The sequence below is a fragment of the Dipteris shenzhenensis genome, chromosome 20, assembly GCF_047967505.1.
Source record: "Dipteris shenzhenensis isolate YYH24624 ecotype China chromosome 20, Dip_SZ_1.0, whole genome shotgun sequence".
In the NCBI taxonomy this organism is placed as follows: domain Eukaryota; kingdom Viridiplantae; phylum Streptophyta; class Polypodiopsida; order Gleicheniales; family Dipteridaceae; genus Dipteris; species Dipteris shenzhenensis.
In genome coordinates this window covers 7,320,699-7,430,290 of record NC_141615.1, presented here as the reverse complement: position 1 = coordinate 7,430,290, position 109,592 = coordinate 7,320,699, and the positions used below count along the sequence as shown (strand labels likewise).

Here is a 109,592-nt window from a genome sequence, read left to right as displayed (position 1 = left end):
AGGGTTCTGGCCACCCTATCGGTCAGCACTCTTTTTGAGGGCTGGTTGGCCAGCAAGGCAGGGAGATGGCAGCCAGCCCTCTCCTATATGAAGGGGCCCTTGTGGCTTCATCTCCCACCACACAGCTACCTAAGGAAGCTCAGACAGTTAATAAGTATGCATTGTCGCTCACCTTCTCTTTTAGGCTTTGTGAGCATTTAGCTCTTTCTTGGTTCTTTTATTCTACTTAATCATTGCGCCAAAGGGATGGAGTATAGCACAAGTTGGAGCTATTGGCCCCTTTTTGTGTTATAACCATTTAGTTGGTGGTATGGTGTACATTCCAGGTGACTTTTATATTGATCTCAGTCCAGGATTGTGGATTATAATATATACATCAGGTTTGCTGCCTATAGTGCCGAGTAATATTTCAGATATGTGAATGCTGCACATATCATTGTGACTCTTGAGTGAGATCTTGAGAGTCTCCTAGTGCTATTCCTTTGGATCCAAAAAAGAAGTCATGCATAACACAAGTAGACCAATCTGACAGCATGCCAAGCAATGCATCCACACATATCCATGCCATTACTGAGCCCAAGGCTAGCCACTGCACCCCCAGGAAGAGAGTATCACAACCAGTGCCCCAATCCTCTTCCGGGCCAACGGTAGGGCATCCAACCTAGCAGGAACTCAGTAGGAATGGCAGTAGCATAGAGTAGAAAGAGAAGATGAGAATTCAGCCAACAGAAAGAGCCTGTTTCAGCCTGAAACAGCTCCAGAAGTAGGTTGAATAGCAGACAGCAAACTCTAGTAGGAGGGAGCTGCCTATGAGTGTCTTCTAGCACCAGAAAAGATCAGAAAGGAGAGCGTCCAGCAAGCTGTAGCAAATCCGCCATGAATGCATCCTCCAGAATGGAGTTTTCAGCCCACAAACACCTCAAAACTCAGTGCGGCTTGCACCAGACAGAGGCCAGGAGTAAGGCGTCCAAGGGTATGGCCTCAGATGCAGGAAAGAGGAATTTATGTCGCAAAGAAAGTCGATCAAAAATGGCCTAGAATGGAGGCGTCCAGGTCTAGGAAGCATGCTAGTAGCAGAGAGCACCAAGGGGAGGAGAACTATCGCAAAGAAAACTCAAAAATCCACTTCAGCCAGCAAGAGGGAGGCTGTAAAAATCCACCATGAAGAGAATGAAGCTGCCCTGGTAGGGGAGAAGTCTCAAATCAGCAAGGAAGGGAAAGGAAGGGCTCCAGGGCCTTCTAGGGACTTCCAGGGGTGACACCTACGTGCCACAAGGCAAGCAGAGAAGCCACATGCAGACACATGTACAAAATGAGGCGTGGGATTTTAATGCCTCTAGGGGTTCAGATGGCACACCATGACCCTAATGCAATGGAACCAATGACCCTAGTTTGTAGGATCTCTAGGGGGTCAGTTTTTAAAGAATGACCCCACTGAACCAAACCAATGACCTTAGAAATTGAAACCACTCTAATAGTACTAGGAGTTGCACTTATTGCACATGAAATCATAGGTAACTTTTGGGCATTAACTAAGGCCCCTAGCTTGGTACCCTAGGCTAAATTCAGTGACAGTTAGTTTAGACACTTCACCATCACCACCCTGGAAGGTGTTTTTTCTATTGATGTCACATTTATCTCTATTTTGAAAGCTTGTGACAGCAAGGGAGCTCAAACAGTGTCTAAAAGTTACCACATTTGTTTGTAGTTTGAAAGCTCGTGGCAGTGTAGGCGACAAAGAGGGCCAAGAAATGCACACAGAGATTGCCAGAAGGGGTTTGCGAAGAGAAGGTGATGAAAACCTTTAGCTACCGACCTTCAATTGCAAAAGAAGGGAAGTGTTTGACACGAGTCCATCTCAATGCTCTTGTGGGATGCTCTTTTGCAAGATATGTGGAACGTGGGCTTGGTGAGGAAATGCATTAAGTGCAACATGTGGAACATGGGCTTCATGAGAAAGTGGTTGATAGGATAGTCAATTTGTATGCCAAATGTGGCTCACATGTATAAAATTGTTTGACTATCTTCTAGTTCTAGATGTAGTCTTGTGGACAACACTAATCGTTAGGTACGTTGAACACGTGCTTTGCAAGGGAATTGCTCAATGGTTTCAAATAGTCTCCAAATGTTGCACAATTCTTATAGCTTGAAGCATATGCAGGCCAATGCTGATATTTCTAGAATGGGTTGGAAACAAATGCTTTTGGAAGTATTTGACAAGCTTCTAGTTTGGGATATGGTCCCAATGTAGGTAGAGCATGGCTTGGTGAAGCAGTGAATGCCTTAGAATGTTTGAAAGGTCACCTCCCCATCTGTAAGCCCCCAAATGAGGAGAGCGTGGGGGAGGGAGACCTAGGGCAGAAGATGCCCGGAGAAGAACGAGAGAGGGGGCTGCCACATGGGCAGCACCTCACAAGAGAAGAAGGCTGCAACAGATGGCGCGAACTACGGTGCAGATGGCGGGGCATCCAAGTGATGGAGCGGGCCTGCAAGTGGGCAGATCAGAGTGGCACAGCAGAGGCGGGACAGACCAGCACATGGGTTGGCCAGGAGAGAGGCTGGTTGGGCTGCTTTGAGGCAGCCAACCAGGCCTTATATAGGGCTGACCTAGGGGCTGGGCCCTTGCCTAGATTGGAGGGCCAAAAGCCCTAAAAGTGTGGGCCATAAAGGCCTAGTTTTGTGAGCCCTTAAAGGGCTGGACCAGCAGCAGACTGGTCGGCCAGTATGAGGCTGGCTGGTCGGTTTCTCAGCAGGCCTTAGGGCCTATATAAGGAGAGGCTCTTGGCCTCATTTAATATCCAGCATAGCCAGCAGTTCCAGGGCAGAAAGGAGCAGCAGGAAGCCTACTCTCTAGGCCTATCTACAGGAGGTGAGAGAGTGCAACAGGTGCTGCAGACTTAGCTCTAGGGAGAGGCTGGACCTTGCTGCAGACAAAGCTTGGCAGGGGCTGCCCACCTAGGCTGATTCACAAGCAGTAAGGTGGAGAAGAACACGACGGAAAGTCTACAAACGCTCGAGGTGGAGCACGCGGGCTCGAGTCTGGAGATAGCCAGCAGATTGGAGAAGGACCTTGTGGTTAGATCAGAGGACCACACCATTGGTGGGACTCTAGATCTATCTATTTTGTATTGTGTCCATAGTTTCGGACGGAAATATATATTTTGGTGGTTTCTCTATGTGGCTGGTTCATTGTCTATTGATGAGTCTGCACATCTATATTATGCACATTAAGTTAAGAAGTTTGTGATTCCACACCCACACCACACTGTGTGAGCTCCTGGGCATTACTATCAGTCTTCCGCTGTGCGTACCTGTCATGTGCACGGATTGGTATCCGACGTGTACTAGGTACACAAGACTAGCTCAGGTAGCCTGGGGAGGCTTAGAGCTAGGCAGGCTTGATTCTCGGGTTGAGTGGCAAGGGTACGAACCAGTTAGAGGTCTTCGTTATTTTTGGCGCTTGGGGCCTGAGTCTATAGAAGGGGCCCAGAGGTTCAGTTCTCAGGGAGCCGATGGGAGCAAGTTTCGTTCCCAGGTGCTAGGTTTGATCCTGGATTGAGTCGCGGACGCGCGCCTGCATCATAGCATAGCCCAAGGCCCAGCAGCAGATCCCAGGCTTCACAGCCCCACCTGGTGGTATGGGACACCAGGCTGGTTAGGATCTGGTTGGGAGTTCGTGCCAGTAGCTCAGCTCGTGGCTCGGAGGGGACATCTCCTGATTCGGGATCACATCGCGTAGATGTCATGGTTGGGTGGTGAGCAGCCTGCTCAGTTTCCTCACGTTGTGTGTGTTCTTGTGTTTGCTTGCAGATCAGAGGTTTCAGGAGTGCTAGGGACGTGTCAGTTGGAATCAGAGCCAACTCCTGAGGTAGGAACTTCTGTTGCGAAAATTTGGACGATTCTTTCTCCAGGTATGCCCTAATTTTGAAATTCGTGCTCAAACCCTGCAAGTGTCTGCTGGTTCATCGCTTAAGGGAAGTGGTATTAGATTGGGATAGAAGGAAAGAGAGAGAGAGAGTGCAGGGTGATTTCATTGTAAGAAGTGACAGGTTGAGAGAGAGGGAGAAAGGTGTAGTTAGGAGGAAGTAGTGGGGTCTAGGTAGAGGCGTCAAAAGGGAGTCAGGAGAGAGCGTAGAGTTGGAGCGAACCAAAGGGGATCCCGCATGTCGGCTGGCTGCTCAGAGGTTGTGATGGCAGGTAGAAGGGGAGCGTAGGAAGGTGCGCAACAGGATAGGGATAGATCGCAAATTGGGTCAGCTGCTTTTCGGGGGGGCCTAGGGGCTTAAAAAAACACTACCCCTCCGTTTTTGGAGGGTGAGCTTTTGGAAAAGCAGGGCTTTACTAAAAGCCTGTGCTACCCCTCCGTTTTTGGAGGGTGAGCTTTTTGAAAAGCAGGGCTTTATTAAAAGCTTGCTCTCCCTCTATAAGTTCGGCCAAATTGCCTTCTCCCATAGCCTGTAGATTGCGCAGAATTCCAGCCCCTCTACTCCTTCACGCCCGGAGCCAGAATACTTGTACGGCCTGCTACAGTCCTTTGTACGGACAGCCAGGAGGGGAGTCCCAGGTTCAAGAATCTGAGCTGAATCGTCAGCTCAGCTCAGCCAACTTACCTTCTTCATCGACCAGCTTTCCCTTCTTCCATCGCCTCTTTCTTGGCCAGCTTCCACTTCGTTTCTACCTCCTAGCTCCGAGGCCACCTGCTTGTTTCTCTTCTCTAGCCTATCTTCTTTTCAGATCAGATTTCAGTCATGGCTGATTCTGTAGACCTTGAGCTTGCGATGGGAGACCAGGATTTGAACTACCATGCGAAGGATGACCAGAGTCTCTACGATGATCTGATTACGAAGAAAGCCTCAGTGAATTCACCACTGCTCTTGATGGAAAGTTTGAGCATGTTAACACGAATCAAATGGGGTTGACACAGCAGCTCCAAGGGATTGAGACTACACTCACACTTTTGACTAGCACTGTTCAGGCGCTCACGCATGTGGATGCCATGGCTTCAGTGTTAGGTCCGAACATCACTCCAGATCTGACACGTCCCAGCACTCTTGAAACCTCTGATCTGCAAGCAAACTCAAGAACACACACACAACGTGAGAAACTGAGCAGGCTGCTCACCACCCAACCATGACATCTGTGGGATGTGATCCCGAATCAGGAGATGTCCCCTCCGAGCTACGAGCTGAGCTACTGGCACGAACTCCCAACCAGATCCAAACCAGCCTGGTGTCCCATACCACCAGGTGGTGCTGCGAAGCCTGGGATCTGCTACTGGGCCTTGGGCTACGCTAAGATGCAGGCGCCGGTCCACGACTCAATCCAGGATCAGACCTAGCACCTGGGAACGAAACTTGCTCCCATCGGCTCTCTGAGAACTGAACCCCTGGGCCCCTTTTATAGACTTGGGCCCCAAGCGCTAAAAATAGCGAAGACCTATAACTGGTTCGTACCCTTGCCACTCAACCCGAGAATCAAGCCTGCCTAGCTCTAAGCCTCCCCAGGCTACCTGAGCTAGTCTTGTGTACCTAGTACACGTCAGATACTAATCCGTGCACATGACATACTTCCCCTCCTTTAAGAACTCACTCCTGAGTTCGATAAGAAACCCGCAAATGTTCTTTGGAGGTTTTGTAATGTCTCCCATGTTGCATCCTCCTCAACACGATCCTTCCACTTGATCTTGTATTCCGTGATAGATCGATTACGAATCTGTTTGTGTGGAATACAAGTCAAATCTGTAACTTCTATTATCTCTTGAGGAGAAACAAGTTGATCATGTTTTTATGTCCATGAGTAGAGCTTGGTCCCCTGATCAAATGGCCTAAGGTATCACAAAGTCCAAGTTTAAAGCTGGAAATTGCCTAGAAAACAATGTGCTGCCAGGATGCATAATCTGCTGCGATTTGCATAATTTTTGTTGCAAATGATGATGTGATTGCATATTAGGAATCGCCTTAGCTGTCAAATTGGATTTCATTTGCCCCCCTACCTCTAGCCAAAAATCTGCTCCAACAGGTGCAAATTAGGGCTTTTTCATTCTACATCCTATCCTGCTCTATTTTATTTCACGTAACCCTAAATTGTAGCAAACATTAATAATTGAGCCTTCAAAGTTGAAAATTAGGGGCAAATACCGTGGAATTGTCACATGGTAGTGAATCTATTGCCTTGGCCAGTTGGCATTTTCTATTAGACAGTTTTTTTCTAGCCAATGACTCCACTATATCTCAAATAGGGAATTTCTGCTCAAAACACTGCTCTGAACAGAGGATATACAATTCAATCAGTGTTCTAAAAATCCACTTCTCTTTTAGGGGGTAGACCAGGAGTGGTTTCGCTGAATATATCTTTATATTGCTGTAGCAATTCCAACATGCCCACATCATTAACTTTAAAGCCCTTACTAGGATTCTGAGTTCTTGCAGCTTGCAGCTTCAAAGCAAAATAGACCAGGAGTGGTTTCTCTGAATATATCTTTATAGTGATGTAACAATTCCAACATGCCCTTATCATTAACTTTAAAGCCCTAACTAGGATCCTTCAAGCTTGCAACTTCTGAGTGGTTTCTCTCAAGATATCTATATATTGCTGTAACAATTCCAAACATGCACACATAATTAACTTTAGAGCCCTTACTAGGATTCTAAGTGCTTGCAGCTTGCAGCTTCAAAGCAAATCGGCTAACTTCCTTCTTGAGAAGCCTCCTTAATTGCTTAGCTGTAACCATTTGTAATTTTTGAGATTGAATTCCAGATAAAAAAACCTCCTTGCCCATGTCTAGACAAGTCATGGTCATGTCCTGCAAATTCATAATAAACTTACCTAAAGTCTTGAGCCACTCAGCCAAGTATAATGTCAATAGGTCCCAGATTCAAAGCAAAGAGATCAATAGTACGTGAATGCTCTGAGAAGAGATTAATGGCAACATTAGGACAAATTCTCTGACTAGTGGTAAAGGTGCCATCAACTACTCCAATCCTCGGGCTTCGAGGTAGAGCAGCTGCAGTGTGTGGATAGACTTATATACCTTTGTAAGACTAGAATAGGTCCAATGTGTGGATAGACTTAGCATTTACAAAACTATGAGAGCTTCCACTATCCACCAACACATAAGCATCTCTGCCCATGACCTGCCCCTTAATTCTGAAGGTGGTGGGACTGCTTATACCCTCCTCTAAAGCATTGGTAGATATTGTGTATACTTCTGACTGGGTGTCCCAAGAAATCTCTTCATCGCTTAATAGCCCCATTGCCGTCAGCTTCTCTACAAGGTTGATAACAATGCATGGTATTCTCAAGATTTTAGGTCCGTGAGTCATTCATGGCTCTCAGCTCACTATGATTGAAGCCCCCCGGGGTTGAATACATAGTTCTCATCATCCACCCATCATTCCTTAGGACTTCCTACCCACAATTTTGAAACTCATCGACACCCTCAAATTCATCCTCAGATTTTGAAACCTCAATAATCATGCTCAATTTACTTAGGACTGTTTTAGTCCTTTCTTCCTCCTCTCATCCATTAGGGACTGAGATCAGTGTTTCTGAATCTCCTCCTTTTCGTTATCATTATCTGGGTGTCTACCATCAGATTTAGAATCCTTGCAAAAGTATTAGTCTTTGAAACCTTGACAGTAGGGTACTTACGAATTATTTTAACTGAGACACCATAAGCTGGTTGAGATGGCTTGGAACCCACATGAAATTTTTGCTCACCAATGGGCTTCTCCAATTACGATCCAAAGTAGATGACTTCTAGAAGGTCCCAATCCCAGTAAACTTCTCTCTGGAGTTATATTTGGGCTTACATAATTCTGCCAGCTGCATAGCCTCATCCAATGACTTCGGTTTAGATGCCATTACATCTAAAGAAATTGATGATTGTAGCCCATCTATAAATTTGATCATTCTCTGCTTCTCATCTACTCCTTTCACAAACAAGGAGAGCTTCCAAAACTGTTTGACATAGTGTCTGAGTCATACCGATCCACAATATGAGGGGAAAGGAAGGTTACAACCATTTCATGTTTGAAATCTACCCAAGCAGCCATACCTGGTCTGAGACCACTGTCAACTTCTTGAAGGTGATTTCTTCACAATGTGTGAGCATAGTCCTCAAGGTGTAGCATTTCAAACTAAATCTTGGCAACATCATTCCTGGGACTGAATTTGAAGTAGTCCTCCAGCTTGCTTAGCCATTCCTGCAGCTCATTAGGTTAGGCAGACTCCCTCCTTGCCCATATTTGTCCCTTGACTCAACTCTTTATGGATATCACCCTGTGTAGCCTTCACAAACTTGGTGAGGTCATGGCTTCTCTCACACTAGGGTTAACTGATTACAGGCCAACAATTGTTGAGATAGGAGTCCACCTCTCCTAAGGGAAGGCTGATATAACTTGGAAGAGCTAGATACATTCTCATGGCCAGCTCCATGGGTTGGATCAAATTCTAAACCACTAGAGTGAGCTGTGTTCTATGACGGTATAGACTTGGGAGAGTGTTGTGGATGTGTCCTTCTAGCTTCAGCCATAAATTCATTCTTGCTGTGATTTATTCCACCTTGACCTTGATCCATAACCCTCTTGAGTGGTTCTTCCTCTCCTTCCCTTTTGACTCAACTCTGCTTCTAACCAAGTTCACATCACTCCTCATGGTCCTAATCAAGTTCACATCACTCCTCATGGTATCACTGGCTTGATCATCATCCATGAGTGCCAATGCTTCAGCCTAACCCATCAATTGAGCTTCCTCATACTCTCCTTCAGTTCTGTAATCCCTTGTAGACTTGCCCTTCCTGGAATTAGTGCCACATCTCCTTGGAGCCATTAGAATTAGAAGCAAATTACCTCAATGTCCAAGTCTCAAATCAGTTGTGGATCATGCCATCGATCTAGAGGAGGGAATTAGACCTATCAAGATGGCACCTTATAGGCCACTCAGATTCAAGAGCTAATGGACAAGGGTTTCATCACCCCTAGTCAGTCCCATTTGCATCTCCCATCTTACTAGTGAAGAAGAAAGATGGTACTTTCAGAATGTGTATTGATTACAGAGCTCAATACGTGACTATCAAAACAAGTTTCCTATTCTAAAGGATGGATGACTTATTGGATGATCTTAAGGGTTGTAAATACTACTTGAAGATTGACCTAAGATCGGGTTACCATCAGATAAGGATTAAGGAGGAGGATGAATACAAAAGATCTTTCAGGACAAAAAGAGGACACTATGAGTTCACAAGGTAATGCCTTCTGGGCTCACAAGGTGCCCCAGCTACCTTCCAATACTTGATGAATTCTAGGGCCGTATCCCTCCAAGTTTGTATTAGTATTCTTTGATGACATCCTTATACACACTAGGAGTAATGAGGAGCATTACAACATGTTACTAAGGTATTGGAAGTTCTCAGGATGCATCAGCTTTATGACAAGGCCTCCAAGCTCTCTTTTATGGTACAAAAGGAGTATATAAGCCATATCATCTCTCTTGAAGGTACTTTAGTAGATCCATCGAAGGTACAAGTCATTAAACAATAGCCTATCCCTTCTACACTCACTCAATTAAGAGGCTTCCTTGGCTTGACATCATTCTAATAGAAGGTTCATTAAACATTATGCTAAAAGAGCAGCATCACTGATGATTTGCTCAAGAAAAGAGTTTTTACTTGGGATCCTACTGCGCAATCAACCTTCAATGACCTCAAGCAAGCCCTTATGTCAACCCCAATCTTGACATCTCAAGGCCTTTTTTTATTGAGGCAGATGCAAGTGGGAAAGGCATTGGAGCTGTTCTCAAACAAAGACCATGGAGTAATTGCTTATCAAAGCAAGAAGATGAGTGTGAGGAGTTTATCTTTCTCACCCATGATAAGAAGATGGTTGCAATTCATAAACATAGCTTCACCTACCAAGGTGAGCCAGTGGAGATCGTACAACCCTACACCTACTTAGGGGTGGTCTTTGTGACACGGCTAGTCTTCACGATGACCCATGTAGCACATCAGCACATCTCACACAAGGGCAAGGAGCTCTAGCTTGACTAAAGTGACAATGCTTTTAGACACATTTTCAAGACCATCGATGGAGGAGTGGCTATTTGACACGTTGGTGAGGCTGATAACCGTGTACGAAGCACCTTTTTAGTGGTGTGACCTGACTATGACTGAGTGGCAACGCCTCTCTCTCTCTCTCTTTATTCTCCTTATTCATCTAGCCTGTGGCTTGTAACATTACTTTCATTCCATATGTGTCAATTTTAGTAACAATAGTTTTTTTTTCGATGGGAACCTTTCTAAAACCATCACCACATAGAATGAACTCCTTAGTCTCTCCCTCAATTAAAAATCTCTCAAACTAGACTTGGATCTAACACTAAGCAAAAATATGTCTCTCTCTCAATCAACTTAGTGCACACTTAAAAAGACTCTCTATCTCAAAGAATCTCTTCAAAGGAAAATTGGCACTAAACTATGAATCAAAATGTCTCACAAGAGGGATTGAATGACAAAATGAATGGACTAATATCTCTCACGAATACTAAAGAGAAATGAACAAACTTTCTCTCATGAATGAGGACTTCTTCACCATCACTATAAGAGAACTCTCATGGAGAACACTCAAGAATCTTGATCTCTCAATCTTAGTGGAAGGTATAACCATGCTTTGATACCATGAACAAAAATGAAGGAGAGGGATGAGGAGAGGGCATAGCTAGAGAGCTCACCACAAATGACTAACAAGACACTATATTAGTTGAAAAGAATGAATATGCACACCCCTTTAGGAATAGGATTAGGGCTCCAACCCTTGTGCCTTTTTAGCACTATTTGTGTTAGTGCTATCTAATGGTCAGAAGTTCAATAGAAAGCTCAACCTATATGATTGCACTCTAGTCTAAACACACATGGGGCATCATATTATACAAAGGCATACTTTTTTAATTGAGGATGGTGAGGCAGCATTGCAAAAGTAGCTTGTAGGAACCTGTATTAAGTTGACTATCATTAGCTTTGATACTACAATATAGTTGAGTGGTACGCAAGCATATGTCTATATGAAAATAAGCAAGTGTTCTACTCTACCATCCTTGCTTGGAACATTTAATAGCCATCACTTGGTTGTTGCTGGTATGCTATAGCCTCTATGGTAAGGCTAAGAGTCCCATAGTAGGGATGAGGAGCCATGTTAGCTCTACAATCAAGGAAAATATTGAAGCATGATGCACATCAATGAACTATGCAATGTGTAGAGGACAAAGACAAACAGTGGCAAAAAGGTTCCATAGATGAGATACGTGGTGAGGGAGAAGGCTCAAGGTGAGGGTGGCATTTACGAAGACAATAATTGAGCCATTCAGACTTCGTGTAGATGAAGGCTTATGGAGGATGATGGGCCATTGAAGTCATAAAAGTTTGAGTGATGGATGGAGGACGGACACACACACACACACACACACACACATACACACACACACACACACACACAGTGCATACATCCGCACACACGTGTATGTATGTATGTATGTATGCATGTGTGTGTGTATGTATGTATATATACATGTATATAAATATATAGATAGATAGATAGATAGACAAATATATATATACATAGATGCATATGCTCATGTATTAGGGCTATTCATGATCCTATTTTGACACATCCAAAGTTTGTTGTAGAGGTTGTAAATACTAATTTTTAGCATGTTGTTCATTACTTTCAGATGGCTCGAGTAACAGCCCTTGCAAATAGCTATCAACTTGAAGTGGGAGTAGCCCTTCAAACACTTGTGAACACGTAAGATAACATTTTTTGATCTCAATCATGGGTTAATTCAAACTTTACATTTAGATTTAGAAAAAACTTCTAAGTGTAAGGATTGTAGGGTGGTATTCCTTGTTTTCAACAATATGCATTTTAGGGCCTTGTCATCTAGCTTCCTAAGGCACTTGTGCATATTCTATGCAATCAAACACCTTGAAATAATCCACCTTGGGTTTCCTATCATGCTAAGCCGGGTGTGATTTTTTTCAAGGCTTTGGTTGGGCTCTATTCCAAATGTGTGTAGCACACATAATGGCTTCCACCTAAAATCTATGAGGTAGCATTCTATACTTTATCATATAGTTGGCCATCTCCATCAAAGATCTATTCTTCCATTGTGCCACACTGTTTTGTTGAGATGTGTATAGCATTGTACATTGGTGAGTAATTTCTTTTCCTTGCAAAGATGACATAAAGGCATCTTACTTGTGTTGAGGATTCATCTCCATATCATGTATTCATGTTGTGCATAGCACTAGCAAAAAGAGTGTTAAAAAGGCACAAGGGTTAGGAAGGCCTAATCTTAATCCTAACCCTAAAGGACTAGAAACCCTAACCTTGATAAATACAGTTAGTCATTTGTGGTGTGCTCTCTACCCATGCTCTCCTCAAGTCCACTCTTCTCCTCCCACTCTTCGTATTTGTCCATGGTATCAGAGCTCCCTTGCCTTCCATAAGGCATTTGATTATTATGAGAGTGTGAGAGATATCTTTTTGAGTCCATTAATTGAGTTTCTTTGTGAATATACTTCCATTCAATTTCATTTATTCCATTCATACATACTCAAAGAGAGAGAGAGAGAGAGAGAGAAAGAGAGAGAGAGGGGCGGGGGGGGGGGGGATTTTTCTCTTTTATATTCTACCCTAAGAGAGATATCCTAGTTCGATTTTATGAGAGAGAGAGAGAGAGAGAAAGAAAGAAAGAAAGAAAGTTTATTAAAGTCTTCGGGAGACCGTGAAGGTCTATGAGACTAAAGATAACTGATACAATGAGCATAACGGCAGTGGTCTCAAAACGGGCCAACCAACCGTTTCTACAAAAAAGAGGTTATAAAGGACTATGTGTCTAGTCCTGATACAAAAAATATGTGTCTACCTCCAGATGATATAAAGAAGAAGAAGGGGGGGCATAAAAAATGGGGCAGAGGGGGGAGATACAGTATACATGTGCAGGTGGTGATCGTCAGAGACCAATCATAGAGGGGCCGTCAAATGGGAAGTCGGAAAAAACCCTGCGATAGATGATTGGCCTCTGACGTCACGTGGCCTAGTCGAGCTCGATCGTCAGGGGCGGCGGGTGGCCCTGTGGATGAGGGCAACGATAACCCCAGTGGGGTGGGGCGGGCCGAGAGCAGAGACGAGATGTCCGCTGACGCAGCTGTCGTGGCTTTGGCTCTCGCTCACGTCCACGTCGTCGGCTAGATTGAGAAGAGGTATCCTGTGACTGAAAGAAGTCAGTGATAGGCCGTTGGGTGTCCTCACGCTGTGTGTGCTACTCGTGTCGCCGTGCTCGGAAAGAAGTATCTCGGTGGCGGGTCATCTCATGTAAGAGAGAGAGAGAGAGAGAGAGAGAGAGAGAGAGAGAGAGAAAGAGAGAGAGAGTTTTTAGTGTAGTTTACTCTAAAGCTTAGTAGCCCTCCAAGAGAACCGTCTACTCTATTCACAACATAGTCTACAAGCAGCTAATGTGACCTACTCTATAGCCAATCTCTACATAGTAGATAAACTGGTTATGATGCTAGTCATACAAAACAACTCGAGTAGTTGGCAGAAGCATGCAAGCGTCACACAACATACAAAAACCAATCTCAACAAAGCAGCACATAGATCAAAGCAAACACACAAATAGAGATGTGGCATATACCATGCAGCGATAAGGCTCAGAAAAGCAGCATGCAAGCATCACACAACATACAAAAACCAATCTCAACAAAGCAGCACATAGATCAAAGCAAACACACAAATAGAGATGTGGCATATACAAAAACCAATCTCAACAAACCAACACATAGATCAAAGCAAACACACAAATAGAGATGTGGCATATACCATGTGATGCAATGCTAGAAACAAGCAAGCCCAGCAGAGCATACGCTCCATCAACTCAACAATGACACACCAAAATACAACCTAGACAAGATACAACAATTAGCTTTGATCACAACATCAAACTAATGAACAAGTGATGCAACAGATTCAGGCTAGTAGATGCGATCAAATAGAAGGCAAGCAACATGGAGGATGACAACCATGCAAAAACCAAGAAAGCACAAGCACAAGACACCACAACAATACAAAAACCAAGAAAGCACAAGCACAAGCAAAACTAGCACAACAAATAGTATGACCAAGGAGGTCAATCCTATGGCAATAAAGAAAATTTCTATGGAAGCAAAAATCATTGAGATGGACATAAAAGTCACATTCATTATGCCAATGAACCTAACACAATGTATCTTGTGATTGAGGGTATGCAAAAGAGTAACAATGATTCCAAACTGAAATTTATTTATAATGTTAATCATGTAGATCAAGCTCCACAGTATATTGATAGTGACAAATCATCTCATATGAAAGGACATCAGAAATGTTATAGAAATCAAACCATTAGAAGGTCCCAAGTATGTTATCTACACTACAGATTGCACCAAGGGAAAGGGAGTCTCTGTGAAAAATTTTACTGGAAAAAGGAATAGTCTCTATATTGGAAAAGAAAGGATCAATGAAATATGTTAGTTTCTAAACTCAACAAGAATCTTTTGTCAATTAGAGAAATCATATAACATAACTATATGGTCATTTTGATGGAGATGAATGCATAATTTGAGACAAAGCCTAAGAAATTAGCTAGTTGGAAAAGTGGTCAAAGAAAGATGCTTATTTAAAATGTTAGCTTCAGTACGAGACTTGCATGCCATGTCAATTGAACATCAATCTATGCCACTTTCTACAATATGGCACAAGAGGTATGGTCATGTCAACTTTAGAAGTTTGATATAATCGAGAAATCAAAATATCGCAATCGTCATTCCTAAACTGCAATTTCTTGGAAAGTTTGTGAAGCATGTTGCTTCAGGAAAGAATAAAGGGCTAGCTTTGAAAGAAACACCTCTAGGGAAAGAGTTACTCTTGACTTGATTAGTACAAATGTTTGGGGTTATGCACATACTTGCATCATTAATGATTGAATGTACTACTTGGATTTCATCAATGACTATAGTATGTATTGTTCGGTCTATTTTCTCAAGGAGAAATTTGAAGTCTTATCTAGATTTCAAGAGTTCAAAGACATGGTAGAGAACTAAATACTAGAAAGATCAAAGTCCTCAAATAAGATAGAGGAGGCAAATATGTGTCTTCCGCATTCATAGACTTTTACAAGAATAATGGCATCCAAAGAAAACTTGCATGTGTATCTATATACTTCTTAATAGAATGTAGTAGTTGAAAGGAAGAATGGAATTTTAGTGGATAATCTTAGAGTAATGCTCACTAAGAAGCATCGTCCACATTGGTATTGAGCAAAAGCAATCCACAATACAAACTACTTGCTTAATTGACTTTATATAAAATTGATTCAAGATATGACACCTTATGAAGCATTCACTAGATATAAGCCACACATTGGGCATCTTTGCATATTAAGATGCATTGTATATGCTCACATATGCAACAATCATTGTAGAAATTTGGGTGTAAAGTCAAGAAAATGCATTATGGTTGGCTACATGTTAGAAATGTGGAAGCTCAGGGAGTGACTGTAACTTCCTAGAGATCCTTTTTTTTTGTTGAAATGAACTTTTTAATATTGAGGACTTTCTCTCTAAGATCCTATATGTATTAAAATGCTCTAACATATTGTCTCCCCATCATGTTCTTTTGAAATGATACTCTTACCTTATATACATTGTTTGAAAGACATGTTGGGAATGCAAAGAAGTCCTGCAAGTATTACTGTGATGAATAATAAACCTCTTGGTTAACAAATACATCAAGACTAGAGCCTATGTATCATAGGTTAGATCCCATCTTGTCTATTTAGCTATAGTAGCTACAATTACTACTGGTATAGATGTGCCACTGCTACAGCAGTGTGGTTCCTCTTAGGTGTGGTTGTCACATTAGGAGTAGTATCTATACTTGATGGGGATGATCCCCATTTACAAGTCCATATAAAACTTTTGTGACTAACAGCTATTTAGCCATGAAACTCTATAAGGATTAATTGGCACCATCAAGCCTATCTTCTTGAAACAAAGCTCCACCAAATAAGCTATCAATCCATTGAATAGATGCCCATTAAAATCACTTACCATGAATGGTTTCTCAACCAAGAAAATAGACTAACCCACAAACCAATGCTTAGCTCAGCAAGTGTAAATTCAAAATATCTAAACAACAACCCTGTGTAGTAAGATGGCTATAATGGAATTGAACTGGAACAAAATGAGGCTCCAAATTCAAATAGAAAGAATGTAATTTGTGTATCAAAATATGCTCTTCACTGAATAGTAAAGCTACATACTCAAAACCATTGTGCAAAATTGGATCAATAGTCAACTATTGTGCAACCACTAGGAAAGTGCCGTGTGCCACTTTAGAGTCTCAATCAATGGGCAACCACCATGCTAGTCAATGGGTAACCATCGAGCAACCATAAAGAAGCCACTACAAAACCATGGGGAAACCACTAAGCAATCACTGCAAAACCACCATGAAGTATTGTTGTGGTTGTTTAAGTCAACGGTCAATAGTTTGCCACCACCATTCTTGTTTGCAACCATGTGCTTGTTTGGCAAAAAGCTTGAAATATAGAATTTGATCGCCCCTTCCAAAAATAGGTTACTTTGAAGTGAAATAACTTCATACAAAAGTCTCAAAACTGTATAAACAACCACAAGGGGTTGTAGAATAGGTCGTTCCATTCAATTTGAGTGGTGGGATGACCTCATTTTTATCTCTAGTTGAAAAGTTATAGCACTTTAAATTTTTATACTTTGAACAACCCTATACACCTACACTTTTGTGTATTGATATAGAGACTCCAAAAATGATTTTGCTTGGTTTATACAAGCAAAAACAAGCTTTGATGTGTTGTTGAATAGGTTGGACGTGTGTAGTGACCTAAAAAAGAGCTAGTATTTCTCTCCAAAATGCCCACACTAAGAAAAAATGAGCTGAGACTAAAGATGACCTAAATGGAAATAAGTGTAGTCCTTTGAACTAAAATATTTTCTCCCAACCAAGTGATGGAAAGCATGGAGATCTAAGCACAAGAGTGTAGACTTTGAGGCAGAAGGTCAAGGCCTTATGCTCTCAGACCAAATGTTGAAAACAATGGTAAATATATAGAGAGTCAAATTGTATTACAATAGTATGTGTTATGGAGAGAAAGACCAAATGAGGATATGTATGCTCTACATAAGTACTGCAACCCTAATATTAACCCTAGGGGAGAAACCTGCTAATAGGAGGGGTAAAGTTCCCCAAGGGTAGGCTCACACCACAATACTTGAATATCTGACAACTATAGACAAAGGATATATCTAACAAGAATTGGGAAAAATTTGTATGCATATTGATGTATTTAAATATTAGATCACACAACAAGGTAAAAGCATAATGCCAAGGAAGCATGGACCAAACACAAGCCAAGAGCCTAGCATCCCAAATTTTTGCCTTAGCAACTTACACCTATAATTTGAAAGGAAAAAGGATAAGTGTGATGTGCCAAGAGTGAAAAATGGCTTTATGGTTAAGTATGTTTAAGATAGTAAGCCATACAAATTGTACAATCAAGCTTCTTTTAAAAATTATGCTTCTAGTGATGTTGTATTTGACAAGAAAGAAGGCAAATAGCAATCACCATGGCTTTTACCACACACCTTTGTGTATTATAGCTAATGCTATAAAGGTTGAGAACATTGCAAGAGAAGCAATCAAAGAGAAAATCCCATAAAATGTAGATATTTAATTGTCTTGCCCCATATTCACTACAAGAATTATGGTTATGATAGGGTGGCCTAATATTAAGACCATGTGAGGATGGTGAGGGTGGCCTAGGTTGTTGATCTTCAGAGACTCCCTTGATTTATAGGAAACTTTTTAAGGCCATCTTTTCTCCATGAAGTTTGGCTTTTATAGCCCCCTTTCTATATGAATGGTGGCTTGTCTTTTGGCTGCCCTATTTTAGGTACGAAGCAACAAAGGGCAATCCACTCTTTATTTTGAAATTTGAAATTTACAATTCCCACCTTTTTTGTAAGGTTATGCGCCTTTTCTATTTCCCACTTTTTGCATCTCAGTTTACAAAATAATTGGGTCTTATTTGACACAAAAAACGTGAAAGTTTAGCAAATATAACATGTGTCGAATTCTACGCCCAAGCAAATAGACCTTTTTGTCAAGGTTGCCCACCTTTTCTATTGCACTCAAATGACTTGAACTCAAGACTTTACACTCATGTTTCAATGTCTATACATCTACATCGCTTTCATTATGTATGTATCTCCTAGATCCACTACCTCGTACTCACCTCTTCCTACTCCACCTCCACCTCCACCTTCTCGCAAATGTCCATCTTCTCTACCATCACTACCACATTCTCTGCCATCACCACCACCACTCCCACTATCACCAGCATGACTAGCACTCCCAATATCACCAACACAACTACCACTGCCCCCATTATCACCAACATTACTATGACCACCAACACTCTCGTTGTTTTCGACATCACTATCATGAGACTTTACTTGAGTGCAAACTTTTCAAACTATATACTTCATAAGGCTTTGAAAAGCTAACCTTTTGATACATTTGCCCCACTACTGAGAAGGTTGCACTCCTCTCGGCAAACTAAACTACACGAACACTTTTAAATTCAAGCTTCTACCGTATCTTGCTTAAATCTCAGGGTTTTTCAGGAACTGATTATTGTCTAGGCCACCTTATTTTGTCAGTCGAATCTACGTCCTTGATGATAATCACAAGAGCCTAATTGCCCATCGCTCCTCACTACAGGTATCGAATTTTCTTGCCTTGGCTGTGTTACAATCACGTCTTGGAAATTGCGTTGGAGCCATTGCCAATTCAAACACGCATTTGGATTCACAGCTGCTTGATCGATTGGCATTGCCTTTCCATTGAACCTTACGCATACCTCATGCTCCCTGAGCGCAATTGTGGGCCGAATTTGCCTGGTTACGTTCCAGCAAATTGGAGCATTGCCTTTTTGTGGTCTGTTTACTTTAACCTTAGGATTTCTTGCATCCCTCTTGCTCTCTCTGACCGTAGTCGTGTGCTAAATTTACTCAGACCATCATAATTAATCGTGCTGTATTGACGCGAAGCTGAATTGGAGGCTTCATCCCAGGCGCTGCTTGGACGGTCTGCCACAGATGGGCAGGCTTGTCCTGCAGAAGTATTCGCATCTTTGGCAGCAATTAGGACATCAAGGTTCTTCCATGCTATTTCGTTCTTCAACTGTAAGTGTTCGTACTTAATCTATAAGCATAACACCGACCTGACATGGTTTCGCTGTTATTTGTCTTGCATGACAAAGAAAGTTAACTATCTTGCTTTCAATGCCGCACTTATATAAAGCGGTTCTTATGAGTACTTCCTTCCTAATTTGAAATGAAGCAACGACCTTGCTTGTTTTTCCGTGAACATTTCAAGTTCTGAATCTCATTTTGTAACATTCTTAAGCATGCCTTACACTCTTGTAGTTTCCTTCTACTCGGTGAATTTGGTGATCGTGGGTATCTAGAGAGGTACACATATATAATGGGAAGAAGCTGGTTTATACGAACAGAGTAAATCAGACTCTGCCGCAGCTTCCTTGAACTTTTGCTTTAGGTGAAACAACGAATGGTGGCAAATTAAAATAAAATCCGCTTTGTAAAATGCTACTAGTCTCAGCTATGGTCCCATAGTCCGATGGTGCACTATCCTTTGCCTCTCGAGTATGGCAATTGCATTCTTACAGATTCGTGGCCTTTCGTTAGAGATGTATTCCACTGAATTACTTGCTCTTAAGATAAACCAACATATTTTGAAGTTTCAAGGAAGGAAGGTAATTTTTGTAGAGTGATGATTCCGGATTCAGCTCTAAAAAGACCAAACGTTAGGATGGAAGGTGACCTACTGTCTCCACCTTTTTTTATGTGCTAGGGTTTTCTTTTATACGTTTGACCATTCGATGCTTGGCTATTGATGCTGCGGCCCAAATTGGTTAAAAGGACTGAAGAATGAGCATCCCTTTCTCATTTGGGTTAAAAAAAACCCAGAAGCATACAAAGGCCTGGCTGACCAGCCCTCTGATTATGCCATTCACGATGGTGGTTGCTTTACAAAGGTAATTTCTCTTCCCTGGTCAGCTTTGTAACATGCAGCCCATGATTCTACAGTTGGCAGACATCAAAGAGTCTAGGCCACTTTTGAAAAGCCAGAAAGGAAGTTACTCTACTGAGTGCAGTGCATTAGTTTGCTTCTCGAGCGAGTTGTGCCAAAAAGAGAAGGTTCCTCATAGGAAGTTACATGGGTTGCTTTAGCTCCTTGAGATTCCGAACCAGCCCTTTGAGCAGCTCAGTATGGATTTTGTCACCAAGCTGCCACCTACCACAGGTACCAAGAACACCATGTGTTCGACTATTGTGGATAGGTTCAGCTGCTAGCAAGTTTGTGATGTTGATTATGTGCAAAGGCATGATCAGCGCTTAGGGCACAGCTTGCTTATTCACCAAATATTGTTGCCTGATATGTGGCATTCCCAGAGTAGTCGTGTCAAATAGGGACTCCAAATTGACCAGTGGGTTGTGAAGAGCTCTTTTTGACAACTTTGATACACAGGTCAGTTTTTCCAGGAGAAGATTGCCAAAGCACAAGAAGTCTACCAGACCCAGGCCAAAAAGGATGGCAAAGATGTGGAGCACAAGGAAGGTCAGCGTTTACCTCAGGATCTAACGAAAAGTCTCAAGCAGATTAGAAATCAGTGTTTGAAGTGCTCGCATCAGTGTTTTTGTCCATTTCCCATCATTCTGGTGATCAAGGACATATTTACGACCCTTGAGTAGTGGTCTTTCCTTAAAATCTCTAGTACAGTGGCCTTTTCTATTGTTTGAATAGGGGCTTTTCTGCTAAGAGCGTCGGCGACGGTGTTATTCTTTCCAAGGACATATTCAATCATGCTCCTGAATTGCTGAAAGACCTGACTCCATCGGGATTGCTGATTGCTCCACTGGGAGCTAGGCATTATCTGCAGCCACTTTAAGGCGTGGTGGTCTGTCTTGACTGTGAAGGTCCATCCATAAAGGAACGGCTTCCAGTGTTTTAATGCTTGGATCACGCCGAGTAATTCTTTGTCGTAGACCGAGTAATTCTTTTCGTCAGGGTTAATCTTTTTGCTATAGTATGCCACGGGTCTTTCTTCTGGCTGTAAAACTGCCCCCATGGCTACATTGCTTGCGTTGGTAATAACCAAGAATGGATCATCCTAAGATGCGATTTTCATAATTGGCGCTGTTGAGGCCAACCGTTGTAGGTCGTGTAGGGCATGCAAATTTGCACCAGTCAGGGAAATCTTTTGCCGGTGAGTCTTCGCCCCTTTTAACAGGTCGGTTAAGGGTGCTGAGGTGGTGGAGAATCCATGCATATGCGAACTGTAGGCCTGGCAAAGCCACAAAAGATTGGATCTCCTGAGCTATTGTGGGGACTGCCCAAGGTCCAAGTGAATGCCATTCGCGTTGATGATATAACCCAAATAACACCGAACTCACTTTTCTTGGCATTTGAGCTATAATTGATTATCGCACAAAAGATGAAGAGCTTTCTGTACATCCTATAAATGATGCTCCTAAGATATCATCTAGAATGATGAACATGCACACTCCTATACGCTCAGTGAACACTTGCGACATCCTCTTGTTGAATGTTGGCAGTGCATTTTTGAGAACGAATGGCATGACTATGAACTCGTAATGAGCTCGTTCTGTTCTGAACGCTGTCTTTGGGATGTCAGCGTCGTCGAATATGCAGACCTGATGATAACTACTCTTAAGGTCTATTAAAAAAAAAACTTGGCTCCGATTAAGCGCTCTAAGAAGTTCTTTATGTGGGGCATTGGAAATCTATTGCTGATCGTGATATTGTTGAGTGCCTTGTAGTCTACACATAGTCGTATCATCTTATCCTTTTTCTGGATGAATAACTCTGCCTCCATAGACTTAGATAATCAATATGGAAACTTACTGGGAGGCGTCAAATCTGGGACTAATTCAATCTGATGGTCCTCGGGTTAGTGAGGCAAAAGCTGTGGTGGTAGATCATCCCGGAGCATAATATCTTGGAACTCTTGGATTAGATCGGCCATGGCCTGCCTCAAAGGAGGAGCTGGTTGCACTTGATTTAGCTGACAGCAGACATACACCAATGTGCGTACTGAGCCTTTGCGAGAACAGCATGAGTTGCTTCGATGTGGGATATCAGAAGGATGCTAGGAATGCTTTTGTACCGCGATGATGGCTGGCTCAAGTAGTCCTTCGACAATTGTGAAGGATTCTTGCTGCCAATTGAGCATATGTGAATATTCTTGGAACCACTGGATCCCTAGTATCCTGTTGCATATCCTGTTGCATCCTAATAGTGGTGTAGGATGAAGTCTCATTGAAAAGAGGCCTTTTGAACTGTGAAAGAAAATTCCTTGTGTGTGATCTGAGTGCGTAGCCCGGGTGTAAACCCATCCACCGCAAGCTCATGTGGCACTAAAGTGCACCCCATCTTTTTGGCGAGCTGAGGGGACATAGTGTCTTATGAACTCCTTATGTCAAATAAGACAGCAAATCGTTGCCCTTTAGCCGTGCCATAGGCTCGGACGAGGGCCTTCTTTTACTCGTCGAGCATGCTCTCCTTCTTACCTTCAAAGACCACCGAGGGTACAGTGTTCAAAGCAGGTAGAACTGCGTTTGTAGTTGAGGTAGGCGGAGGAATGCCAAAGCAGTGGTGAACGATAGAAGTTGGCGTTTTCGCAGTCTTCTCGGTCAACCATTTGGGGCAGTCTTTCGTTCCATGCCTTGCATTGTGGTGGCAATGGAAACAATGGTGCTTGGCGTTGTAGCGCTTCTGTTCGTCGGGTTGTAAGTATCCTCCCGTAATGCCCGCTTTAGCTTTTTCATATGGAGTCATCTTGGGCTTAGACTCCTTTTTCTGACGAGCCGACTGTGGGTTATCTTTCTTGTCCTTTGGCTGAGGGCCTTTACCTACTGGGGTTGAGGACTGCTTTGGGGCTTTGGCTCTTGGTTGGACCTACGTAGGCTTTCCCTTGTTTAGCATCATTTTCTGACCCTGAGCCAGGGTAACTGCATGCTCGTAAGTGAGCGGGTTGAAGCGAATGTTGGAATCCAACCCCCTAATGAAGTGCTTGAGCTTATTGGTCTCGGACACGCCTAACTGCTGGGCCAAGATATTAACCTTATTATTGTAGGTTAACACTAGTAGACCATTCTGGGCGAGACGAGAAAACTTATCTTCCAGATTTAGCAAGTACTGAGGCGGCAGAAATCGAGCTTTCAGGTCGGCCACAAACGTATCCCACGTGAGATTCGTGACATGTGTGGTCAGATTAGTATAATTACTAGACCAATGCTGCCACCAAGTCATCGCCTCTTTGGTTAGATGAGGGGTGGCTAGAGGGAGTTTGTCTTGTTTGTCCTGCATACTAGCTAGCGGAAAATGAGCTACAAATTGGTGAATAAACTGCAAAATGGTTGAGTGGTGGCACTTACTATCGTATTTCATGTATCTATCTGTCTATCTATCTATCAATTTGGAGTGGGCCGAGTGAGTGGAGCTACCTTTGAGTTGTCGAACCCGAGGAGGAAGTAGTGCTCATGCTAGCCTGCATAGTGGCCAACATTTGTTTGTGCTGGGAGCAACATGGCTTCCCGGTTGAGTCGGTGCTGCTTTTCAGCTTGGGCCATCTCGTCACGCCGAAGTGCCGCCTCCTGTTTGTGCTCGTTGTGCATCATCAAGAGCGGTTTTTCGAATTCTGAGAGTCCCTTGCCTTCTTCAGGTTTTTCCTCATCTGTAGTTTTTTTCCTTCGAGCTGTTTCTGTGTCTCCTCTAGTTGCTTGTCTTTTTTGCCGAATTGCCATGAAGTCTCTTCAAGTTGTGCAAGGAGGAGTTGATTCCGTTCCATGAGCTCCTCTAACATTGTTGGACGGAAGCGTACTCTCTTTGTCGTCTTGGTAGTTGAAATTTTGCTCTTCTTCTCCATGACGCTGGTTTGTGTGTTCTTTCCGGATCTCAACAAAACCATGCACTCGTGGTAGTCAAGTTGGATTACAAACCGAAGCTCTGATACCAATGTAACATGCAACGATTAATGATCGTGTAATCGCAGCGAGACCACCTTTAAACCTTTCTGCAAGGTGTATGCGTATGCACCATAAAGAGGAAGAGAGAGATCAGGGTTAGAGAGAGTGTAGACGACACCAGATTGGGTCCCTGTACACCCTGGGGGCCCCTCTTCCCTAAAAAGGGAAGAATTTGCTTTATACTCGGAGAATTGCAAAATATACAAATAATACTCCTTCAGAGAGCACGGGATGCAACTCTAAGGAAGACCCTTCAACACTGAGAGTTGACCCACAAAAGGCCAAGAAGCAACCCAATCTCAACCAAGACCAACACTGCCCACACATAAGATATGGATCATTGTGCAAGGCTATCGAAGAGGCTTGTGCTGTCCCCGGGCATGTTGCGGAGCAACATGAGTGAGAGAGATGAAGGGCAGACAAAAATTTGAGATATGGAGCTTGAGAGATCTATATGGAAGTTGTGAGAGATGGAGCTAAAGAGAGCTGAAGATGGAACTGGGAAAGAGCTGAAAACTGTAAAAGCAAACTGCTGAAATAGGAACCCCAAAACTCTACTCCGAGCTGGGCTTGGTGTTGTGTGGACACGTTCTTGGATCACCTTAGGGACTACTGAACTGATGGCTGTCTTGCAGGGTATTTCTTCATTGGCTAAACCCTAAACCCTTTTGGGCTCCTTCATTGGCTGCTCCTATCCCCAATAACTTGGTCCAGCCCTTGGGGGCCCTTTCGGGCTCCTACTCTACGCTGAGACCTAGACCTAGCTAAAAGCTTAAGACGGAAACACTAACCTACTGTTCTCCATTGGGTACTAGTGAACAAGGACCGACTTCTGACTTGACCTAAGGTAGAGAGATTGACCTATGTAGCTCGTGCGTGATTGTCCCTAGACAAGGGCTCACAATGGGGTCACGGCACACAGCGACAAAATATCCTGTAATAGGAACTATTTGCAATTTGTTGATGAAGCCAGTTTTCACCTTGCACCCAAGTGTAGGGGTGCATGTGACATGAGTCCTTAGGTTTTGTTGAAGAATCCCGCTCTGCTTCGGTAACACCAGCCAAGCACCTAGATGGCTCCAGGCACTCATCACAGTCCATCACCTTCACAAAGGGTCCTGACTCCTCTTTTGACCAATTGTGGAAGAAAGTTCATGGCAGCTTGCAAAGTTGGAGGAGACAAAGAAGCAGCTTGAAGAAAAAGAGGGAGCAAGACCGGAAGAAAGCAAAGGAATCTCGGATTTTGAAAAATTGCTCTTATTGATGCGCGGAGATTGCCAACATAAGGAGGCACTAGATGTGACGACGAAATGGCCCAAGCCGAGAAGCAACACAGACTCAATGGAGAAGCCATGTTGCTCCAACACCGATAGATGTTGGCCACTATGCAGGCTAGCATGAGCATATAGTTCGCGTAGCCACATCAGCCTCGACATCAGCCAAGGTTACCCCACTCACCCGGTCCATGCTGAGCTTTACGACATATGACGGTAAGTGTGTCTTGTAGTTTATTCATAAGTTTGTTGCTCACTTTCCGTTATGCAGGCTAGCATGAGCATAGTAGTTTGCATAGCCTCATCAGCCTTGACATCAGCCAAGGTTACCCCCCTCACCCGGTCCATGCTGAGCTTTACGACATATGACGGCAAGTGTGTCTTGCGGTGTATTCATCAATTTGTCGCTCACTTTCGGTTAACACGCATTCAGTATGAACACGACAAAATCCACCTAGTAGCCTCTCATCTTACGGTTACGTGGTGGCAGCTTTAGGCGAGTAGCCATACTGATCCTATCACACGTCATGTATTTCGTTTGGGATACGTTTGTGTCCGATCTGAAAGCTCATTTTTTGCCGCTTCATTATATGCTTAACTTGGAAGATGAGTTTTCTCGTCTCTCCAAGAACAGTTTGCTTTTGTTGTCCTATAGCAATAGGGTCATCACATTGGCACAACAATTGAGCGTGTTCGAAAACAATAAATTGAAGCAATTCACTAGAGGATTGGACTTCAACTTCCGTTTTCCCATTCTAAATTTTGACCCGCTCATCTATGAGGGTGCGCTTACCTTGGCTCAAAAATAGGAGATGATGCTGAACGGATGAAAGCCTAAGCAGGTCCAGCTAGGAGCAAAAGCCTAGCAACAACTCTTAAACCTAGTGGATAAAGGCCCTCAGTAGGACAATCAATAGTAGAAGAAAGACATCTAGCAATATGAAAGGCTGCAAAAGCAGCGGTAGGGCTCATGGTACCCAATGCTCTTAAAGAGCACAAAACACTAGATTCTCCACGAGGAAAAAGTAAGTGCTTTAGATGTAGGGAAAGAAGGGCGTGTGGCTGCCTAGTGCTTTGGGAGGCCAGTCGGCCAAAAGAAGTAGAGGATGCCACAAGATTGATATAAGTCAATGATCGAAAGTTACCAGATTCCAAGAGCCACCTAAGGTGAAAGAGATGAAGGAGATCCTCCAACTAGAATAGACTGCGTACCGCACAGAGAAGAAAAACACCCAGAGGCAAGTATACCCGTTGGTATCTTGCCAAGTACCAGTACTATTAGTTAATTGATGCCAAGAGCGGAGGTAACCTCAAGTTTTATAGTTGTATCAAGAAGCTTTTCAGCTGAGGACAACTGATTAGAAGCCGAAGGGAGATCACCAATTATTATTTCTCCCAAGAAATAAAGAGGAGTCTTTATTAGATTGACTACGGTTAAATAAAGTAGACTTTGGTTAACTAGAATAAGCTTTGTTTGACTTTTACTTTGCATTGATAAAAGAGAACTGTAGGGATGCCCACAAGGGACTAGGATTAGTCCAAGAACTAGAATGTATGCTTTTGGCTAGCCTAATGGGTTAAAGTGTTGGTGTTTGTTTAATTGGTGTGTAAGACTTGAAAGAGTGCAAAAAGGCCCATAATTAATGGGACAAGTGCCAAAAAGCAGGCCCCACAAGGCAAAAAGCATCAAGAGCTCCTAGAAAGTGGCACATAATTTAATGAAGGGTCCACCAAGGTTAAAAGGCAATTAAAGGTGCCGTAAAGATGGGCCAAAGCAAAAAAGCCCAGGTCTAGCTTTTCACTAGGCCAAGTCTATAAAAGAAGAGCCTGAGAGCTCTAAGGATCAAGGAGAATTGTACTCAGCTTCAGAATCATTCCCTCATCAGCCCTTGGATATCATGTGAAATATCATTCCAAAGTTGAGTGCCATTCTTTCAGCTCCTTAGGGATTCTTGGTCTCTCCTTTGAATCTATGGACTGTCAGAATTATATTGTAAGTGCTATAACACACTTGTATAACTAGTCTTTTGCCATAACTAAGAAAGTCAAATTAGCCCTGACCTCAGATTGTAGGCCCATATAAGCATGGAACAGCTTTGACAAGGCAATATCAATGGCTCACTCGCCCCGCAAACCTAGATGCATATGGGGCATATGGCGTCGTTCCACATAAATCCATTGAGGCTGCATTTGTAGGTGATCGAGACTCTATGTAGTGCATCTTGTCTGATTGAGATCAAGGCTCTCATAGGCATTGTGCTGAAATAGAGCTGAAAATTAAGTGCTAGAGGGAAAGTGTAAACTACTCAGTGCTTTCTGTCAATTCAGACAACGGATTTTGCAGAGGCGTTTGAATGAAATGATTGCGAGTCGCCAAACATGAACTTATGCAGCTTAAACACAAAGTGACATCATTGGAAATTGCAATATGATTGAGGGGCCAAGACGGCCCCCCCCCTCCCCCCCCCCCCCCTTATTCAGGCTCACTTTATTCTTGAAAATGGAGATACAAGACGAAGGTGCAATGCACCTTCCAAACTGATGAACTTAGTGAAAACCTAGGACCTAGATACAAGACTCAAGAGCATATGTACAAGGTAGACAACAAAAAGGAGGACTCCAAGCTCAGGTTTCAACTCTTGGCTTGCTCAATCCACAAGGAAGAAGCCAGCAACAATCACCACTTACATCCAACATTAGAGGCAAGTACTAGTTTCTAGAAAGATAGTAGAAACAACATGAAATAGTGCTGTAAATGAGATAAACTTGACAATACAGACTCCCTTCATGACCTTTTGTAGATGAAGTCCTTGATGTCTTTGAAGCTACCTTGGGTGAGGAGAGTGTGGAAATGGGGCTGGAATGAAAACAGCTTAGAAAAAACAGCCTGTAGGCTAGAGAGAGAAAGCTTTTATGGAGTGATAGCTGTAGAGAGAGAGTGCCAATGCTGATCCCAAGGGGGATGTAAGAGAGGGGCTGCTGCTGTTCCAGGGGTGCAGAGAAAGGCAGATTTCTGCAAGGGGAAGGGGCTGGAACAGTAGAGAGAGAAATTCTGTAGTAGAGAGGGAAAGACTGCAGCAGGAAAGAGAAAGGGGCTGTGGCTGCTCCAGGCTAGGAGAAGGAGAGAGGATGCTGCTGCTGTTCCAGAAGAGCTGAGAGGGGGCAGATTTTTGGAGAGGAGGGGCTGGAACTGTAGAGAGAGAATGTGCTGTTGTAGAGAGAGAAAGTGCTGTTGAGGTGAGAGAATGGCTTGGGGAGAAGCTGGCTGCACCCAAGGAGCTGGAGAGGTTCTGCTGCATCATCCAAAAGGAGGGAGAAGAAAAGTGACGAATTTTCCATGTAGGGAATGAAGGGGAGAGGCCTTCTTTTATAGGCTCAGCCCCCCCCCCCCCAATGGCTTAGAGTGGAAGGTGGACACTTGTCCCAGATTTTTGGTGGGCTGCAGTCCCAAAGAGGACAGCCCACAACCTGCCCCAAATCTACCAGATTTGGGGCCAGACTTTGGCCTGCATGCCCTGCCACTTGCCATGCATGCTGCCACATGTGTGGGACAAGTGGACTGACCTGCCAGCTCAGATTCCATGTGGCAGTCTGCCACGTGTCACTCTCAAAAACCCTAAAATTTCAAAGTTGTTAGAATTCAATTCTGATTGCACCCACGGGTTCCTAACAGCTTGGACTATCTGTTGACGTACTCTAAGGTCATAATTGAGCCATACTGAGCTCATTTGTTTGTCGTCTTATCTTTTATCTCCATTACTCTTGGCATGCTGCCAGGCCCACACCCAAAGCTCAGGGAACATTCTCTTGAATGGTTCCTAGGTCAGTATGCAATCTGTGCATTTGATTGGTCCCATGTTTGGGTACTCAGGTGGGGTGTGGTTTCCAGATGTCCCTCTCAAAGAGAGGCCATCACTCTTGTGGGTCACTAATGCCCATAACCCCAAGCAAGGGGTCCCACCCTCAAATGCTAGACCTAGTCCCCATTGTCTGTACTTGAACAGTAGGAAAACATTTCATTTCTTGATAAGCATACTATTGAAAAACAAAAAGAAATAGTACCAAGCAAGTGGATACATGTTGAAGCAGGATGACAGAAAGGCTCTCCAAAAGCATCCACATGAGATTAGGATGTGCCAACTGGCGGTAGTGACGACCAGCCTCTATCCCCTACACATAACTCAAGGATATCACCCATTGGAAGTGTCATTAGTGGAGTCTTTGGCTGAATTTTGCCATGGGTAAGATAAGAGTGGGCTGCTCACTAGTAAGCTTCCCAAAGATGGAAGGCTCTGGCTGGTTGTGTGATAAATATTATACACCCTGCATCTTGTGTGGGATTGCAGTAAAATCCCAATGCATTAGTGTACTTTGGTGCTCTACTGACAAGGATGTGGCATTATTGTGCCCTATGAGATCACCCTCCTTTGAAAGAAGCTGCTTCCCTTTGTCCTTCATGATCCTCAACTTCTGTTGTGGCAAGTTTGCCTTACCTTGTTCTCCTTCAGTAGCACTTCCATGTTTCTTTTTTCATCATCTTCCATATGTGCATTATCTTGCTGTATGCCCCAGCGTACTGATGGGAATAGGAACTATTTAGACCAATATGTTTGTGCAAGGGCTGCTCACCATCAGTGTTACTATGCCCATCTCCAAAAGTGTCATAACAGCCTTCCTTGGCATTCACAATGGTAATGAATATATAAGAATCAGCTGTAGGGCTCTGCCATCTGGTATCAATCCCTGAAATCTGCCTACTTGGGGTTGAGTCCCAGATGAATGCATCCCTGTTGTGTGCTTCATCGGAATGGCATGATGCCTTGGCCTAGGAAGGGTGGAAGTCCCAGGTGGGGTAGGGCAGCAGCCACTGTATGGGGCAAGGGGCAATCAACTACCCCCATATAGCAGCGATGAGGTAGGGACAGTTGAGCAGCAAGTACGAGATTGTAAGGGGCTGCAAAAATGAAGGGAACTAAACAAATTTTCTGTTATGTCTTCTGTGCAGCATTTGGAAGAGTTTTGCGATATATTGACATGCCTAAACCTCTTGCAATGTTTGTATGTTTTAAGGCATTAGCCATGACAAAGATGCCAGAATTACAGCGGCTATCTGTGCACAATCTAAGGCAAGGGTTCGGTTTTTCTCCTTATGAAAAGCAGTATAACGTTGTTGGATCCATGATCAGACATTAGAGGCAATGGCTTATTATGTGGAAGACCATTGACTTGGTCTTTATGCATGTAGTATGAAGCTACTCATGAAGATGTATAAGCGCATCAGCTTGAAGCACCTTATCATAAGGAATATCCACAAAAGCTCTACATGTGAGGCTGGATCAGATGATGCCAGATCCCTTAAGCCACTGGCGGTTGAGCACTTGGTTTTGTTGGCCCCCAGAAAAGCTGCTACATAAGGCATAGCAGTAATTGAGGTGCATGAATTCAGCAATGGCATCACTCTTTTTTTTTGGTGAGTGCTGCCATTCCCAGCAATTGTATGAACGAGTAGATCCATTGGCTGTTTGCATATTGTTACGTGTGGCTTGTTGTATTTGAATTATCTATATTGAGTTCTATTGAGTCATATCAAATAATGTGTATCCATATCGAGTTTCCTTGGTAGGCAGAAGGGTGATGTGCCATTTTGTGTTCCTCTTCTTCTTTCCACGTTACTGTTTCACATAGAATGTCTTGTGGGCACTCCACATCTGTATACACCCACCCAAACAAAAAAGAAGAAAAGAGCAAACAAGAATTTTATGTAGGCAAGTGAGCAAATGGAAGTAAAACAAATGCTCTCTTGATGCACACATTGAATAAAGTGGTCTGGGAACTGGGGATCTCCATCATATGTGTCTATGCTTGTGCATGCCTCTATAAAAACAGATGCTTAGAGGCAACGTAATCAAGAACTTTGTCAACCCATGGGTCTTTTGGATTTCTGGTCTAGTATGCTTCCCATAATGTTCTCGAGCCTATCTATGTGATGAGTAACCTCTATCAATCCATGGACATATCCTTCCAACAAGTCTTCAAGTACTATCTTTTGTCCTTGAGCCCGTTGATTTTATCAGTTATATTGTCGTTAAAATTGTGGTGCATTAGGAAATATCTTTGTAGTTAGTCAGATGACTCTACAACTAGAAAGGATTGACTACTTGCTAAAGCGCAGAAATGGACAATTTTACATTTGAACCGAAACATACTCTACTACATTGAATCAAGTGGTCTGGGTATATGGGATTTTAATCCTGTGTGTATATGATGGGGAATGCATATGCAAACTGATGGCTAAAAGCTACGTGAACAAGAATCTCTGTTAAGTATGGATCCCTTCAATGGTGGATCCTGTAAATCCTTACAATGATATCCTTGAATCCTATCTAATCTTTTCCGTTTTGCCATTGATCTTTCACTTTTATTGCCTTTTAAGTCAACAAGTAAGAATTCAAAATGGATTCCAGATTTAAAAAAATCCCCCCCCCCCCCCCCCCCCCCCCCCCCCCCCACCCCCCCCAACCCTCTTTTCCCCCACGCCCCACCCTTGGTCTGCCGACCCCCTTGCCTTGCAGCCAAATAATTTAGGCTATTCTATCAATGATGCCTAGTCTTTAAAGAAATGATGCAATTCTTGAACAGTTGTCATATCAACAAGCGAGGCAACTTCGTAAAATTTGGAGCTATTCTAACTTGCAAGGTGCACACACGCTTCTCCAAAAGCTTTTTTTCTCTAGTAGAGAAGTATTGTTTTGGGGCATGGAATGTTATTTCCATTGACCTTTGATTTAACGTTCTGTTATGATCTTCAGGGTGCAGCACAGCTAAGCTGATAAGAACTAATGGAAGACTGTCAAATGTGAATTGTATCTGGCAAGGTCGAGAATTTCATGCCACAGGTTGACAAATGGCTATTTTCAATTTAAGCATGAAATTTTTTTCATTCTTCATATTTGAACGACACTTTGTGAGATTGCCCTTTGACGTCTTTTCTTTCATTGTGAAGCTATGAATCCTGCTCGGGATTACTATGAAGTACTGGGTGTAAGCAAAGGGGTATCATCCTCAGAGATTAAGAAAGCCTACTATGGGGTATGATATAGTGGTGCCTTGATGGTCAGAGGCTATTAGCTGCTGTTAGTACTTGTTGCATTACTGAGATGATGTCGTTTATTGGAATAGTTGGCAAAAAAGCACCATCCGGACATGAACAAGGATAATCCTGATGCAGAAAAGAGATTTCAAGAGATACAGAATGCTTATGAGGTGAGGATCATTTTATGGTGAGGTCAAATCACATGCTTCAATTAGTTCTTGTTTCACATCTACCTTCAGTATAACTGTCAATTAAATGTCCCATAGAGTCAGTTCACTTGAGGTATGTGCCAGATGGTTACATGTGTGTTGATTTATGGATGCCTCAAATTTCCTGCAGGTTCTCAAAGATGATGAGAAACGAGCCTTATACGATCAGGTGCGTTGTGGTAGGGATTACCTCATATTTTGATCCCTTGATTGGGTAATTCTGTAGTTGAGTTTGTGCCTTGTCGAAGGGATCAAATCAAAATCCAAGTTTTAGTCATCTTCTAATCTCAACCAACTTGAAAAATTTCACTTTGAGTCATGTCCTAGTCGGAGACTCTCTCTCTCTCTCTCTCTCTCTCTCTCTCTCTCAGGACACATAGGCGAGACCAGGGTGTACAGCTAGACTCCACTTAGAGCATGATCATTGAGTTTTTATAGCTAGACAGCATTGACCAGCAGGGCTCAAGGAGATGGTGGATCTGAGGACCAGATTGAGAGGCACGGCAGACTTGCCAATGGGTTGAGGCACAAATTAGACCAGGAGACCTTCCCTCCATGTTGTCAGGGGCACCAAGGCTGTAGGAAGTGACAATGGAACTTGTTTGTCACAGGGCCATAGCTAGGAGACCACAACAGACCACACATACTGACAGCTGTGAGTGCTCCGTCACAGTTCTATGCCACCGCAGCCTCATACATCACCAACCCCTCTTCGTCTTGATGTCTCCGCCAATTTCTAGATGACCATCACAATGCCACCACCTCCATCTTCTCCATGCGTTATGATTATGGCTCTTCTTGTATTCATCATGGGTGTTGATGCCCGCATAGAGGCTCCACCCCTTCAGCTCGTTGTATTAGGTTCTTTCAGTCTCATAGACTCTTTAGTCATCTGAAGACGTTTAATAATATCTCTCTCTCTCTCTCTCTCTCTCTCTCTCTCTCTCTCTCTCCCTCCCATGCCCTTGATGCAGTATATATGAGCCACCTGTCTCGTGGGCTATCGACCTCCCTTGGAGATGATGCAGATCTTACTCATGCCTCCGATACTTTTGTCTCAGTTGTTCAGGATCCTTCATCGGGGGGTCCTAGAAGTATGCTTGGAAGCATGTCGCTCTAGCCGGGCTATGGCTCCCTAACCATAGTGTAAGCTGCGCTCTAGCTACGTGAATCATCGTGAAGACCAGTGCCGTGAAGACTACTCCTAGAGAAGTGTAATGGGGATGTGAATTTCTAATTTTAGGAATTTATGGTGACTGACCTGGCCTCAAACTAATTAAATTTGTAAAGGACACTTCAGTGCAATTAATTCCATGGGCCCAAGGCAAAGGATCTCAAGGTTAGATGGGGGTAAAAATCCCTTTTGCTAAAAATAGCTTTAGGAGCCACGTTTGGCTAGTTGGCTTGGAAAGCAAGCAGAAAAGTCGAAATTTGCTTTCAGGGCTGTTTTTTGGACCACAGAAGAATAGGGAGGGGCAAGTCACAGGCTCGGAAAGTGCTCCAGGGCTGTTCTATCACATTGCCTTGCTGATTTTTGACTACCAAGGCAGTTTGTGGGCTTAGGGCTGCCAGAAGCTCAAAAACAAAATTTGTTTTTGTGCTAGGAGCCTCCAGATCAGTTCGTTTTTGCTGCATGCCTATTGTTCATGCCTTCCCATAGGCCCAAATCTGATTCGCACTTCTCCTAGGAGCTTTCCAGGCCACGTGCCTATCAAAATCGCACTTTTCCAGGCAATTTGGAGCTTCCGGGCAACTTGATTTGCGTCTAGACTTGGCGATTCTCTTCCAACAGGTTTTCTAGGGTTGCTTTTGCTGATTTTCACCTGCCAGGGTGCCATAGATCTTGCCAGGGAATTTCGTTTTTCCATGCTTGCTGATTTTCCCAGGGTTTCCCGAGCTTTCCTATCAGTTGATTTCTTTCCAGGAGCTTTTCTACTGCCTCAGAACCTTCAGATCCTTTTGCTTTGCGCAGCTGGCCTTTCTGTCTGCCAAGAACAGCCAGGTGTGGTTGTTTTGATGGCTTTTGTCTTGCTAGGACTCCCTTAATGGGTATTCTGAGCTACCAAGACAGATGGGGCTGATTTCTCTCCTACCAGGACTCCCCTAATCGGTATCAGAGCTGCTAGGTTAGAACCCTCAGCCAACTTTGGAAGAAGGGCCGCCATGGAATGTTACACTGGACGTGGATGCCTTTTCTGTGATTGCAGAGTAGAACGGAAGTCCCTGTGAACATATTATTCAGTTGGATATCTGTGGATTGATGCACTACGGTGCCATTCTTGTATTTTCATGCCTTCTGAATAAAAGATAAAGAAATACCGAAAGGGACGTGAAGTTTCGGGCCAATCTGGTGTCCTGTGCAAGACGGGGGCGATCTAGCTCTCGGGTGTTGTGTTCTAAGTTGATTTGGTTTGCTGTGGGAAGTTCTAATGGGCTGTAAATTAAGTATTTGCTGGTTGTTATCTGTTCACTGCCCTTTGGAGATCCCGAAGGCCGGTTACAAGAAGTGTAGGACTACATGATCTCCATAGGCTCCCCTTGGTAAAACAAACTGCGTCGATGAAGCACTGCTCGTGAGGGGTTGGAAATCATGCCAAGGTTGACTGCCAAGTCTCTCCCTGCAAAACACCTCTAAGGCATCAAGGTGTTATTGTAGGCCTACTGCTAAGTAGGATATGAGGACTATGTCATCTGCATATAGCAATATCTGTATCATCAAATCAGCTAGGAGTGATGCCTCACCTCCCAAGTGATCAATGAAGGTTGTGATCTCATCAATATAGAGCCCAAAGCGGGGGGGTGAGAGGGGGCATCCCTGCTTCACTCCCATTGTGCTCTCTATCCGGTTTGACAGACCTCTTGGGGTACTCTCCCTCTGACTAACTCATACAAGCTCATCACTCCCCAGATCATGACTGTTGAAATCTGCATCTCGTGAAGTCTCCTAATCATACATCTCATGGATTTGTGTCAAAGGCCTTCAAAAAATCTACAAAGCATGCATAGACTTTCGGGGATCTCAACTTCGCCTTCTCGATCTGCCGGAAGAGTGAAAATGTGATCAAGGGTAGAATGCGCCTCTAGAACCCGGCCTATCCCAAAGATTGCTGCCCATGTGCATCTGTGTAAGAGCTGATCTCTCTATAGCACCAATCCATAAATCTTGGCTAATGTGTGGCGAATCATGAGAGTGTGGTAGTTCCCAGTGCCCTTTGGGTCCCCTACTTTGTGTATTGGCACAATGGTGGTGGAAAGCCATGGCATACAGCATGATTGAACATTTGTGCTAGAATCAGAGCCAAGATTTCTTGTCCATGTGCAAAATGCTCAGTCTGCAATTTGTCATGATCTTGGTCTTCGTTTGTGGAGCCAACACAATGCAGCTCGCATACTCCATACGGTGAATAGGATAGATGTGGTGGGCCTACGGTGCATGGATCGGAACGTAGTAGAGAGATACTATATATGTATGCCAAACACCCTGATCTGTGATGGCGATAGGTGGCTTCTCCTCAAAGAGAAGCCCCCACACAATGGTAGGGCCCTCTCCTCATAAAGATCAGATCACCTTATCCATCCTATGTGAGTGGAAAGCCCACCTCTTTTGGTGTCCCCAGTGTGAGATCCAGCGTGCCTTGAGCGTCGTCAGACGCCCTAAAGCTCGCTCACGTATGAGGTGAGAGATCTCAGCACTCATCATCAAACCATGGATGCTAGGGCATCTTCCCACCCGGGGGGCGTGATGCGGATCAAGTCGTAGGGAATGATCTGGCAAGACCGATGGCCATTTGAAACACTAGTAATGCCGATAGCCATGTATGCGGCACAATTCTAGGGGAGTGATCTCTCAGTGACTGGTTGGAGGAGATTTGAGAGACTACAGGTGACTATTGGATCTCGGATGATTCAGAGTAAGCCTTTAGTTCCTCATCAGAAAGTACAGGCATAGTTCGCTCTTCTAGACCGTGACATTTCTCCATAGGGCTTGGGCCCTGCCTAGCTAGAGACTATCAGGGTTGGCGCTAGTCTCATCAGAGATTAGCAGATAGTGGGGTTAGCACGACATGTTATGCACGGGAATCCAGATGGTTTGACAATGAGGTCATTTAGATGTGCCGACTGCAATCATCCTCCTCTCATACGTTCTGATTTTCTGTGCCATTCTCTCTCCACTCTCTCACTCTTTTTCTCTCTCAACCCACTCTACACAGTACTAGGGCCCAGGACAACAGTTGGGCTGGACCCCCCCGAAGGATCTTATTGCTTGAGAGAAAAAGGAATACAAAAGTTCAGCGTAGAGCTACAGGTTACAAAATCCAAGCGTGAATTCTTTTTTACAAAAGAGCTCATGGCTCAATATTTTGGCAACATGCCAATTGTCAAAATAACTAGGTAAAATTTAGTACATGCCACAAAGGGCAATCTCTAGGGTCTTCGATGTCCCTTGGTCACACGAACATCTTTTGATCGCTTGCTAAGCTCCTTAGCGCTTGGGAAATCAACCCCTCTTAGTATCTGCAACAATTAATTAAAGCGCACCACCATGGCAACCATTAATTGTTAGCGCTGTTGCATGCAAATAATAATCTGTGGACTAATCCTAGTCATGGTGGGCGTCCCCACTGAACACATGTGCACACATAACATATATATATATATATATATATATGTATATTCTCTGGTTGATCGAAGTCAACGCTCTTGATCATAATTAAGGGGTCTTTGACCAATGGTCGAGGCGCCTTAATTATGGCCAAGTCTCTCCAACCGAAGCTGGCACATCTCTCCAACCGAAGCTGGCACAACTTGGTTAACTGTAGTTAACCCTCTTGGCGCATGCCAAGTCTCGTTGACTGAAGTCAATAACTCTGACCGTAGTCAGCTCTGTGGTTCTCTGGTTAATCGCAGTTAACCCTCTTGGTAATAAACTAAGTCTTCTTGACCGAAGTCAGGCTTACTTGACTGAAGTCCAGTATCTTTGACCGTAGTCAATTCTTTGACCAATAGAAGAACTCTTTTGACCATAATTAACCCAGATGGAAAACACTTTAATTATGATCAAATAAATGGTCAACTATACTTTGACTTAGGATATTTACATTTGGTGACACCGACTCCCCTCCTTTCAGTATAGCTTAGATCCCATGGGATGAGATCAACCATATCATACGGTTGGATCTACTCCAACTCTATACGCTACGGACTTGGGAGGGGGAACCAGGAGTTTCCCACCAACATCCAGCTCTACCGTGAACACTTTTGAGAGCATTAGAGGATGGAGTGATCATCGGACCCCAGTACCTTGAGGTCAGAGGAGTTTCACCGCATTGAGGATGTCCATTGGACAGATGCGGGTCTTGTCTCACCCATAGTGTTTAGTCTATTATGAGATGTGAGGATGATACCACTGCCTCTTTTAGGAGGGGCTAGGCTTTGGACCACTCTCTTGGCTGATCCACTTTCACTACTGGGTCTGTGTTGGCATTTACCTAATTGAGATACGAGGACACAACGAGACCCTACTGAGGCGACGGAGATGCCAACACCACTATAGATTTTAGCATCATCGACAAGTGGCAGGAGCAATATGACGACATGCTAAGATATGTCCAAAAGGAAGCATAACCCACCATAAAATGAACTTTTGCTGAAATGGGAGTTGAGAAGCCCACATATGTTGCAAGCTCGGTGCTCTACCACCACCTAGAGGTGTGTGTCATTGACTAGATGTGGTTTGCATGAAGAGAAACCCGAGGAGGAGGCATCAAAATCTTATACAAAGATGCAACCGTGATATCAGCTAATGGTAGCTGTTAAACAAATTTCTCCCTTTCCTTAGTCTACAGTTCCTGCTAATATTGAACCTGCGCACTAACTCATCACGTTCACGGGCGATGGCAATTTTTATACCTCCTAGCCAATTCTCAAGGACTACATACGTATTTTCCACACACATATCTACGTTATTTCCCTCATACTTATCCTTGAGACCCACATCTCCCTAGATAGTTCCTGGCCACATGTTTACATTTTAGGCCCTTACTTAGATGCATCCTTTTTCACCCCTCTCTTGGAGTTCCTTTAAAACAATTGCCCCTTGGCAATTTTCACATTTAGATGCACCTAGGCCCAAGCCCTATTAGAACTATCTAGTCAATGCCATTACGCCCTCACCTAGGACCTTGGCAGTTACTTCTCTTGACCATTTAATTACGCACATTAATTATTACAAAAGTTGGTCATCTAAGAGAAAATGCCCACCGATCTATCCGAGGTCATGCTATCTCGACTAGAGCATAACATTCCTTCCCTCTTCAAGCATCAGCGTCCTCGATGATGAAATCTGGGAATGCTCTCCGCAACTGGTATACGGATTCCCAGGTAGCTTCCGATAGAGGTTGACCATGCCATGCAACCAACACCGTGGGTATCTTCCGATTTCGTATCTGCATTGTTCCTCGGTCCAGGATCCTTGTTGGTTTGCGTCTTGCAATATCCTCTATCTCCTGAAACAAAACCACACCTTCGATTAGTGAGTCACCTGTATGCAAAAATTTCTTTAAGCGCGAAACATGAAAAACCGGGTGCACCTTACACTCCGGTGGCAATTCTAATTTATAGGCTACACTGCCTATTCTCTTTAGAATTAACCACGGCCCACAGTATCGAGGTGATAACTTAGCACACTCTCCTGAAGTCAACGACTTCGAGTGCGAAGGAATTCTGAGAAAAACTTTTTCTCTTTCTTCAAATACTCTTATAGACCGATTTTCATCCGCATACACCTTGGCTCTATCCATAGCCTGGCGGATGTTAGCTCTCGCAAGTGCTAGCATCTCTCGCATCTGAACTACAAAGTTCGCGGCACTAGGCACTTTCTGAGGTACTCCAACTATAGTTGGATTAGCTGGTCTATAACCATAGTTCAGTTCAAACGGACTGAACCCAGTAGATGAATGTTTTCTATCATTGTAGGCAAACTCCAACAATGGCAACCACTTGTCCCATGTATGTTGCCTCAATGACACATATGCTCTCAGCATATCCTCTAAAGTCTGGTTGACTCTCTCCGTCTGACCATCCGTCTCAGGATGATCCCCACTACTCATTCCCAACTCAGTCCTTAGTGTCTCAAATACCGCTGTCCAAAAATGACCGGTAAATCTAACATCTCTGTCTGACACTATGGATCTAGGTACTCCATGCAGACGAAATATATGTTTAATGAACAAATCCGCCACTTGCGGGGCACTAACAGACTCTCTAGTCGGAATGAAGTGAGCCATCTTGGTTAGACGATCAACCACCACAAGGATAGAATTATACCCTCCTTGCGTTGCAGGTAGTCCTACAATAAAATCCATGGAAATGCTCTCCCACTTGCTTAGTGGTATTTCCAAGGGCTGTAAAAGTCCGGGTGGCTTCACCCGCTCGGCCTTACTTACCTGACACGAGAAACACCGTGTCACATATTCATGAATATGCTTTTTCATCTTTGGCCAAAAGAAATCTCGCTTCACGAGATCATAGGTCTTCTCGACTCCTGGATGTCCCGCACACGGGCTATCATGGCATTGTCGAATGACTCTCTGCCTGAGATCATTCTGACCAGGTACTACAACCTTGCCATTTCTAACTAGCATACCATCCCTTATGGTATATCTTGCATAAGTTTGGCCTTTTCTGGATGCCAGGTCATCCTTTTCATTTTCCCCGGGTTTTAACACATGAGCCTTAGGCCATAAGCTCTGGACAAACTCGTCCACCTTCTGAGTTTCTCTGATCTCGGTCATTAGAGCACTCTCTAATACCGTGAAACTCAGGTTGTGCATAATGCGAGACAACGCATCAGCTACCTTATTGTCTTTTCCTCTTCGGTACCGAATCATTAAATTAAACTCCTGCATGAGCTCTGCCCACCTAGCTTGGCGGCCCCTCAAGTCAGGCTGTTTACAGAAATGTTTCAGAGTATCATGATCCACATCCACATAAAACTCTGAACCATACAGATAATGCCTCCATGTTTTCAAAGCATGGATAACAGCATACAACTCTAATTCATGAGTTGGCCAATTCCTTTGAGAGGGAGAAAGCTTCTTGCTTTCAAAGGCTACTGGCCTTCCCTCTTGAAGGAGAACTGCTCCTACCGCAATGCCACTTGCATCGGTTTCTAGGAACAACGGTTTCTGGGGATCAACTATTTTTAACACCGGTCCTGAGACCACAGCTTGTTTTATGGTGTTAAAACTTTCCTGTTGATTCTGTCCCCAAATAAAAGGTACTTTATCGGAGGTCAGATCAGTCAAGGGCGATACTATTTCGGAATATCCTTTGATATGCCTTCTATAAAACTGGACAAATCCCAAGAATGATCGCAACGCGGTCAGACTCTGAGGGATTGGCCAAGTTAGTATCGCAGCCACTTTCTTCGGATCCATTTCTACCCCCTGTGGAGTAATTATGAACCCTAAGTACTCAAGCCTAACCATACACAGTATAGTTTTCTTTTTATTCACATAAAGACTAGCTTTCCTCAAAGTACTGAACACTATTCTTAAGTGTTCACAATGCTCAGTAACACTTTTACTGAATATCAAGATATCGTCAATAAAATGTACTACGAACTTTCCGATATACGGACGTAGTAAATCGTTCATAAGCATGACGAAGGTCGCTGGAGCATTGGTAAGTCCGAAGGGCATTACCAAAAACTCATAATGACCAAACCTGCTTCTAAAAGCGGTTTTATGCACATCCTCGGCTCTAATCCGGATTTGATGATAGCCGCACTTAAGATCTATCTTGCTGAAAATCACGGCTCCATGTAATGCATCTAGCAAATCATCAATCCGAGCCATCGGATACCTGTGCTTAACAGTGATATTATTCAATGCTCTGTAATCTATACAGAGGCGAAACGTATCATCCTTTTTCCTCTTTAATATCACTGGCGAAGCAAAAGGTGAGAAACTTGGTTGAATCTGCCCCAACTTGAGGTATTCTTCCAGTTGCCTACGCACCTCCGCTTCTTCAGCAAAACTCATCCTATAGGGAGGTCTATATACAGGTTCTGCCCCCGGGATCAGTTCAATCTTATGCTGAACATTCCGCTCTGGAGGTAACCCATAAGGTAGTTCATCCCTAAAACATTCAGAGAACTCCTCTGTTATAAGATTAGCCAGCTTGGCCATCTCACCACTTTGCGTAACATCAGTGCTAGTCGAAGAATCATCCACCGACTCTACCGATGCTGTGCAAAGGTATAAAAACTCTGCTTGAGCCTTCCTGATTTCCATCACGGAAACCAACGGTCCCTGAGGTATATCTTTTTCACCTCGCAAGACATAAAGCACATCATTCATCTTGAATTGATATACGTGCTTTTTCCAATCAATGGCTGGATTCTTCCTAGAATGCCATGCCATTCCCAGGGCTATATCTGCATGAGCAAGCTTGGTCATTTCAAAATCGAGCTTCTCAGCATAGTCCTGAATCCGAAGCTCCAACTGGGTAACCCTTTGGTCCCATACTTCAGTTGAACTTCCGTCTGCCATCCTGACTGTGTACGCATAGTCAGATGGACTTGTCTTTAATTTCAGCCTCTTCACGAGCTTGGAGTTAATCACATTGTGAGTTGACGCTGAGTCAAACAACACAATGACATCATGATTGGCCACTTGCCCTTTCATTTTGATCAACTCCGTATCGTTGAAGGCTGTATACCCCGTTGCTGCGGGCTTAGATAGGATGTTATCAGGTGCACTCGTCACTAACTTAGCAACAGATACACATAACAAACAAGGTACTAACCTCTGAGAAGGTCCCGCCAGTTGCATCTGCATATGTTCCGCACTGGGACTCTCCTGCATTTCTACGTCGCATTCAGATATTATCATATTAGCCGTGCGACGATCTTTGTTCAGTGGACAATCCTTCCACTGATGTCGCTGAAGGCAGCCGAAGCACAATCCTTCTTTCCTAGCTTTCTCTTTTTGTTCAGGGGTGAACGAGGACTTTGACCAAGCCCGGGCTGCCATTGGAGTTATTTTCCTTTTCACCCCAACGGTGGTACTTGTTTTTGTTGGTCCCTCAACCGGCTTCACCTGCTTGGTTTGGCCACTTGGCTGCGAGACACTTGTCTTTGAAACCCATTTCCTCTGAAATCCCCCTTTCCTCGGGTGCTCATACTGAGTCCCTGCCTGCACAAATCCACCAGACCTGCCTCTGGCATCCTCATAGTTCAGGGCTACTGCTATAGATTCATCTAGTGTAGTCACATATTTAGCCCGAACTTCCATCTTGATCTTGTCGTTCAGTCCATAGATATAGTCTTTTAACTGAACCGACATAGGGAGAGGGTCTGTTATTTTCATAACACATTCTCTGAATTTGTCAGTGTACTCTGCCACTGACAAGCTCCTCTGACGAAGATTTCTATAAGCATCCCAAGCTCGGGATTCTTCATCAGGTGGGAGAAAGTGTTTCTTGAATTCAGCTTTGAACCCTTCCCAGGTGGTTGGAGCAACTTGATCCTTCTGTTGCTTTATCCACCATCTATCCGTTGCCTCAATAAATAGGTGTGTGGCCTCGCGGATCTTCTTTAGATCGGATCTAATCTCACAAATGGCGAAGGCTTCTTCCCACTTGTGCAACCAAACCTCGATCACATCAGAGCTGCGCTCGGTCATCCGACCAGCGTACTCCGGTCTATAATTAGCGATATTAGGCACTTTGACTCTTGCGCGCTCTAAGGAATGTACACTAGGCTCTGGCTCTGCTGGAGCTTGCCCTTATCAATCCTAGACGGTCTAGCCGACAAGGCTTGCACCATCTCCCTAATCTCATTTTGACCAGCATTCACCTGAAGCTGCTGGTTCATAATCTGCTGTAAAGCATCCTCTAATATTGAAATCCTACCAATCAATGTAGGTAGTGCGTGATGTGACATCTGTTGTGTAGATTGAGCTCTAGACTCACTAGGATTCATCCTTGAATTCTGCCCTTCTGCTTCCATTAAGTTCGCAATGGAAGATGGGTTTTTTTTTTTTTTTTTTTTTTTGGGGATTTCCCCCTTTTCTTATACACAGAAAAAATAAACAACAGTCCCTGCTGGAAAAAAAAACGAACTAACAGGTACTTAGAAATTTCTTCGAAAGACACAAACACTCCCTGGATCCAAATCCGCCATCACGCGACTGAAGACAATGCCACCAAACTCGTGATCGTCTCTCTGCTTTGTATTCCCCTGCTTGTCGTCGTTTCCCTACGCAGATGACGATACGCAGACAAAGCTCGCGGTGACTGGTTAATTGACGGCAATAGTGGCTGGTGCGTATACGAGACCTGGTCAGCAGCCCTGCGATAAGGCGCCCCTTCGAAAATTCCAGCATCAATATCCACAATTTCGAACCAGAGTTTTGCAAGCCTACGCCCCGTTTCTAAGAGGAATCATCAATTAAATCAGGCGTCAGTCGATCGATGCGCGCACGTCTCATTATCCGCACTATCCTGATTTTGAACGCGAATCCCGTCGCTAGCGCTGCGTTACACCTGACGTTATCACGACGCCGTCCGTCGTCATTCGTCTACTGCTGCCCGTCGACTCTCCCTTGCTGCCCGTCGACTCTCCCTTGCTGCGCGTCGACTCTCCCTTGCTGCGCGTCGACTCTCCCTTGCTGCGCTCTGATACCAAGTGTAAAACAAATTTCTCCCTTTCCTTAGTCTACAGTTCCTGCTAATATTGAACCTGCGCACTAACTGATCACGTTCACGGGCGATGGCAATTTTTATACCTCCCAGCCAATTCTCAAGGACTACATACGTATTTTCCACACACATATCTACGTTATTTCCCTCATACTTATCCTTGAGACCCACATCTCCCTAGATAGTTCCTGGCCACATGTTTACATTTTAGGCCCTTACTTAGATGCATCCTTTTTCACCCCTCTCTTGGAGTTCCTTTAAAACAAATTGCCCCTTGGCAATTTTCACATTTAGATGCACCTAGGCCCAAGCCCTATTAGAACTATCTAGTCAATGCCATTACGCCCTCACCTAGGACCTTGGCAGTTACTTCTCTTGACCATTTAATTACGCACATTAATTATTACAAAAGTTGGTCATCTAAGAGAAAATGCCCACCGATCTATCCGAGGTCATGCTATCTCGACTAGAGCATAACAGTAGCAGACGGCAAACACGATCATGGGATTGTAGCACCGAGTCTTTGAGGCGGTTGAGAATCTCAAGACGTGGTACAACGCGGAGTGCTGTTGTTTTGACTCGCCATGCGCCTTCGTTAACGTCCATTATTTCAATGCACACCCAACGTTGACAAACCATACGCAAACGATCTGTTAGCCAAGGAGCTCTCAACACACGAACCACCGCGTAACACCAGCCATCGCGCGACTAATTGCAGAGACCCGTTGGATATGATCTATTGTTTGGTTCGACGCTGATTGGAGTCACTTCACTTGTAAACCAAAGCCACCCTCAGATCCTTCACGATCGTAACATCCTCAAACGTAATCTACACTTCTAAGCAAAGCATCGCTCCAACTCTCTTCTTCAACCACGGCTCTGATACCAACTATTACAGACCAAGTCACGTATTCGTAAAGTCTTCAAAATAGATCTGTTTACTAGAAATCACGGGTGAGGGCACGCTGTAGTTCCACCTAGCCTTTTCTCTATGGTAGTAAGCTCGAATCAACTAATCCACGTTAAAGTTCCCGCTTCCTTAATTCACAGAGCCCACAATTCCCTAGAGGGATCTAGTTTGCCACATGTCCTCATTCTAGGGTACCTCTTAAATGCATCATTATACCCCTCTCTTGGGATATCAGTTAATTCACTTGCCCCTAGGCACATCTATTCTCAGGGCACTGGGCAGCCATATGCCCCTCTCTTTCCCACATCTAAAGCATTTCCCATCTCTGCGGAATTCAGCTATTTGTTCAGAAGTGAATTGGGATTTGCCTTTATATGTGTTTGAGAAATGAGTACCCCTCGGTTTCTAAGGCTGAAACCCTTTCTCCTCAACCTTGGGATACTCTTTCTTTTCTGATTTTGAAAAATCAGGTTTCTTCCTTTCAGTACCTCCTGCTTGCAAGGATGGTACTGTGGCTGGATCTTGCATCTGCACGAGATTGGCTACTGAAGCTGAATGCATAATGTCTTGAATGCTCTTCAACCTCAGAGTATTCACCACTGCTTGAATTTTTGAATTGAGACCTGCCTTGTACTTTCTTTGTTGGGTTCTTTTGGAGATCTTTTTGAAAGGTGCAACCTGCAAATAAGCATCCCAAAACTTTTGATTGTACACCTCCACTGTATCCCTTGCATCCATATGTAAATTGTCCCAACCTTGAAGGACATGATGTCTAAACTGTTTAGGCATGAATTGCTGGTAGAAGGCTTTCTTGAAGCTCTTCCACCTCTTTGGGACTGACCCATCTGTGGTCTGTGCACTCCACCATGCACTAGCTGTCCCTGTCAACTGCAAGCTGACCATTCTCAACTTGGAGGATTCTGAAAAGTTTTATGTACCAAATGCAGCATCAAACTGCCTAATAAACTGCAGTGCCTTCTCTGTATGACCATATTGACCAATATAGGTAATAAACCTGACAGATTTACCTCCATCTTTAAACTCCTTGGTCCTGGAAGACTTGCTCTTCCTAGACCTCGTGTTTCCTTCTTTTCCTGGATGGTTTATCTGATGAAGAAGAAGATACAGAAGTTGAGCTTGAAGTAGATGGTGAAGGGCTTGGAGATCGGTGATGATGCCTCAATCTCTTCCTACTATGAGACCGTCCCCTATGAGATCCCTCTCTCTCGGGCTGTGCACGAGAGTGTGCCTCTGGTATTGGCACATCGTAAGCTGCACTAGGCATAGTTTCTTCTTGAAACAGATGTTGAGCTCTTGGTTTTCTTCTGAGTTTTTCCATCTCTTGCATACGAATGCGTACCATTTTCCCAAACTCTTGCTGAGTTTGCTGCACAATTCTTTGTCTTGGATGTGCATCCCTATTTTGTGAATCCCATTGGATAGGTAGGTGATTGAGCCATCTTTCTACAACTTGTATGAGATCTGCAAGCTCTCACACACACTGTGTATGCAACTGATGCACTCAGCCTTTGCTTATTAAAGAGAAAAATACCTCAACAAGAGGTGTATTGCATTTACAACTCGTGCCGGTACAGGCTATCAACTCAAGGCATAAACTCAAAGCTGTGTGCCCCTTTTCTAGCTACTGCAAATGATATTCAAAATGCATCTGTTTTCTCCTTTTTCACTGCTCAAAGGCATGCATATTCTTTTTCTGCAAATCTCTGATTTTTACTGTGTTTCTGCTGATTTTCTGACAGTATAGATTGTCTCTGACAGACAAAGAAAGCTGACATAAAATTTTTCCCTTTTTGTTTTGTTTTTCTTTGTTTTTTGTTTTTTTTGGGGAAACAGTAACTAGATGAGTAACTAGCTGGTTACACTAACTAGACTAGCTGGTTTTGGTCTGGTTAGTCCGTGACTAAACCTTTGACCAGGTTGACTGGATTCTGAAGTAATTGAACCAGACAAGAATCTGGTTAACTGAACCAATCTGATCTAGTTAGGCTAACTAGACTAATTAGCTAAGAGTATCCACCCCCTTAAGCTGAGTCAACTAACTAGAGTTAACCTAACCAGGGTAACTGCCATGCCAGCACTTGCAAGCCTGCCACGTGTCATTGCCACGTTAGCCATTTGTTAGCCACGTGTCACTGCCATGTCACCAGGGCTGACTTGTGTGCCACGTCATCATGCACGTGTGGCCACGTCAGCTTTGAGCTAGCTGCCACGTCAGTACCTGTGCAAGCCTATGCCACGTGTACTCCTAGTTGGCACCTTGGCCACGTCAGCATCCACGTGAGCTGGCCCACGTCACCTTAGCACTTTCGTGAAGGTTGTATCTGCCCCATTGAAAGTTTGTTTCTTGTTAGGACAAAGCTTTCGTCAATACGCTAGAGAGTGTCACCCATTCACGGTCACGAGACTTCATTCATCGCCATTCCAAACAGGGAATTCTCACTTGTAAAACCAGAGCTTACCAGCAAGTCCGTGCCCATGAGAGGACTTCTCCCTCTACGTGAAGGCGTCACTGGTCATCACACGTTCATACGTTCTACTTCAGTGCTGCTCGACCAAAAGGAAATTGTGTATGTTGTGTAGCGTTGACGCTGGCATTTTCGCCCATGGACTAGCATAAAGGAACGGACCTCGCTTCTGTCAAGTTTTCCGTGCACAAATGAAGTCAAGACCAAGGCTCCCGTTGCCTATGGTTTACCCACGCAATAGCATCAACTGGCACAGTGATCTTCTGATTGCACAGAGACGTCACGCCACCTAGCCTTTTGGATCGTCATAGTTTGAAAAATCCATGAAGCCAAGCCCTGATACCAATTGCAACCATCTTTCGATCATCTCTCAAACATCTCTCGCTCTCTCTCTCTCTGTGTGCAAAACATTAGGGCCCAGGACAACATGTCGGGCTGGACCCCCCCCAAGGTCTTTATTCATGAAAGAGAATCTGAAATACAAAGTTCAGCTGTGTTACAGAAATTCAAAACGTGAATTGTTTTACAAGAGCTCATGGCTCATTCATTTGGCAAGTTGCCACTTGTCTAATTTCTAGCCTAGTTCTAATCCCATGTCCATGGGTAAGGTCTTCTGGGGTCTTCTTAGCACTTGGTCACACGAATAGCTCCTAATGGCTCGTGGGGCTCCGCAATGCCCAAATCTAGAATCTTTCTTATACCTGCAACAACAATTAAATTAAGCGCATAACCATGGCACCCATTAATTGTTAGCGCTTTGGTTCTCTTTGACAACATGAAATGCATAATGTTAATCAATATGGAAGTCTTGCACATGGTGTACGAAATGGTACATTGTATAGGCTAGCTGTGATGCATCCTGGCAAGACAATATGCACAATTGCTCACAATGAAGCAATTTTGCGGCATCAAAGGATCAATCATTTTAATATCCAATCATTGCAATTTATGGAGTAAAATAGTATGGTGCATGTATATTAAAGATCAACACATGGGAATTCCATGAAGAAATTTGTTTGAGGTAAGTAACTCAGGGAACTATTTTCTACCAAAGGAGGAACTAGGGCGTCCATCGGATTTGGTTCTCACAGATAGTGCAATATATATTCTAGGTATACCATTGTTGGGAGGAAGCAAATATTTTGTTACTTTCATTGATGATTACACCAGAAAAAGATCTATTTATTTCATGTAGAAGAGATTGAGATTTCTGAAATGTTCAAGGCCTTTAAGACAATGGATGAAGCTCAATGAGAGAGAAAATCAGATGTTTCAGCCATGACAATGCAAAGAATACTTGTAATGGAGTTTGCTGAGTTCTGCAAGATTATGGCATCTTGAGGTTGACTAGTATAGCAGATCCTCCAGAACAGAACATGATTGCAAAAAGAAAGAATCGGGTGATTTATGAGTGCTTGATGATGTATGTTGCAGCAACTGCTTTAACAAATCCTTTTTGGACAGAATCTGTAAGCACTGCAGGGTATTTGATTATTTAATTGCCGACTAACCTGTGCACATAAAGGTAGATCATCAGAGAAAGCATGGAAGCAGCAGTCGAGCCAATGTGAGGCGTCTCCTAGTATCTAGTTTAGCAACTTATGCTCATATCTAGAAGGACAAAAGAAGCAAGTTTGCATGAAAAGTGAAAAATGTATATTTGCTGATACGCAGATGAGGAGATGTATATAAGCTATACAATCTGACAACAAACAATGATTTCTGTAGAAATGCCAAAAGAAAGTATATGCCATGGTAATGATCTAGCATATGAGCTACATCTGAAAGAAAATCAAACAAAAGAGATGGTCATAATGTACTTAAGCAAATAGGGAATCAATGAAAGTGCAGCCAACTTGAGATGTAACTCCAGATCAACAACCTCAGACATTGGAGTCATTAAGCTCTACAGAGAAAGCTGATTGGCTTGCATCAACATCAAAGCCTCAGCCAAGATGGGTGAGAAAGCTGGTGAAAGAAGCACATGACATAGTCAAGGATAAGAAACCTAGACATCTATTGCAACTAAGGAAAAATGCAAAATCCCAAAAAATCTCACCGAACCAAGTTAAGCCAACTGTTCTGCACAGTAACTCAGTGCCAATGTGTGCTTCCCACACAATGCTGCAGCTGATAAACGTGAAATAAAACCCTGAGGCATGAGGGCCCAATGCAAATAATAAACAGAGCAAAAGCCCCAAATTTTACAAGGCAGAATGTACCAGAATCTGGACAGAGCAGGGTCAAATCCTTGCTAGGTAAGCCTTCAAAATGAATGTGCAAAAACTTCAGTTGAATGCCTCCAGAAGTTAGACTAATGCTTCAACAAGTCAACAGATTAATTACCAGTCTCTTAGTACAGCACTCAAACTATTGGTACAGTAAAGTCAGTTAACACAGCAGTCAACCTTTGACTGCTTCAAAAGATTCTTCAACAAAACTAGGCGGCCTAACTGTAGACAGAAAAAGGCGAGTGCAAACTGTCCAAAACTGAGTCGATTCAATTGGAAATGGCAGCAAGAGTGCTGATAACACTCGGCCAAAGAACCTCCAAACACGTCGAAAGCAGGTACGGAAGCAGTCAGCCAGTAGATGAGGGCAAATGACCTCCAGAAACAGAGGCACAAGGATAGAGACTTTGTAGAAGCGTTGAGCAGACGAGGGCCAGGAGCGAGGACATATGTCATATGAACAGCTCTGACTGTTGATGCCGATTCTACAAACGCTAATAGAGCAACTGATTGTGGCTGCTATTCTGAATTTGACGCTTCTGCAGGTTAACTTCCCCAATTGAAGGGCGACGGTCAAAATGGTGCCCGAGTGACATACGAAATTGAAGCTAGAACTGAGGCAATGCTTCCTTGGTGAAGCGCACGAACTGAAGTTGCGAACTAAAGCAGAGCAACAAACAGTTGCTAATGGAGCTACAGCATCGAATTGAGATACAATTTGTTGAGGCAGTAGGTTTAAGACCGCAAATCAGCTCTCATATCAGTGTTGGATGCAGGGAAGCTGAAAGCATCGACAGGACAAAACAGTATGTGGGTTGTGGAATAGCATAATCTTAAAGTACAAGCAATATAATACTAACCCTAGTGTAGGACTAAAAGTCCGAAGAGTCATACGCTGACTAACTGGACTAAGTGTCCCAAATGGACTGAAGTCTAACTACACTAATTGTCCTAGGCCTGCAAGATTATAGCAGGGCTAGGTCTAATAGATGCTACATTGTATCGGCAAGCAGCTGGCAAACTTATTAATTTGATGATAGAAACCAGACCAGATATCTATTATCTTGTAGGTTTGGTCAGCCAGTTCATGGCAAAGCCATGTGAGCATCAGATCTTTAAGTATTTCAAGGGTACATTTGAAGGGTCTAGGTCGAAAACCTTACCTTATGGGATTTTGTGATGCAGATTGGGGTGAGGTAAAGAGACAGAGTCAACAACTACTTTCTTGCTGAAGCAACATTACATAGGTCAAGCAAGAAGTATACAAAAGGAAAGATATACTGCTTTATGAAAATGTTTTTTTGAAGTAATATGGCTTCTTGGTTCAGTCCAAGGGGAAGCTACTATGATCTTTTGTGACAACATGAGATAAAATGCTTTGGCAAATAATCCAGGAGATCACAGAAAGGCATAACAGATTGATATTTCCTATCATTCCACATCAGACCACGCAGGAGAAATTTGACCCTTCCATTGTTTTTCTGAAGAATATTTGGTAGACTGCCAAGGGCAAAATTTCTAGCATTCAGAGAAAATCTATGTATCATAGACGTGAGACCTTTCAACTAAAGGGGAACTGTCAGAATAGGCTAGTTACACAGTCTCATGATGTGCATAAGTTAGTGTGTGGGTTGAGGCATGGGGACCTAACCTTAGGACCCACTTGTACATAATTTTTGTTTTTCATTAATAGATGTACATTGTAGGTCCGTGGCTAAAGTTCTGGATCCAAATAAGGGGGCCTGGCAGGCTGCTTAGAACTGATCTATGCGCCAGTTCCTTTTAACACATCCCTCCCTCTAAATCCATCACATGGAGGTGTTTGGGGCCATGGGGGTTTGCCTTGGGATATTGACAATCTCCCGATGTGTGTTGATAAACCCCCTTGGTGCTGTGGATGATAAAGATGCCAAGAGAACTTTCTGTCATGCAGGTGTGCGGCTACCTATTGAATGGTCTGTTGTGTAGATGTGAGAGAGAGAGAGAGAGAGAGAGAGAGAGAGAGAGAGAGAGAGAGAATTTATTAAAGTCTGCTAAAGATCGATGGGTCTACGGTGGTTTTAATTTATAAGTTTGAAGCTTTGGATCTTGTTTGCAGGTCGGGCCAGGGGGGTTTGAACAAGGGGGAGCTGGTGCTGGTGCTGGTGCGGGTCCAGGCTTTGGTGGTAGAGGCTTTGGCTTCCCATTTTCAGACATGGGTGGTATGTGGAGCGAGGTATGTCAAATGGTCTTTCTTTAGAGTGCTGCTGATTGACTCGGCTATGTTGTGATGTAAGTCTTCTAGGAAATTATGGAAGGAAGATGGATAGATAATTTCAAATTGTTAGCAAAACTCTCTTTTCAAATATGTTGTAAATTAAGCACATACTTTGCAAATGCGTAGGCAATGTTTAAAAAAAGAAAGATTAAGATTTTATAGGCCATGGAGACCAAAACATGACCTGTGAGTTCAAGAAGTCTGATACAAAGATCCCTTAAGAGATCTCTTCCCTTGACTTTTTGGAGGCTCTTGCACCATCCGGTGCAATGAGTGAGTGAGAACAAATGAAAAGCTCATCTACAAATGCTACTCAGGATTGTGCAGCATGCTCTATGTCACAACTTTGTGCACACGTTAGAATGCAGTAGCTAATGTTAATACTAATGGCATAACACTTCGTTAAGCTGCTGATGTCCTCTTGGTCAGTTCGTTGCATGTTTAAATTTCTCCTTTTTTCTCATCAGATACTTCTAGGAAGACTGGCAAGAATTTGTTGATTAGGGTTTTGAATGCAGTATACATTACTCCTTGAAAGTTGGCTGGTACATTGCATAACGAAAGGGGCATTACTTTGTAAGCAAATACTCCCCATTCAATTGCAAATGCTGATTTTCACAAGTAGTGGTATCGACGATGGATCTCATAGTACCCAGGCATCTCATCAATATATTCTCCACCCCGTGGTGACACTAAAATCATGGTCTTAAGTCTTGGCAATGTCAACTTTCTTGTGATCTGGGAATCGATGAGATAATATCCAGGGTTAGACCATGGCTAGCAGAGTGCATGGGAGGTGGCCTTGCTCAAGTGGAGGGAGTGCTCTCTATAAAGTGCCATTTTGGTTCTGATATGATTTTCTCTCTTGCAATTTCCAAGTGATTGTATCTGCCGACTCTATAAGACTGTGATCTTGCTGCTATTGTAGCTGTGCAGTGTATAAGAGCAATCTCCATTTGGGAGGATAACTTTAGGGCAACACATATGTAAAACAAATATGTGGGCTGATGCCATTTTTGAAATATATATGACTGCAGGTGGGGGGTTTGGAATTGCTTTCATGTTTAAAGCTGTTAGGAATCCATGAAGCCTACTGCGTCTTCTTTTGTGTCTATTGACATGGAAGTTATGCATACAAAGATCCCATCAGTGTGTGTATTGGGCATATCATGTAGGACTACTTGAAGTCGTGTGATATTGGATACTGATGCTTTAATGCTAACTATTGAAGAATTTGTATACTGCAGTATATGTCTTGCTGGTTTTTTGCGTTACATTACAAAGGCCAGCAGAGGGCATGGCAGCATGAAAAGACGTTTTTAAAAGCAATCATTGTGTAGCACACGATTCTGGACTGTCCTCCTGACACGTCCCCAGCACTCCTGAAACCTCTAATCTGCAAGCAAACACAAGAACACACCAAACGTGAGGAATCTGAGCAGGCTGCTCACCACCTAACCATGACATCTATGGGATGCGATCCCGAATCAGGAGATGTCCCCTCCGAGCCACGAGCTGAGCTACTGGCACGAACTCCCAACCAGATCCTAACTAGCCTCCCTGGTGTCCCATGCCACGAGGTGGCGCCTAGAGGCTTGGGATCTACTGTTGGGCCTTGGGCTACACTAAGATGCAGGTGCGCATCCACGACTCAATCCAGGATCAGACCTAGCACTTGGGAACGAGACTTGCTCCCATTGGCTCCCTGAGAATTGAACCTTTGGGCCCCTTTTATAGACTTGGGCCCAATGCGCCAAAAATAGCGAAGATCTCTAACTGGTTTATACCCTTGCTACTCAACCCGAGAATCAAGCGTGCCTAGCCCTACGCCTCCCCAGGCTACCTAAGCTAGTCTTGTGTACCCCAGTATATGTCAGATACCAATCCGTGCACATGACATGCTTCCCCTCCTCTAAGAACTCACTCGTGAGTTTGCTAAAAAACACGGGAATGTCCTCTGGAGGTTCGGTAATGTCTCCCATGTTGCATCCTCCTCAACACAATCCTTCCACTTGATCTTGTATTCCGTGATAGTTCGATTACGAATCTATCTTTCACGAAATTCAAGAATACTCTCAGGTTCGTGTGAAATAAAAGTCAAATCTGTAACTTCTACTATTTCTTCAGGAGAAACAAGTTGTTTATCTGCACCCAGTAACTCTTTCAGTCTATTGACATGAAACTCTGGATGCACTTTAACATCATGAGGCAATTCTAGTTTATATGCAACTGGTCCAATTCTTTTAATAATCTTGAACGGACCACAGTATATGGGGGATAACTTCAAAACCAAACCAATACTTGGACTCTTGGATTCCTTGGGAATACATAAATATACCATCGTCCCTTTAGAGAACTCTTTGGGTGAACGATGTCTATTAGCATAAAATCTATCCCGATCTTGGGGACTTCTAATAGACTTCTTGGCAAACTACAACATTTCTTACATGTCTTGCAAGAATGTCCTTGGAGCATCATTTTGAATTCCCTTGAATCCAACCACAACTGGTGACTTAGGTTGAAACCTGTACATAAGCATAAAAGGACTGTAACCAGTACTTGAATGCTTTGCACTGTTATAAGCAAATTCTATCATGGGGAGATAATCTTCCCATGAAGACTATCTCTTAGAAACATATGCCCGAAGCATATCTTCAACCAATTAGTTAACCTTCTTTGTACTACCATCAGATTGTGCATGATCTGAGGAACTCATACTTAGAGTAGTTTCCAACTTCTCAAAAACAAGTGTCCAGAAGTTACTTGTCCCTGTTGTTGACTATGTCAGAAGGCAAACCATATAGCTTAAACAAGTGGTCCACAAACCCTTGAGCTAACTGAAAAGCTGATATGGTCGATCTAGTAGGTAAGAATCTAGACATTTTTGTCAGACGGTCCACAATGACCCAAATGGAGTCATGATCCTTGCGCGTTCTAGGCAAACAGGTAATAAAATCCATGGAAATACTTTCCCAGTTATTACCCGGGATTTGCAATGGCTGTAATAAACCCGTGCTTCTAAGGCGTTCTGCCTTAGTAACTTGCATAGTTTTCAATAAATGCACGCATCTTAGGCCCATAAAAGGTATGTTTCACAAGAGACAGAGTCCGATGTATACCTGGATGTCCAACACTAGGAGCATCATGACACTCCCAGAGAATCTTGGATCGAAGATCCGAAACATCTGGCACATATCTTTCCATTCCGGAACAGCAAGGTGTTCCTAATCATCCACTGACCTCCCACCGCCTGTATTGTAGGTGGCACAATCCTTGGGGCCTGAGTCCTGGTCAACCATGGAGCTCCTATCTTGGACCTTCTGCCAATAAGAACGGAAATGACTATCAGTTGCGCAAAGTCCCCTCAAGGATTGAAATAGGTCTGAGGATATTTCCGTAAATGACATAGCATTTACAAACTCGACTTGACTTAAGGCATCCACCACACTATTCATGGAACCCTTTCGATAATGTATTTCAAAATCAAAATCTTACATTAACTCTGCCCATCTAGCCTTTCTACCCCTCAATTCAGACCCATCACATACATACTTGATTGACTGATGATCTGTCAATACAAGAAACTTCGAACCATACAAGTAGTGTCTCCAAACCTTTAGAGCATACACAACTGCATATAGTTCTTTTTCTTGTATGGGCCAATGATATTGGGTGTCGTCTAGCTTTTTACTCTCAAAAGCTACAGGCTTGCCCTCTTGGAATAAAGCTGTCCCAATCGGAAAATCACCCGCATCGGCCTTTAAAACATAAGGCCGGATAGGATCGGGTAATGCAAGAATAAGAGCTTCCTTGATAGTTAGCTTCAAGGTTTCAAAAGCCTTATTCAATGCATCATTCCAAGAGATCGGCTGGGTAGACCTGCGTCCACGACCTTTCAATATGCTGGTCAAGGGTGCCGTGATGTTTGAATAATCACGCACAGACTTCCATAGAAAAACTGTGAATCCTAGGAAAGAACGAAGTTGGTTCATTGTCTGAGGGATGGGCCATTCCAAAACCTTCTGGATACAATCTAGATCAATGCTAATACCTTCAGAAGAAACCTTGTGTCCTAAGTAAATGATCTCCTTCATTAAGAAGTCACATTTACTCATCTTGGCATAGAGCTTATGCTGTCTTAGAATAACTAAGACAATCTAGAGGTGTCCAATGTAATCCTCTAGTGTTCGGCTATATACCAAGATGTCATCTAAGAACACGACAACAAATTTGCCCAAAAAATCTTGGAATAAATCGTTCATCATTTGCTGGAAGGTAGCAGGAGCATTGGTCAAACCAAAAGGTAATATGAGAAACTCGTAGTGGCCATACCTAGTTCGGAATGCGATTCTATCTATGTGTTTAGCATAGATACAGATTTGGTAGTAACCCGTACGCAAATCAATCTTAGTGAAGTGCTCCGCTCCGGCCAAACGGTCTATCAAATCATCAAAACGAGGAAGAGGGTATCGATTCTTAATTGTCACTTTATTCAATTGTTCATAATCTACACACATTCTCCACGAACCATCTTTCTTCTTTCTTAAGAGGACAGGTGCGCCCCAAGGGGATTTACTTGGGCGAATATAGCCCATATTCAGATAATCTTATAGCTGTGAAGCTAACTCATCCTCCTCAAGTTGGCTTATCCTATAAGGTGGAATACTAATAGGTTGAGCCCTAGGTACTAAATCTATGCGATGATCTACTACCCGTTCTGGAGGTAAACCTTCTGGTAGTTGAGCGGGGAATACATCCATGAAATCATCCAACAACATGCTCAATTCACGGTGTTCAAACACGCTTAAATCATTTTTGTTATTAACAGAGACAACAAATGAAGAAAGCGGAATGAAAACACACTGATACACATCATAATGAGAAGTGTTTATTATATTCCGAAGCTGCATCACAGATACAATAGGTCCGTGAGAAGAGGGGATATTATCACACTGAATACAAAATTGGGTGTCCTTATCTAAAAAAGAGAGTGTATGCTCTTTCCATCTAATCCGAATATCGTGGGTTTTAAACCACTCTATTCCGATTAACAAGTCCACATGTTCCAAATGCATGACATATCACGTAACCGCTGATCCGGATAGAGAGTGTGTCGACCTTGCGATCCAAAACTGCATCAGCCTTTGTTTCCCTCACCTAGCCTTGCTCTTCTTCCGTCATCTCCTCTCCTCGTGGCGAGCTTGCACTCTATTCCAGACTCCTAGCTCCGAGCCCACCTGTTGCTTCTCTTCTCTAGTCTACTTTCTTCATCAAATTAGATTTCAGTTATGGCTGATTCCATAGACCCCGGGCTTGCGATGGGTAATCAAGATATGAATTATCAGTTAGATGATAACCAGAGCCTCTACGATATGAATTATCAGGCACATGATGACCCGAGCCTCTACGATGATTTTGATTACTTTAGTGAATTCACCACTACTCTCGATGAAAAGTTTGAGCGGGTTAATGCGAATCAAATGGGGTTGACACAACAACTCCAAGGGATTCAGACTTCACTTTCACTTTTGACTAGCACTGTTCAAGCGCTCACGCAGGTGGATGCTTTGGCTTCAGTGTTAGGTCCAAATATCACTCTAGATCCTTATCCCGGAGATCAGAAATCTCGAACCAAGGAGGTGGTTGACACTTGGTTGCACAAGTGGCAAGTATACTTCCAGTTTCACCCTTACCCATATGAAAAGAAGATGCAGCTTGCAGCAGGGTACATGTTAGGGAAGGCTTTATTGTGGTGGAAGGAACTCCGACCAAAGCTTACAATATGAATCGAATTTCGAAGAGGTCTTCAGGAAAGAGTTTCTGAAGAGGGAGGAAGATTATGATATCGTAGGCAAGCTCAAGGCCATTGATATGTCCAAGCTGAATTTGACTTTTGAGGTCGAGCTACAAAGATGGATCCAGTCACCTTGTTAGGTTTCTTTGTGGATGGTTTGCTTGACTCGTACAAGCTACAAATCAAGAATAACAAGTGTACCACTTTGTAAGAGGTCATGAACTATGTGCGCATCTATGATGATACCATGGCCAGCACAAAGGGAACCACTATTGCCGACATGAGTGGAAAGAACAAGAGGAAGTTCTTTCAGTCTACAACTGGTACCGGGGAGTCGAAGTCAATCGATAACGCCTCCAAGAAGAGCTCGACTTAGACGAAGAATGGTTGAGCCCGTTTCCTACACACCTTGAAGTTAAAGAAAGAAGAATGTTGCTTTACATGCGAGGAGCGGTGCCACACTCGAAATGATTGTCCTAAGCGCAAGAACCAATGCTAAGGGAGCTAACCAAGTTTTGATGACAGGTATTTTTGTAAATGTCATTACCTGCCCATTTTCTTGTAATTGCACTTTTAATAATTCGTTATTTGGCCCCCATGACCTTTTCCGAGTTTATGGAGAAGGGACCAAAGAGTTCACATTCTCTTTGACCCGGGCAGCTCTCTGTGCAGAGGATGGGGCTGTCCACAATACCTAGTGATCACACCTACGAGGTGTAGCTTCCAGCTGACGAACCTGACAAACCACAGAACCTCCCCCCCCCTGAATTCTGGCTAACGAAGCTCACGGTGATGGCGCTATTTCGTACGGTCATCTATAGCAGGCCGAACTACGTGATGGGCTTTGATCCGGATGGCATGGAGGCGCTTCACCCTTGCGCAGTCCATGGGCTGGAGTAATGAAGCAAATTGGCCAGCTATAAGGTCGGTAAGCCAAGCTTTTGAAAAGCCCCGCTTTTGAAAATCCCACCCTCCAATTTTGGAGGGGAGTGCTTTTTTTAGCCTTTAGACTTCCCCGAAAACAGCTCGGCCTTGATTGCATCCTTGCTCCAGTCCATCGCGCATCTCTCCCCGCTCTCCATCTTCGCGCCCTCACGTCAACTACGCAACCATCCCGTGCATAGGGTCTTCTGGGATTCCGCCTCAGCCCTGCGCCTAACTAGCTACTCCTTTAGCACCTCTCTGCCCGGACCTCACTGTTCTCTCCTAACTACACCTCTCCCTCTCTCTCAGCTCTTCGCATCTGGCAACGAATTCACCCTTCTCTCACTCTCTCTCCTTCCTTCTTTCCCAATCCAAAAACACAACCCTTAACGATGAACCAACAAGCACTTAGAGGGCATGAACATGAATTTCGAAATTGAGGCATACCTGGAGAAAATCACGTCCAAAATTTCTCGTAACAGAGATTCCTACCTTAGGAGTTGGCTCTGATACCAACTGACACGTCCCCAGCACTCCTAAAACCTCTGATTTGCAAGCAAACACAAGAACACACCCAACGTGAGGAATCTGAGCAGGTTGCTCACCACCCAACCATGACATCTACGGGATGCGATTCCGAATCAGGAGATGTCCCCTTCGAGCCATGAGCTGAGCTACTGGCACGAACTCCCAACCAGATCCTAACCAGCCTGGTGTCCCATACCACCAGGTGGCGCCTAGAGGCCTTGGATCTGCTGTTGGGCCGGGGCTACACTAAGATGCAGGCGCGTGTCCGCGACTCAATCCATACCACACCTGGGAAGGAGACTTGCTCCCATCGGCTCCCTGAGAACTGAACCTATGGGCCCCTTTTATAGACTTGGGCCCAATGCGCCAAAAATAGCGAAGACCTCTAACTGGTTCGTACCCTTGCCACTGAATTCGAGAATCAAGCCTGCCTAGCCCTAAGCCGCCCCAGGCTACTTGAGCTAGTCTTGTGTACCCCTGTACACGTCAGATACCAATCCGTGCACATGACACCTCCACAGTACTGTGTAGCTTCTTTTGTTTGTGAAGTGACATTGTAATGATAAATTTACTTTGACTTTCTGACTGTTTTCGCATGGCATAAGTTTTTCACTGGATTCTAAATTCTACACGACACTGAAAATGGACTTGCTGCTGAGGCTCACCCTCTGTCATGCCTCCTTTTTGCTCCTCCAAAACTGCAAAAACCAGTTCTTGATAAGACCAGGCTACCAGGGTCCTCATTTCCTGGCTTGGATTAATTATCTACCAACTAGAATAAAACCTATTTTTGATTTATTCCTATGCTTTGCTGCTTCATCTAGACTTATTTAGTCTACTCTGTGTGTGCTTGTTTGTTGATGAGTACATGAAAATGTGTCAGAAAGATACCAATATTGATTTCCCTTCAGATCTGTCTGTTAAGTATCTCTACTGGTTGTAGATGATGAAGGATGCTTTTGATTCTGAATCAGCTGAGAACGTTGAGTTAAAGGTACATTATCTCATTTTAAGTTTTAGATACCATATATATTTTTTGCCTCATTATTTCTGGGTGGTTTTTGTGTCTTAACTTCTAGGGGAGTGCTGTTCATTGTGGTATTGAACTGCCAGTTTTGACCTGCAGGTGCAGCTTTCGTTTATGGAGTCTGCAAAGGGCTGCACCAAAAAGTTACGGTTCAATGCATCTGCGCGGTGTGATAGTTGCAGTATGTCTTAGGGCATTCCACTTGAAAAATTCTGTTGGTGGATTCTGATTTTGATTATGTAGTTTTATGCAGAGGCTGTAATGGTTTGCTTTGTCTTGCAGAGGGTACTGGAGCTCCTCCAGGGGTGAAACCCCAAACCTGTAGAGTATGCAAAGGCCGTGGCACGGTTTGTAATGGCTCCAAAGTTGATCAAGTTTGGACTTTTGAACATGTTATGAAGTTTAAACTTTTGATCAAGATTTTGAACCTGCTATTCATAACTCACACATTCTTGTTAATCTCTCTCTCTCTCTCTCTATATATATATATATCTATCTATCTATATATATATATATATATATATATATATATATCTATATATATATATATATATGGTTTTATTTATAGATGGATCTTAGGTGGTATTTTAATAATACCTTGGCCACTTTGCAGACATATTTTAGCCAGGGTTTCTTTTCTGTAGAAACCACGTGTTCGGCATGTGGGGGAGAGGGTCAAGTTATGAAGGTACGTTGCAAATGTTATTGCTACAAGTCAACCTCTGTCTGCTTTAGACAGCTGTTTGTTTCAGCAATGGCCAACTAAGTTGCCTAACATTGCAGGAGAAATGCAAAACGTGCAATGGAATTGGAACAGTTGATAAGCCCAAAGAAGTGGAGGTAGAATTCCCCCCTGGTAGGTGAAATGAGGGCAAACATTCCACGATTAGGGAATACTGTACTTTTCTCAATATGTTATCACTAAACATCGAGCAATGATTAATTTATAAAAAGCAACGCAGGTATCAAACATGGTGACAAGAACAGGCTCGCTGGTGAAGGAGGAGCTGGTCCACGTGGGCATGCACCTGGGGATTTGTTTGTTACATTAGAGGTGAACTTCATTTTTATTTCCCAAAATGGCTGGAAAGAAACAAGCTTATATTACATCTAAGGAGATGCTCAAGTGTTGGGAAATCAAAATATTGGTTTGTGATATTTTTGTTCTGATTTCAAGCTCCCTTTGTTGGAAGGTGATAACTTTTGCATGACACCACAAAGCAAGTGGGATCAATGCTTGTCCTTTGGTAGCAAGGTTTTCCTGGGAACGTGTCCCTGGGGAGCTGGTTGTAAATAGCTCAAGCTTTGCATGATGAAGCTGATATTTACAGTTTCTCGCAATTCTCTTTGTTTGAAAGTAGCTACTAGTATCTGTAAAAAATTCTGATTTTTTGGGCTTACAAGTACGTTTGTCATTCTGTCTCGTTTAAGTTTTTTTGCATCAGAGATGTCCAAGATGATTGTAGTAGATAATGATTAGCGTTTTAATGGTTGGACCAAGAAAATAAATCTACGCAATGTTTAATATTGGCTGTGTTACTAACAAATAATTTGGCTTACAATCTTAGACATCTATTACTTCTGATTCTTATTACAATTCAATTTAATTTTGATATTTTAAAAATCTATTACTGAAACACATTGATTTCCTGTTGGATTTGAACAGGTGATGCCAGATCCAGTTTTCCGAAGACAGGGAGCAGATGTTCATGTGGATTCTGCTATAAGCTTCACTCAGGTAATGCATCAAATTTTTTACTTTTTTATTTTTCCTTGGTGCATAAAATCTTTTAATACAGAGTTCAGGCCTGCATTTCTTTTTAAAGGTTGTCATGTTTTTCAGAATTGTCGTATTTCAATCTATTTGTCATTCTGTGAATTTATTCAGGACGTAATATTTACGTACTTGAAAGGAGGCATGTTTTGCTGCAGTATTCTACAATTTCATTGGAGTGACAGGTCCCAAGCCACCTGTGCTCTGGCTAAAGTAGGACTGAGATTGTGTGCAGCTGGCTAAAGTAGGACTGAGATTGTGTGCAGCTGGATTTTAGAATGAAATCAAATTTGTTTCACGGTAGTGATAATGCCAGAATTTCGAGATTGTGTGCAGCTGGATTTTAGAATGAAATCAAATTTGTTTTGCTGTAGTGATAATGCGAGAATTTCGAGCATGCACTGCATTGCTCAAAAAAAAAATTCAGTCCAAGATTTAGACTTATATATTCCTAAAGAGAATCTCTGTGGCACGATCATGAGATGTGATTTGTTTCTCTTTTGGGATCTGTAGCCTGGCTTCTGCAGTCTGGTCCATAGAACGAGGGAGCAGATGCAGATAGAATACGAGGGAGCAGATGGGGATATTGCACCCAAATTGATAGGGGAGACCTCCAAATTATTTGCCTGGATGCAATGCATTTTCTTCCTTTCAGGAAACATCCCTTCTCCATTGACTCAGCATGGGAGATCATTGCTAGCTTCTGGCAGATCTGGCATTCCAGATGCACAGATGCCATTGATGGTTTTCAGACTTATCCATCTCAGTCTCTCTGTACCATATGACATTACATTGTACACATGCTCATGGCCACCTGGAGCAAGTTTAGGGCTCATCCTGAACGGCTACTGTGAGGATAGCCTCTTTTAGTGTGAGTGTGACCATGGATGGCTGTTCTTGTGACATATACCCACAGGCCCCTCGTGGCACTGTGATGTATCTGATTGGCTGGGACCATTTCATTTTGAGCCAGATCCTTTGTAATAGTCCATTAAGGTATTTTGTTGATCTCAGGAATTATTCCTGGCTTGGATGTATTTGGTAATACAAGTCTCTTTGCTTGAAAAAAAGGATCTGTGTCAATGCAATGTGTACTTTGTGAATTAGACAGCATCAACCAACTTGTTCCTTAGAGACATAACATTCCATCCACAAAAGCCTTGGATTCCTTTCAAGGTGTTACAAATTTCATGGAGTTCTAATGCAATTTTCATGGAGTTCAAATTCCATCCACAAATGCCTTGGATCCTTTTCAAGGTGTTACAAATTTCATGGAGTTCTAATGCAGTTTTCATTGCTTTGATTTTAGAACCAGAGACCAGGCTTACAAGCCATTCCGTTACAATTGGCAGCCATTACAGGTGTCCAACAATGTAATTTGCCAAAACTTTATCCAACTGAAGTATGTTCTCAGCATATAATAAAGCCCTAAGAGATTGGGAAGCAATGAGTTGGAGTTGAAATAGATGTTCGAAGCTAGTATTATGATTGCATGCATTTACTATTGCTATATCTGAGTGCATAATAGAGAACTAGATGCATGCATACAATAAAAGAACATTTTGAACAGTGTACGAACAATGGCACATGCCGCAATATAATAGAGAACTCACACACAAAACCAAGACAAAAGATATATATCTGTAGAGGTTTTTGCTACAAGTGGTTACTCCATTCAGCTCCTCCATAATTTAGAGTGCTGACCCTCTATAGTCATGGCGGCCAGGTCACGACCTTTATAGTGACCCTTCACCACTGCATGGTGATCTTCACTCATGCAAAGCAATTTAGGCCTTTGAAAATAACAATTCGCGTCTTGAATACCCCGTCAAACTGAGGAGCAAGAGGCCAGCAACATTATTCTAAACCGTTGCCTATGAGACAGCAAATTGCACTTCTCTCTTTAGTAGAAGGAAAAAAGGGGATCCAAGCAGAACACATCCCAACAAAAGCTCCAAATTGTTAACTCTCAACAATTGAGCAGTGGAATAAAGTGTCACGTAATACTAATGATTGGAGACAAGTGCCATTTGTGGTTGAGCCTATGCTCCAGTACATTGTATACTCATCTTCACCATCTCCCAACCACCAGCTATGGGATAGCTGCATCCAGAGTAGCAGGCTGTTGCATCCTCCCTATGTCCATGGGCAGACCCTTTACAAACCATCCTACTTGGTCTTCGGACGCTGTGGCCCGATGCCATTTACTTATCAATCTCTTGAGTCTATCCACGTACATCTGTATGGATTTCATAAGGAAGCATTGAGACATCAGAGACTCTTCTCGAATCTGATCGGCATATCCAATAGGACGAAAGGCTGCTAAAAAAGCAGTATGTAAAAAATGCGCAGCAGGAAACTGGGCATAACAGTCACTAGCAAAACCTCCACAGGCTGGCTGCCTAGGCCTCGCTTTCGCAGGACACCTTGTCATCTTTCCCAGGTGGTGACTGGTGGAGGAATGGGAAGACGATTATGCCCATTGTTCTACCATTCCAACCCTTTAATGTAGCATACTTCCCATTCAAGTTAGGTGGTTGATTGACCAAACATTCAATCTCTCAATGATGATCTCCTTATGAAACGTGCTAAGCTTAAGCTTGGCGTTGATAGTCTCCCATGGCAACAAGCAAGAGCAACATACAACACTGCAGGCATTGCCATCACATATTTGGATTGTACACATTCGTGTTGATGCTTTGGTCTGTCACTTTGACTTTTGGGACTACAGCCTACAACCTTGCAAGCTCTTGCTGTAAGTAACTCGCTTTAAGCATTCGGTTGTAGATACTAAATTGTTCTTTAATGTCATTTGACTGATGTTGTACCACTCTCCGGAGCCTTATAAGTTGTCCGTCGTTTTGCAACTCATAACCTTATCACTTGCTCCAACATTGAATTTAGTATTAACATAAAAAATTGCTTGCTTGGCCTTGCAGGCTATAGCTCATCGTGCGAAATCAAGTGTCAACAGGTTATTGTCCAAGCTCTCTTTTCACTCCTCTCATTCAAGTATGGATGCTGAATGTGATGCAGCTACTACTCCCACCCAAGACCAACATGCCCAAGAAAGAAATTATAAGGACTATAAGTGGTGGAATGCAGTCATGATAACAATTTTTTTAAGCAATGGAGGAGGCTTAAGAGGTGGAACTGCAACCTTTGTAGAGTAGAGAAGTCTCAGCATTGATTGTGTATGACTCCATCTAAATGAACCTCTTGTTAGGACCTAGAACTACACAAAAGAAAGGTGTTACATTGTGCAAGGCTGTCTTAGGAAATGAATCGTATGTGAGGTGTTGGGTTGGTCTTACATCGATGACTAGACTATGTACTTTGTTGGTTGCATTGAGATTGTTCGATGGACCACAATGTTAGACCATACTCCACATAGCTCTTCTTGAGCAGTTGTGCGTGCTAAAGGCTTATGAGGTTTCTGGACTCCTTTCAAGAGAAGGATCTCAAGAAGACCATCAATCAGATGTAGACCCAGAGCTGCCCCCCATCTTTCTTTTCCAAAATGGCTGGGTATAGTGGACATCTATGGCTATTCAGAGGAGCAATGCAACTTGCAAGGAGTAGGCACTTGGTAAGGAGCAAGCATTGAGGAGGGATTACGCCTTTGTTGAGAGTCTTAGAGAGCAACAATCATACTTCCCTTTGTTGGTGGGACGATTATGAGGGGCCTAGACCATAGTCACATGCAATGGAGGTTCGTTGTGCCAAGTACTCATTCCTTCACTCCTCTTGTGTGTCATGGACACAATAGGGAGATACGTGGTTTTCTTTTTAGACCATGTGTATTATTAAATAGGCATTCAGATGTAGAGGCTCTGGGATGAAACGGGATGCACATAATTGCATGACATTTTAGAGATGACTACTTTTGTCTATAGCCAGTTTTTCCAAGATAAACTTGCCTCTCTCCCAAGAGAGGTTGCTCTAGAGGAGGCTAGGCCTAGGTTCTTATTGCAATTACCCGACGATGCTTTGACGACTAGAGGCTCACTTCACATATGAGGAGATCTTGGAGACGTCGAAAGCGTTACCAACCCAGACTCCATGTGAAATCTATAGTCTCTTCCCAAGTGAGATAGCTCTCTATCTCTATGAGAAAGTTGACTGACTTGTGCCATTCGGAACAAGCAATTGATGCCACACAATAACCCTTCCACAAACTCCTTATACGCATTCCAAGTAGACCTACAACCCTATCAAACTCATCACAAAAACAAGAAGGCCTTCTTTGTGTGGCCCGCAATGAGCATCTAATTGGATTTGTCTGGGGGTCTAGGATCTTAGATAAGAAAGAGATAGCCCTATCCTAGAAAGCATTCATTACAAAATTTGTACTAGAGCTTAGCAAAGCAGCAAGATTTCCCTCACAAGGAGAGTGTTGGTTCGTGGATAGTTTCTATTTGCTACAACCTGGTACATTGCATCTTGTTAGTGCTTTCACAGTGCATCGGAGAAATTTAGTGACTTGTCAAGAAGGTCCTTTGGTAAGATGTGATGGCTACTTGGTTGGCTTGGTAGACGAGCATACTCTCTTAGTTGGAGGAAGGACCTAGGCTTATTAACCTAGAGATGGAGATAGAGTCCTCTTGGACAAATCATATTGTGGGCTTAGGAAAACCTTGAGGACAAGGAGGGAGGACTTGGCAATCCTTTCACAAATGGATCTTCATAGAGGCCTCTCTTAAGTGGGAAGGGATCCCAATGATGAAGAGATTGATGTGGGTGTGAAGAACCTTTTTATAGGTCACACTAGACCACAAGGTCGAGAGGTGATCGAGCACTCATTTGGCACCTTGAGGTACAAAATTTGGAGGGGGATCATCCTAGGGGCTACAAATTAGGTTGATTGGGCACAATAGCATGACGGGGCCTGAGACAAGTAGGTGCAGACCCCATAGAGACACTATGGACAAGACAGTTCTCCAAGATGGGAGTGCCTCTACGGGTTTGTTACCTTTTATACCACTATAGATGGATAGATGATGGGACGGTATGCTACAAGCCCTTGTCCATCTTCTACATTAGAGATTCTAGGAAGGCCCTTCAGTTAGAAGCTAGGTTGTGGAGAGGGTTACGTGTTTCGTTTAGAAGATCAAAGTTTTGTGAGGTCAGGAAATTGGTGGGCCATCAGTCCTTGTCCAGCCAGAGATGAGTATGACCTATGACGGCTCTAGTATGGAAAGGATGGGACAGTTCATAAGAAGAGAACTCCCCCTCCATTGAGGCAATGGCCATCAATCCTTGTCTAGATAGAGATGAATAACGATCAATCACGGCTGTAGTATGGGAAGGATGGGACAATTCTTCAAGATAAGAATTGTTTTGTCCATCGAGGCAATATAAACGGGATAGTTCTCCAAGATGCCAGTGACACTACTGCTTTGTTGCTTTGCATACTACTAGAGATGGAAAATGGTGGGAATCTATGTTACAAGCCCTCGTCCACCTTCGGCATTAGAGATTCTAGGGAGGCCCTTTGTAGAGGGTCACATCTTTGATTCATTTAGGGTCAAAGATTTGGGAGGTCGGGCAAGTGGTGGCTTGGACCATCAATCCTTGTCCAACCTAAGATGAGTACGACTATTGATGGCTCTGGCTATGGGAAGGCCACCCCTTAAGGAGGTATCCCATTTAGATGAGGTGATTTGTAGGTGTCCTTTACCACCCATAGCTACAATGAAATGTGTTATGGCGCCTTGGGGGCATTCCCCATGTTAAGTTGGATTGGCCTTCAATGTTTTTAATTCTGACGTGTTTATATTTGTTAAGGTTTTGTAACTTGGTTACTTGGAACCTAGCACTAGACTCTCAAAAGCTAATTATTGATATTCAAAATTCAATGATTTGTATGTGACAACTCTATTATATACAATCGTGACAACTCTAGTGATTTGCAACAACTCTAGTATATACATTCATGTAACATAATAGTGGTGGTTTCTTTTTCATTCTCAATTTTCTCCAAGTTGTTTCGCATCCACTCAATGTGTCCTGTTGTCGTCCCCATTTTTTATCCCGCGCATTCCCATTCCTTCGTCCTTTTCTTGTTCCCCTCCCCATTCCTATGCCCTTTTAACTATGATACCACCCCCATTGACCCCATCAAATGAGAGGCATTGGCTTGAGCAGTAAGTACCACACAAGGTTCTCGCCAAATTATACTTTTTTGGCTAGTAGTGAATGGTGGTCTTCCTATTGGTCCATATTGTAAAGGTGCAAAAGGCGCCACCTGTCAACCACTATCTTCTAACTACCGGCAGATCACGGGAGTAGCACCAAATATGTTCCACCTAGCCAATCTTGCTGACGCGTGAGAGCTGGCGGAGAAAATCAGATCAGAAACATATCAGAAACATACGTGAATAGTCCATTCTCCATCTCTCACTAACTCCAACAAGCCCCATCTCCCTAGATGGATCTAGATGCCACATGTCATCATCATAGGGCCTTCCTAATGCAACATTTCACCCCTCACTTGGGAAGCTTTAATTTCCTTTGCCCCTAGGCACATTTCTTGCATTAGGCCCTTAGCCTTAGATCCACCTAGTCTGGTGCTATCAACCCTCACCTAGGACCTTGACATTAATTCCCTCCCGATCATTTACATGAAGCACAAACAGATATATTACAAACATAGATCCTTTAAGGGAAATGTCGACTGATTCTTCCGAGGTCATGCTACCTCGGCTAGAGCGTAACATTCCTTCCCTCTTTAGACATCAGCGTCCTCGATGATAAAGTCTGGGAACACTCTCCGCAACTGGTATACGGATTCCCAGGTAGCTTCGGATAGAGGCTGACCATGCCATGCAACCAACACTATGGGTATCTTCCGATTTCGTATTTGCATTGTTCCTCGGTCCAAGATTCTTGTTGGTTTGCGCCTTGCATTATCCTCTCTCTCTTGAAACAAAACCACACCTTCGATTAGTGAGTCACCTGTATGTAAAAATTTCTTTAAGCGCGAAACATGAAAAACCGGGTGCACCGTACACCCCTGTGGCAATTCTAATTTATAGGCTACCTTGCCTATTCTCTTTAGAATTAACCACGGCCCACAGTATCGAGGTGATAACTTAGCACACTCTCCTGAAGTTAACGACTTCGAGTGCGAAGGAGCTTTGAGAAAAACTTTTTCTCCTTTCTTAAATACTCTTATAGACCTGTTTTCATCCGCATAGACCTTGGCTCTATCCATAGCCTGGCGGATGTTAGCTCTCGCAAGTGCTAGCATCTCCCGCATCTGAACCACAAAGTTCGCGGCACTAGGCACTTTCTGAGGTAACTAACTATAGTTGGATTCGCTGGTCTATAACCATAGTTCAGCTCAAACGGGCTGAACCCTGTAGAGGAATGCTTTCTATCATTGTAGGCAAACTCTAACAATGGCAACCACTTGTCCCATGTATGTTGCCTCAATGACACATATGCCCTCAGCATATCCTCTAAAGTCTGGTTGACTCTCTCCGTTTGACCATCCGTTTCAAGATGATCCCCACTACTCATTCCCAACTCAGTCCTTAGTGTCTCAAATACCGCTGTCCAAAAATGACCGGTAAATCTGACATCTCTGTCTGACACTATGGATCTAGGCAATCCATGCAGACGAAATATATGTCTAATAAATAAATCCGCCACTTGCGGGGCACTAACAGACTCTCTAGTCGGAATGAAGTGAGCCCACCACAAGGATAGAATCATACCCTCCTTGTGTCGTAGGCAGCCCTACAATAAAGTCCATGGAAATGCTCTCCCACTTACTTAGTGGTATCTCCAAGGGCTGTAAAAGTCCGGGTGGCTTCACCCGCTCGGCCTTGCTTACTTGACACGAGAAACATCGTGTCACATATCCATGAATATGCTTTTTCATCTTTGGCCAAAAGAAATCTCGCTTCACGAGATCATATGTCTTCTCGACTCCTGGATGTCCCGCACACGGCCTATCATGGCACTGTCGAATGACTCTCTGCTTGAGATCATTCTGACTAGGTACTACAACCTTGCCATTTCTAACTAGCATACCATCCCTTATGGTATATCTTGCGTAAGTTTGGCCTTTTCTGGATGCCAGGTCATCCTTTTCACTTTCCCCGGGTTTTAACACATGAGCCTTAGGCCACAAGCTCTGGACAAACTCGTCCACCTTTTGAGTTTCTCTTATCTCGGTCATTAGAGCACTCTCTAATACCGTGAAACTCAAGTTGTGCATAATGCGAGACAACGCATCAGCAACCTTATTGTCTTTTCCTCTTCGGTACCGAATCGTTAGATTAAACTCCTGCATGAGCTCTGCCCACCTAGCTTGGCGGCCCCTCAAGTCAGGCTGTTTACAAAAATGTTTCAGAGTATCATGATCTACATCCACATAAAACTCTGAACCATACAAATAATGCCTCCATGTTTTCAAAGCATGGATAACAGCATACAACTCCAATTCATGAGTTGGCCAATTCCTTTGAGAGGGAGAAAGCTTCTTGCTTTCAAAGGCTACTGGCCTTCCCTCTTGAAGGAGGACTGCTCCTACCGCAATGCCACTTGCATCGGTTTCTAGGAACAACGGTTTCTGGGGATCAACTATTTTTAACACCGGTCCTGTGACCACAGCTTGTTTTATGGTGTTAAAACTTTCTTGTTGATTCTGTCCCCAAATAAAAGGTACTTTATCTGAGGTCAGATCAGTCAATGGCGATACTATTCCGGAATATCCTTTGATATGCCTTCTATAAAACTGGACAAATCCCAAGAATGATCGCAACGCGGTCAGACTCTGAGGGATTGGCCAAGTTAGTATCGCAGCCACTTTCTTCGGATCCATTTCTACCCCCTGTGGAGTAATTATGAACCCTAAATATTCAAGCCTAACCATACATAGTATAGTTTTCTTCTTATTCACATAAAGACTGGCTTTCCTCAAAGTACTGAACACTATCCTTAAGTGTTCACGATGCTCAGTAATACTTTTACTGAATATCAGGATATCGTCAATAAAATGTACTACGAACTTTCCGATATACGGACGTAGTAAATCGTTCATAAGCATGACGAAGGTCGCTGGAGCATTGGTAAGTCCGAAGGGCATTACCAAAAACTCATAATGACCAAACCTGCTTCTGAAAGCGGCTCTAATCCGGATTTGATGGTAGCGACACTTAAGATCTATCTTGCTGAAAATCACGGCTCCATGTAATGCATCTAGCAAATCATCAATCCGAGCCATCGGATACCTGTGCTTAACAGTGATATTATTCAATGCTCTGTAATCTATACAGAGGCGAAACGTATCATCCTTTTTCTTCTTTAATATCACTGGCGAAGCAAAAGGTGAGAAACTTGGTTGAATCTGCCCCAACTTGAGGTATTCTTCCAGTTGTCTACGCACCTCCGCCTCTTCAGTAAAACTCATTCTATAGGGAGGTCTATTTACAGGTTCTGCCCCCGGGATCAGTTCAATCTTATGCTGAACATTCCACTCTGGAGGTAACCCATAAGGTAGTTCATCCCTAAAACATTTAGAGAACTCCTCTGTTATAAGATTAGCCAGCTTGGCCATCTCACCACTTTGCGCAACATCAGTGCTAGCCGACGAATCATCAACCGGCTCTACCAATGTCGTACAAAGGAATAAAAACTCTTCTTGAGCTTTTCGGATTTCCATCACGGAAACCAACGGTCCCTGAGGTACATCTTTTTTCACCTCGCAAGACATAAAGCACATCATTCATCTTGAATTGATATACGTGCTTTTTCCAATCAATGGCTGGATTCTTCCTAGAATGCCACGCCATACCCAGGGCTATATCTGCATGAGCAAGCTTAGTCATTTCAAAATCAAGCTTCTCAACATAGTCCTGAATACGAAGCTCCAACTGGGTAACCCTTTGGTCCCATACTTCAGTTGAACTTCCATCTGCCATCCTGACTGTATACGCATAGTCAGATGGATTAGTCTTTAATTTCAGCCTCTTCACGAGTTTGGAGTTAATCACATTGTGCGTTGACGCCGAGTCAAACAGCACAATGACATCATGATTGGCCACTTGCCCTTTCTTCTTAATTAACTCCGTATCATTAAAGGCTGTATACCCCGTTGCTGCAGGCTTAGATAGGATGTTATCAGGTGCACTCGTTACTAGCTTAGCAACAGACACACATAACAAACAAGGTACTGACCTCTGAGAAGATCCCGCTAGCTGAATCTGCATCTCTTCCGCTTTGGGACTTCCCTCCATTTCCACGTCGCATTCTGAGACCACCATCTCAGCCATCCGACGATCTTTATTCCGTGGACAATCCTTCCACTAATGAGGCTGAAGGCAACCAAAACACAAGCCTTCTCTCCTCGCTTTTTCTCTTTGTTCTGGGTTTAAGGGAGACTTAGACCAAGCCCGGGCTGCCATTGGGGTTACTTTCCTTTTCACTCTAATGGTGGTACTTGATTTAGGAGTTTCAGCTCGTTTCGCCTGCTTGGCTTGACCACTAGGCTGAGAACCACTCCCTTTATTAATCCACCTCTTCTTGAACCCAGATTTCTTCTGGTACCCATACTGGGTTCCGACCTGCGCAAACCCACTTGGTTTGCTGCCCTTGGCATCTTCATAGTTCAGGGCTATGGCTATTGCATCATCTAACGTGTTCGCATACTTAGCCCGAACTTCCATTTTAATCCGATCATTCAATTCAAATATGAAATCCTTCACTTGGATTGATTGAGACAGGGGTTCATCAACCTTCATTACGCTCTCTCGAAATTTGTCAGTGTACTCTGCCACTGATAAATTTCTCTGACGAAGGTTTCTATATTGATCCCAAGCTCGGGATGCTTCGTCAGGAGGTAAGAAGTGTTTTCTAAAACACTGCCTTTACAAACTGACAAAATTCAGTATACTGACATTCTGACACAATTCCCTATACTAGGGAATACGTGCAATCCCAGATTCACACTAACTAGGCATTTGACACAGGCATATATCAAAATCCCGCTTTTCCCTATACTAGGGAAATTCCTGCAAACTAACTCTGACTGAAGCACACAGGCATATGCACAGGCATAGTAAACTGTAAACTCTGCTGTACAGAAATAACAAGCTGCACACTAAAAACTGAAATTTTATAATGAAGGAAAAATTGATGCTCCCTGGAAGCTCCACGCAATTCGAGTCCCCGAAGCCTGCTCTCTGATCGAAACCTGTTCTCTGGTTTCGTCCCAATTCACGAATCTTTAGAAACGAAGGGCAGCGCCAACACCTTGCTCACGGGCTATTCCATGACCACGTCCAAACCCACGAACAGTCCACGTAGGCTTTGTACCTGACCGCTTCAGATCAGCCCGTCGCATGGAGGTCACGAGCCCAACCCTCTTCCTCCGTTTGGCGTCACGCGAAGCTCTCTGATCACCTTTCTCTGTGTTTCGTCAGGTCAGCCCGTGGAAGAATTGATGAGCTGTATAGCCGTGTCACGAGGAACAACACGCAAGCCGCTCAACATGCTCGCATCGTGGAGGATGAGGATTGCGGTAGCCGACTGGAAGATCGTAACAGTTCTGTTTTGAATGGTTGAAAGACTCTCCCACATAAAGGCTTCCTGCGTTGCACGTCAGCGATGTCCCCGGGATGGTCTCCAAATCAACTTTGACGGATGCCGAGAAGGTTTCGACGACATTTTATGGATCGCCCATCTCGGAGGGCCTGCGAATTCTCGACCAACGAGCACAGAAAACGCAGCCCAAACCCGTATCAAAGGCGCACCTCCGGTTATCGATGATCCTCAGGCAGCTTTCACAGGAGCTCGTTTGTCCCCTGTGCAAAATCTCGTTGCTCTCAAGCTCTGGTCTTTCGTCCCCTACCAACGAGCAACTATACGCTTCACGTTCCGTCACCCAGATCCTCTCTCTCACCTAGCCTTTGCTCTGATACCAAATGTCAACCACTATCTTCTAACTACCGGCAGATCACGGGAGTAGCACCAAATTTGTTCCACCCAGCCAATCTTGCTGAAGCGTGAGAGCTGACGGAGAAAATCAGATCAGAAACATACGTGAACAGTCCATTCTCCATCTCTCACTAACTCCAACAAGCCCCATCTCCCTAGATGGATCTAGATGCCACATGTCATCATCATAGGGCCTTCCTAATGCAACATTTCACCCCTCACTTGGGAAGCTTTAATTTCCTTTGCCCCTAGGCACATTTCTTGCATTAGGCCCTTAGCCTTAGATCCACCTAGTCTGGTGCTATCAACCCTCACCTAGGACCTTGACATTAATTCCCTCCCGATCATTTACATGAAGCACAAACAGATATATTACAAACATAGATCCTTTAAGGGAAATGTCGACTGATTCTTCCGAGGTCATGCTACCTCGGCTAGAGCGTAACACCACCTGTCCAGTTGGGGAGTGCCGGGTGCGGGGGGTCCCGACTCCCACTCGCCGTCCCATAGCCACGCAAGTCTCTCTCCCCTCCCAAAAAGTCCCGAGAGGATGAGAGAGAGAGGTCTATCCACCATGTATACGGAAGGCATTGAATCCCCCCACAATGCCTATGGGATTGAAATGCCACAATGCCACGTGTCAGCAATGAGCCCATATACCATATTCCAATTAGCCAATTAATCCACACATAAGGGGGCACCCAAGGGGGTTAGCCCATATCCAACACCCCCTGTGGGCTAAGCTCCTTGAAAGGTGATCTTAGTTAAAGCAAAGACCAGCCCATAACCAGAGAGAGTGACGCGAAACAAATGCACGATGCAACAAACCAAAGCCGCCCTAGTCTCAAAGTCCACGCCAACTCAAGCAGGACAACCTGCTGCCAGTGCAGAGTGGCCGCCACCTGACAAAGTAACCACACTTCAAAATCCGCCACGAATCATGGCCCTCTATGGCATAGTCGCACTAATGCCCACTGTGCAGATCGCGACGGTTGTGCACAGCATACAGTTTGCCAAACAGTCCGCCACTTCCCGAGGTGGGCCAAACTGCAAACTTGAAGCCACAGCCGCCATGCTTCAGCAGAGAATACTTTTCTGTTTTGGAATTGCCCCTTCCGGCCTTGCTTTTTCCAGCATTGTAGTTTCCTTTAGTGCCTTTTGGAGCAATATATTTCGCTATCTTATTTGATCTTCATCTTACACTGTTTTATGTGTAATAGAATCTTTCCTCCCCTAGGTGCTCCACAGGAAGGACCCGTCTTTTCCCCATAGTTACAGAAAGGTGGGGCAAAGGGGACATTCTGGTTCTATCAGTCCATGGTACAATAACTGGCAAATATAATTAGATTCAATGAACCTTTTCATGTGTCTGGATGAGAAAGCCTGGACAGGTAATTTGTAAGGCCATTCATCTTCTTTGGGTAGCTTGGTTGAGCAAGCGAATGGATTAATTTTGTGTGAGTCTATGGACCTGCAAAGGAAGTTGAGTCAGAGATGAAGCCAATGTTTGAACCTTTGTTCTTTTTGGACAGTTTTTACATTTTAATGGGGCTTGTAACGTATGTGTGAGCCTGTTTGGTTCCTCATTAATGTTCTTTCGCTTTTGGGATTTGGCACGGGTGTTTGAAGTTTTCAGACTGCTTTGTTGGTGGCTCCAAGTTAGGCATTTGGTCTGTCAGTGTACCATTTGAATGCATTATCACAACTTGTGAAAGATGCAGTGAATGTAAGATGAATTGAGTTCTTGGGTGCAGGCTATTCTTGGTGGAACAATTCAAGTGCCAACTCTGAATGGACATGCTGTGCTGAAGGTACACCATCTTATGCCACCATTCAGGGCACTCTTCACGTAACAGTACTGTTCATGTGCATTGTTAGTTTGAATACTTGAGCTTTGGCAAATGCCAAGATAGTGCTCTTTTGAATGATAGAAGCTGATTGCATACAAGTTGATTGAAAGACGTCCATTCAGTATTCATGTGCTATGTGGACCCGTGAACTAAAATTGGAATAGCTGTTTACAGATTTGAATGCCTTAACAGGATTGTATTGATTTTGGAGACATCCTCAATGATTGGATTATCTATTGCAGGTCCGTCCAGGAACACAGCCTGGCCAAAAACTTTGTTTGAGGGGAAAAGGTATGCTATTTTTTGTTGTAATCCCTGCTTTGGAGACTGTGTAGTGACATTTGAAAAAGCAGCCCTACCTTCTCATGTAAGTTTATGTAACTTTTTAGAGGCCTAATGTATGTGATATCAGGTGCCAAAACCCAGCTAGGTCTCCTTCCAGCTTTACAACTCAATGTTTCTTTCTTGTTTTTCTTCTTTCATTTTTTTTGGGGTACAGGAATAAGAATTCCGAGTAAGGTTACTGGTGATCAACTGGTCAACATTCGTGTACAGATGCCCATGTAAGCTCATTGTTTAAAGACTGCATTTGTTGGCAAGTCTCCTAGGGACTGAAGTTTTCAACTATGTGTACATAATTCAGTCCCCTGAAAAACAGAGTTCTTTCATCTTGGATGTATTCTGGGAAACCAAATAAAGCATGCTGATCTTATTTTATTTTTCAAGGCCACAGTCAGGAACATAACAAATTATATTCTATGATGTAGGAAACTGACTCGACGGCAGCGATTGATTATCGAAGAATTTGCAAAAGAGGAGAGTGAGGCTGAAAACTCTGCTGCAACTGGTAGTGGATAGGCTCATTGGGGAGAATCAGTTTTCCTATGATCTCGCCATACTAAAGACCATTTAAGACAGTCGTTTAAATCCTCTGTATGTTCTCTAGCCTCTACAAAGAGTTGTCCATTGATACATTGGTTCTGAGAATATGTAAAATTTGGCTCGTGAAAAACCGTTTCAGGTTCTCTGGTGTTCAAATTCATAGAGCTCATGTATTGATATCTGTTTTTATATTAACTAATGGTATTCGTTTTGCAGGAACAAATTCTTGCTTACATTCAAATTGATGTGGAATTTACGGAATAGGGGGAGAGACGTTTGACGGCAATAGTAGGGACACAAACAAGACAAAGAATTGTGATCTTTGCTGAGCTCCAAATATTTTAATTGATACATGTTTGACACCGCCCTGGCACTATGCTTTACCTTTTTCCATTGCTTACTGCTGCGAGCCCTCAAAATTTACTGGAGATGGCTTGTTACAGCAGTCGAAAATTTATGATGGATGTCATTCACTGGGACGTAAATCTCATAATGCAAAGCAGATGCTACCAATTGGGGAAGTGCAAATCTAGTATTGATACCTTCATGACTTGTAAAACATTACTGCAATTACTAACAGTACAGAAGAGATCAGATCCTGTATGAATAATACTTTGAGGAGCTGATTTGAAGTGCGATGATATGCTGTCTGAGAATAGTTCTTTGATGATAGGTCCATCAGTATAAGCTTTGAAGGATTACTCTTGCAAGGATATACTGTTTCTTCTATTTCTCCCATTAATGGTTGAGTATCTTCACCCAATCTCATGCTTCAAGGTGTTGTGAGGTAGCTTGATAAGTTGTGATACTAGACGTTTCGACCTATTGTGCAGCTGAGGTGGTGTGACCCTAGATAGCATGCAGTCTGCATTCCAGGAATGCACCAAAAGCCCAGGGTCTTGCCTCCATTGAGAGAGCACTCTATATCAGTGTAGAAGCCCATTGACTCATGCCAATTGAATCAGGCACCTGAAAAGGGCAGCATGGTCTGCAAATTTTGAATCCATTTAGTCCTGTGACATTGGGAGGCGTATCCCAAAGAGACCTGCCCTCTGTGATCTTAGAAAAACTTCCAAGACCGCAGCAATAGAAAAGAAACAAAATGGGGGACTAGCTAGCATTGTTGCCACACTCAAGTTGTGAGTGAGAAGGTCTCCCTTGTGTGGCTTTCAATGAGCAACTAGCAAGAGCTGCCTCCATTAAGGTCTGAGACCCCCCGATCCACCGAGATAAACCTAATCTCCATGGTACCCATTCGGAAGGTCCAATCTTTGACTTGAAATCCAGGAGGAGGATTACAAGAAGCCGAGACTTTTGTCCAGATTGATTACTCCCAAAAGCTGAATATGTTTTCTAGGATGCTTCGCTCTCAAACAAATCTGTGTGCATGCACATGTATGTGATGCTGGGGAGACGGATGCATGCGTAGACTCAAGACCATAGGTTCTTGTAGGTTCTCTGAGAGGGTGATTAGTCTCCACAATCAAGTGTAGGCTCTGTCTTCCCCTTTGGGAATGAGGCATACCTGTCACATGATATAGAGGAGAGTATCAGTCTTGAATCAAAGACCTCTAGAAAGCATAGGGGAAGTGGGGTGCTGACTAGTTTTCAGATGCCATTGGAAGAAGGTTGGAGAGGCCATCTTCTCTTGGGCATCCCTGCATTGGAAGGGCCATTATTAAGGCCTCAAGCATCTCATTGTGTGCATTGAGCCTTGAGTTACGACACCACCGAGGGAACTGGTCCTAAATATCACAACTTTTTGGACATTTACCCTTGTGGAAATATCATTTAACATCTTCTGCACAGGAGGCAGCATGCACCTATCTAGGTGTGGCTGGCGGCAGGGGATTGCGTGCCTAGGGTGGTGGGCAGGCTGTCTTTGCACTTTACCACACCTAGCTAGGTACATGGTGCCTCTCCTGATCAAGCTCATCATGTTGTTATAATGTGGGGGAATTTGTCTAAAACTTGTTGTGCGGTTTTTTGGGTCTCTCCTCATGTGTGCTCGCTATTAGGGTAGGGACTCCTCTACTTGGAATAGTCGGATGGAAGCTAGTGGTGTCCAAGAGGTCTTGGGGGTCAATGTGCATTAGGCCCTCCTTGCCATGAAGGCATTGGAGTTGTTGCCTAGTGATTCATGTCAGTAGTTTGGAAAAACTGGTGAGTTATGCTATCGCTCTACATGGCTCAAGAGGATTGGTAAGCTTACTTTGCGTGTGTATAGGCTCTAGTGCATGCAACTCCACTTATCAAAAGGGTTACTTCTGTATTGATATAATGTTCCTATGAATGTTGGTTGTCTACCAGCTAATCAGGAAGAGGACAAAAGGGGAAGCGGGGGGAGAGGAGGCGTTATCCCTTCTCATCGTGATTAAGATAGTCCCTAGTACATATGAACATGCACATATTGGTGCACATTGAAATGCACACGTTAACATGCTTGCAGGCACACTCTCCTACTTTGGTCCTCTATGACCTTAGGAGAAGCGCTGTGAGAGTACTCTCAATGGAAGCGGAACGGAAGAGGGTGAGAGATAGGGAGAGCCAAAAGAGAGCCACACAAATTTTGGTGGGTGCAGAACACCCTAATCTTCTATGTCATCCATATATATATATGTGTGTGTGTGTGTATGTATGTGTGTGTGTGTGTGTTGAGTATTGCACATAATCGGAATTAAGGCATAGTGGCCTTTAATCCCCACAACCTCCCACGTAAAGGCCAATGTGCCTCTAAGGGAAAACAACCACTGAGCATACTATCCAATGCCCATCAATACATGACAATACTCAAATCGCTGTCTAGGTAGACTCTTCGTCAACATATCTGCAGGGTTATCAGCTGTATGAACCTTGACAAGCTCCATGTGCTCTCCTTAAGTACCTCCCTAATGAAATGGTATCTGGCCTCAAAGTGATTGGTCTTTGCATGAAAGACCGGATTCCGTGCTAGGTGAATAGCACTCATGGAATCACTATGCAATGTCGGTACATCTGTATGAATCCCCAAATCTCCCACTAGTTGATTAAGCCATTTCGCCTCCTTGCAACCCTCTGTGGCTGCAACATACTCGGTCTCTATGGTAGATAAAGCAACGCACTTCTGTGCGCGAGACATCCACGACACTGCACCACCTGCAAAGGTGAACACATAACTAGAAGTGGATCTCCTGCTATTCACATGCCCTGCATAGTTTGAATCTTTGTATCTTGTACCTCATGAGGCACTTAAGTGCCTCCCAATGCCTCTTTTCTCGATTAGCCATATATTGGCTAACAACTCCCACTGCAAATGTAATGTCCGGTCTAGTAGCTATCAAAGCATACATAAGACTCTCAACTGCTAATGCATAAGGAACCTTGGCCATCATGACCCTCTCCTCATCTGATTTGGGACTATGTGTCTGACTTAGTTTCACATATGAAGGCAATGGAGTACTTACAGCGTCCCTCCCTCCATATTGAAACGCTGCAATACTTTTGTAACATACTTGTTCTGTGAAAACCAAAGGAGTTTCCTACTCCGATCACGCGTGATGCGCATACCAAGAATATGACCTGCAGATTCCAAATCTTTCATGTCAAAGGTCTCATGCAACTTGGCTTTCGATGCATCCAGCTCATAAGTGTCTTGCTAGCCAATAGCATATCATCTACATAAAATGCCAGGAGTATCAGGCTATTATCCTTAGCCCTTTTAGTGTAGAGGCAGTGATCAATCTCACTTCTTTTGAAACCCTGGGACCGAATGAAAGCATCAAACTTCTGATACCATTCTCCAGGCGCTTGCTTAAGGCTATAGAGACTTTTTCAGCTTGCTAACCAAATGTTCTTCGTCCTTTTCTTCAAAGTCTTCTGAATGTACCATGTAAATTTTATCATGCAGATCCCTATGCAAGAAAGCTGTCTTAACATCCATCTTTGTCCTTTTCTTCAAAGCCTTCTGATTGTACCATGTAAAATTTATCATGCAGATCCCTATGCAAGAAAGCTGTCTTAACATCCATCTGTGTAAGCTGCATATCCTCTGTTGTTACAAGTCCAAGTACGCATCTAAGTGTGGTCATCTTTACAACCGGAGAGAAGATCTCATCGAAGTCCACACTCTTCTCTTGCTTGAACCCTTTAGCAACCAAACGGGCCTTGTACTTAGGCACATCATCACCTCTGACCATGTTGTAGACTCATTTACATGGCAATGCTTTCTTTCCATGTGGCAAAGAAACCAAGTCTTAAGTCTTATTTTTCATGAGTAAACTCATCTCTGATTGCATAGAATACTCCCACTTGCGCTGATTATGCATCATTGCCTCCTTGTAGCAAGAAGGCTTTTCGCAATCAGTAAGCATCACATAGTTTGGCTTTAGAACAAATCTCTCAGGTAATCTAGACACTCTAGTCGACCTTCTCAAGGGCATTTCAGCTTAGCTGTCCCGCCTCCATATCAGTCACATTTGGCTCATCATTTTTACCAATAGATGATCCATCATTTGCTCTTGATTGAGTACCTATGGAAGTATTTGGTTGCATAATTTCTTGCACATTTGCTGCATGAACAACTAATAGTCTATCAACACATGCAGGTGGATTCACATCTTGAAAAGTAATTCTTCTCATTTTCACATCCCTCATGGGTATCTTATGCATCTTCATCTCATTAAAGACCACATCGTGGCTGCGTATGATCTTCTTTGCATCTGGATCCCAGAGACGATAGTCCATCTCTCCACTTTCACCATAACCTAGAAAGATGCATTTCCAAGACTTAGGATCTAGCTTCTTCCGATGCTCTTTCGGCACATGTGCATATGCCTCACATTCAAATATACACAAATGAGAGTAAGAGGGCTTCTTGTCACTCCATGCCTCTTCGGGAATATCACCATCAAAACTTACTAGGTGATCTATTTATCACATGCACTGCAGTCTTCATTGCCTCAGCCCAAAAACCACCAGAAATACTTGCATTGACATTGCAACCTTTCTTCAATGGTGCGGTTCATCTTTTCTGCAATTGGACTTTGCTCTAGAGTTCGAGGGGATGTGAGCTCCCTCTTGATCCCACGTGTATCACACAGAAATGTAGAAAGTCATGAGAGAGATACTCTCCATCATTGTCAATCCATAGGCATTTAAGCGTTCTACCTGATTGATTTTCAACCAAAGCCATCCATCTCTAAAATACTTGGAACACCTCGCTCTTCCGCGCTATAGCATAAGCCCATACTTTCCTAGTTGCATCATCAATGAATGTCACATAGTTTTCACAGCCCTGTCTAATGATCGTGTAGGCATGAGACCACATACATCTGAATGCACCAAATCAAGTCTTTCAAGCTCTTTTTTTCTTCTTCTTTTATGGAATGATTTATTCTTCTTCCCATAGAGACAATGCTCACAAAATTCAAAGGTAGAATTTCTACAAAGGCGGTACATAACCAAAACGATATAAGAGTTTCATTTCATTTTGGCGCATATGGCCCAACCGACAATGCTACAAAGTACTTAGTTGCTCGGTTATTGCAACATGATCAGACACCCTTGATACATGTAATGGTTATAGAGTCACACAGTTGGCATCCCTGGCCAAAAGCATAGAGCTCTACTGAAATTTTTAACTTCCAAATCAAAGATGGTTTGAAAATCAGCATCATCTAGCTAACCCGTTGAAATGAGACTCTTGGTCAGCTTAGACACATGTCTCAAATTTTTCAAAATAAATGCAGACCCATTTACAAAAGAAAACTTTAAGTCACCTGCTTCCACTATGTCACATGTATAGTTATTTTCAAGATGCATATAACCTGTCTTTATACTCTCTTAAGTGGAGAACCATTCCCTATGGGGAGTAATACGGAATGAAGCACCAAAATCCAAAATTCAATCCTAGGAATATGCGAGACTTTCCTCTTTCTTGGGACTTTTCCTTGAACTGTGATCTTGTCCTTTCCACATTTAAGATTGCATCTTGCTTATTGCCATTCATAGACTTCCGTCTAATCTCCTCGGTCAACAAGCTATCCACAACATCATCAAAATTCAGTACTCCACCAGGTGCAAAGCTACTTACAGCTGTATGGAAAGTATGCCGTGAGGATGGCAATGAACACAAGAGGAATATTGCCTTAGTCTCCATATCAAAATTTAGGTTCTGAGTAGTGAAGCTGGTTGAGAATAATATTAAATTCATTGAAGTGAGAAGTAATGGAGATCCCTTTCTTCATCTACAGCTCAAAAAATCTTTTCACGAGATAAACTTTATTAGAGGTAGTTTACTTCTCATAAGTGGCACATATTTTCTTCCACAAATCTTCCGTAGTCTTCTCATTTACTACAATGAAATAAATTGACTCTACAAGATGAAGTCTAATAATAGACTTTGCTAATGTATCCAACTCATTCCAATCATCCTCAGACATAGTTGCAAGCTTAGCTGCAATCCCTTTCATGGGTTTAATCTACTTCTTTTGAATAAGCATATCCTTTTTTGTTCTTTCCACAGAGAAAAGTTTATCTCATCAAACTTTTTAATACTAAAAAACTCATTTTCAGACATGGAAGAGGATGCCATGATGCAAATAAAGCAAAATCCCAAATGCTAATGCCTATAAGAAAGAATCACACAAAATACCAGGTATACCCAAATGTGTATGCCACAATAGAGTGCTAAAACTCAAAGCTCAATGCGTCAAAATGTAATTGACTCATGTGCATATACTATGTATCCATATGAGCAAATATGACCCAAAAGAACATGCCAACTGCAATGGCAATATAAATGCCAATAAGTGTTAAATGTCTCAAGAATAAACATTGTTCATGGGCATATGCATCAACAATATCTCATCCGAGAGAGCATAGCACTATCTGTGCATCAAGTGCAATGTGTCAAAGCTGTCCCTTAGCATAAAATAGCATCCCACAAGGCAATTTAAACCTATTAGTGCACCTAATAAGGACCGTAATGCATTCAAATGGCCTGTAGAGCATCCACTGCTGTGACTTAATGCAAACCACGAATGAGCGCACATGGCTCAAACTGCAACTAGAGTGATCTGCATGAGGTTTGTCCAAAATCATGGTCTCATAGCAATGACCGATGTTGTAAAATAAATTATGAGATGTCTTAAAACATGAACGTTATTGCATATCCGGACACATGATGCAATCTGTACATTTCTCCTTTCTGTAACAACTTTAAAATCTTATTCGGTGAGGGAATAAAAGCCAATCAACCCTTACAGCTGACTTGAAATTGAACCTTTGAATGATTTTTCAGACAGAGAGAAGAAAGAAGATGATTTTACATCTGTGAGATAGAATTTCTCTAAATCTTCACGGGATTGCACACAAGAACTAACAGATAGGGGTTTTTGGGCTTTTGGAACGCAATGAAATAAATGAATGCAATGAAACAGACGGTTTTAGAAACTGTAGTCCCAATCACCGGGTCTAGCACATAGATTGAAAAACGTTTTTAAAAACTGATCTGTTTGTAAACTCCACCGGAGTGCGAATGATGAGAAACACAAAAGTTTTAGGACCTCTTGAGTCCACCGGAACTGACAAATCTACGAATGGTTGCTTGAAACTTGAGTTCCAACACACTCGTAGAAAAACGTTGAAGCAGAGAGAGTGAGTCATAAATCCAACGAAATGATCCCAAATTCAAGAATGAAGGGATTTTTGAACTCATGAAGTGCAATGAATACCAAAACTAGGCAATGGTTGCCTTCGCAAGTCATTCTAGACTCTTAGTCTCATCGAAAGGAGTAGGAGAATCATAAAAAAACGTCTTTTTGCTCTAAAAACCACCTGCACGCTTGCTAAAAATCACTTAGAGACTTCCAAAAATCATCTGCAAGCTTCTATAAGGTTCCCATATCAACTGGACAGCTCAAGCAAGCATCCATAGGCTTGCTCGATCCTCTCACAGAGTTGCAACAGCAGACTTCAGGCTCCAGGCACACACGAGCTTAGCTAGACCACCCACAAGCATCAGATAGACCACCCAAGCTCTGATACCAGTTGAGAATGCTCTCATCAGAACAGAAGAGGGTGAGAAAGAGGGAGAGCCAAAAGAGAACCACATAAGTTTTGGTGGGTGCAGAATATCCTAATCTTCTAAGTCATCCATCTATATATGTGTGTGAGTATTGTACATAATCGGTGTTAAGGAACATTGGCCTTTAACCCCCACACACTGCAGCTCAGTCGATTTAAGGTCACTCCTCCTTATCTCTCATGTTTCCTCTTTTGAATGTTAAGACTTGAATTATTGTCCTCAGTTTGGATTTCAGATTCTCGTCTCTCTCTCTCTCTATGTCTCTTTCATAGATGGGAAGAAAGAAAGGAGCCAAATGGGAATTTGTGGACACATTGAAGCCTTTGGGAAAAGGTTGGACACTTGTAAATGCAAATACTAGCCTCATCATTGGAATAGAGGGACTACTACATAAGAGCTCAATTTCTTGGGCTAACAGGCCTTGGGGTTGACCCTTCTACCTCTTTCCCTAAAAACATGAAATAGATCTCTTGCGACAATGAATTGCCTTTCAAAACTTTTGAAATCCATTGCAAGCTCGTGCACAACCCTATTGTAACCTTGTTGTAGGGTCTTGTAGCTTACTCTTTGAACTTCCAATAGTGTTTTGAAAAAATGACCCCCACTGTGGCTATTGCAACTAGCTCCAACGTGGTTGCTCTCTACATCCTAGAGAGCTACCTCATTGTCTTCTCCACCCTGGCTAGGTCTCTGCCCCATCCTTCCTAGCCTTGAAGCTCTCTCATAGATCCTGCATCACCACTCTGGTTTCTGCATTCTCCCTTTTTAATGCCTCCATCATCTGGTCTTTTTCAATGTTCAATGTGTTCAGCATGTTGCAGAGCCATTTGTAAAGATCCTCCTTTTTGGATCTCTAATATTCAAGCTCTATTCGCATCATTGCTAGCTCCTTGTCCATGATTTCCCCATCACTTCTAACTTATTCAAGCCTATCTCAGAGCTCCTTGATGCACTTCTCTGCTTCTTCTCTTCTATGCCTTTTCATGTCGACCATTTTTACAGCGGCCTTAGCTTACTCTCGTGCCGGAAAGGCCCTTGCTTCTACCTCCTCTACCTTGGCTTATGCACCCTCCCTGAACATTTTCTCAAGATGCATTGCCTTTGCTGCATCGATGGATTTTTCTTGTAGAAAAGTCACCTTCTGAGACATCTTCTTATCGTATTGCTAAAAAATCCCTTTGACAGTAGATGTGATCAAGTGCATTACAACTCCAATAGATTGAAACAAGAGATTGAGATGATAATTGGGATTTACCATATACACAATTCTTCAGGTTGGTTATCATGCTCTTGGATATTGCCCTTGAGAAAGATACATCATGTCCTTTCATTTGCTCTACTACTACTTGAACCTGCCAAAACTTTACAGTTCCTCTTGTATCAAGAAAGAAGTGCATTGTCTTCTTCAGCACATCTTGGAGGTTTGTTGGCAAGCTAGAAAGCTTGACTCCACCATCTTTACTAATCTGAGTGTTGGGGTATACATCTAGAATATCATGTCTCTTCCACTGCTTCTTGAAGAAGTGTGCTTGCAAATTGCCTCCACGAATTCCTAGAACATTTTCAATCATGCCACAGTGATGGTAATCTTCTGACCTTGATAGACTATTTGTCCCTCCCTCATGTTCACCTCCTATACCAACCTGGTGAAGACAGTTTAGAGCATCCAAATTGTTCTTTTGAAGAGCGAGTGACAAGCTCCCAAATGTCATGATTTCAAGATCAAGGGAGGAGAGTCTCTCACACTATGCTGCAGAGGGGGAGGAAAGATTGTGTGAGGAGCTCCCACCAGACTATGTAGGGTCCATTACAAGAGGTGATAGAAGTTGCAAGAAGAAGCTCTAAGGCTCTCTACCATAGCACAGCTAATCTCTACAGTTAGCCACCAAGCAACGTCCATGCTCCATCTTGCTCCATGCTCCATGCTCCATGCTCCATGCTCCATGCTCCATCTAGCAAACTCTAGCTCTTCAGCAACGACCCTCCTCCAAGCTCATCCACGGGTTATTTCCTCCAGGTCACGAGCTCCAACCGTCGAGCTCCATCAACGCAAGCAACGCCTTGGCATCGTTAGCTCCAACGAAGAACGAGATGGAATCTTTAAAGATTCTGGCTCTCCATTGAGCGACATGTGGCACAAGCCTTTCACCCTATCACAAGGGTCACCACACAGAGGTGTGGTCAATCAACTGACACATGGACCTTATCCACAAAACCACACTTGTAACTATGGTAAGGTTCATTGAAGATAGGGTTGGTCAATGCAACCCCAGGTCAAGTTAACTCTGGGTCAAGTTAACCCCTAGATGGGTCACCACGTGGTGAACATTCTAACATGTGGCACCATGCCACATCAGTAGTCCAATCAGCTGCCACATCATATTGAACCTCTGTAGGCACATACAGTGCTCCACAATCACTTCATGTGACCACTCCTACCACCTCAGCATAGGGCTTCACTGGCACACCTCTTGCTAGGCACAGTGCCACATCATCACTACATGTGACTCACAGTGACACATCATCATTGAGCACCATTTGCACTCCTTTTGCCCCTCCACCTAGATCAAGTCATATCTCTTGATCTAGGACGAATTTGAGGGTGCTCCAAAAAGGAAAGTTGCTCATTTTTTCATGCTCTACGCGCTTGATACATCATGCACACATTTTGGCACAAGTTACACTCACATTTGAGCCTCGCCGACAAAACCACTTCCTTCATAAACATTTGCCTCTACATCGATGCATCTGACCCAGCACTTAAAAAGAACAAAAGAAAAGGAATTATTTGATGTTCTTTCAACAATCGATGGTTGGTTTAGATCTAGATCAGAGTAGACTAGATTCCCATAGAGGGGACGCTTTGAATTTCCCCAAGTTGCCAATCTAAGCCATGCCCAAAATTCCTGACTAGTACCTACTCGGAGTCAGTCCATATTTTCACATACGGTTTCACATCATTACATTACCTAAAACCTTACGTTCATCAGTTCAGTGAGCAAACATCAGAGTTTGAGGCATTGCAGATTGATTCAGTGGGCAGATAGCATTTGATTTCACACACACATGCCACCATTGTAAAGCCTATTCGGCTATTTCACGGCATCATGCACATCATTTTAGCCTTGTAAAGCCTCTTGGCTATTCTTGGCATCATTGCCACAAGCCTTGTAATAAACTATACACTAGATTTAGTTGAAAATGTAGAATATATACAAACCCATTAAGGGTTAGGGTTAGGGCATCTAACCCTTTCCTTTATAGCACTCTATTGGGTTAGTGCTATGCACATATGATCACATGATGGTGCTATGCACACATGATCACATGATGTTGAGCGTGAACTCTCAACACATATATCTTCTCGACGACCTTGTTCAAGCTTGCTTAGCTGGAGAGCAGGATCATCTTGTAGTCTCTCCGTTTGAAAGCGCCTTTTGAATTCTGTTTGCAGCAGGTCCCATGTGGCTCTTTCTTCCACTAGGAGCTCTAGGTACCATTATGAGGCTTCATTAGTTAAGGCCATGGGGAACTAGGTGACCTTGGTTTCATTGGATTGTGATCTGCAACCGCTCGGCATGCGGCATCAAAATGCTAGAGGAATCGGGCTGCATTGCCCCTACCATTATATTTGGGAAGTTTGAGTTTGCCCAAGGGGTGCCTACCTTGATTGTTATTATTGTTGCCAAAATTGTTGTGATTGTTAAAGAAATTGTTCCCCTCTTCTTCGAGTTCAAGATCCCCATCATCTCGCGAATGGCGCTCGGCCATGTTGTGTCATGGAGGAGTCAAAGGGATTTCTTGAATTTTAGGGGGGGAATCGGGGTAGAGGGTTGTCAGAGGCATTGGCCACTACAGAGTTGTATGCAGATTTGGCGAGCGTAGCTGGTGGATTTGTTGGTCGAAGCATAGCTACATGCAAATTTGGCAAGAGGTAGAATGAGTGGATCTGCTGTAAGTGCGGGTGTTGATGTAGTTGTGTTAGGGGGGTTGGCGAGCATAGTTGCTGGATGCATGGGCCGAAGCATAGCTATATGCAGATTTGGCGAGAAGTGGAACGAGTGGATCTGCCACAAATGCGGGTGTTGATGTAGTTGTGTTAGGGGGGTTAGAGATGTGTTAGTGTTGTAGGGACCGTTGTGTTAATAATATGCCTAGTATTGTCCCACATGTGTAGGGAAATGTGTCGGTATAGACGGATCATCAATCGGAGATCACAGTGGAAATTTATGAGCAAATTAGTGCAAAAAGGGGCCCACACAGGGGCATGAATTAACAAGTTCCAAGGATTCCTAAATGGTGTGCAATGGGTTGGGAAAATGCCCCGTAGTGTGTTGTTTCCATGTGTGAAACCGTGGTTCAAACAAGGTTCAATTTGGCCGCCAAGCGGGCAAGATACAAAGTGTTAAAGTTCGAGTAAAATGTGGCCTTTTTGGGTATTCGGTGGGGGGGTTTTTCTTGGTCTAAAGTTTGGTGTGAATGTGCTTTAAGTCTATTTGAGGGAGAGTAATTGACACTCAGTTTAGTTCCTCTAACCTAACTACTGGTGGTTATCCACAATTAGTTCAATTACTCTAACCTAACGGAGTGTGACTAACCACAGTTATTCAGTTGGAGCTAACTAATCATAGTAGTTAGTTGAATTAATGATAGTTAGTCTACTAACTGAAGTGCAGTTAGTATTAACCTAAGGCTAACTAAAACTAACTGCAAGTCCACTAACTTAACTTGGATGTAAAACTAAGCTATGCTAAACTAACCTAAGGTAATTCTAACCTAACTTAGGCTAGCACTAATGTATCTAGGGTTAGATTAGGGTTAGGTTAGGGTTTTGTTCCCCCTCGAAAAAAGGGGAGGGTGTTGCACAGGGATCGCTAGGAGGGTGTCTTTGAGGGGGGGGGTTGTCGCGGCCAAGGGGGAGTGTGGAGAGGGGAGGGTTGGAGAGGAGGGAGCGGAGGGTGGAGAGAATGGGCGGAGCGGAGGAGGGAGTGGAGGGTGGAGAGGAGGGAGCGGAGGGTGGTGCATAGGAGGCCGGGGTGTAGGAGGTGCACCACCACAGGTGAAGCAGATAGCAACGCTAGCAGAGAGCCGCTTCACCACCCCCCTCCTCCTTCACCCCCCCTCCCCTCCTCCTTCTCCACCCCCCTCCCCCTCTATCTCCCCCCCCCCCCCCTCCTCCTTCTCCACCAGCCCCTCCTTCTCCACCACCACACCCTGCCCCCCCTCCATCCCCCCACACCCCCCCCCTCCACCCCCCCCTCCCTCTCCACCCCCCTCTCTTCCCCCCCCTCCTTCTCCCACTGATCCCCCTTTCCCCCCCCTCTCCACCCTGCCCCTAACCACCCCTTCCTAACTACATCTCTAAATGCCTAAGGCCTTAGGGACCTAAGGCATGGCAGCAAAGCGCCAGCTGCCACACCCTCCTCTGCCTAGTAGGCTACCCATAGTGCCTAGCACCTGTGGTGGCTCTACAGACTTCCATCAATCACGTTGCCTCCTAGGAGGGGGTGACAAAATATGAAGAGGATAGAGGAGAAGAGTGGAGATGAGGAGAGAGGGCACAGCTAGAGAGCACACCACAAATGACTAACTATACACTAGATTTAGTTGAAAAAATAGAATATATATACAAACCCATTTAGGATTAGGGTTAGGGAATCTAACCCTTTCCTTTATAGCACTCTATAAGGTTAGTGCTATGCACATATGATCACGTGATGGTGCTATGCACACATGATCACATGATGTTGAGCGTGAACTCTCAACACCTTCCCTCAAGATCAACATCATGAAGTAGGCCTTTCCTCAAGATGATGATTTTGGGGAATCGAAGAAGGACTGAGCATTACATTCCATCACACCCCTTTAATGGAAATGTCCTTCCTCTGCGTCAAACCAAGAGCTAGTCCGTGTTTCTCGAATAGCTCTTTACCGAGTGGTTTGCTAAAGATGTCTGCAACATTTTCTTTGATATCACAATGCTGCAGTGTGATGTCACCAAGTAACACTCTTTCTCTGATGAAGTGCTCTCTGACATCAATGTGCTTTGTCCTAGAGTGATATACTAGATTTTTGGCCAATGCTTGAGCCGATTGATTATCACAGTATATTGTTGTTGGCTTTGACTCATCAAAGTAATCTATTTCTAACAATAGTCTTATGAGCCATATAGCCTCACATGCACCTGTAGTGAGTGCCCTATATTCTGCTTTAGTCGAAGACAAAGAAACAGTTGGCTGTTTATTTGACAACCATGATATAGCACCCTGACCAAGGAAAAATGCATATCCCTGTGTCGATCTCTTGGTCTCATGATCTCCGGCATAGTCACTGTCATAGTATCCATGCAACCATGGATGACTTCCTGTGTATTCTATCCCAAACTGTCTTGTACCTCTTATGTATCTCAAGACTCTTTTGGCTGCATTCTAGTGGGACTGTTTTGGATTTGCCATAAACTATGCTAGTGAGCTTACTGCATAACAAATATCTAGTCGTGTGATTGTCAGATATATAAGAGATCCGATGAGCTGCCTGTAGTATCTATCATTGACTGTAGGCTTTTCTGAATCTTTAGTAAGTTTCAAACTCTGTTCTATGGGAGTGGCTGCAATCTTGCAATCTGCCATATGAAACTTCTTCAGGAGACTGTCAACATATTTGAGCTGACTCATGAATGTGCTATCTGAATCTCTCTAGAACTCAATTCCAAGACAATAGTGCATAAGTCCAGGATCTTTCATGTCGAATTCTGTAGATAAGTCTTGCTTCAATTTTTTGATGAAGCTATCCTTGCTTCTTGTCACAATCAGATCATATACGTACAAAAGTGCAATAGTAATGTCTTCCCTTTGGCATGCTTATCTAGTACTATAGCTAGCATTCTGTATAAGCATCCCTTGACACCTTTTGCTACTAGCTGACATCTTTTGGATTTGTCTCTGATAGTGCATTCATCACCGTCGAAGATGACTTTGTAATTGTGTTCCGTCATTTGACCTACTGACAAAAGGTTCTTGCTGAGCTTCGAAACATAGAGCACATCTTTCACTAATCCTTTTGTACCAGTGAAATTGTTCATAGGGATAACACCTGTCCCTTGAACTGGATTCGGTGTATTGTCTGCTGTGTAGATGACATTTTTCTGTCGTTCTAATGGTTTCATCTCTGTGAACCATTCCTGATGATTTGTCATATGAGATGATGCACCGCTGTCGATCTACTACTATTCAACTTGGTCTACTTGATAGCTATAATCCTCTTTGGGATTGAAATCAGTGTCTAGGTGCACTATATTAGTCTGATGCAATTCCTCACTCGCAAGAAACATATTTCCATGTTCATTTGCAAAATAACTGTGACTAGAATGTCCACCATGATGATTTCCTCTGCCTCGAGAATTCCCTCGATTGCTACTAGATTGATTGCCTTGGTTGTACTGCTTCTTGTGGCAATCTCTTTCATAGTGTCCAAACTTGTGACAGTAGTTGCATTGAATGTTTGACACATTGGTGGATGCATTCCCTCGTCCTTGAAATCTTCCTCGGTTGGACCTCTTTGTTGCTGATTTTGATGTTGCTGAGGATGATGCTGATGCTGATGTTGATGTTGACTTTGATTTTGTTGATGATGACCACTTTTCTGATATGATCTACCTCTGCCTCTGCCTCTACCTCTGCTTCTGTCTGAAGCTGTGAATTCCTGATCATTAGAATGACCTTTACATGCTTGAATGGCTTGAGTCCTAAGTTCTTCACCAAGTAGAATTGATTGAAGTTCTTCCAGTGTTGAAATTTTCCATTGGATGGCAATACTCTGGACTAGATTCTCGTATCCCTCTCCTAGTCCATTCAGAATGACTTGAACCATTTCTGCAAGGTTCATAGTCTCTCCTGCTACTGCAAGTTGATTGTTGTAGTCTTTTATGCGGAGTACATAAGCATGACTAGTTTCACTGATGTTGCGAAAACTCTGGTTGATCTGGTTTCTCAGGGTGAGAATCCTGGATGTGTTCTTGGACTCGTAGAGAGCTGCAAACATATCCCATGCTTCTTTCGATGTCTTGACTGTGTTGAGCTATCCTATCATGACATCTTGCACATTCTGCTTGATCAGGTGATAGGCATACTTGTCTTTCTTATCCCATTCTGCTTGAGCTCGGGCAATGGTAGGATCTGCTACTGGTGCAAAAACTATTTGTATAGTTGTAGATTCCGTTGTAGATCCGATTGCTGGTGTTGTAACAATAGATGGAGTAGAGCTACTGGTGGCTAGATTGTCCAATGGTCTAGGTGTAGACCCATCGACATACTCCCATTTATCCTGAAGCACAAGAATGGTCTCCATTTGGTATTTCCATGTACCATAATTGGAGTTGTCTAACTTAGCAGATGCCTCCAGATTGAGGTTGCTAGTTGACATGGTGCAAGAAATGTACTCAAAAGTGTCGCGAAGATCTTTGTATGAATCAACTGCAAATACACTGACTATGCCAAGTGAAATCTCTATACCATCAGTGAAGATAGAACTGCAGTTTATAAAATCTGATGTCATTTGTGGTGTGCTCTCTAGTTGTGCCCTCTCTTCTCATCTCCACTCTTCTCCTCTCCCCTCTTCATATTTTGTCATGGTATCAGAGCATGGTTCTACCTTCCACTGAGGCGCCATTTGTGAGTGTGAGAAAGTGATTGAGAGATTGAGTGTTCTCTTCTATGAGAGACTTCTATTCATGTGAAGAAAATTTCCATCCATCCATTTCATGAGAGATTTACGAGTGACTTCTATTGAGTGTTCATTCAGATTTGAGAGCATTCTTTGAGAGATTTTTGTCATTCCCATGTGAAAGAAACCCATTCATTCATAGAGAGATTTAGCTATTTGGAAAGCGAGATACTTTGTTTTGAGAGAGAGAGAGAGAGAGAGAGAGAGAGAGAGAGAGAGAGAGAGAGAGAGAGAGAGAGAGAGAGAGAGAGAGAGAGAACTCTCATTCCTACAGAGAATTTTTGAGTTGTATAGTGAGCTCCTTTAGCTCATACAGCAATTATCTACCTAAGCGCCTCTTGCAAGCAATACCAAAGGGTAGCAAGCCTACGAGAAAGATTGGCTTCTAAGAAAATGCCATCAACAAGCCCTTGTGGCTTTGCAATGCTGCAAGGAGCCTCCAATGACAACCCAAGATAGAACCGGCTCCTTCAATCGTGGCTTTCACACAAAGGCTATCCTTGCAGCCCCCATCGACCACCTTCAGCCAACAAGCTCACCCTACTACTCACAAGCAAGGCAAGCCATATGCCTGCTCCACATCGAGTAAGGCTGTCCAGTGACCATAGACGGCCTCGTAGCAGTGTCACAAATGCTTGCCATCCTTCAACGAGCAGCTTGCCTCACAGCCAATGTGTAGACATTGCCTCCTTGCTACTCTAGTGTGTACACCACCAACATGCAACAAAACTTCCTAGAGCTCTCTATGATGACCTATACAACCTGCAAGCTAAGGCACAACAGAGGAAAAGTACCTGCAAGCCTCTTCTGTGACCATCAATGCTTCTCTACAAACTCAAAGCCACCTATAGAGCTTCTGCGCCAAGCTCCTCAACTCAACGATGCTATAGATCCTTCACCGATGGACTGCCACAATGAGCACCACCGAATAGAACTTTTGTAACTAAGGGATGCTTCTATGTAGTATCAGCTCCCTCGAGCACTAGCGCCTCCTTCTACATCAACGACCTTCAAAGCTCCAGTAGCAAACTCCACGCACATGACTTGTAGCTCTCTTAAGCGCTCCCTCATGGGCAACGTGTGCCTTTCGCCATAGCTCCAAGTAGCACTCCGACTCTCCATACATAGGCTCTTGCATATCAGCAAAACCAATAGCAGCACTTTGGCACTGCTCCTTCTCCAATGCTTGCAAATCTGTAGTGCCTATGGCTCCGACCATGCAAAGCTCCTACCAACGACTAGACAGCTATACGAAAATGGGCAACGAAACCTTATGAAAGATTCTGATGCAATCTTCTCTAGATTTCGGTGGCCCTCATCCATAGACACTAGGCCATAGAGGGCTGACACGTGTCTCCTATCTGCCATGTCACAGCAAGCACTCCTATGCACCACGTCAACAAGAGAGCTTATCATGCCACATCACCTTATCTGTACATGTCAACAACGAAGCCACATCAACTCATCTATCCATGTCATCCCTCATGCCACATCAATAGGGCTTTGCCACATCATCCCTACCACCTCAGCTGACATGTGGCAACCACATCACCAACTTGCCATGTCATCAAGCGACCACAATTGCCACCTCAACATGCCACATCATCATTTCCCAGTCAGCTACCACCTCATTAGTGCCATGTGGTAGTCTGACCCCCTTGATGACATCATCAACCGTGGGTAAGTCAGATAGACCTTGGGGTTAGTCAACCAGACCATGGTTAGGGCAACCTGACCTTGGGTTAGGTCAACCAGTGCCACATCAGTAGCACAGTCAGCATTGACCTCTGCAAGTACACATAGTGCTCCACAGGCACTACATGTGACCACTCCTACCACCTTAGCACAGGGCTCCATAGGCACACCTCTTGCTATGCATAGTGCCACATCATCACTGCATGTGACACATCATCATTGAGCACATTTGCACTCCTTTTGCCCCTCCACCTAGATTAAGTTGTATCTCTTGATCCAAGAAGAATTTGAGGGCACTCAAAAAAGGAAAGTCGCATCACATGCACATTTTGGCACAAGTATCACTCACTTTTGAGCTTCGCTGACAAATCCACTTGCTACACTCACATCAACCTCTACATTGATGCATCTGACCCAGCACTTAAAAAGAATAAAATAAAAGGAATTATTTGTTGTTCTTTCATCAATCGACGATTGGTATAGATCTAAATCAGAGTAGACTAGATCACCATAGAGGGGACGCTTTGAATCTCCCCAAGTTGCCAATCTAAGCCATGCCCAAAATTCCTGACTAGTACCTACTCAGAGTCAGTCCATATGCTCACATATGGTTTCACATCATCACATTACCTAAAACCTGATGTTCATTAGTTTAGTGAGTAGACTTTGGAGTGTTTAGAGGCATTGCCAATTGTTCAGTGGGTAGATAGCACATGATTTGATTTCACACACACATGCCATCATTGTAAAGCCTATTTGGCTATTTCATGGCATTGTGCCCATCATTTTAGCCTTCTAAAGCCTCTTGGCTATTCCCAGCATCATTTGCCACAAGCCTTGTAATACAAATCGGATTTCATATATTATAGTTCTATCTTCATCTTGACAGTTCAGATTTCACTTAGCACAATCAGTGTTTTATAGTTGATTCATACAGTGATTTTCATGACACTTTGAGTACATTTTTTGCACCATGTCTACGACTAGCAACCTCAATCTGGAGGCATCTATTAAGCTAGACAACTCCAATTATGGCACATGGAAATACCACCATTCTTGTACTTTAGGGAAAATGGGAGTATGTTAATGGATCTACACCTAGACCATTAGACGATCCAGCCACTAGTAGCTCCACTCCACCTGTTGTCATAGCTCCAGCAGTGGGATCTACAATGGGATTTATAGCTACATAAATAGTTTTCGCACCTATAGCAGATCCTGCCATTTCCTGAGCTCACAAGCAGAATGGAATAAGAAAGACAAGTATGCATATCATCTGATCAAGCAGAATGTGCAAGATGTCATGCTAGGACAGCTCAACATAGTCAAGACATCGAAAGAAGCATGGGATATGTTCGTAGTTTCTACGAGTCTAAGAACACTTCCAGGATTCTCACACTGAGAAACCAAATCAACCAGAGTTTTTGCAATAGCAGTAAAACCATTCATGCTTACGTACTTAGGATAAAAGCCTACAACAATCAATTTGCAGTAGCAGGAGAGACTATGAATCCAGCAAAAATGGTTCACATAATCCTGAATGGATTAGGAGAGGGATATGAGAATCTAGTCCAAAGTATTGCCATCCAACGGCGAATTCCGACATTGGAAGAACTCGAGTTAGTCCTACTTGGTGAAGAAATCAGGACTCAGGCCATTGAAGCATGCAAAGGTCATTCTAATGATTAGACATTCACAACTTTATACAGAAGTAGAGGTAGAGGCAGAGGCACAGGTAGATCATTCCAGAGAAGTGGACATCATCAGCAAAATCAAAGTGAGAATCAACATCAGCATCAGAAAGAGGAAATGATTCCAATCGAGGAAGATTTCAAGGATGAGGGAATGCATCCAAAGAGGAAATGATTCCAATCGAGGAAGATTTCAAGGATGAGGGAATGCATCCACCAACGTGTCAAACATCCAGTGCAACTACTGTCATAAGTTTGCACACTATGAAAGAGATTATCGAAGAAGCAGTACGACCAAGGTGGTTAGTCCAGCACTAATCGAGGGAATTTTCATGAAAGAGGAAATCATCGTGGTGGAGATTCTAGTCACAGTCATTTTGCAAATGAACATGGGAATATGTTTCTTGCAAATGAGGAAATGTAGCAAATTGATACATTGTACTTAGACATTGATTTCAATCCAAAAGAGGATTTCTGCTATCAAGTCGACCAAGCAGAATAGGATCCTTGGTATATTGATAGCGGTGCATCATCTCACATGACAAATCATCAGGAATGGTTCGCAGAGATGAAACCATTAGAAGGTCAAAAGAATGTCATCTACACAGCCAGATAATACACCGAATTCAGTTCAAGGAACAAGTGTTATCCCTATGAACAATTTCATTGGTATGAAAGGATTGGTGAAAGATGTACTCTATGTTTTGAAGCTAAGCAAGAACCTCTTGTCATCAGTAGGTCAAACGATGGAACACAATTATCGAGTCATCTTCGACGGAGATGAATGCACTATCAGAGACAAATCCAAAAGATGTCAGCTAGTAACAAAAGGTGTCAAGGAAGGACGCTTGTATAGAATGCTAGCTACAATACTAGAAAAGCATGCCATGTCTATTAGATATGCTCAATGCCCCACCATCCTGGTAACCACCAGTGGTCCAAGGTGCTCAAGTTGTAAGGCCCCCATATGAGGAGAAGCCATCTGTGAGCCCCGGACACTGGATGGTTGCATGTCAGATGAGGTCTATCAATGAGACCGTTGATGGTGGAAAGTTGATTGTGTGGGAGCCCCTTATTCTTGCTGGGGCTTGGGGGCCAGTGGCGAGAGCCCCCGAGGTGTTGGTATAGGGAATATTCCCTGAATATTTCATGCATGACTAGTCAGTTCACCGACTAGGTTGACTGGTCGGCTTCACTAACTAGGTTGACTGGTTGGTTACACCGACTATGTTGATCTGACTACCAGCCTCATAGCTATAAAGAGGCATCCATTGTACCAGATCAAATCATCCAGCTATAGCTCTTCTCCTAGTATCTATCTATATTGCCATCTAAGCTCCACTGTGGGAGCGCACGGGTGGACGGAGCCAACGTCTATACTACATCAGTATTGAAGGAAAATTTCTTTCATCTCTAGTTTGCTATGTACTCTCTATTCTTTGTTCAGTTTCTGTTCCACTGCACCATGTAATTTAACAATGTCAACTCAACCACAACAGATGCCACTATCTACAAAATGGCACAAGAGATATGGTCATGTCAATTTCAAGTACTTGTTAGACCTCAAGAATCAGAATATGGCAATCGGGATTCCACAGCTACAGTTTCTTAGAAAATTTTGGAAGCATACTGCTTCAGTAAACACAAGTGAACCAACTTTGGCAGAAGTACCTCTCATGCATGAGGAATTCTTGATTTGATTCATATAGATGTATGGGGTTATGCCCAGGCCGCCGCAGCATCAATGGTTCACTTTACTACTTGACTTTCATCGATGACTACAGAAGATATTGTTGGGTCTACTTTTTGAAAGAGAAATCTAATGTGTTTTCTAGATTTCAAGAATTCAAAGCCATGGTAGAAAACCAAGCAAGTAGAAAGATCAAAGTCATGAGATAAGATAGAGGAGGTGAATACATGTCTTTAGCATTCATGAACTTTTGCAGAAGTTACGGCATTCAAAGACAATTCACATGTGCAGATACTCCTCAGCAGAATGCAAGAGCTGAAAGGAAGAATAGGATTTTAGTAGACAATGCTAGAGCAATGCTTAGTGAAAAGCATCTTCTGAATCAGTATTAGACAGAAGCAATAGCCACTGCAAACTACTTGCTTAATCGGCTTCCTATAGAGCCGATATAGGGTATGACACCTTATGAAGCATTCACTGGACATAAGCCACATATCGGGCATCTTTGCATATTTGGTTGCATAGAATATGCCCACATACATGATGATCATCACATGAAATTGGATGCGAAATCATGCAAATGCATCATGGTTGGCTACAGTGAAGAAAGCAAAGCATATAAGTTGTATGATCCCATCAACCACAAGGTCATCATCTCCAGAGATGTAATCTTCAATGAGGAATCTGAATGGAAAACCTCAAATACACATGAGATAGAAGCATCAACTTCACAGTCATCTATAGAAAAGGTTGATGAAGAAGAGCAAGATTGGCTAGAAACACCCCAAGCAGAGCCATATCAGCTTAGACGGTCTACTAGGGAAAGCAGACCACCAGCCAGATTGACATATGCTTAGAAAGGCAAAGCAGTTCAGGTTGAAACCACCAACTATGCTCTTATGACTACCATCATGGCTACAAAAGAGCCAGTGTACTTCGAAGATGCAGTAAACAAACCAGAATGGCAAACTGCTATGAATGAAGAAATGGATGCTTTGTATAGGAATAATACTTGGGAGTTATGCGACCTTACACCAAGAAAGAAGGCCATAGCAAACAAATGGGTATACAGTCCAGATGGAAGTATTCAAAGATACAAAGCCAGACTAGTTGCAAAAGGATTTGTACAGCAATATGGTCAAGATTATGATGAGACTTATGCTCCAGTAGAGCAAAGATGGATTCCATACGGTTCTTGATATCACTAGCAGCACTCAGCAGATGGAATGTGTATCAGCTCGATGTCAAGAATGCATTTCTCAATGGTTACCTAGATGAGGAAGTCTACATGTTGTTAGATATCAATGCTCCACTCTCGTGTAACTATGCGGGAACTAGCTAACTCTACTTGTAAGCCTCCCATATGAGGAGAAGGCATTTGAGTAGCTCAATTATCCGGTAGGTCCTGGTTTGGACACCAGATGGGGGCCATGTGTGGCCTGATGGATGGACGGCTTCAGATAGAGTTGGCACACCACTAACTAGGCTACATGCAAGTGCGGGAAGGCATCCCTTGACTGACCACACCGAGGGTAGATGGAGCATTTCCCTGGGCAGCCCACTCTCAGGTTGTGGGGCCCATTTGGAGCCTCAGATGATCCTGGATGGCTCTGGGCTGAACGGAGTTCGTAGGTCAGTTGCTTTGTTTTGCAAACTGGTTCTATTGTATGGTCGGTGGCCTATTTCGAGACCGAGTCGACCGTTTTGGGCAGACTAGGTCGGTCACCCAATTGAGCCTAACAGACTACGACTGGTGGCTATATAAGAGCAAGCTCATGAAGCCCATTTCATCACTGGCTATAGCAACTTTGATTCCTTAGCATCCAGCCTCCATCTTCTACTATTTCCAGCATGCCATCGAAGCTTCTTTCACAGGAGTGCATGGTTGGGAGGCAGCGCCATCTATTGTATCAGTTCTACAGTAATCGAATTTTTGATTCTCCATACTATCTTGTTTTCTGTCTTGCGTACGAGATCCTGTTATCTGTTGAGCACAGACGTTGTATTATTTTCTTACATGGTATCAGAGCCTAGACTCTAGCAAGAAGATTTGGTAGTGTGTTTTCTATTTGCAAGCAGATTGTGAGAGATGGTCCAGCCCGCAAGACTGCGAATCCCACCGTTCGGCGAAAGCAAAAAGTTGGACGGCTCTAACTATCCACTCTAAAAGTTCAAGATGAAGACCATCCTAAGCGCATATGAGCTTTGAGACACTGATACTGGGGTGGATGTGAGGTCGGTTGCGAGACCGGATCCAGCCAATGCAGGACAACAGATAGTACCAATTGTGGATGAGATTCTCGCGTGGACAAGAAGAAATGCAGATGCACTGTGTTTTATTGTCTGCAGTGTTAGTGATTTCATCATGGCATTAATTCAACATGTCACCATAGTGGAGGGGGCATGGATGGCCTTGCAAAATCAGTACAAGACCACGAATCAGACGCGGATTTAGAATTTGGAGACTCAACTCGCAAACGAGAAGTTGTCTCAGTCTGAAGCAACAGAGAATTTATCACCAGGGTGAAGAATCTGTGTGATCACATGACTACGATTGGCATCACCATCACCAGCGAGAATCCAGCACGAAGGTGCATACGTATTCTCTCACCAAAGTACGATGGTCTTGTTACAGCGCTGAATATGCAGAACAAAAATCCACCCCTCAACTTCGAGGATTTCAGCGCGATGCTTCTGGAGGAGGAGATGCATCAAAAGATGAGGACTGGAGAAGATTCGGCTTTCTGGACCAGATCAAAGAAAGGTAAGGGCAAGGACTCTGGTAACCCATCTTCTTCTGATGATAAAAAGAGAAAGAAGAAGATCAAGTGCTTCTATTGCAACAAGGCAGGGCACAAGTAGAATGAGTGCCGAAAGAATATTGCAGATGAGAAGAACGGAGTAAAGAAAGAGTCCAGCAATAGCGCGCAGGCAGTACCAGTAGAGCTATTCGTCACAGTTGAGGAGATTTGCACGGAGGTAGTTCATGTACCTGCGGATGAACCGTGGATCATTGATAGTGATGCATCATGCCACGACCAGTTGGAAGGATTGGTATACCTCTCTACAGCCGGTAGGGAATGACATCCTGGTAGCAGTTGGCAATGATGCAAAATGTCTAGCAAAAGGAAAAGGTACAATTGCTCTCAAGTCAGATGTTGTAAAATAGTTGTCTAATGTTCTTTATGTGCCAGATATCAAGAGGAACTTGTTGTCCATTCTCGCGATCACGGATCGGGACCTCAAAGTTCAATTCGATAAGAATGGTGCACAGATTCTGGATCTTCAAGGAAGGTCGTTGGTAAAGGTAGACGGCACAACAACATTTATGAACTCTCAGCTTTCAATGCTCGAGCAGATGTGAAGAACACTAAGCTGTGGCATGAGAGGTTTGGTCATCTAAACCTTAGTTCTTTAAAGGAGATGCATGAAAGTGGAATGATTCAGACCTACCAAAAATTTCAGATCTTCCCGATGTATGTGAAGCTTGCATGATGGGCAAGCAGCATCGGCTCCCTTTTCTAAAGAGGCCAGCAGGGCAAAGGCTCCTCTAGAGCTCGTACACATGGACCTCTGCAAAAAGATGGAGATGGAAGCTTTGGGTGGATCCTACTACTTCATGACACTGATCGACAACTACAGTAGAAGAATATGGATATACTTCCTGAAGACTAAAGATGAGGCTTTTAGTAGGTTCAAGGAATGGCAAGTAATGGTCAAGAAAAAAATGGGGAGGAAGGTGAAGAAGTTGAGATCAGACAGAGGTGGAGAATTCACATCAACTGAATTCAAAAGTTACTGCAAAAGTCACGGAATCAAGAGGCAGAAACCCCCGCCACATACATCATAGCAAAATGGAGTAGCAGAACACAAGATGCACGTCATCTGCGAAATGGGCCGGAGTATGATAAAAGAAAGATTTGCCAAAGTCTTTCTGGGCTGAAGCATGTAACACTGCAGTTTACATCTTGAATCATAGCTACACGAAGGCTGTGAATGGGATGACTCCACTGCAAGCCTTTTCTGTTCTGGTGAGAAACCTTCAGCTACACATTTCAAAGTTTTTGGATGTGACTGTTTTGTGCATGTCCCTGATGCTACCAGGACCAAATGGGAACCGAAGAGCTGGAAGTGTATTTTCTTGGGCTACAGTGAAGAGGCGAAGGGTTACTGTCTCTATAACCCTGTTACCAGTAAGTCACGATGTGGTCTTCTCAGAACAGCCGCATCAATTGGAGGAGGATGCTTCCTTCCCAGACAACCACGACCAGGATATCCATCCAGTACCGCCACCAATAGCAAACCGAACTCCCCCAATGGTGCTTGGGAGGATTCAAGACAAAGAAGATGAAGAAGAGCCTGCAGAACCACAATGGCAATGGCCATTCCCGAAGTGGGTAAAGCAACTTTTGGACGGCAAAGAACCTCTAGCCATTAAGGAGGAACCATCCGAACACCACCGGTCCAAGAGATTAGAGGAGCAAAGAAGGGTGCAGGAACATTTGGTCAACTATGCTTTGATGATAGAAGTGATCCATGCTGATGAACCCATGTCTTGAAGAGGTACAGGGTGATGATAGGTGGATGGAGGCTATGCAGTCAGAGTATGGCTCCATAATGAAGAACAACACTTGGGACCTTGTGGATCGACCAACAAAACGCAAGGTAATCGGAACCAAGTGGGTGTACAAGACCAAGTACAAGTCCAACGGCACGTTGGATAAGTACAAGGCTCAGCTCATGGCAAAAGGATTTGCACAGGTACATGGTTTTGATTATCAAGATACTTTTTCTCCCACAGCTCGACTAACCACAATTCGCAGTGTTTTGGCTTTAGCTGCCCAGGGAAGTTGGCTCGTGTTTCAGATGGATGTGAAATCTGCCTTTCTGAATGGAGATCTCAAGGAGGAGGTATACGTGGAACAACCACTAGGTTTTGAGATCCCCGATTTAGAAGGTAAAGTCTGCAAATTGAAGAAGGCACTTTACAGGCTGAAACAAGCCCCACCAGGATGGTACCAGTGAATTGATGCCTACTTTCTACAAAATGGGTTTAGGAGGAGCCCATCTGATGCAAATTTGTATATCTTCAAAGAAGGAGGCAGGTGTATGATCGTGGTCCTTTATGTGGACGACCTTGTCATAACAGGGAACCATGAAGAGAAGATCTCGCAGACGAAGCATTTGCTAGGAAGAGAGTTTGAAATGATAGACCTCGGACTGATGCATTTCTGTTTGGGGATTGGAGTTTGGTAGGAGCCGAAACAAATCTTCATTTCACAAGTGAAGTATGCTGGAGAGATACTGAAGGCATTTGGCATGGCTGAGTGCAAGACAGTTGGTACCCCTATGGAGGTTGACGCGAAGCTCTCAAATGAGGATTCATCACCACTGGTGGATGAAGCAAAGTACAGAAGTCTTGTGGGCAGCTTGATTTGCACACATAGCCAGACATCAGTTTTGCGACTAGTGTACTAAGTAGGTTTTCCAATAAGCCCCGGGAGAACCATTGGAGGGCAGGGATGTGGGTGCTGAAATACATCAAAGGCACACTTGATTATGGCATCACCTATACCAAGGGGAACGTCTTGACCGGATTCTGTGACTTGGATTGGGCAGAAGACACGGACAGCAGGAGATCAGTGATAGGGTACTATTTCTCACTTGGATCTAGAGTTGTGTCATGGGTCAACAAGAAGCAACCCACACTTGCTCTTTCTTCTACCGAGGCCGAGTACAAATCTGCATGCTTTTCTTCTTGCGAGGCAGTGTGGTTGAGAAGGATTTTGGGGGACATGGGTGCAGTGTAGAACAAGCCTATGCAGTTATCATGTGACAATCAGAGTTGCATGGCAATTGCAAAGAACCCGGTGTTCCTCACTCGCACAAAACACATTGAGATTCAATATCACTTTGTATGTGAGCTCATCATGGATGGAGAGGTCGACTTGGTGTACTGTCTGACTACAGAGTATGCTGTGGACATCTTCACAAAGGCTCTTGGAAGAGACTTGCTGGAGAGGCATCTTCATCTTGAGCGGAAAAAGTAAGTTCACTTGCGGGTGGACATTGAGGGGGGTGTTAGATATCAATACTCCACTCTCGTGTAACTACATGGGAACCAACTAACTTTACTTGTAAGCCCCCCATATGAGGAGAAGGCATTTGAGTAGCTTAGTTATCTGGTAGGTCCTGGTTTGGACACCAGATGGGGGCCATGTGTGGCCTGATGGCTGGACGACTTTAGATAGAGTTGGCACACCACCAACTAGGCTACATGCAAGTGTGGGAAGGCATCCCTTGATTGACCACACTGAGGGTAGACAGAGCATTTCCTGAGGCAGCCCACTCTTAGGTTGCGGGACCCATTTGGAGCCTCAGATGATCCAAGATGGCTTTGGGTCAAACGGAGTCCGTAGGTTAGTTGCTCTATTTTGTGCACCGGTTCTATCGTATGGTCGGTGGCCTCCGACCCCTAGTCGACTGTTTTGGCGGACTAAGTCGGTCACCCAATTGAGCCTAACCGACTACAATTGGTGGCTATATAAGAGCAAGCCCGTGAAGCCCATTTCATCACTGGCTATAGCAACCCTGATTCATTAGCATCCAACCTCCGTCTTCTATTGTTTCTAGCATGCCATCGAAGCTTCTTTCACAGGAGCGCACGGTTACGAGGCAGCGCCATCTATTGTATCAGTTCTATAGTAAGAAAAATTTTGATTCTCCATACTATCTTGTTTTCTCTCTTGCGTACGATATCCTGTTACCTGTTGAGCACAGACATTGTATTATTTTCTTACACATGCAACAACCATCAGGATTTGTTGAACCAAGAAAGAAGAATGAGGTTTGCCATCTCAAAAAGAGTCTCTAGAGCTTAAAGCAAGCACCCAGAAGTTGGTACAGCAAAATCGACAAGTATTTTACTGATTTGGGATACATGAAATCCAATGCAGATCATACTCTCTACTAAAAGTTCAAGAGGGAGACATTACTATTGCACTTTTGTATGTAGATAATCTGGAAGCAAGGATAGCTTCATCAGAAAATTAAAACAAGACTTATCTACAGAGTTCGACATGAAAGATCTTGGACTTATGCACTATTATCTTGGAACTGAGTTTTGGAGAGATTCAGATAGCACATTCATGAGTCAGCTTGAGTATGTTGATAGTCTCTTGAAGAAGTTTCATATGGCAGATTGCAAGATTGCAGCCACTCCCATGGAATAGAGTTTGAAACTTACTAAATATTTAGAAAAGCCTACAATCAATGACAAATACTATAGGCAACTCATCAAATCTCTTATATATCTAACTATCACATGGCCAGATAATTGTTATGCAGTAAGCTCACTTGCATAGTCTATGGCAAATCCAAAACAGTCTCACTAGAATGCAACCAAAAAAGTCTTGAGATACATCAAAGGTACAAGACAGTTTAGGATAGAATATAGAATACAGAGGAAGTCATCCATGGTTGCATGGATACTCTGATAGTGACTATGCCAAAGATCATGAGACCAGGAGATTGACACAAGGATATGCATTTTTCCTCGGTCAAGGTGCTATATTATGGTTGTCAAATAAATAGCCAATTGTTTCTTTGTCTTCAACTGAATCAGAATATAGGGCACTCATACATGTGCGTGTGAGGCTATATGGCTCAGAAGACTATTGTCAGAAATAGATTACTTTGATGAGTCAAAGCCAACAACAATATACTATGATAATCAATCGGCTCAAGCATTGGCCAAGAATCCAATATATCACTCCAGGATAAAGCACATTGATGTCAGAGAGCACTTCATCAGAGAAAGAGTGTTACTTAGTGACATCACATTGCAGCATTGTGATAGCAAAGAGAATGTTGTAGACATCTTTACCAAACACCTCGATAAAGAGCTTTTCAAGAAACACCGACTAGCTCTTGGTTTGATGTAGAGGAAGGACTAAGGTTGATGGAATGTAATGCTCAGTCCTTCGATTTCCCATAATCATCATCTTGAGGGAAGGCCTACTTCATGATGTTGATCTTGGGGGAAGGTCTTGAGAGTTCACGCTTAACATCATGTGATCATGTGTGCATAGCACCATCATGTGATCATATGTGCATAGCACTAACCTAATAGAGTGCTATAAAGGAAAGGGTTAGATGCCCTAACCCTAACCCTAATGGGTTTGTATATATTCTACATTTTCAACTAAATCTAGTATACAGTTAGTCATTTGTGGTGTGCTCTCTAGCTGTGCTCTCTCTCCTTATCTCCACTCTCCCCTCTTCATATATATGCATGTATTTGGGCAAGATGAAATGCTTAATTGCCAAATGTGACCCACGCCCCACTGCTAAGTACCTCATGGCCTCGTTCATTGTAGGCCTATGGAAGAAAATTTGCAAAGAAATGAAAAAGATTAGCATTTACAAAACATTTAGTGCTGCTCATGCAGCTACGATTGACATCGAGGATGGCATTATTAACTCTGACACTAGAAGTGATGATGGAAGAGCCAGTGCATGAGATAAGTGCTTTAAAAAGGGAAAATCCAAGTCCACTATTGAAACATCTAATGAAGATCTCCTAGAGGCCGTGACCATGAAGCTAAAAGAAGAAATCATGCAGGCCATGGAACAAAAGCTTCACATGTGTCTCAGCCACCACCTCAGACTTATCCATGACAAGAAGATGTATGGTGCTCATACTGCATGGCCAATCACACAGCAAATGAATGCCCAATCCTCAGAGCCATGCTCACTACACAAGCAAATCCACCACCAAGGTTGTGGTGCCATATCTGTGTAGTCAGTGTCCATGATGAAAATAGTTACATCTTCAGCATGTGCAACAACCTGCCTCGACCTCAACAATACCAATCGGCACCCATACTAGTGTACAAGCGACCGGCACCACACCACAAGCGCCCCCAACTCTGAGGCTAATCCTATTCCCATCTGGACACAAGTCCTACAACTCCAAAAAGAATAGAAGGAAAGAAACATAGAATTTTGATTAGGACACAGATTCGGATGGAGACTCTGACATAAGGAGTGAAAAGGAAGATACGGATTTTGAGTCTAATGATGATTCGGATCATTCCGATAACGAAGACAAGAAGACCAAACAAAAAAGAAAGAAGCAATCAAAGAAAGGGAAATCTCAGGAGAGCCCGAAGTCCAAGAAAAAAGTCATATCCTCTTCAGGAAATGACAAGTTGGAGAAAAAGATCAAACTACATTTGAAAAGCATGGTATTGTCAGAAGCCACTTCATTTGAGAAGCCTAAATGTGAGTTCTTTGGTAAAAGAAATCATAAGAGTACCAATTGTTGGTATAATCCAAATTATAGGGTGAGATTTCCTCCTCATATGCAAAACACTAGGGCAATGACACAATCGTTGCAGTCAATCAAGTAGGGGTGAATGACCTTGCTAACTAGGGAAGAAGACGTTCATAGAGGTGTGAAAATTCAAAATTTGTGGGAGTAGCAAAATTTTCAGCCACCGATTTTCCCCCCTCTGATGATACACGTCAACGAAATTGGATATCCCAAACAAGTGCAGTGTCGCCTAAAATTCTTTAAAATACAAATAGACCAAAGGGCATGCTATCGGGTTTGATGTTGTGTATTATGAAATGAAATGACCTTTGGAATGCTTATGAGCCATATAGCAAGCAATTGCATGGAAAAAGCAAATGCTTATGAGCCATATGGCAAGCCATTGCATGGAAAAAGAAATAATTCAAAATTGTAAATAGGGTTGGATTTATTAAAAGATCTTTGCACATGCACAAATTGTACATTCTCAACTTCTTCCATTTTAGGGTGAATCTAGATACCAATAGCGACAACTATCAATGTTTTAAGACCACCATGTAGTAGTACCACTAGTTTGGATTCCGAATTTCCAATCCATTTTGGTTTTCAACAAATCAAAAAAAAGTTATGGAGTGAGCCCTCAAATGGGTGTGCATCACTTTAGCACAACATTGGGGGACCGTTAGTCCATTCCTAATGTTCTCATTTAGGTGTGTCCTTGGGTTGAGGAGAAGTCACATAGTGTACTTTTTGAATGATTACTTGGTCGCATGCATGTATAGAACAAAATTTTGATGTTTTTGAATAAATTACTATATCCTATAGTCTTCAGGATGCATGATTCACATGCAACATAGCACTTATAATGATTTAATGGTCTTATTCCAAATCTTTATTCCATAATTTTTTGGTCTCATGTTCATGAAAGTTTGGAATGTGTACTACAACTTGAAGACAAAGTTTGTGAATTTCGTTGAGCAATGCATAAGTTGTGGGTCATGCAAGATACCTATATACATAAAATTCCCTAAACCTCACCAAAAATGGCTAGACCCAAGCAAACAATGACCCACATATGGTAACATGCATAGAACCTATGCTAACATGCATAGAACATATGCCAGCTAGCATAGAACATATGCTGCCTAGCACAGAACATATGCTAATAGTAGGTAGATAATATATTCTAAGAATAAATGCTAACTAGCAGAGAACATATGCTACCTAACTTTGAACACATTCTAACAACCATAGAACATATGTTGCCGAACATAGTACATATACTAATAGTCAAAGAATAGATCCTATCAATTAATATATGCAGCCC

The 109,592-nt window shown here is 43.4% G+C and overlaps 1 protein-coding gene across 1 annotated transcript; it reads left to right on the top strand.

Moving 5' to 3' along the window:
• The first annotated feature begins 18,868 nt into the window (after positions 1–18,868).
• LOC147889203 (chaperone protein dnaJ GFA2, mitochondrial-like) lies at positions 18,869–77,758 on the top strand. Its single transcript, XM_087391633.1, has 20 exons — positions 18,869–19,061; positions 19,198–19,309; positions 32,110–32,167; positions 32,280–32,366; positions 32,474–32,559; positions 32,650–32,733; positions 32,903–32,941; positions 52,204–52,320; positions 60,552–60,602; positions 60,735–60,816; positions 60,918–60,982; positions 61,249–61,323; positions 61,419–61,491; positions 61,598–61,689; positions 62,302–62,373; positions 76,110–76,166; positions 76,448–76,496; positions 76,705–76,768; positions 76,973–77,138; positions 77,304–77,758. Exons 1-19 carry the CDS (start codon positions 18,988–18,990, stop codon positions 77,061–77,063), a joined length of 1,428 nt encoding a protein of 475 aa, XP_087247759.1. The 5' UTR covers positions 18,869–18,987; the 3' UTR covers positions 77,064–77,138; positions 77,304–77,758.
• Positions 77,759–109,592: the final 31,834 nt, after the last annotated feature.

What these genes read in the sequence shown, in the direction of transcription:
- LOC147889203 (XM_087391633.1), top strand. Translation starts at nt 18,988, where the DNA reads ATGCTCCCTGAGCGCAATTGTGGGCCGAATTTGCCTGGTTACGTTCCA. An exon ending in TCGAGAATTTCATGCCACAG is followed by an intron (nt 32,367 to 32,473) that starts GTTGACAAATGG and finishes TTCATTGTGAAG; the next exon opens with CTATGAATCCTGCTCGGGAT. An exon ending in GGAGGTAGAATTCCCCCCTG is followed by an intron (nt 61,492 to 61,597) that starts GTAGGTGAAATG and finishes AAAGCAACGCAG; the next exon opens with GTATCAAACATGGTGACAAG.